Source organism: Thalassophryne amazonica, chromosome 14 (assembly GCF_902500255.1).
Source record: "Thalassophryne amazonica chromosome 14, fThaAma1.1, whole genome shotgun sequence".
Lineage (NCBI taxonomy): Eukaryota > Metazoa > Chordata > Actinopteri > Batrachoidiformes > Batrachoididae > Thalassophryne > Thalassophryne amazonica.
In genome coordinates, this window is record NC_047116.1 from 21,787,854 (window position 1) to 21,932,032 (window position 144,179).

The 144,179-nt window shown below is 42.3% G+C and overlaps 3 protein-coding genes and 2 long non-coding RNA genes across 5 annotated transcripts; 3 read left to right on the forward strand and 2 right to left on the reverse strand.

Moving 5' to 3' along the window:
- The first annotated feature begins 24,930 nt into the window (after positions 1–24,930).
- Positions 24,931–25,854, forward strand: LOC117524190. The gene is made up of 3 exons (XR_004564734.1): positions 24,931–25,110; positions 25,514–25,698; positions 25,793–25,854. It is a non-coding gene; the product is annotated as an uncharacterized LOC117524190 (long non-coding RNA).
- A 9,159-nt stretch (positions 25,855–35,013) lies between these two features.
- LOC117524848 lies at positions 35,014–60,116 on the forward strand. Its single transcript, XR_004564878.1, has 3 exons — positions 35,014–35,026; positions 40,481–40,495; positions 59,918–60,116. It is a non-coding gene; the product is annotated as an uncharacterized LOC117524848 (long non-coding RNA).
- Positions 60,117–60,553: 437 nt separating this feature from the next.
- LOC117525347 (poliovirus receptor homolog) lies at positions 60,554–79,195 on the reverse strand. The gene is made up of 4 exons (XM_034187183.1): positions 78,947–79,195; positions 75,799–75,950; positions 60,722–60,827; positions 60,554–60,647 (listed from the first exon to the last, which is right to left on the reverse strand). The coding sequence occupies exons 1-4, from the start codon at positions 79,030–79,032 to the stop codon at positions 60,554–60,556; spliced, it is 438 nt and encodes a 145-aa protein (XP_034043074.1). The 5' UTR covers positions 79,033–79,195.
- A 40,878-nt stretch (positions 79,196–120,073) lies between these two features.
- Positions 120,074–127,187, reverse strand: LOC117525348 (nectin-1-like). The gene is made up of 3 exons (XM_034187184.1): positions 127,118–127,187; positions 120,507–120,845; positions 120,074–120,395 (listed from the first exon to the last, which is right to left on the reverse strand). The coding sequence occupies exons 1-3, from the start codon at positions 127,185–127,187 to the stop codon at positions 120,088–120,090; spliced, it is 717 nt and encodes a 238-aa protein (XP_034043075.1). The 3' UTR covers positions 120,074–120,087.
- An 800-nt stretch (positions 127,188–127,987) lies between these two features.
- On the forward strand, positions 127,988–135,033 carry LOC117525349. Its single transcript, XM_034187185.1, has 2 exons — positions 127,988–128,725; positions 134,636–135,033. The coding sequence occupies exons 1-2, from the start codon at positions 127,996–127,998 to the stop codon at positions 135,031–135,033; spliced, it is 1,128 nt and encodes a 375-aa protein (XP_034043076.1). The 5' UTR covers positions 127,988–127,995.
- Positions 135,034–144,179: the final 9,146 nt, after the last annotated feature.

Here is a 144,179-nt window from a genome sequence, read left to right on the forward strand (position 1 = left end):
GCACATAGTGGATGTGCAGCATTTATTAGGCATTGCATAAGGTTTAATCATGAACTTTAACCTACTGGACCTTTTTGAGTTATGGATTTGGGTCTTTAATTGCTTAAATATCATCTATTCATTTTTGATACTTTTAGATTCAGTTAGCTTTCGCATTAGATTTGTTTCACATTTAGTTTTATGTTTATTTAGCTTTATGCTCAGTTAATTTTAGATTGACTTGGTTTTACTATTAGCTCTTATTCAGTTAGTTTTACGTTAACTTTTCATTTAGCTTCATATTCAGTGAGATTTATATTCAGTTGTTTTAATATTTAGTTAGATTTATAGTCTGTTAAAATTAAAATTTGCATACTTGATGTTCTGATATGAATTCTCATGCTCCAACTTATCCCCACATGAAAAAGACCCCAAGATACTTAAACTCCTCCACTTGGGGCAGTAACTCTCCCCTGACCCACAGGGGACAGTACACCGTTTTCCAACAGAGGACCATGGTCTAGGATATCTATGTGCAGATTGTCATCCCAGTCACTTCAGACTCTGCCTCAAACCTGCTCAGTGTCCATCAGAGGTCACTGCCTAATGAAGCCAACAGAACCACATCATCTGCAAAAAGCAGTGATGCAATTCTGAGGTCACCAAACTGGACACCCTTCGGTGCCTGACCGCACCTTGAAATCCTGTCCATGAATATCACAAACAGGACTGGTGACAAGGGGACAGGCCTGGTGGAGTTCAACACCCACCCAATGTTCAGTTAGCTTTTCATTTACCTTTATATATAGTTAGTGTCTTGTTTGTTTTGTTTTATGCTGCTTCCACAACCTTTAGGCAAGTGAGTATTTTAACCTTATTATCATTTCTATGCATATTTTCTAACTCCATACAATACAAACCTGAATGATTATTGGATTAAAGCATTCTAGGGTGGTGTGTATTTGTGTAATGATGGGAGGGCCTAAAGTAATTAACACCCTATATGAAGATGTACGTAATTACAAGGCAGCTTCTTTACTTCAGGCAAAATGGGCCAAAATAGAGATTTAACAGACTGAAAAGTCAATTAACACCCTATATCAAGATTTACATAATTATAATTATAGAACGAACGGATACGCACATATTTGTCAAAGTAGTTCATCTGTGTGCAGAATACAGCAGCTGAATCAAGTTTCAGTCTGGCCAAACAGCCACCTCACTGTGGGAACAGTTTACATCCAGGAAATGGGTGTTTAAGAGACGCCTTTGGTGTTCTGAGAGACGCACATTTTATTCTGTCAGATGTTGAAGAACTTCTGAGCCTTTGTTAGGTGATTGTTGTTGTTGATGTGCATCACGTTGTGCTGTTATACGCTGCAGCAGAGGCCTTCCATCAAACTGCTTTTTGAACTGCAGCATGACTATCTGTAATTCAACATTTTGCTGGCAATTTATTGTAACACTGTCTGAGCCCAAATGCTCATGGATATCAATGTCATGGCAGCATTTGATATTCAGTGAGTTCATCAAAGTGTTCTTCTTTCATATATATGCTCGAATAATTGCACAACATACATCCTTATTGAGGAGAGAAAAAAATTTAATTTGCTGCACACATTCTGATTTACGTTGGGTTTTCTGAAATCATCAAGGTCAAAAATATACATACCCCCACTTGCCTTTGCCTCTTAATCTCCAATTAGTGATCATAATTGGATGTAGCCAGGAGCTTTTCTGTGACACACCCATGTTTCGAAAGGTGGAGATGGGTTTTAAAATGGAATAGTTTGCACCATGTGTCATGCCACGTCACATGTCATAGAATCCAGTGGGCATCATCATTGTTTGACCTTTACTTTGCAGACCAAGCACTCAACACAGTCAAAGGGAGGAAGCCGGAGCACCCGGAGAGAACCCACGCAAACTCCACACAGAAAGGTCACAGGCAAGAATCGAACCCATGACCTTCTCGCTGTGAGGCAACAGTGCTAACCACTAACTCACCGTGCTGCCTTGGGCTCAGACAGTGTTACAATAAATTGGCAACAAGACGTCGAATTACAAATAAATTCACGCTGGAATTCAACAAGCGGTTTGATGGAAGGCCTCTGCTGCAGCGTATAACAGCGCAATGTGATGCACTCCAACAACCATCACCTAACAAAGGCTCACAAGTTCTTCATCCTCTGACAGAATAAAATGTGCGTCTCTCAGACCATCAAAGTCGTCTCTTAAACACCCATTTCCTGGGCGTAAACTGTTTCCACAGTGAGGGGGCTGTTTGGCCAGACTGAAATTTGATTCAGTTGCTGTATTCTGCACACAGATGAACTACTTTGACAAATATGTGCGTATCCGTTTGACCTACATATGGTTCAAGTAACACTGAACATCTGATTAAATTTGAAGGATCTTGCAAAAAGACAAAAGAATTAGATGCAGAAATTCAATACCGGTAAGAATGTGGTAAATGTATTTGTATGTGTATCATAAGAATAACTAAAAATCTGAATTGTACATTATTTAAATGCATGATATTCTAAAGCAAATGATTATTTTTTAAATACATGCTGATACAAACAACCAATTATTTATAAATCAAAATCATGGAAATCATCAGGGGTGCCCAGACTTTTACATACCACTGTATCTAGGAGCTCCACTATATATATATATATATATATATTATTTCATCACATGCAATTTCCACTGCGATATATGCCATAACAATTTTCAAAGAATATCACCTACCATTCTAAATAATTTCACTTCGATGTATTATTCATCTAATAACCAACAAATCCAAAAAATCATCAATTGTATTTTCATCATAATCGGAACACGCTGCAGGGAATAGAATTAAATTCACTCCATATTTACCCACATTAACAAAGTACTCACTAAAACAATCTCCTATAGGGTTAGGGACATCAATAATGCTGTTGGTGCGACGAAGATTACAAAAGTCTGCTGCACGTTCCAACGCAACTAAATTTACCATTGAACTAATGTCTTATGACAACACAGCAATGTGAAGGCAATTCTAATCTAAAATTTCAATGATACTCCAAGATCCTTACTGATTTAGTATACTCTTCAGGAAGGATCAAAAATTCCCTGTCTCATTCAGGCCCTGGTCCACACACTGGTTTTCCTCCTTTCCTTCCTGAAATTAAAAACACAACAATAAAATCATCCAATTCTATGTGGCTGGGACTATCAGAGCCACAGAATGTGTCCCTGTCACAGAAGACAAAGGCATTAATCAGTCCCCTAATAAAAAAAAAATCAACAAATGAAAACAAACACACACTCAGTCCCAAAAGAATTTAATTCACTGCAAAGGTCCCCTCCAAAATCCTCGCAAACGTAACCTCAAAATCTGAAAAGAGAAAAGAAATGTTTAATTGAAATAGTGACATCCAAACAGCAACACTCACACTTCAATTAAGACAAAATTTGGATATTTCATGCTTTCAATTAATTTAAATCTTTAAATTTGGTTAAGAAATCCTCTTTTCTTCATCAATTTCATTCAGAAAATATATCAATGAAAATACTAGCTCCAGGCAATTATATATATAAATAAATAAATAAATATATATATATATATATATATATATATATATATCCACATACTTACCAAACCAAGGGAGATAAACAATAGATCAAATCTAAAATCAAAAATACCCATGAGCAATCATTAACAAAAATAATCAAAAATAATCAAGCTTTCAAAACCAAATAAAATGCAATAAAGACTGCCACCAATAGATGACAGCACCTCCCCAAGTTACCCCTTGAAGCAAGCTAGGTTGCTCCCTGCTCACTTCTACTGCTATTACTAATAAAAAAAAACATGAAAGTACCAACTTTTAACCATTTTGGACCATACGGAGTACTGCCACTCAATCACGGTAGCTCCCATGAAACACCAAGTCATGCCGTTCTGCAATGCCAAGCGAGCAGTAAGGAAGGCTAGGCTAGATTAGTTTAGCCTGCATGGCTTCATGCTAACTAACGTTTTACGTGTATTTTAAGTGTATATTTTGCCGGATCCGGCAAATGCACACCTAGCAATATTTGACCGGATCTCCTCTCTGATTGGCTAGTTCAAATGACATCATCGTAGAGAGTATTTCAACATGGCGGCTTGTTGCGGCACCCTTGGCATTGAGTGTTGGTGCTAATTTTTCCATCTTTAAATGCCGTTTTGGATGCCATGAAGTCGTTTGTATCAGAACAGAAAATCACCTACTGGCGGAGGGATTCTCAGACGCTAAAAGCAGCTCAAAAATGTGGCATTAGCCATGCCCGAAATTATTTCCACTGTGTGGCAAAAATTATTTCCATGTGCCCGAAATTATTTCCACCGCCGCACCCAAAATTATGTCCACCGGCGCTTTTCGCCACGTGGTGGAAATAATTTCGGGCACGTGGAAATAATTTTTGCCACACAGTGGAAATAATTTCGGGCATGGTGGAAATAATTTTCACAGTCTTGGTAATTTTCTGTGTAGGGCGGGGATGATAAACAAAACCTGCAAATTCAAGAGAGAATAAAAACGAAAATACAGAAGTCCACATCGGCACGTGTGTTTATCCTGTGTTTTCTCTGTCAGTGTCATATTTGTAAAACCTTCGATCAGTCCACCCCTGAAAATAGTGAATGGTAAAATATGCCAATTTTCAATAATGAAAATCACCAATATCGAGCTACTATCATGAATGTGAAATAAGGAGATCTTAAACTCCGATCGCCTTTAGGTTCCTGCCCGACCGCAGCCATTCCATTCCGTTGTGAATAAATTTAGACGGCCGGCAAAACGGCGCAACTCGCCATTTTGCCGGTGCCGTGTAGGGCAAAATATGTCCAGTTCAACTTTGCTGAGGGTGCCGCCATGCTGAAATAAACTATACGATGACATCATTTGAACTAGCCAATCAGCGAGGAGATCCGGTCAAATATAGCTAGGTGCGTGTTTGCCGGATCCGGCAAAATATAACCTGCCAACTTTTTAACCCCTTCTAAGCCTGTATATCCCATTGATGGGAAATTTAACTTTTTATTTGTGAGATACTGACAAGCCAAAATGAGGCAGGTAGTAGGGGGTGTTTAAAAACAAAAAAAAAATCGACAGATGAACTCGATGGTCCAATCCATGAATTTTTTGTGACTCGATTGGTGTCAATTTATACGGTTAAAGTTATTCATGTTTTTATTTTAAAATCAGTTAGCAGTTTAGCAGCTAACACAAATCGCATGGAAAAACCTCGCGTTCCTCACCGACCATAAATCATTATTGGACAGAACAAAATATCAAACCACGCACAACAACGATCCACGTTAAATCAAACAAACATTGTTTAAAAGCTACCAGGCATTCCCCCCAAACATACATAGAGCTCTCAAGTCTCACTCATTCAGAGTGAGACTCATGCTAACGGTCCTGCACTCGGCATGAGACTCAATATGTTGTCACGCTCTCATGCTAATGCTTGACAATCCACCTAATTGACCTCCAAGACAAGATTTGGTCGAAAATAACTCCTTGAATGTATCTCAACTTGAGAGCTCTGCATACACATTAAAAACAGAGAAGACAAAGACCGCGGTTCATCACAAATAAACAGCAAAACTAAACTTTAGTCAGAATGAAACAGAACGAAAAAACTTTTAAACATACAACATCACATTTAAACAGACAACAAAATTGCATGCATTAAATAAACGTTAGCAAGCGCTTTATGCAGTACAAGTAAAGTCCACGACGTCTCATTTCATTGTCCTCTGCAATCACTGCCATTCACACCGGACACACAGACACACCACAGAATCCGCGGCACATTCCCAAAGTCATCAGTAATAACGCCGATCCTCAAAGAACCTGTGGTACAGTCTTTTATAGCTGGATATCCGTCACTAAAATAGTCAGCACAAAATTACACAGTAAAATACAGGACTCGGATGTGGGCTTTCAACACGAAGGATTAAATTGTTTGTGCGCACATCTACAAGCCATGCACAATTTATAGAAAATAACAAAAAGTCGAGGTTTATTTACCAAGGCGAACCACCCCTTAATAAATTCCCACCTTTGTAGCAACACTACGGAAACCATCATCAGCAACACTGACGGCAAATATCCAGCAACACTGGCTTGAAGCAACACTTCGATATTCTTTTCCCAACAAGATAAATCACTCCTTAATAAATCTCGTAGCAACACTACGGAAATACACACAGGGCAACACTGGTGTGTCTTTGAGGTATGCTAAGGCCTCGGCCTCGTGGCAACATCACGACACTACTTCCCCAACTACCAAAACCACCGTAAATATCAAAAAAGAAGGAAAGAGAAGGAAAAAAAAAAAAAATTACACCGTGACCTTCAACAGCTCTCCAAATTAACTACAAACATTTCAGACGCAAACCATTACTTTAACACAACCATCATCAATTTTATAGTAGTCAATGATGCAGAAATTTTATTATTACAGGTTTCCTGCTTACCCGATCAGCGCCTTTTGATGGTTGTAAAACAAAACACATGGTCTGCCTATCGCTCGCCGGGAACAGATTACAGCCGGGTCACGGCACCAACTGTAATTTCTCCCGGTTCATTTTGAGTTTATTAAAGGTCATGATAAAAACCAGGCCTGGGGCCATCACAGACAGTGTCCATCTTCTGAAGGTTCCGTACATAACTTGTACAACACTTTTGTACGAGGTGGGTGTTACAGTGGGTGTGGTTTAGTCTCACATTTCTAATGTTACTGGCTCTCAACAACAGGGGGAGCTCTCCCTGTATCTGAAACTTGCACATGTGATGGAAATGAAACTTAACTTATATTTAACCTTTCAAAAAGGTTTTAAAAATTCCAAACAGATAAAGGCAAACACTTGATAACTAACATAAAATAAGGAATTAGCACAGCCATTATCTAACAGCTAGCTTCAAAGATTAGAGGTTTTGAATTGCTTCTTCTTCTTCTTCTCTCAGATGGAAAAACCATCTCAAAGACAAGGGGCACCACAGTGATTCTTCCATGTACCAAACAACCTGTACATGCACTCATCCAGCTCACATGGAAGTTTAACCAGACTACGCTGTTTGCGTTTGACCCTAGAAGACCCCAAGTACACATTTCTCCTGAAGCCACCGATCGTAAAATAAACATGTCGGTGTCAAATACAAAGCTATATGCCCTGCACATTGAAAAGGTGCAAGTGTTGCATGTAGGCAACTACACCTGTGAGATCGCCACCATCAAAGGAACGTGGAAAGAGACCTGGGAGCTGATCGTTACAGGTACGCTGTGATGTACTGAGTGGACGAAACTTTCAATGCAGTCTTAGCGGATCAGACTGAGCAGCGTGCAATCCCGTGTGGTTTTGAGGCGTGTGAATTTTTTATTTTCCTTTATATAGCGCCAAATCACAACAGAGTTGCCTCAAGACACTTCAGACAGGAAAGGTCTAACTTTACCAACCCCCCAGAGCAACAGATGGGTGACCCTCTGCTTGGGCCATGCTACAAACATAAATTCCAGAAACAATTCACAGAACAATTTACGGACGAATATACAAGAATTGCTGTTGGTGCACAGGACAGGAGGGTCGCCAACACAAATACAACTCCTATCTCTGGATGGAGCTGCACCTTAAACCGAGAGAAAAAACAGAATCAGGCATCAGAAAAACAAAAAAATACTGTATAATTTGCCAGCATTAATCAAGAAAAACAGAAGAAATACTAAGGAACACGTTCACGTTTGCACACGTTCTGTAAATCCTATAAACTTCATTTCACTTCTCAAATATCACTGTGTTTGTCTGCTATATGATATATTTAACTGAAATTGCTGATCTAAACAACGAATGATTTATAAAGGAAAATCATGGAAATCATCAGGGGTGCCCAAACTTTTACATACAACTGTATGTGTGCAAAATTATGAGGCATTTGCATCTCTTCTTCTCCACACATTTCTAGTGAGAGTTACTGCCCCAAGTGGAGGAGTTTAAGTATCTTGGGGTGTTTTTCATGAGTGGGGATAAGTTGGAGCATGAGAATTCATATCAGAACATCAAACAAACTGAATAAAAGCCAACTGAAAAATATGTAAATCTAAATTGAATGGAACATAAATCTAACTAAATATTAAGACAACTGAACATAAACCTCACTGAATATGAAGCTAAATGAAAAGTTAACATAAAACTAACCGAATAAGAGCTAATAGTAAAACCAAGTCAATCTAAAATTAACTGAGCATAAAGCTAAATAAACATAAAACTAAATGTGAAACAAATCTTAAATTTAGTGAATATAAATACAACTGAATGTGAAAGCTAACTGAATCTAAAAGTATCATAAATTCAACTCAACTTTTTTTTTATATAGCGCCAAATCACAACAAACAGTTGCCCCAAGGCGCTTTATATTGTAAGGCAAGGCCATACAATAATTATGAAAAACCCCAACGGTCAAAACGACCCCCTGTGAGCAAGCACTTGGCAACAGTGGGAAGGAAAAACTCCCTCTTAACAGGAAGAAACCTCCAGCAGAACCAGGCTCAGGGAGGGGCAGTCTTCTGCTGAGACTGGTTGGGGCTGAGGGAAAGAACCAGGAAAAAGACATGCTGTGGAGGGGAGCAGAGATCGATCACTAATGATTAAATGCGGAGTGATGCATACAGAGCAAAAAGAGAAAGAAACAGTGCATCATGTGGACCCCCCCACAGTCTACGTCTAAAGCAGCATAACCAAGGGATAGTCCAGGGTCACCCGATCCAGCCCTAACTATAAGCCTTAGCGAAAAGGAAAGTTTTAAGCCTAATCTTAAAAGTAGAGAGGTTATCTGTCTCCCTGATCTGAATTGGGAGCTGGTTCCACAGGAGAGGAGCCTGAAAGCTGAAGGCTCTGCCTCCCATTCTACTCTTACAAACCCTAGGAACTACAAGTAAGCCTGCAGTCTGAGAGCGAAGCGCTATTAGGGTGATATGGTACTACGAGGTCCCTAAGATAAGATGGGACCTGATTATTCAAAACCTTATAAGTAAGAAGAATTTTAAATTCTATTCTAGAATTAACAGGAAGCCAATGAAGAGAGGCCAACACGGGTGAGATATGCTCTCTCCTGCTAGTCCCCGTCAGTACTCTAGCTGCAGCATTTTGAATTAACTGAAGGCTTTTTAGGGAACTTTTAGGACAACCTGATAATAAAGAATTACAATAGTCCAGCCTAGAGGAAATAAATGCATGAATTAGTTTTTCAGCATCACTCTGAGACAAGACCTTTCTGATTTTAGAGATATTGCGTAAATGCAAAAAGGCAGTCCTACATATTTGTTTAATATGCGCTTTGAATGACATATCCTGATCAAAAATGACTCCAAGATTTCTCACAGTATTACTAGAGGTCAGGGAAATGCCATCCAGAGTAAAGATCTGGTTAGACACCATGCTTCTAAGATTTGTGGGGCCAAGTACAATAACTTCAGTTTTATCTGAGTTTAAAAGCAGGAAATTAGAGGTCATCCATGTCTTTATGTCTGTAAGACAATCCTGCAGTTTAGCTAATTGGTGTGTGTCCTCTGGCTTCATGGATAGATAAAGCTGGGTATCATCTGCGTAACAATGAAAATTTAAGCAATACCGTCTAATAATACTGCCTAAGGGAAGCATGTATAAAGTGAATAAAATTGGTCCTAGCACAGAACCTTGTGGAACTCCATAATTAACTTTAGTCTGTGAAGAAGATTCCCCATTTACATGAACAAACTGTAATCTATTAGACAAATATGATTCAAACCACCGCAGCGCAGTGCCTTTAATACCTATGACATGCTCTAATCTCTGTAATAAAATTTTATGGTCAACAGTATCAAAAGCAGCACTGAGGTCCAACAGAACAAGCACAGAGATAAGTCCACTGTCCGAAGCCATAAGAAGATCATTTGTAACCTTCACTAAAGCTGTTTCTGTACTATGATGAATTCTAAAACCTGACTGAACCTCTTCAAATAGACCATTCCTCTGCAGGTGATCAGTTAGCTGTTTTACAACTACCCTCTCAAGAATCTTTGAGAGAAAAGGAAGGTTGGAGATTGGCCTATAATTAGCTAAAATAGCTGGGTCAAGTGATGGCTTTTTAAGTAATGGTTTAATTACTGCCACCTTAAAAGCCTGTGGTACATAGCCAACTAACAAAGATAAGTTGATCATATTTAAGATTGAAGCATTAAATAATGGTAGGACTTCCTTAAGCAGCCTGGCAGGAATGGGGTCTAATAAACATGTTGATGGTTTGGATGAAGTAACTAATGAAAATAACTCAGACAGAACAATCGGAGAGAAAGAGTCTAACCAAATACCGGCATCACTGAAAGCAGCCAAAGATAACGATACATCTTTGGGATGGTTATGAGTAATTTTTTCTCTAATAGTCAAAATTTTGTTAGCAAAGAAAGTCATGAAGTCATTACTAGATAAAGTTAATGGAATACTCAGCTCAATAGAGCTCTGACTCTTTGTCAGCCTGGCTACAGTGCTGAAAAGAAACCTGAGGTTGTTCTTATTTTCTTCAATTAGTGATGAGTAGAAAGATGTCCTAGCTTTACGGAGGGCTTTTTTATAGAGCAACAAACTCTTTTTCCAGGCTAAGTGAAGATCTTCTAAATTAGTGAGACGCCATTTCCTCTCCAACTTACGGGTTATCTGCTTTAAGCTACGAGTTTGTGAGTTATACCACGGAGTCAGACACTTCTGATTTAAAGCTCTCTTTTTCAGAGGAGCTACAGCATCCAAAGTTGTCTTCAATGAGGATGTAAAACTATTGACGAGATACTCTAACTCTCTTACAGAGTTTAGGTAGCTACTCTGCTCTGTGTTGGTATATGACATTAGAGAACATAACGAAGGAATCATATCCTTAAACCTAGTTACAGCGCAAATTAATAGTGATATTTAAGCAATTAAAGACCCAAATACATAACTCAAAAAGGTCCAGTAGGTTAAAGTTCATGATTAAACCTTATGCAATGCCTAATAAATGCTGCATATCCACTATGTGCCAAATACATGTGGTGATGTTTTGAATTGTTTTTTGTTCTTGTTAGTAACATTTTACCTCCAATCCAACACTCAAATGTGTAGTTTAGTGTTCAAGGCATATGGATCTGAAAATATAACAACACAAGAAAGACAACAAATACTGGAAGAGCATTCAGAGACCACAAACCTCCATCAACAACCAAGAGTGAGAGACGGATGGCCAGAATGATCTCCATGTAGCTTTATGCACTTACATGGGGTGTTTGATCTAAAGATTTACTGCCAAAACTCACAATACAGTGAAACAGCATGTGGATATGGATATCTTTTGATTCACATTTATTTAAACACCAAAAAATAAATAATAAAAAAAAATCTGTAATTATAGACCATTATGATGTCATAAGGCCAGAATATTCAAGAAGGGATCAAAGGGAAAAATATCTCCTCATGAGAGAGAAAATTGTTGTAGAAATCCAATGAAAATCTTACGATGAAAAATAGTTTTCTTTTTTTAAGCAGATCAGGATCATCGCTAAAATTGAATAAACCTTTCTTTGGGTCAAGGAAACATTGTAACTCTTTATAACGAAATATTTCTGCTGCTTTTTGTATTATCTTGTACATTCACATGACCTCTGCACTATGTCATTATTCAGTGGCTCTTACAATGTAATACATTGAAACCGAAAGATGATTAAAAATTCTGGTTGTGATTTTATAATGACTTAGACCAGTTTGATCAAATTTTGGTTTTGACAGGCAGGTTGGTCAAAAACGGTTGGAGAGAAATGCAAGGCTCAAACAAACAGCTCTGATTTGTAAAAGGCTTTACTGGAGTGGATTGCAGAGGTCGGTACACAAGTAGGCAGTACAAAAAACATCAGGCTAAGGTGTGGTCGATCAAACAGGCAGAAGGTCAGGAACACAACGAGGTAGACAGGACTATGGAACGGGAAGAACAGAGCTGGACACAAGGCACATCAATCTGGTGAGGAACTATTGCACCCAGTCAGCCTTATATACCCCAGGTGATGAGCTGCAAATTAGGAACAGGTGTGCATGGAATATACCAGAACAAAGGGTGTGGCCAGAGAGAGAGAAACACCCACCACCAAGGATCCGAGGACCAACAAGAGAGATGGAGACAGACAGACCCAAGCCGAAAAACTCAGCAAGAGAATAAACACAGAAAACCAATGAATTAAAAAACAAACAAAACGAAACAAAACAAAAAACAAAACAAAAACAGACCAAAAAATAAAACAACCAGACAAAAATATCAAACCCTGGCAGGTTTTTATTTTTCATTAAATGAATCTATTATTAATTACAATTAGATTTTGCTGTTGTTGTTAAAGTGAATCATCATCATTTTCAGTATTTCTGTCTATTGTCATACCTGAAAATCCCATAAATCAATGACAAGAACACATATTTTCCCTTTAAATTTACTGAGTGGATATAGTTTTTCTCTGCTCCTGGATGAGTGTCATCAATATTAATTTGGCATTTGTCTTTTTGTCAGATGATGAATTTGTTGAGACTATGTGATTGTCCTTTTGTCTTATTTGAAGACAAGATATCTCAAAAAATGGTGGAGTGATTTTGAAGGTTTGTGAAGATACGGTCCAAGGATGACAAATAAGGTATCAAATGTTGGTAGGGATTCCGAACTGTGTCAATTTTTCCCCTTTGGTCTACTTCTTTAAAATTCAAAAAGTCAGAATTCTTTCTCATCAACTTTGTCAGTTGGCAGACAAAATAATGGTGCACTGGTGTTAGCCTGGTTGAGGTATGTGTTCTAATTCAAGTTATTAGTACACAATGGTTGCATCTATATGATTTAAAATAAACAGTTGTGGCTTCTGTTTTTATCAAAATGAGCCTGACATAGAAGTGAAGAAGTTTAAACCTATTGCATAATAGATATCGACTACATTAACTTTGTTTTTCCTCCTACCTCAGATGAAGAGGAAAGTGAAAAAATACAGAGAATACTGATCATCATCATCATCATCACTGTTGTTTTTGTGTGTTTTATAATCATGGTTTCAGTGTTGATTCTGCAAAAAGCCAACAACGTAAGTGACATTTTACTCTGATCACTTTGTAACTAACACACAGACACAGTCAGGTCCATAAATATTGGGACAGCGATCCACTTTGTTATTTTGTCTCTGTGCACCACAATAGAGATGAAATCAATCAATATGTGCTTGTAGTGGAGACTTTCATCTTTAACTTTCTTTTAAACAAAATCTTTTGTTAATACAAACCATCACTTCAACAGCCAGTTGTCTTCTGACAGGTCAGATTTTTTTTTCCCCCTGTCTGTATATATAGTAATGGTAAGTGCCACACTGGCAGAACCATTTATGAACATTAATACACATATATGCAATTTATTCTTGCAAGACAGAAGGTATGTAGTGTGTGAGTGAATGTGGTGTGTGTGTGACCCCCATCCGCCCTTCCCGATCAGCCTACAACATCCTACTCAAAGCCATCCGACAGACCACCAAAACAACACGAGGACAGACAAGAACAAGAGAGAAGTGGTGAAGACAATAACTGTGAAGTGAGACACCGAGGAGACGGGGCCCCAACCATAAAACACACCATGACAAACAACCACACATGAACAAACAGTGACAGCAACAGTCTGTTGTCTAATTAGTGAGCATCCATACCCTAATCCAGAACACCATAGTGTTAATCCTCTTAAGAGCACCCAAAAACTGAATTGTGGTGACGGCCACAAACACGCGACCATCCACACACAGAGACCCAGATCACAGCTAAATATCCGATCACTACTGTGGCTGGTGTGTTGGGCCAAGACAAGAGTACAGAACCTTATCATATGACATGGACCACTCCGGCACGTCAGAAGCCACTCGGCCGGCCGCGAGCGCCAACGGACGTGGGTCCAGGATGCAGAGCCCCGGGGGAACCAGGAGAAAAGGGGCAGCGGAAGGGCACGGGGGTCAGGAAAGGCAGCCCCCAGAGCCACCGGGCAGCACAGCAAACCAACAGGGGAGCGGCCCGACAGCGCCAAAACGCACCCCAACATCACCCCTCCCCAAGGAGGCACGGGGAGTAGCCCCATATCCAAGGGAAGCGCACAGGGCGCCGGCATTGACCCACCAATAGGGAGAGCCCCAGAACCACACCACCAGGGCCACGGCCACAGAGGGTGGGAGCGAGCGGCGGCAAGGGCTGGGGGCAAAGGAGCCACCACAAACGAATCCAAAGCACAAGGTAGGGACCACCGAGCCATACTAGGGCGGGGCCTGGCCCCCAGACAAGAGGTGAGGCGCAACCCCGGGGCCAGGAAGAGCACAAGGCCCCCCGACAGCCAGGCCCCCCAGCGCAGCCAGCAGGGCCCCCCAAACAGATCCAGTAGAGGCGCCAGGGAAGCCACGGGATGGGGGGAGGCAGGCAGCCCCTGAGGAGCACCAGAGCCCAGGGAGGAGCAAACCAACAGGGGGGCCAGGGAGCCGCAGATGGACGGGCCACCCCGCCCGGAGTTCCCCGAACCAGGGAAGGTGCAGGATGGGACCCCGGAGCGGCAGGGGCAGCCAAGGAGCCGAGGGGAGACAGACGGGTCCCACAAACGCGGAGGGAGAGGCCAGGGCACGAGGGGCCACGTACACCTGAGCCCCGGGGAGAGGCACCACCTCCTGCCCAGGCACCGGACCCCAACCCACCAACGGCAGAGCAGACAGACCCAACTGAAAAGGAATGATGGCCGCCAAACTCTAGATTTTTTCTGTCTTTTCTTTCTTCCACTATGTTGGTGTAGGAAGACAAAATTACTTGTGGACCTGACTTTATCTGTGTATATTGTGAAAAGAATCATACCTGAGTCACATGCAGAAAAGATGTTTATTCCATTAAATGTTCAAAGCATTTTCGGAACCGTCTTAAGATTCTGTTTCCTGATCTGTTTTTTTTTTTTTCTTCTGCCCTTTTAAGAACCAACATTCAATCCGCTCCCACAGATCTGGTAAATACAGTCATTTTTATTTTGCATTAAGTGTTTGTAGATATGTTTTTAATGTTTACTTTGCTGCTGCAAAACAGAATATTCCTGTGTGGACGAGTCAAAGGTCAGTAATAACAGTGATCACCTTTTGTGCATTTTCTTTTAAGGAAAGTCAAGAGGAAACAGGTGATACTTACGAAAACTACATGGTGCCTGATGTGTGTCAGTAACGCGGTCCAAGGCACAGGCCCCATCCCAACCCAATTACCCTGGACATTACTATAAATCAATAAAAAACTGTACATAAATGAGGCAGTAAGAAAAACAGATTTCACAAAGTTTAAAATAAGATGAATTAATTAAGATGCGTTTTTAAATTTACTAGATCTAATGTAAGTTTTATTTGTTTTTAAGGTTTATTTGACAGGTGTAAGTGTGTGTATCTCAACTGTTGGTGCTGCACATTTGCCTTCTGGGACATAATAAAGCATTGAAATATAGTGTGTGCAATAAATTCAAATGTGGATGAATGACGAATTAAAAACACAATTCAAAACTGGCCTTCGTACACATGCCCTTGTAGTTTTCCACGTTGATCCACTAGATGGCAGCAGAAACTGCCGGAAGCTACAGCCCTGCTCAAGCTTAGCCCGACAACCAGCCTGAATTAGACCAGATACTGGTCTCTCTCTCCTAGCCTGTGATTGGTCGGCGGCCGAGACGGAATTCCCACTCTTAAATGGCGGCCAGTATCTGGGGTCCCAAGGAGATGTTGTTCCTGTTGAGAGGCCAGCCCTCCGCGCAAACCCCGGCGGGTTGACGTGCCTCTCTTTACCACGTTGAACTCCCCAATGGAGTGACTGAGGAATGAAAATACAACAGTAATAAGTGTCTTTTCAATTTTAAAAAAGTTAAAATTTGCACGTGCACGCTGTATTTACAGCACATTATTGTCAGGATGTGAAAGTGTCGATTTATGTGACGAAACACACAATTCGACAAAACCGCACATCTCGACAGAACACAAGCCTAATTCAGGCCGGTTGTCGGACTAGTTCAAGCCGAGATGTTAGAATGACATCACAGGATTTCTGGCAACCTACTGAGTGACCAAATCCCCAAAGTCTGGCCTCATGGACTCACAGACTTGGAAGCTCGAAATGTGTGAAGATTTCAGACTGTCCCATTGTGTCGAACCGTCAGGTGCAGGAGGACTGACACCCGGCAGACAGTGGCTGCTTTGTGAGGTTGTTGTAGATCTTGATAATAACATTGTGTTGGTGATTCACCTTTTCATCAGGTAAGCTCTGTGACTGAAATATGTAGAGATTTGCTGCTTAAATTAAAAGAGCAAAAGAAAAAACCTGAATGGTACAAGCTAAAATAAATCAATGTGTCTTTTTCTTTTGATTTTGCATTCCTGAGCATATATTTAAAGCTATAAACTATTCTTTCCTGTTCTGTTCAAAGAAACTGAAAAAACACATTTTTACCATCTTGTTCACTGTAAACCCAAATATTAAAATTAATTGAAAAAATTAAGCAGTGCAAACTCAAAGTAAAAAAAAAGAAAAAATTTTTTCTTTTTTTTCCTTTTTTAAGATGTCTCTGTTGTGTACCGCTCAGTTTAGGTTCGTATCATTGAAGAAACAACAACCGGTGTAACAGTTTATCTTCCACCTGGGGGGTAGTTTTTGTAGGCTATCTAAACACCCCACCACCACCACCACCCCCAAATATCTTGCCAAAATGAAGTTTTGCAAGATATGTTTGTCAGTATGTATGTTTGTTGCTTTTTGTTTTTTTTGTTTTGTCTGTAATCATTGCATTTTTCACCTTTAACTCACTGTGCAGCTCAGTTTACATTTCAGATTCTTGCAACTTCACAAATAGCAGCCCTAGTAAGGTACCTTTCAGTACACAAAAGGATCAAGGTCAAACACTAAATTCAACAAAACAACTTTCCTGGTGGCAGTTTTTAAAATTTTGCCTCCAAATTTGGCATGGACATAGTAATAGGCCTGCTTATAAGCCATTACCTGGGATAAGTGATTGACATTGACCTTCAGGGTTTCGCTTGAGTTCAAATGACACCTGTATTAGGGCAAACTTCAGATTACAGTAAAACATGTTGTGTAATACACCAAATTAAAGGGCTTAATGAGAGGATCCAGAATACAGCAAAGGGTTTAAGTCATGACATCATTTGATGATGTCATCATGAAAAAAATTGCACAATTTAAGGGTGTGACAAAGCGTGTAAATCATCATTGCAGACTCTTGTAAGTTCACATATGGCAGTCCTATCAAAACACCTTTCAGCACACAAAAGAATCAAGCTCAAGGTCAAAGGTCAAGGTCACAGGAAGGCCAAATAATAAATATGACAAAGCAACTTTCCTGGGCTCCCCCTCGAACTGCCACCTTATCATGGTGGGGGGGTTTGTGTCCCTGGATGATCCTAGGAGCTATGTTGTCGGGGGCTTTGTGCCCCTGGTAGGTAGGGTCTCCTAAGGCAAACAGGTCCTAGGTGACAGGTCAGACTAAGGGCAGTTCAGAAGCTCCCATGACCAGTACAAAATCAAGGACCGAGACGTCGCCCGGTATGGCTTTGCTGGGGGCCCCACCCTGGAGCCAGGCCAGGGGTTGGGGCTCGCGCACGAGTGTCTGGTGGTCGGGCCTTAGCCACAGGGCCCGGCCGAGCTCAGCCCGAAAGAACGACGTGGGCCCGCCCTCCTGTGGGTTCACCACCTGCAGAGGGGGCCATGGGGGTCGGGTGCAAAGAGGATTGGGTGGCAGTTGAGGGCGGGTGGCCCGGCGGCCCGGTCCGCGCTCACAACCTCTGGCTGTTTGGACGTGTAACGTCACCTCGCTGGGGAGGGGGAAGGAGCCTGAGCTTGTGCGGGAGGTTGAAAGATACCGAATAGAGATAGTTGGGCTCACCTCCAGCACAGCTTGGGCTCTGGTACCCAACTCCTGGAGAGGGGCTGGACGTTCCACTTTCTTCTGGCGTTGCCCACAGGGAGAGGCGGAGAGCTGGGGTAGCATTGCTTATTGCTCCCCAGCTCAGTCACCATGCGTTGGTGTTCACCCTGGTGAACAAGAGGGTCACGTCCCTACGGCTTCGGGTCAGGGACAGGTCTCTCACTGTTGTCTCGGCCTACAGGCCGAGCAGCAGTGCAGAGTACCCAACCTTCTTGGAGTCCACGAGGGCGGCAACAGTGAACCTGGAGTTCAGATCAGGTTCACTCAGCCTCCCCGATCTGAACTCGAGTGGTGTTCAGTTGTTGGACTTCTGTGCTATTCACCAGTTTGTCCATCACGAACACCATGTTCAAGCACAAGTGTGTCCATAAGTGCACAAGCACCAGGACACCCTGAGCTGTAGGTCGATGATCGACTTTGTAGTTGTATCATCTGACCTTTGGCCACATGTCTCGGACACTCGGGTGAAGAGAGGGGCTGAGCTGTCGACCGATCACCACCTGGTGGTGAGTTGGATCCGCTGGGAGGGGGCAGACCTGGCAGGCCCAAGCGCTCTATCCTGATTGGGCCTTATCAAGGATTGGGTTATTAATTAGTGCTGCCCTGTAGGAATGTTGCCTGTCAGGGGTGGGGCGGAGATTTCTAGGGTGAGGGGGAACATATCCCAGGATATCATCTGTCCCCGTTACACCGGCCCTGAATTGGTCCAGATACTGGCTTCTCTCTTCCAACCTGTGATTGGTTGGCGGCCGAGACGCTGCCGTCAGCCTCACTTTGATGTGGCACAAGCGCTGCTCTCCTATTGGTCGCTTAGGAGTGGGAATTCCCACTCCAACATGGAGGCCAGTATCTGGGCCAATTGAGAGTTGTTTGTCGGGCTGTCTCATCTCTTTCTTTTCCTCCTACTTCTGCGCTGCCTTACAGTCACAGCCTCATATACTCTTGCGCTTAGCACCCACATAGAGTTTTGGTCTTCAGTTCAAGGAGTCCAGTGTTCGAGTCCCACCGCCGGTCCCTGCCACAAAGATAGGTCCTCCAGTCACAAACGTTAGAGAACAAAGGAAGTCAAGGTTCTTTGTTCCTGGTGTTTGCATGCGACCAGTTCAAGATCCCAGCGCTGAGATAACTCTGTATCGGTGTAACAAACAACATTGGTGTTTAACATCTAAACTTTGAAGTCCGTTTCCTCTCTAATTATTTTTGGAGGTCTCATCGTGATAAAAGAACCCAACACTAGCAATTTACAAAATTCTTCATGGACTTGTGCCTCCCTCTCACTGATCGAATTAAACCTTATGTACCAACCCACGCTTTTCCTTGTCAGAATGTGTTAGTGTGTTCCGAAGGTTAAAAAGAAGTCAGCAAGTCACAGAAATTTCTCTTATTGTCCACCTGTTCTGTTAACCAGTCTGCCTGCTGAGATAAAACAGGCAAATTACATGGAATCATCTGGAATCAAGTGCAGATGAAAGACCCACCAGTTCTCCTATTCATATGACAAATATATTAGTGTTGTGCTGAACTATAGTACCCCCCCCCCCCCCCCGCCCCAATAACTGGAACAGGACTTAGTCTCATCATGTCTATATTATGGAGCTGTTTGTGAAGCAAAGAGCTCTGCATCCTGTTACTGAGAATTTGTGCCTGTGAACTGTTTGTTCTAGCTGTTTTTTCTGAGGTGCTGTTGATCTTCACTAATACTAAACTACCAGTCGGTCCCCTGACTGACCACATTACATTTGAAATCTCTGCACACTATAATTTTGAGATGAACTTCATCAAGGGACTGGGTCATTCAGCTGGACTCCTTCTCAGAGACTTCAGGTAAGAACATTCTTTTTTAACTTGCCTGTTTTAGTTCGTTATTGCTAGTAAAGTTTGTCCTAAGCAGTGTGTCACCCCTCTGAGGCTGGTCTGCTTGAGGTTTCTTTCTAAAAAATACCAGAGGCTGCTTTTCCTCACCATTGTTCCCTAATAGTACGTGCTTGCTCAGGGAGGTTGGGACAGATTTGGACTTTCCGCTTGTATAGCACCCTGGGGTGACGTACGTTGTGATTTGGCGCTGTATAAACAAGATCAACTTTTAAACTGTGTTTTCAACTGACAACAAAAGCTTCCCTTTTGCTAACAAAAAAAAAAAAAAACCCTGTCAAATTGCACGCAAGTCTGCGTGACGATCACACCCGCTTTGTTCCACTGGTTGCCACGCTGTGCGCTGGATGCTGCGTATATAAAATAACTATTTTGTGGTGGATTAATCATTTTCTGCTTATGTTACCTATACAAGATAAATGGCATAGGTAACATAATTACTATGCAATTCAAACAATATACTTTATGTATTCTAATAAATACTATCATTATTATTGATTTAGAGTAATTACATTTTATTAATACTAAATACATAAAGCTGAGGATTATACATTTCAAATGAATAGGATTTATTACAGTAATGAATATGCATCATGTAAGGTTCATTTGGTAGGTTTGTATTAAAATGATCTAAAACGTAAATGGGAATATGTCATGTAATAAAATTACATAAAGGTTAGGGTTGAATATTTCTGTGAGTGCACGCGCGCGCACACACACACACACACAAAACAGCTGCAGTGATCGTACTCAGTCCTAATTTTAGACGGCTTTAAGCAAAGCCGCCTATTTTTTCGGCATCTTTCTAACAGTTGCATCAAGTCAGAATCAGTAGTACAGTACACTTCTTACAAATTTAGCTTCATCTAACCAGTGCTGTTTATGAAATGGTCACTTACATTATCTTCCAATGCTTTCATACTAATGAATTAATACTGGTTCAACTTATGAGTTCTTCAGTCAAGAAGGAAGGTCCTTCCCGTAACAAGCTCTAAAGTACATCTGAAGATATTTTTGTACCACTTCAGAATAAACTGTGCATCATCAAAACACCTTCCCCTTCCAGGAATTGTCAAGATCTGTAAGGCGAGCCACCACAAACCTCTACTTCACTGCAGTGGCTCCAAAAGTGCACCGCACGCCCTGTAGTCACGACACCCCTAAGACACCTACGCACCAGCATTACTACATCGCAACAGTGTTGCGATGTACAGCTATGATCTCACAACATCTGATGAGACGTAAGCAGGAATCATCACAAAAGCCAACACGAAATGTCATGAATAGATTATGAATAGTTTGCCAGTCAACATGACATGATGTATAGAGACGTCAAGAGGTCGTCGCCATGAGGAAGCCTTGTGTGTCGTGGGGAGAAACGCGCAAACTCTCCAACAGATATAGGGGGCATAGTTTTATCATCGTATTTTGAGTGTCAGCCTGTGTGGCCTTATGCCCCCTGCCTGTCGGACATTAGCGTAGTGGTAAAGTATCCATCTGTTAAACAGAGCTTTTGTAAACTGCAGGTTCGAATTCCACAGGAGGTATGTATTTTCTTTTACTCCACATCTGTTGTGTGATGTGGTGCAACATGTTCCATCTGTTTTATTTTTCCCACAACAGCAGCGCAATGTGGTGCAACACGTTCCAGCTGTGTTCATGTATGCGCGTGCACAACTACTACCGGTGTTTGGTGCACGCCTGTGCGACCGTGTCTCTCACGATAGCAGGTGGAATCCTTCGTGGTTCCCCATTTCGTGTTTGGTTCACAGATTTTCGTCCTGTTTCTGCATCTTTCATGTTGTGTGTGAAGGGGCCCTAAAGAACACTAGAGAAGCTGCCTTTCTTACAGTGGTGGGCACAGCTAACCAAAAAGTTCGCTTCGGTAACCGCTAATCAGCTAACTGAAAAGTTATCTTTTATAACGCTAAACTGATAAACCACCAAAAAATTTATCGGAAGCTACAGCTAACTACTAACTTTCAGTATTGTCTCCGGTACACACTCAGCTACTGACAAGCCAATTTTGAGTTTTAACACTGCCAATGCTTCTAATAGTATCAAAAGCAATCACAAACCCAACTTGAAGCACTTGGAGAGCGCACACCTCCACCAAGGCCATAGGGTCACTAACGTCACATGGAATATCCTTTGGCAAAGAGGTTCGAATTTCACGTCATTTCACGCATCTACTGTCGTGTTTCAGATTCAGTGGTTAACCCTCTGGGGTCCAAGGGCATTTTTTGGACAGTTCACTCGCCTGGCATAAATGTTTTATTATTGCTGTTAACAGCTCTCCCCGAATCCCACAATCAAGTTTTATACTTTTTTTCAGGACAACCTGTACTTTCAAAATATATGCTATAGTTGTGTTTTATATGTGTAATAAAGGTTTACAATCAGAAATAAGAAAGGAAAAAGTAAAGCAGAAATAATTTTCCACACACATTTATTCAAAACACACAACAAACTATAATACACTGTTTTGACACTTTATAAAGGTAATTTGGGCTCTTGTTTGAAAGACTGTACAACAAAAAGGTTCAAACAATAAACACAAATGCACATTTTGAACAATTAATACAAAATGGTCTATGCGTTTTGTTTGTCTTCATCTCAAAGCAATTTCTGTCTGTTATTACACAAAGGTCACATCACAAACTTCTACTATGAAGCTGACTGTGTGTTTGTTCTCTCCTGCTCTGAAAGCACATTCACACTTCGAGGCTCATTCAGTTTGAGGAGCAGCCCCTCCCCCTCACTCCACTGATATGGTAAACAGTGCTTTATCCTGGCGAGAGACCTTGCTACAGGCTTATCCAGTAACATTCACAGGAAAACTAGACAAGCAATCCTGATATTCACACACTATTTGAGCACGTGAGGTGAATCTGCCCTACAATTGGATTTTGGAAAACCCTATGACAGTGAACCGATTCTGACTGGACACTCACATTGCTCACGTCATCACACAGCTTCTATGAAGAGTACAAAGATGGTGGACAGTGGCCGAAAGAGTATATTGATGTGTATGTCTGTGTCGACATGTAGTAGTGAATTTATATTTATGTAAATATGACTGATTAGAATTGTTGGACTTGTACTAGCAGGGGTGGGCGCTAATAAGCTTTGCTTCAGCCCACACCCTTTCGGACTCACTACTTTTGTCTGTGTTTGTTTGTGGAATTGTTCATTTTTTTCTATTTGAAAATTTTGTGTGCCGAATAAAACTTTGTCTCTGTCACTGTCAGGAAAGTCCAAAACTTTCCCAACTTCCCTGAGCATGTGCATACTGGAAAACAATGGTGAGGAAAAACACCCAGAAACCTCAAGCAGACCAGACTCAGAGGGGTGCCACACTGCTTAGGACAAACTTTACTAGCAGTAACAAACAACATTAAAGTAAAAAAGAATGTTATTACCTGAAGTCCCTAAGTTGGAGTCCAGCTGCAGTATGACCCAGTCTCATGACAAAGTTCATCTCAGAATTATAGTGTGCAGAGATTTCAAACATAACGTGGCCAGGCAGGTGACCGTCAGGTAGTTTAGTCATCAGTGAAGATCAACGGGACCTCCAAAAGAGCCAGAACAAACAGTTCACAGGCACTAATTCTCAGCCGCAAAGTGACAGAGTAACACACAGGATGCAGAGCCCTTTGCTTCACAAACAGCTCCACAATATAGATGGGTGATTCTTAGACTACGGGCACTTTTATGTCCCTTGATCATATTTTATGAAAAAAAGAAAAAAGGGGAAGTTTCACACTTTTATAGTTATCTTTACAATGAAAGTGTTTTAAGAAATTTGTCCTAGTAGTCTATGATGACTTTCTCACCTTTTTTCAGCATCATTATATGCAAATATTGCCGTTTTGTGCTTGTCCCACACCCAGACTTATGATCTTCAATGATAATGAATAGTAAACAAACGTTTTTTCTAATGTTTTAAAATACCTCTGAATAAAATATCAGTAAAATAATCTAAACATAATTGGGGTATTCAATGTCATACAACTGTTGTGATGTTTTTAAACGAAATGTAGTTGTCCCACACTATTGCCGTAATTTCCACCACAACAATAATGTCCCTTTAAAAAGTTTGAAAGATTGTGTGGGTAGTTTCTATGGAGATAAACAGTAACATTAGAGCACATGTATATGCCCGTAGTTAAAGAATCACCCATATATGATGACACTGAGTCCTGCTCCAGTTATGAGTAACAATTTAACATTTGTCATATGAAAGGGAGAACTGCCCAGCTAACATGGAACGGCCTTGCAACGTTGCTGGGAGGTTACATTTTCGTTGCACAATTGGGAACGTTCTGTCCACCTCCTGGAAACTTCCATCAGGAACGTTTACTTGTTACAGTTTTTGGAAGTTTCTTTGGAACGTTGTACTTACGTTGAGGGGACGTTTCTATAACTACATAATTCACCAGCCTTATCAATCTATATATGATTGATAAGGCTGGTGATTGGTATTGTTGTAAATTTAAATAAAGTGATTCCTGTATTTTCTTTCTTAACACTTATATTTTATAACTTGCTTAATTTTCCGAAAGTTTTTCAATTCTCAGGGATACTTTAGTAGGCCTACCGTCCCGATGATAGTCTAGTCCGGATTGACCGGTTCGATCGCAATGGGGGGAACTCCCGCGGTTCATTCTATCTGCGCATGCGCAGGGTCAAGAGGTCGTGAGGAGCTACAGTGGAGAGTGACGCGAGCGTATAATGGCGGAGGAAAAGATCCCAAATTATCATTTTCATCCAGGAGTGGGAGGAAGATTATTTTTTCGTTTATTCAATGGCAAATCCATCTGCCTTATCTGCAATGCAAACGTGGCATTACCGAAGAAAGGGAATTTGGAGCGGCATTTTAAGACGATCCACAAGAGCTTACGATGCTAGCTTCCCGGCTAAAAGCCGGCTTGGCAGCAGCAACAGGCCGTTTTCCTTCCGCGGACAAATACCACCAGTAAGGCTGCAACCACAGCTTCTTATCGTGCCAGCCGTGTTCTGGCAAAAAGAAAGAAATCATTCAAGGATGGTGAAATTGTGAAAGAAGCTTTCATGGAAGCTGCAGATGTGCTCTTTGCCGATTTTAAAAATCAGAAGGAGATCGTGTCTGCAGGATGTGCAGCTCTCAAGAAAGTCTGTTGCACGACGATGCGAGTTAATGGCGGAGGATATTGATCGGCAACTGAGGAATGATATTGAGGTATGTGAGTGTTTTTCTCTGCAATTCGATGAATCCACTGATACTGTGGACGTGGCTCAGCTATGTGTATTTATTAGAATGTTTTTGACAACATGAATGTAAAAGAACTGCTGAGCATTTTACCTTTGAAAGGCCACACGAGAGGCACAGATATGTTTCAGGTTTTTATGGAATTTGTTAATAAGAGCCAGCTGCCCCTCTACAAACTCATTTCTATAACCGAGCTGCCAGCTCGATGCCATCTTAATAATGTATTTATACAAACAACCATGTCATCAAATTTCATTGCATGAGAGGCCTATTAACTGATCGAGTAGTTCTGTTGTGTTTATATACGTGTTCCTGCTTTCAGCAGCATTGTAGCTGTTTCATGTATACTAAACTTGAAGCAACTTTGTAACAGATGGTACACAGCAACGACTCGACAGACTGGAGTCAAAGGTGGACCGCATACTACAACTACTGTGAGGAATCAGGCTGCTGAAGAAGCTGACTGCATTGGAGATAATGCAGGCCAGACTTAAAACAACGGAGGAGCTGGACCAATTCAGCAAAACGCTGGAGGACCAGGAGTTTAGGAGGACAGTGGTAAATTATTGTTCCTAACACTTCTGCAAAAGTGTTTATTTTCATAAAGTTGCATATTGCCATTGCACACATACTTCTTTTTACTCTGTCATAGGTGAATCTGCTGAAACAGCTATCTGGATCAATGCTGAACTCCTTTGCCAGGACGATGCTCGGGAAATTGGGATGTGGCGGTTGTGGGCTGGCGTCAGCCTCAAAGGATGGAAAGGGAAGAAAGCCCTGCAGCCTCTCACTCTCTAGAGTTTTGAAGAGTAAGTTATCAAGGTGTCTCACTGCATCATTTAATTTTAGTTAGCAATTAAAAAGAATTTATCGTTTCTCCAGTTAAAAAAGAGGAAAATACAAGACCGTTTTTTATTTTGTTTTTGTGACAGAAGCCTTCAGCAACAAGATGGAAATTTTACCAGATGCTATCGATGATGCGTTAACTGAAACACTGCGCCATGCAGCAAAGAGGGTAAGTAGTTAAACTTTTATGGCATCAGCAACTCACAGGTGACTTGTACTAGCACCATGGCCACACCTAGTCATTCCCTTCAATCAAATCCGGTCCAGTGTTGACTGTTTCAAGAGTAAAGACCGTGACCGGCTCACATGCACCCCAGCTCTTTGGAGCAATCTCTCTCTCTCTCAATCCGTTCCTCACATTCTGTATTCTCTTTCCGCAAACATCTTAAAACCTATCTGTGTGGGCTCACCTTCCCTCCATAGTGTAACTGTCACTCGGCTGTGTTGACAATTGGAATTCATTCATTCATTATTGGTTTATTTGACAGGGACAGTGCATATTAATGAACGTACAATTGTTTATAGACAGTATATATACGAGGTCTGTCAATAAGTATAGGTCCTTTTTATTTTTTTCAAAACTATATGGATTTCATTCATATGTTTTACGTCAGACATGCTTGAACCCTCGTGCGCATGCGTGAGTTTTTCCACGCCTGTCGGTGACGTCATTCGCCTGTGAAGCACTCCTTGTGGAGGAGTCGTCCAGCCCCTCGTCGGAATTCCTTTGTCTGAGAAGTTGCTGAGAGACTGGCGCTTTGTTGATCAAAATTTTTTCTAAACCTGTGAGGCACATCGAAGTGGACACGGTTCGAAAAATTAAGCTGGTTTTCGGTGAAAATTTTAGCGGCTGATGAGAGATTTTGAGGTGATACTGTCGCTTTAAGGACTTCCCACGGAGCGGGACGTCGCGCAGCGCTCCCAGCGCCGTCGTCAGCCTGTTTCAAGCTGAAAACCTCCACATTTCAGGCTCTATTGATCCAGGACGTCGTGAGAGAACAGAGAAGTTTCAGAAGAAGTCGGTTTCAGCATTTTATCCGGATATTCCACTGTTAAAGGAGATTTTTTTAATGAAAGACGTGCGGACGGATTGCAGCGTCGGCTCGCAGCCGCGCGACGCTCCGCCACAGGAAAAACACCTCTGTTGGAAGCCTTAAGGACAAGTTGGAACATGCCCAACTGTTAAACAATTTCTCAGATACTCACTCCACTGAAAGCCATCAAAAGCCGCCTGGATTTTTACAAATGGTTATCAACACGGAGGTGTTTTTCCTGTGCCGCCGCACCCCCGGGCGTCCCGACGCTGACCGTCCGCACGTCTTTCATTAAAAAATCTCCTTTAACAGGGAATATCCGGATAAAATGCTGAAACCGACTTCTTCTGAAACTTCTCTGTTCTCTCACGACGTCCTGGATCAATAGAGCCTGAAATGTGGAGGTTTTCAGCTTGAAAACAGGCTGACGACGGCGCCTGGAGCGCTGCGCGACGTCCCCACTCCTTGGGAAGTCCTTTAAAGCGACCAGCTATCACCTCAAAACCTCCTCATCAGCTGTACAAATTTGTCACCGAAAACCGTCTTAATTTTTCGAACCGTGTCCACTTTGATGTGCCTCACAGGTTTTAGAAAACAATTTTGATCATAACAAAGCACCAGTCTCTCAGCAACTTCTCAGACAAAGGAATTCCGCGAGGGGCTGGCTGACTCCTCCCACAAGGAGTGGCTCACAGGCAAATGACGTCACCCGACAGGCTGTGGAAAAACTCACCGCATGCGCACGAGGGTTCAAGCATGTCTGACATAAAAACACTATGATGAAATCCATATAGTTTTTTGAAAAAAAAAAAAAAGGACCCTATACTTTATGACAGGACCTTGTTACACACCACACACACCACACACAACACATATACATATATTATAGGGCACACACTTTAAAGTAAATATGCCAGTTTTAGCATCCTATACTAATTTCCATCTGTAGTCTCCAGACATAAATATAAAAACACAGAGCATTTAACAAGCATAAAAACATTGATAATTTATACATATAATACACTGTCATATTTTAATATAACCCAGAGCCATATAAAGGAGGAGTTAATCTGTTCCGTCAAGATGGAGGTTAAATGCTGTTGTCTCAATATAAAGTGCAGGCCTATGTGCAGGAAAGTACTGAGGTAGAATTCAGTTGTGGGTGTGTACAGGTACAGTCAGTTTTATTATAAGATGCTGAATTAAAGTGCCTTGTCGTGATCGTAAAGTGCTAGATACAGCTGCAGTATCTCTTTAAAGTGCTGGTGTGCATAAGCTTACCTATGTGTTGTTGTGTGCGTGTATATGAAAGTATATTGTTTTTGCATGTCTTTAACTAGTAATGATTACAGGTTTGGTTATCTTTCAGTCATGTTTTAAGCTGTGTCTTGAATAAAGCAAATGTGGGGCTGAACCTGATTGTCGTTGGCAGAGTATTCCATGTGCTATTGCCCCTAATAGAGAGTACATTTTGAGCAAAGACAGTTTTTCAAAATTTGATCTCGCAGTCACACCTAGCGGAAGATCTGGTGTTAATTTCATTTTTACTTTTCCTGTTAATATTGTTCCTCAGAGGGAGTGGGGCCAAATTGTGTAGGGACCTGTACACAGCACAACACATTTTAAATAGCATGAAATTCTCAAAACTTAAAAGCTTATATTTTTCTAAGATTGGACGGTGATGAGAAATCGTTTTTTTTTTTTTTTTTTTTGGTACAATATTTTTATGGCTTTTTTTGTACAATTGTTCTACTGGTTTCAGTACAGTTGTTCCTGCAAAGGACCATGTTGTAATGCAATACTCTATATGTGACATGAAGTGTAAGTAAGATTTGGCCGCATCTATTGTAATAAACGGTCTTATCTGTTTAAAATTAGATCGATTGAACTTTACAGTGTGATTTATCCTTTTTGATACGTTTTTTTGAATGTAAGATTTGGGTCTAATATCACTCAGGAGATATTGAATTGGTTCACAAGCACAGTTCTTCCCCTTCCAAGAAACATGGGATCTGGCTAACTTAATTGGTCTTTTGGTGAACATCATACATACAGTTTTTTGGTCGTTCAGCAGAAGACAATTTTTATGTAGTCATTTGTGTATTTTACATAGTGCATTTGTGAGGTCTACAGATATTTTGTCACTCTTTCCCTGGGTCAAGATTACTGCGTCATCTGCATACATTTGCATATTTAGTTCAGAGCACACATCAGGGAGATCATTTCTATACAGAAAGAATAATAGAGGGCTAATATTGAGCCTTGTGGAAGACCAACATAACTAGGGAGATACGAGGATGTGGCACCATCCACAACAACACGCTGCTTTCTGTTCGAAAGATAGGATTGAAACCATTGAATAGTATCCTCTGAAAAATTAAAATATGAATTGTAAAAATTGAGATATTGAATTAAGGATTCTGCATATTAATACATGGACTGGTTGAGCGCCCTTGAACTTCACTGTGCTGAGGGGACTGGCACTATAGAAGTTATTGTATAGTATTTTTATGAATGGTTTTTTCTTTGTTTTTTAGGCAAAGGAAGGAGGATGAAAGAATTGGTACTGGTGTTAATGCTGACTCAGATGCTGGGTGGATGAAGCCCTGGGCGACGATGTGGATGCCGATGCCATGGACCATTGTGTAGTGAATGATGACGCCATGGACGGCAGTGCCATGAGTGATGATGCCACAATTAGGTCATGGGTCAGATGAGAAGTGATTCATTTTATAGCTGAGAACTTATGCCTCCTCCCTCTGTAAGTGTGGGGGGAGACATGAAATAAGTGCCCAATTTCCTTGCACAACTTTTTTCATGGATGCCATGATCATCAACTCGATGGGACTGACGCTATGTTTGTTTTGATCCACCTTTGTTGATCCACCCACCATTGTGGGACCAAATCAAAAGCTGTGTTCACCACGGGGACAAGTTCGGCACTATTCAGGATTATTTGAGGTTTTGTTTTTTTTGTTTTTTGTTTTTTACCGTATGAAGAACAATGCGTAAAAAAAATCTGACCGATGCAACTACATCGTCCAAACCGGTCTGGATCCGGGACTGATGTTGCTGCTTTAAAGGGTGGACGGTGGCGACATCTTCAGTTTTTGTTTAACGTTGACCCTTCTAGTTCATTTTATACTGAGAACTTATCCATGGCTTAATGCTATTGTAACTGTAATAATACTGGATGATGTCACCTGGCTTAGTACCTGAGAGATTGGAGTGTATTTTACCTGTTTCTATGACTGTATTATTTTATGTGTTTATTATTTATGTAAGGTAAATTATTCTATTGAAGTTTTATTGCACTGAAGTCACTGATTGAGAAAAGAAATTTCATTTTCTAGTGTATACAATTGCACAGTGAAAATAACAACAATCTTTAAACCTTAGTCATGGGTCACATCACGGATGAGAACTGATCCCTGGCTTAATGCTATTGTAATTGTAATAATACTGGAGGGCGGATGAGAACTAATCAAGTTACTGAGAACTTGTCCATGGCTTAATGCATTGCTATTGTAATAATACTTCTAAAGTAATAAACTTGCAATTTACAGACTCATGCAATGTTCACAGTGTTCCCTTCGTGTTGGGGGACATTGCAACAACGTTGCAGCAATGTTGTGTCACAACCTCCTGAGAACGTTCTAGGTTGGTTGGTTGGCAACGTTCTTGGCAACATTCCTGGAACGTTCTGGAGAGTCTACAAATGAACGTTCCTACAACGTTTGGATGGCAATGTTACTGCCACTTTGATGCAACGTTCCATTGTTAGCTGGTGGTGGGTCTTTCATCTGGACTTTATTCCATATAATTTGCCTGTTTTATCTCAGCAGACAGACTGTTCCGCAGAACGGGTATATGGGGTGTACGCCAAAACGGCTGCGCTACTTGGCATTTATCAATGTGGTCGTTGGCGTACGCTGCGCTGAAAATATACACCAGGTCGATAGGTGGCACCAAACTGAACCAGCGCTGGAATCCACATAAAAATGAAGATGATCAACATGATAACAGTGCCATTACACAATCAATGTATATGTTACATAAATAACACTTTCCTGATTATACTATAATCAATACAAAGCCCGCATTTGCGGGATTGTTATGGAGCACGATCCGTGGCCACAGCGCTGACTGCAAAGAAATTGCTGCTCGCCCTTTTCTCCAGACTTCGAGCCTGGAGCCAGAGCAGCGCTGAGCTTAACTTCATGTGGTGTGATCGTTTTAGACAATGAAATTGATAACAACTGTAGTTTCGTCATTCCTGTTGGAAAAGTGTAGTGACACGGACCCACAACAGGGGGCGCAAATGATCAGACAAGGAAAGAGTCGAATATGAACACTTGACTGTTGTGAAAGAGCACAACACAAAACACAGAGGATTACAGAATTTGAGCAAACAGTCAATCCACAAAGGAGACGTGTGGGCAGGCTCGAGGATAGAAGACGTCTGTCCTGAGAAGAACCGGAACCACACAATTTCCTCCGCCACCGAATCTGGAGAATACTGGAGCCGCCAAGTTCCGAGTCCGCAGGTGGTCACCGTCTCCGAGTGTCGGATCTGGTACTGCTGGCGAGGAGCAAAAACAGTCATATGTGGGTGCGTGCACACCCAGAAACAACAATGGTGGGAATTCCACCTCTAACACACACTCATGTAGCTCCTGTCTAACCACTTATCTGGTTGGGGTGTGAAGCGAAGCTGTCGCTGATCACACCAAACGCCAATCTCTCAGATAGGGAACACCACAGGAAAGCGGCTGCAAAAAGAGTTCAGACTAAGACACAGTTAAGGCTGAGAATATTATCTTCACAGGTAGATGATATCTCGGCAATTAGGTGGAGATGACGTCCTGTTTTTATGGAGTGGAATGATAGTGTAGATGGATGACAGCTGTTATGAGATAATGAGTGACAGCTGTCACCCCCGGCTGTGTCCGTGGCGGCAGCGCCCTCTCGTGCCTGAAGCCCGCACTTCAGGCAGGGCGCCCTCTGGTGGTGGGCCAGCAGTACCTCCTCTTCTGGCGGCCCACACAACAATTCCCTTAATTCGCCCGTGCTGGAATCAGGTTTTGTCGTCTCCATTCGGTTGTCACAATAAAATATACAGGAATACATTTAAAAAATAAAGACATCTGACAGATTAGGCGTGTCTTATTAATTGAGCGAGCAAATATCCACATGTCAAAAATTATTGACATGTGAAAAGAGAATACAGTGGTCCCTCGCTATAACGCCGTTCACCTGTCGTGGCCTCGGAGTCTCGCGGAGTATTTAGTCCAATTTTGCATGCCTTTTTTTTTTTTTTTTTACAGTGTTCTGTGTATCTGTTTATAAGAATCTTGTTGCCCAGAAGAGAAAAGAGCGCCAACAACTACTCATAACTGTGTTTGTCACACGGAGCGAGATGTGTGGAAAAGGCGCAGCGCCAGGACGCAGAGGCCTGATCTGTGACATACTGGTGAGTCACTATTAATAATTTCTTATGTGTCCGACCTCGTTCGTTGATCGTTAAAATTAATCGTTAGTTCTAAAAGCCATCATAATTTATAGGAAAACGTTCTATTTTTATTTCTCAAACAAATGTTTGGGCCTGAAAACAGTTTGGTATTATTTTCCTACTAAGGTTTGAACTTTGAGAGTGTTTACACACGAGAGAAAAATGAGAAAATGTTCATGCCTGATTGAGAAAGTGTATAAACTGTGTAGTGAGGGGTTTTACAGCTTTGAAACGTCTATAATAATTGTAAAAAAATAACGCTGACTACGTCATGGTTTCGCGTATTTCGGGCTATTTTTAGAACGTAACTCCAGCGATTAATGAGGGACCACTGTAACACTTTATTGATTATATACTACAAAACAACTGATACGACAGCCGCTTTTGACGCTCTATTGGCACGCGTCGTGATTGGTGGAGTTCTTTTTCTTTGCCGTCTTTCCGGCTTCCATGTCGTAAAATGAGGGTGTGTCTGAAGCGGAGTCTGAATATTTATGGGCGTGTTTATTATAATTACGATCGTTGAATTGTGTTTTTAATTCATCATTCATCCATATTTGAATTTATTACACACTATATTTCAACGCTTTATTATGTCCCAGAAAGAAAATAATGAGCAGCGCCAACAGTTGAGATACACACACTTACACCCATCAAATAAACCTTTAAAACAAATAAAACTTAGTTGGTAAATTTAAAAACACATCATAATTAATTCATCTTTCACTTCGTGAAATCAGTTTTCCTTATTGCCTCATTTATGTACAGTTTTTTATTGATTTATAGTAATGTCCAGGGTAATTGGGTTGGGATGGGGCCTGTGCCTTGGACCGCGTTACTGACACACAACAGGCACCATGTAGTTTTCGTAAGTATAAGTATCACCTGTTTCCTCTTGACTTTCCTTAAAAGAAAATACACAGAAGGTGATCACTGTTATTACTGACCTTTGACTCGTCCACACAAGAATATTCTGTTTTGCAGCAGGAAAGTAAACATTAAAAACATATCTACAAACACTTAATGCAAAATAAAAATGACTGTATTTACTAGATCCGTGGGAGCGGAAACAATGTTGGTTCTTAAAAGGGCAGAAAAACCCCCCACCAGGAAACAGACTCTTGAGACAGTTCTGAAAGTGCTTGAACATTTAATGGAATAAACGTTTCTGCATGTGACTCAGGTATGATTCTTTTCACAAATACACAGATACAGTCAGGTCCACAAGTAATTTTGGCTTCCACACCAACAAGTGGAAGAAGAAAGATGGGAAAAAAATCTACGTGTTTGTAGCCTAGATTCTCATCTGTAATTCAAAGAGTTAACAAAAACATTGCATTCACTATTTAGGAATTACAGGCTTTTTCTGTCCATTTTTAGAGGTATAATAAATATAATATGCAAATGATCACTTTTACAACTTTTTTTAAAGATCAGTCTGGATGAACCATGAACGTTTCCAAGATGAATATACTTTGACTTAATTTACGTCAATCATGAAGAAATACAAACTGAATGGTGAATCTGTCTGGAGGAGGCAGTTCTCAAAAACAAAGTGACTAGTGAGGGAAGCCACCAAGATATCATGACATCTCTAAAGGAGTTATAGGCTTCTGTGAGATGGCACAACTTTTGACTTATGCATCAGCAGTTACTCCTTCCTGGTGGAGCGGAACACAGAAGGATGTTCACACAAAAAAAAGAGATTTCACTTAGGAAAAAAAAATCTTTTGGAAGTGATGATGCAAAATATAAAAGTTGCACTGTGGGCAGTTCATCCAGTCATAGCTGCAGAAGCCTATAACACCTTCAGAGTTGTCCTGCGTGCCTTGGTAGCTTCCCTCGTCTAAATTATGTACGGTCAATCAGTTTTTAAACTGCTGGCTCACATAGAAATGTTCAGGTATCCATTATCTGACCTGTCAGAAGACAACTGGCTGTAAAAGTGATGGTTTGTATTAACAAAGGATTTTGTTTAAAAGAAAGTTAAAGATGAAAGTCTCTACTACAAGCACATATCGATTGATTTCATCTCCATTGTGGTGCACAGAGGCGAAATAACAAAAAGTGGGTCACTCCGAATATTTCTGGGCCTGACTGTGTGTGTGTGTGTGTGGTGTGTGTGTGTTACAAAGTGATCAGAGTAAAATCTCACTTATGTTGTTGGCTTTTTGCAAACTTTTTGTAGAATCAACATTGAAACCGTGATTACAAAATACACAAACAACAGAGATGATGATCGGTATCTCAGTAACTTTTCACTTTCCTCTTCGTCTGAGGCAGGAGGATAAAAACAAAATTAATCAAAAGATATCCATATCCACATGTCTCGCTGTATTGTGATTTGTTTGGGCAGTAAATTTTTAGATCAAACACCCCATGTAAGTGCATAAAGCTACATGGAGATCATTCTGACCATCCGTCTCTCACTCTTGGTTGTTGAGGAGGTTTGTGGTCTCTGAATGCTCTTCCAGTATTTGTTGTCTTTCTTGGTGTTTTATATTTTCAGATGCATATGTCGTGAACACTAAACTACACATTTGAGTGTTGGATTGGAGATAAAATGTTGCTAATAAGAACAAAAAACAATTCAAAACCACCACATGTATTTGGCACATAGTGGATGTGCAGCATTTATTAGGCATTGCATAAGGTTTAATCATGAACTTTAACCTACTGGACCTTTTGAGTTATGGATTTGGGTCTTTAATTGCTTAAATATCACTATTCATTTTTGATACTTTTAGATTCAGTTAGCTTTCGCATTAGATTTGTTTCACATTTAGTTTTATGTTTATTTAGCTTTATGCTCAGTTAATTTTAGATTGACTTGGTTTTACTATTAGCTCTTATTCAGTTTTTTACGTTAACTTTTCATTTAGCTTCATATTCAGTGAGATTTATATTCAGTTGTTTTAATATTTAGTTAGATTTATAGTCTGTTAAAATTAAAATTTGCATACTTGATGTTCTGATATGAATTCTCATGCTCCAACTTATCCCCACATGAAAAAGACCCCAAGATACTTAAACTCCTCCACTTGGGGCAGTAACTCTCCCCTGACCCACAGGGGACAGTACACCGTTTTCCAACAGAGGACCATGGTCTAGGATATCTATGTGCAGATTGTCATCCCAGTCACTTCAGACTCTGCCTCAAACCTGCTCAGTGTCCATCAGAGGTCACTGCCTAATGAAGCCCAGAACCACATCATCTGCAAAAAGCAGTGATGCAATTCTGAGGTCACCAAACTGGACACCCTTCGGTGCCTGACCGCACCTTGAAATCCTGTCCATGAATATCACAAACAGGACTGGTGACAAGGGGACAGGCCTGGTGGAGTTCAACACCCACCCAATGTTCAGTTAGCTTTTCATTTACCTTTATATATAGTTAGTGTCTTGTTTGTTTTGTTTTATGCTGCTTCCACAACCTTTAGGCAAGTGAGTATTTTAACCTTATTATCATTTCTATGCAATTTTCTAACTCCATACAATACAAACCTGAATGATTATTGGATTAAAGCATTCTAGGGTGGTGTGTATTTGTGCAATGATGGGAGGGCCTAAAGTAATTAACACCCTATATGAAGATGTACGTAATTACAAGGCAGCTTCTTTACTTCAGGCAAAATGGGCCAAAATAGAGATTTAACAGACTGAAAAGTCAATTAACACCCTATATCAAGATTTACATAATTATTATAGAACGAACGGATACGCACATATTTGTCAAAGTAGTTCATCTGTGTGCAGAATACAGCAGCTGAATCAAGTTTCAGTCTGGCCAAACAGCCACCTCACTGTGGGAACAGTTTACATCCAGGAAATGGGTGTTTAAGAGACGCCTTTGGTGTTCTGAGAGACGCACATTTTATTCTGTCAGATGTTGAAGAACTTCTGAGCCTTTGTTAGGTGATTGTTGTTGTTGATGTGCATCACGTTGTGCTGTTATACGCTGCAGCAGAGGCCTTCCATCAAACTGCTTTTTGAACTGCAGCATGACTATCTGTAATTCAACATTTTGCTGGCAATTTATTGTAACACTGTCTGAGCCCAAATGCTCATGGATATCAATGTCATGGCAGCATTTGATATTCAGTGAGTTCATCAAAGTGTTCTTCTTCATATATATGCTCGAATAATTGCACAACATACATCCTTATTGAGGAGAGAAAAAAATTTAATTTGCTGCACACATTCTGATTTACGTTGGGTTTTCTGAAATCATCAAGGTCAAAAATATCATACCCCCACTTGCCTTTGCCTCTTAATCTCCAATTAGTGATCATAATTGGATGTAGCCAGGAGCTTTTCTGTGACACACCCATGTTTCGAAAGGTGGAGATGGGTTTTAAAATGGAATAGTTTGCACCATGTGTCATGCCACGTCACATGTCATAGAATCCAGTGGGCATCATCATTGTTTGACCTTTACTTTGCACCAAGCACTCAACACAGTCAAAGGGAGGAAGCCGGAGCACCCGGAGAGAACCCACGCAAACTCCACACAGAAAGTCACAGGCAAGAATCGAACCCATGACCTTCTCGCTGTGAGGCAACAGTGCTAACCACTAACTCACCGTGCTGCCTTGGGCTCAGACAGTGTTACAATAATTGGCAACAAGACGTCGAATTACAAATAATTCACGCTGGAATTCAACAAGCGGTTTTGGAAGGCCTCTGCTGCAGCGTATAACAGCGCAATGTGATGCACTCCAACAACCATCACCTAACAAAGGCTCACAAGTTCTTCATCCTCTGACAGAATAAAATGTGCGCTCTCAGACCATCAAAGTCGTCTCTTAAACACCCATTTCCTGGGCGTAAACTGTTTCCACAGTGAGGGGGCTGTTTGGCCAGACTGAAATTTGATTCAGTTGCTGTATTCTGCACACAGATGAACTACTTTGACAAATATGTGCGTATCCGTTTGACCTACATATGGTTCAACACTGAATCTGATTAAATTGAAGGATCTTGCAAAAGACAAAAGAATAGATGCAAAATTCAATACCGGTAATGTGGTAAATGTATTTGTATGTGTATCATAAGAATAACTAAAAATCTGAATTGTACATTATTTAAATGCATGATATTCTAAAGCAAATGATTATTTTTTAATACATGCTGATACAAACAACCAATTATTTATAAATCAAAATCATGGAAATCATCAGGGGTGCCCAGACTTTACATACCACTGTATCTAGGAGCTCCACTATATATATATATATATATTATATTCATCACATGCAATTTCCACTGCGATATATGCCATAACAATTTTCAAAGAATATCACCTACCATTCTAAATAATTTCACTTCGATGTATTATTCATCTAATAACCAACAAATCCAAAAAATCATCAATTGTATTTTCATCATAATCGGAACACGCTGCAGGAATAGAATTAAATTCACTCCATATTTACCCACATTAACAAAGTACTCACTAAAACAATCTCCTATAGGGTTAGGGACATCAATAATGCTGTTGGTGCGACGAAGATTACAAAAGTCTGCTGCACGTTCAACGCAACTAAATTTACCATTGAACTAATGTCTTATGACAACACAGCAATGTGAAGGCAATTCTAATCTAAAATTTCAATGATACTCCAAGATCCTTACTGATTTAGTATACTCTTCAGGAAGGATCAAAAATTCCCTGTCTCATTCAGGCCCTGGTCCACACACTGGTTTTCCTCCTTTCCTTCCTGAAATTAAAAACACAACAATAAAATCATCCAATTCTATGTGGCTGGGACTATCAGAGCCACAGAATGTCCCTGTCACAGAAGACAAAGGCATTAATCAGTCCCCTAATAAAAAAAAATCAACAAATGAAAACAAACACACACTCAGTCCCAAAAGAATTTAATTCACTGCAAAGGTCCCCTCCAAAATCCTCGCAAACGTAACCTCAAAATCTGAAAAGAGAAAAGAAATGTTTAATTGAAATAGTGACATCCAACAGCAACACTCACACTTCAATTAAGACAAAATTTGGATATTTCATGCTTTCAATTAATTTAAATCTTTAAATTTGGTTAAGAAATCCTCTTTTCTTCATCAATTTCATTCAGAAAATATATCAATGAAAATACTAGCTCCAGGCAATTATATATTAATAAATAAATATATATATATATATATATATATATATATCCACATACTTACCAACCAAGGGAGATAAACAATATCAAATCTAAAATCAAAATACCCATGAGCAATCATTAACAAAAATAATCAAAAATAATCAAGCTTTCAAAACCAAATAAAATGCAATAAAGACTGCCACCAATAATGACAGCACCTCCCCAAGTTACCCCTTGAAGCAAGCTAGGTTGCTCCCTGCTCACTTCTACTGCTATTACTAATAAAAAAAACATGAAAGTACCAACTTTTAACCATTTTGGACCATACGGAGTACTGCCACTCAATCACGGTAGCTCCCATGAAACACCAAGTCATGCCGTTCTGCAATGCCAAGCGAGCAGTAAGGAAGGCTAGGCTAGATTAGTTTAGCCTGCATGGCTTCATGCTACTAACGTTTTACGTGTATTTTTAAGTGTATATTTTGCCGGATCCGGCAAATGCACACCTAGCAATATTTGACCGGATCTCCTCTCTTTGGCTAGTTCAAATGACATCATCGTAGAGAGTATTTCAACATGGCGGCTTGTTGCGGCACCCTTGGCATTGAGTGTTGGTGCTAATTTTTCCATCTTTAAATGCCGTTTTGGATGCCATGAAGTCGTTTGTATCAGAACAGAAAATCACCTACTGGCGGAGGGATTCTCAGACGCTAAAAGCAGCTCAAAAATGTGGCATTAGCCATGCCCGAAATTATTTCCACTGTGTGGCAAAAATTATTTCCATGTGCCCGAAATTATTTCCACCGCCGCACCCAAAATTATGTCCACCGGCGCTTTTCGCCACGTGGTGGAAATAATTTCGGGCACGTGGAAATAATTTTTGCCACACAGTGGAAATAATTTCGGGCATGGTGGAAATAATTTTCACAGTCTTGGTAATTTTCTGTGTAGGGCGGGGATGATAAACAAAACCTGCAAATTCAAGAGAGAATAAAACGAAAATACAGAAGTCCACATCGGCACGTGTGTTTATCCTGTGTTTTCTCTGTCAGTGTCAATTTTAAAACCTTCGATCAGTCCACCCCTGAAAATAGTGAATGGTAAATATGCCAATTTTCAATAATGAAAATCACCAATATCGAGCTACTATCATGAATGTGAAATAAGGAGATCTTAACTCCGATCGCCTTTAGGTTCCTGCCAACCGCAGCCGCCAACCCCAGCCATTCCATTCCGTTGTGAATAAATTTAGACGGCCGGCAAAACGGCGCAACTCGCCATTTTGCCGGTGCCGTGTAGGGCAAAATATGTCCAGTTCAACTTTGCTGAGGGTGCCGCCATGCTGAAATAAACTATACGATGACATCATTTGAACTAGCCAATCAGCGAGGAGATCCGTCAAATAGCTAGGGCGTGTTTGCCGGATCCGGCAAAATATAACCTGCCAACTTTTTAACCCCTTCTAAGCCTGTATATCCCATTGATGGGAAATTTAACTTTTTATTTGTGAGATACTGACAAGCCAAAATGAGGCAGGTAGTAGGGGGTGTTTAAAAACAAAAAAAAAATCGACAGATGAACTCGATGGTCCAATCCATGAATTTTTTGTGACTCGATTGGTGTCAATTTATACGGTTAAAGTTATTCATGTTTTTATTTTAAAATCAGTTAGCAGTTTAGCAGCTAACACAAATCGCATGGAAAAACCTCGCGTTCCTCACCGACCATAAATCATTATTGGACAGAACAAAATATCAAACCACGCACAACAACGATCCACGTTAAATCAACAAACATTGTTTAAAAGCTACCAGGCATTCCCCCCAAACATACATAGAGCTCTCAAGTCTCACTCATTCAGAGTGAGACTCATGCTAACGGTCCTGCACTCGGCATGAGACTCAATATGTTGTCACGCTCTCATGCTAATGCTTGACAATCCACCTAATTGACCTCCAAGACAAGATTTGGTCGAAAATAACTCCTTGAATGTATCTCAACTTGAGAGCTCTGCATACACATTAAAAACAGAGAAGACAAAGACCGCGGTTCATCACAAATAAACAGCAAAACTAAACTTTAGTCAGAATGAAACAGAACGAAAAACTTTTAAACATACAACATCACATTTAAACAGACAACAAAATTGCATGCATTAAATAAACGTTAGCAAGCGCTTTATGCAGTACAAGTAAAGTCCACGACGTCTCATTTCATTGTCCTCTGCAATCACTGCCATTCACACCGGACACACAGACACACCACAGAATCCGCGGCACATTCCCAAAGTCATCAGTAATAACGCCGATCCTCAAAGAACCTGTGGTACAGTCTTTTATAGCTGGATATCCGTCACTAAAATAGTCAGCACAAAATTACACAGTAAAATACAGGACTCGGATGTGGGCTTTCAACACGAAGGATTAAATTGTTTGTGCGCACATCTACAAGCCATGCACAATTTATAGAAAATAACAAAAAGTCGAGGTTTATTTACCAAGGCGAACCACCCCTTAATAAATTCCCACCTTTGTAGCAACACTACGGAAACCATCATCAGCAACACTGACGGCAAATATCCAGCAACACTGGCTTGAAGCAACACTTCGATATTCTTTTCCCAACAAGATAAATCACTCCTTAATAAATCTCGTAGCAACACTACGGAAATACACACAGGGCAACACTGGTGTGTCTTTGAGGTATGCTAAGGCCTCGGCCTCGTGGCAACATCACGACACTACTTCCCCAACTACCAAAACCACCGTAAATATCAAAAAGAAGGAAAGAGAAGGAAAAAAAAAAAAAATTACACCGTGACCTTCAACAGCTCTCCAAATTAACTACAAACATTTCAGACGCAAACCATTACTTTAACACAACCATCATCAATTTTAGTAGTCAATGATGCAGAAATTTTATTATTACAGGTTTCCTGCTTACCCGATCAGCGCCTTTTGATGGTTGTAAAACAAAACACATGGTCTGCCTATCGCTCGCCGGGAACAGATTACAGCCGGGTCACGGCACCAACTGTAATTTCTCCCGGTTCATTTTGAGTTTATTAAAGGTCATGATAAAAACCAGGCCTGGGGCCATCACAGACAGTGTCCATCTTCTGAAGGTTCCGTACATAACTTGTACAACACTTTTGTACGAGGTGGGTGTTACAGTGGGTGTGGTTTAGTCTCACATTTCTAATGTTACTGGCTCTCAACAACAGGGGGAGCTCCCTGTATCTGAAACTTGCACATGTGATGGAAATGAAACTTAACTTATATTTAACCTTTCAAAAGGTTTTAAAAATTCCAAACAGATAAAGGCAAACACTTGATAACTAACATAAATAAGGAATTAGCACAGCCATTATCTAACAGCTAGCTTCAAAGATTAGAGGTTTTGAATTGCTTCTTCTTCTTCTTCTCTCAGATGGAAAAACCATCTCAAAGACAAGGGGCACCACAGTGATTCTTCCATGTACCAAACAACCTGTACATGCACTCATCCAGCTCACATGGAAGTTTAACCAGACTACGCTGTTTGCGTTTGACCCTAGAAGACCCCAAGTACACATTTCTCCTGAAGCCACCGATCGTAAAATAAACATGTCGGTGTCAAATACAAAGCTATATGCCCTGCACATTGAAAAGGTGCAAGTGTTGCATGTAGGCAACTACACCTGTGAGATCGCCACCATCAAAGGAACGTGGAAAGAGACCTGGGAGCTGATCGTTACAGGTACGCTGTGATGTACTGAGTGGACGAAACTTTCAATGCAGTCTTAGCGGATCAGACTGAGCAGCGTGCAATCCCGTGTGGTTTTGAGGCGTGTGAATTTTTTATTTTCCTTTATAGCGCCAAATCACAACAGAGTTGCCTCAAGACACTTCAGACAGGAAAGGTCTAACTTTACCAACCCCCAGAGCAACAGATGGGTGACCCTCTGCTTGGGCCATGCTACAAACATAAATTCCAGAAACAATTCACAGAACAATTTACGGACGAATATACAATATTGCTGTTGGTGCACAGGACAGGAGGGTCGCAACACAAATACAACTCCTATCCTCTGGATGGAGCTGCACCTTAAACCGAGAGAAAAAACAGAATCAGGCATCAGAAAAAACAAAAAATACTGTATAATTTTGCCCAGCATTAATCAGAAAAACAGAAGAAATACTAAGGAACACGTTCACGTTTTGCACACGTTCTGTAAATCCTATAAACTTCATTTCACTGCTTCTCAATATCACTGTGTTTGTCTGCTATATGATATATTTAACTGAAATTGCTGATCTAAACAACGAATGATTTATAAAGGAAAATCATGGAAATCATCAGGGGTGCCCAACTTTGACATACAACTGTATGTGTGCAAAATTATGAGGCATTTGGCATCTTCTTCTTCTCCACACATTTCTAGTGAGAGTTACTGCCCCAAGTGGAGGAGTTTTAAGTATCTTGGGGTGTTTTTCATGAGTGGGGATAAGTTGGAGCATGAGAATTCATATCAGAACATCAAACAAACTGAATAAAAGCCAACTGAAAATATGTAAATCTAAATTGAATGGAACATAAATCTAACTAAATATTAAGACAACTGAACATAAACCTCACTGAATATGAAGCTAAATGAAAGTTAACATAAAACTAACCGAATAAGAGCTAATAGTAAAACCAAGTCATCTCAAATTAACTGAGCATAAAGCTAAATAAACATAAAACTAAATGTGAAACAAATCTTAAATTTAGTGAATATAAATACAACTGAATGTGAAAGCTAACTGAATCTAAAAGTATCATAAATTCAACTCAACTTGTTTTTTATATAGCGCCAAATCACAACAAAACAGTTGCCCCAAGGCGCTTTATATTGTAAGGCAAGGCCATACAATAATTATGAAAAACCCCAACGGTCCAAAACGACCCCCTGTGAGCAGCACTTGGCACAGTGGGAAGGAAAAACGCCCTCTTATAACAGGAAAAACCTCCAGCAGAACCAGGCTCAGGGAGGGGCAGGTCTTCTGCTGAGACTGGTTGGGGCTGAGGGGAAAGAACCAGGAAAAAGACATGCTGTGGAGGGGAGCAGAGATCGATCACTAATGATTAAATGCGGAGTGATGCTACAGAGCAAAAAGAGAAAGAACAGTGCATCATGTGGACCCCCCCACAGTCTAACGTCTAAGCAGCATAACCAAGGGATAGTCCAGGGTCACCCGATCCAGCCCTAACTATAACGCCGTTAGCGAAAAGGAAGTTTTAAGCCTAATCTTAAAAGTAGAGAGGTTATCTGTCTCCCTGATCTGAATTGGGAGCTGGTTCCACAGAGAGGAGCCCTGAAGCTGAAGGCTCTGCCTCCCATTCTACTCTTACAAACCCTAGGAACTACAAGTAAGCCTGCAGTCTGAGAGCGAAGCGCTAGTAGGGTGATATGGTACTACGAGGTCCTAAGATAAGATGGGACCTGAATTATTCAAAACCTTATAAGTAAGAAGAATTTTAAATTCTATTCTAGAATTAACAGGAAGCCAATGAAGAGAGGCCAACACGGGTGAGATATGCTCTCTCCTGCTAGTCCCCCGTCAGTACTCTAGCTGCAGCATTTGGAATTAACTGAAGGCTTTTTAGGGAACTTTTAGGACAACCTGATAATAAAGAAGTACAATAGTCCAGCCTAGAGGAAATAAATGCATGAATTAGTTTTTCAGCATCACTCTGAGACAAGACCTTCTGATTTTAGAGATATTGCGTAAATGCCAAAAGGCAGTCCTACATATTTGTTTAATATGCGCTTTGAATGACATATCCTGATCAAAAATGACTCCAAGATTTCTCACAGTATTACTAGAGGTCAGGGAAATGCCATCCAGAGTAAAGATCTGGTTAGACACCATGCTCTAAGATTTGTGGGCCAAGTACATAACTTCAGTTTTATCTGAGTTTAAAAGCAGGAAATTAGAGGTCATCCATGTCTTTATGTCTGTAAGACAATCCTGCAGTTTAGCTAATTGGTGTGGGGTCCTCTGGCTCATGGATAGATAAAGCTGGGTATCATCTGCGTAACAATGAAAATTTAAGCAATACCGTCTAATAATACTGCCTAAGGGAAGCATGTATAAAGTGAATAAAATTGGGTCCTAGCACAGAACCTTGTGGAACTCCATAATTAACTTAGTCTGTGAAGAAGATTCCCCATTTACATGAACAAACTGTAATCTATTAGACAAATATGATTCAAACCACCGCAGCGCAGTGCCTTTAATACCTATGACATGCTCTAATCTCTGTAATAAAAATTGTATGGTCAACAGTATCAAAGCAGCACTGAGGTCCAACAGAACAAGCACAGAGATAAGTCCACTGTCCGAAGCCATAAGAAGATCATTTGTAACCTTCACTAAAGCTGTTTCTGTACTATGATGAATTCTAAAACCTGACTGAACCTCTTCAAATAGACCATCCTCTGCAGGTGATCAGTTAGCTGTTTTACAACTACCCGCTCAAGAATCTTTAAGAGAAAAGGAAGGTTGGAGATTGGCCTATAATTAGCTAAAATAGCTGGGTCAAGTGATGGCTTTTTAAGTAATGGTTTAATTACTGCCACCTTAAAAGCCTGTGGTACATAGCCAACTAACAAAGATAAGTTGATCTATTTAAGATTGAAGCATTAATAATGGTAGGACTTCCTTAAGCAGCCTGGCAGGAATGGGGTCTAATAAACATGTTGATTGGTTTGGATGAAGTAACTAATGAAAATAACTCAGACAGAACAATCGGAGAGAAAGAGTCTAACCAAATACCGGCATCACTGAAAGCAGCCAAAGATAACGATACATCTTTGGGATGGTTATGAGTAATTTTTTCTCTAATAGTCAAAATTTTGTTAGCAAAGAAAGTCATGAAGTCATTACTAGATAAAGTTAATGGAATACTCAGCTCAATAGAGCTCTGACTCTTTGTCAGCCGGCTACAGTGCTGAAAAGAAACCTGAGGTTGTTCTTATTTTCTTCAATTAGTGATGAGTAGAAGATGTCCTAGCTTTACGAGTGGCTTTTTTATAGAGCAACAAACTCTTTTTCCAGGCTAAGTGAAGATCGTCTAAATTAGTGAGACGCCATTTTCCTCTCCAACTTACGGGTTGATCTGCTTTAAGCTACGAGTTTGTGAGTTATACCACGGAGTCAGACACTTCTGATTTAAAAGCTCTCTTTTTCAGAGGAGCCTACAGCATCCAAGTTGTCTTCAATGAGGATGTAAAACTATTGGACGAGATACTCTAACTCTCTTACAGAGTTTAGGTAGCTACTCTGCTCTGTGTTGGTATATGACATTAGAGAACATAACGAAGGAATCATATCCTTAAACCTATTACAGCGCAAATTAATAGTGATATTTAAGCAATTAAAGACCCAAATACATAACTCAAAAGGTCCAGTAGGTTAAAGTTCATGATTAAACCTTATGCAATGCCTAATAAATGCTGCATATCCACTATGTGCCAAATACATGTGGTGATGTTTTGAATTGTTTTTTGTTCTTGTTAGTAACATTTACCTCCAATCCAACACTCAAATGTGTAGTTTAGTGTTCAAGGCATAGGATCTGAAAATATAACAACACAAGAAAGACAACAAATACTGGAAGAGCATGCAGAGACCACAAACCTCCATCAACAACCAAGAGTGAGAGACGGATGGCCAGAATGATCTCCATGTAGCTTTATGCACTTACATGGGGTTGTTTGATCTAAAGATTTACTGCCAAAACTCACAATACAGTGAAACAGCATGTGGATATGGATATCTTTTGATTCACATTTATTTAAACACCAAAAAATAAATAATAAAAAAAAATCTGTAATTATAGACCATTATGATGTCATAAGGCCAGAATATTCAAGAGGGATCAAAGGGAAAAATATCTCCTCATGAGAGAGAAAATTGTTGTAGAAATCCAATGAAAATCTTACGATGAAAAATAGTTTCTTTTTTTAAGCAGATCAGGATCATCGCTAAAATTGAATAAACCTTTCTTGGGTCAGGAACATTGTAACTCTTTATAACGAAATATTTCTGCTGCTTTTTGTATTATCTTGTACATTCACATGACCTCTGCACTATGTCATTATTCAGTGGCTCTTACAATGTAATACATTGAAACCGAAAGATGATTAAAAATTCTGGTTGTGATTTTATAATGACTTAGACCAGTTTGATCACATTTTGGTTTTGACAGGCAGGTTGGTCAAAAAACGGTTGGAGAGAAATGCAAGGCTCCAAACAAACAGCTCTGATTTGTAAAAGGCTTACTGGAGTGGATTGCAGAGGTCGGTACACAAGTAGGCAGTACAAAAAACATCAGGCTAAGGTGTGGTCGATCAAACATGCAGAAGGTCAGGAACACAACGAGGTAGACAGGACTATGGAACGGGAAGAACAGAGCTGGACACAAGGCACATCAATTCTGGTGAGGAACTATTGCACCCAGTCAGCCTTATATACACCAGGTGATGAGCTGCAAATTAGGAACAGGGTGCATTGGAATATACCAGAACAAAGGGTGTGGCCAGAGAGAGAGAACACCCACCACCAAGGATCCGAGGACCAACAAGAGAGATGGAGACAGACAGACCCAAGCCGAAAACTCAGCAAGAGAATAAACACAGAAAACCAATGAATTAAAAAACAAACCAAACGAAACAAAACAAAAACAAAACAAAAACAGACCAAAAAATAAACAACCAGACAAAAATATCAAACCCTGGCAGGTTTTATTTTCATTAAATGATCTATTATTAATTACAATTAGATTTTGCTGTTGTTGTTAAAGTGAATCATCATCATTTTCAGTATTTCTGTCTATTGTCATACCTGAAAATCCCATAAATCAATGACAAGAACACATATTTTCCCTTTAAATTTACTGAGTGGATATAGTTTTTTCTCTGCTCCTGGATGAGTGTCATCAATATTAATTTGGCATTTGTCTTTTTGTCAGATGATGAATTTGTTGAGACTATGTGATTGTCCTTTTGTCTTATTTGAAGACAAGATATCTCAAAAAATGGTGGAGTGATTTTGAAGGTTTGTGAAGATACGGTCCAAGGATGACAAATAAGGTATCAAATGTTGGTAGGGATTCCGAACTGTGTCAATTTTTCCCCTTTGGTCTACTTCTTTAAAATTCAAAAAGTCAGAATTCTTCTCATCAACTTTGTCAGTTGGCAGACAAAATAATGGTGCACTGGTGTTAGCCTGGTTGAGGTATGTGTTCTAATTCAAGTTATTAGTACACAATGGTTGCATCTATATGATTTAAAATAAACAGTTGTGGCTTCTGTTTTTATCAAAATGAGCCTGACATAGAAGTGAAGAAGTTTAAACCTATTGCATAATAGATATCGACTACATTAACTTTGTTTTCCTCCTACCTCAGATGAAGAGGAAAGTGAAAAAATACAGAGAATACTGATCATCATCATCATCATCACTGTTGTTTTTGTGTGTTTTATAATCATGGTTTCAGTGTTGATTCTGCAAAAAGCCAACAACGTAAGTGACATTTACTCTGATCACTTTGTAACTAACACACAGACACAGTCAGGTCCATAAATATTGGGACAGCGATCCACTTTGTTATTTTGTCTCTGTGCACCACAATAGAGATGAAATCAATCAATATGTGCTTGTAGTGGAGACTTTCATCTTTAACTTCTTTTAAACAAAATCTTTTGTTAATACAAACCATCACTTCAACAGCCAGTTGTCTTCTGACAGGTCAGATTTTTTTTTCCCCCTGTCTGTATATATAGTAATGGTAAGTGCCACACTGGCAGAACCATTATGAACATTAATACACATATATGCAATTTATTCTTGCAAGACAGAAGGTATGTAGTGTGTGAGTGAATGTGGTGTGTGTGTGACCCCCATCCGCCCTTCCCGATCAGCCTACAACATCCTACTCAAAGCCATCCGACAGACCACCAAAACAACACGAGGACAGACAAGAACAAGAGAGAAGTGGTGAAGACAATAACTGTGAAGTGAGACACCGAGGAGACGGGGCCCCAACCATAAAACACACCATGACAAACAACCACACATGAACAAACAGTGACAGCAACAGTCTGTTGTCTAATTAGTGAGCATCCATACCCTAATCCAGAACACCATAGTGTTAATCCTCTTAAGAGCACCCAAAAACTGAATTGTGGTGACGGCCACAAACACGCGACCATCCACACACAGAGACCCAGATCACAGCTAAATATCCGATCACTACTGTGGCTGGTGTGTTGGGCCAAGACAAGAGTACAGAACCTTATCATATGACATGGACCACTCCGGCACGTCAGAAGCCACTCGGCCGGCCGCGAGCGCCAACGGACGTGGGTCCAGGATGCAGAGCCCCGGGGGAACCAGGAGAAAAGGGGCAGCGGAAGGGCACGGGGGTCAGGAAAGGCAGCCCCCAGAGCCACCGGGCAGCACAGCAAACCAACAGGGGAGCGGCCCGACAGCGCCAAAACGCACCCCCAACATCACCCCTCCCCAAGGAGGCACGGGGAGTAGCCCCATATCCAAGGGAAGCGCACAGGGCGCCGGCATTGACCCACCAATAGGGAGAGCCCCAGAACCACACCACCAGGGCCACGGCCACAGAGGGTGGGAGCGAGCGGCGGCAAGGGCTGGGGGCAAAGGAGCCACCACAAACGAATCCAAAGCACAAGGTAGGGACCACCGAGCCATACTAGGGCGGGGCCTGGCCCCCAGACAAGAGGTGAGGCGCAACCCCGGGGCCAGGAAGAGCACAAGGCCCCCCGACAGCCAGGCCCCCCAGCGCAGCCAGCAGGGCCCCCCAAACAGATCCAGTAGAGGCGCCAGGGAAGCCACGGGATGGGGGGAGGCAGGCAGCCCCTGAGGAGCACCAGAGCCCAGGGAGGAGCAAACCAACAGGGGGGCCAGGGAGCCGCAGATGGACGGGCCACCCCGCCCGGAGTTCCCCGAACCAGGGAAGGTGCAGGATGGGACCCCGGAGCGGCAGGGGCAGCCAAGGAGCCGAGGGGAGACAGACGGGTCCCACAAACGCGGAGGGAGAGGCCAGGGCACGAGGGGCCACGTACACCTGAGCCCCGGGGAGAGGCACCACCTCCTGCCCAGGCACCGGACCCCAACCCACCAACGGCAGAGCAGACAGACCCAACTGAAAAGGAATGATGGCCGCCAAACTCTAGATTTTTTCTGTCTTTTCTTTCTTCCACTATGTTGGTGTAGGAAGACAAAATACTTGTGGACCTGACTTTATCTGTGTATATTGTGAAAAGAATCATACCTGAGTCACATGCAGAAAAGATGTTTATTCCATTAAATGTTCAAAGCATTTTCGGAACCGTCTTAAGATTCTGTTTCCTGATCTGTTTTTTTTTTTTCTTCTGCCCTTTTAAGAACCAACATTCAATCCGCTCCCACAGATCTGGTAAATACAGTCATTTTTATTTTGCATTAAGTGTTTGTAGATATGTTTTTAATGTTTACTTTGCTGCTGCAAAACAGAATATTCCTGTGTGGACGAGTCAAAGGTCAGTAATAACAGTGATCACCTTTTGTGCATTTTCTTTTAAGGAAAGTCAAGAGGAAACAGGTGATACTTACGAAAACTACATGGTGCCTGATGTGTGTCAGTAACGCGGTCCAAGGCACAGGCCCCATCCCAACCCAATTACCCTGGACATTACTATAAATCAATAAAAAACTGTACATAAATGAGGCAGTAAGAAAAACAGATTTCACAAAGTTTAAAATAAGATGAATTAATTAAGATGCGTTTTTAAATTTACTAGATCTAATGTAAGTTTTATTTGTTTTTAAGGTTTATTTGACAGGTGTAAGTGTGTGTATCTCAACTGTTGGTGCTGCACATTTGCCTTCTGGGACATAATAAAGCATTGAAATATAGTGTGTGCAATAAATTCAAATGTGGATGAATGACGAATTAAAAACACAATTCAAAACTGGCCTTCGTACACATGCCCTTGTAGTTTTCCACGTTGATCCACTAGATGGCAGCAGAAACTGCCGGAAGCTACAGCCCTGCTCAAGCTTAGCCCGACAACCAGCCTGAATTAGACCAGATACTGGTCTCTCTCTCCTAGCCTGTGATTGGTCTGCGGCCGAGACGGAATTCCCACTCTTAAATGGCGGCCAGTATCTGGGGTCCCAAGGAGATGTTGTTCCTGTTGAGAGGCCAGCCCTCCGCGCAAACCCCGGCGGGTTGACGTGCCTCTCTTTACCCACGTTGAACTCCCCAATGGAGTGACTGAGGAATGAAAATACAACAGTAATAAGTGTCTTTTCAATTTTAAAAAAGTTAAAATTTGCACGTGCACGCTGTATTTACAGCACATTATTGTCAGGATGTGAAAGTGTCGATTTATGTGACGAAACACACAATTCGACAAAACCGCACATCTCGACAGAACACAAGCCTAATTCAGGCCGGTTGTCGGACTAGTTCAAGCCGAGATGTTAGAATGACATCACAGGATTTCTGGCAACCTACTGAGTGACCAAATCCCCAAAGTCTGGCCTCATGGACTCACAGACTTGGAAGCTCGAAATGTGTGAAGATTTCAGACTGTCCCATTGTGTCGAACCGTCAGGTGCAGGAGGACTGACACCCGGCAGACAGTGGCTGCTTTGTGAGGTTGTTGTAGATCTTGATAATAACATTGTGTTGGTGATTCACCTTTTCATCAGGTAAGCTCTGTGACTGAAATATGTAGAGATTTGCTGCTTAAATTAAAAGAGCAAAAGAAAAAACCTGAATGGTACAAGCTAAAATAAATCAATGTGTCTTTTTCTTTTGATTTGCATTCCTGAGCATATATTTAAAGCTATAAACTATTCTTTCCTGTTCTGTTCAAAGAAACTGAAAAAACACATTTTTACCATCTTGTTCACTGTAAACCCAAATATTAAAATTAATTGAAAAAATTAAGCAGTGCAAACTCAAAGTAAAAAAAAAGAAAAATTTTTTTCTTTTTTTTCCTTTTTTAAGATGTCTCTGTTGTGTACCGCTCAGTTTAGGTTCGTATCATTGAAGAAACAACAACCGGTGTAACAGTTTATCTTCCACCTGGGGGGTAGTTTTTGTAGGCTATCTAAACACCCCACCACCACCACCACCCCCAAATATCTTGCCAAAATGAAGTTTTGCAAGATATGTTTGTCAGTATGTATGTTTGTTGCTTTTTGTTTTTTTTGTTTTGTCTGTAATCATTGCATTTTTCACCTTTAACTCACTGTGCAGCTCAGTTTACATTTCAGATTCTTGCAACTTCACAAATAGCAGCCCTAGTAAGGTACCTTTCAGTACACAAAAGGATCAAGGTCAAACACTAAATTCAACAAAACAACTTTCCTGGTGGCAGTTTTTAAAATTTTGCCTCCAAATTTGGCATGGACATAGTAATAGGCCTTGCTTATAAGCCATTACCTGGGATAAGTGATTGACATTGACCTTCAGGGTTTCGCTTGAGTTCAAATGACACCTGTATTAGGGCAAACTTCAGATTACAGTAAAACATGTTGTGTAATACACCAAATTAAAGGGCTTAATGAGAGGATCCAGAATACAGCAAAGGGTTTAAGTCATGACATCATTTGATGATGTCATCATGAAAAAAATTGCACAATTTAAGGGTGTGACAAAGCGTGTAAATCATCATTGCAGACTCTTGTAAGTTCACATATGGCAGTCCTATCAAAACACCTTTCAGCACACAAAAGAATCAAGCTCAAGGTCAAAGGTCAAGGTCACAGGAAGGCCAAATAATAAATATGACAAAGCAACTTTCCTGGGCTCCCCCTCGAACTGCCACCTTATCATGGTGGGGGGGTTTGTGTCCCTGGATGATCCTAGGAGCTATGTTGTCGGGGGCTTTGTGCCCCTGGTAGGTAGGGTCTCCTAAGGCAAACAGGTCCTAGGTGACAGGTCAGACTAAGGGCAGTTCAGAAGCTCCCATGACCAGTACAAAATCAAGGACCGAGACGTCGCCCGGTATGGCTTTGCTGGGGGCCCCACCCTGGAGCCAGGCCAGGGGTTGGGGCTCGCGCACGAGTGTCTGGTGGTCGGGCCTTAGCCCACAGGGCCCGGCCGAGCTCAGCCCGAAAGAACGACGTGGGCCCGCCCTCCTGTGGGTTCACCACCTGCAGAGGGGGCCATGGGGGTCGGGTGCAAAGAGGATTGGGTGGCAGTTGAGGGCGGGTGGCCCGGCGGCCCGGTCCGCGCTCACAACCTCTGGCTGTTTGGACGTGTAACGTCACCTCGCTGGGGAGGGGGAAGGAGCCTGAGCTTGTGCGGGAGGTTGAAAGATACCGAATAGAGATAGTTGGGCTCACCTCCAAGCACAGCTTGGGCTCTGGTACCCAACTCCTGGAGAGGGGCTGGACGTTCCACTTTTCTGGCGTTGCCCACAGGGAGAGGCGGAGAGCTGGGGTAGCATTGCTTATTGCTCCCCAGCTCAGTCACCATGCGTTGGTGTTCACCCTGGTGAACAAGAGGGTCACGTCCCTACGGCTTCGGGTCAGGGACAGGTCTCTCACTGTTGTCTCGGCCTACAGGCCGAGCAGCAGTGCAGAGTACCCAACCTTCTTGGAGTCCACGAGGGCGGCAACAGTGAGACCTGGAGTTCAGATCAGGTTCACTCAGCCTCCCCGATCTGAACTCGAGTGGTGTTCAGTTGTTGGACTTCTGTGCTATTCACAGTTTGTCCATCACGAACACCATGTTCAAGCACAAGTGTGTCCATAAGTGCACAAGCACCAGGACACCCTGAGCTGTAGGTCGATGATCGACTTTGTAGTTGTATCATCTGACCTTTGGCCACATGTCTCGGACACTCGGGTGAAGAGAGGGGCTGAGCTGTCGACCGATCACCACCTGGTGGTGAGTTGGATCCGCTGGGAGGGGGCAGACCTGGCAGGCCCAAGCGCTCTATCCTGATTGGGCCTTATCAAGGATTGGGTTATTAATTAGTGCTGCCCTGTAGGAATGTTGCCTGTCAGGGGTGGGGCGGAGATTTCTAGGGTGAGGGGGAACATATCCCAGGATATCATCTGTCCCCGTTACACCGGCCCTGAATTGGTCCAGATACTGGCTTCTCTCTTCCAACCTGTGATTGGTTGGCGGCCGAGACGCTGCCGTCAGCCTCACTTTGATGTGGCACAAGCGCTGCTCTCCTATTGGTCGCTTAGGAGTGGGAATTCCCACTCCAAACATGGAGGCCAGTATCTGGGCCAATTGAGAGTTGTTTGTCGGGCTGTCTCATCTCTTTCTTTTCCTCCTACTTCTGCGCTGCCTTACAGTCACAGCCTCATATACTCTTGCGCTTAGCACCCACATAGAGTTTTGGTCTTCAGTTCAAGGAGTCCAGTGTTCGAGTCCCACCGCCGGTCCCTGCCACAAAGATAGGTCCTCCAGTCACAAACGTTAGAGAACAAAGGAAGTCAAGGTTTCTTTGTTCCTGGTGTTTGCATGCGACCAGTTCAAGATCCCAGCGCTGAGATAACTCTGTATCGGTGTAACAAACAACATTGGTGTTTAACATCTAAACTTTGAAGTCCGTTTCCTCTCTAATTATTTTTGGAGGTCTCATCGTGATAAAAGAACCCAACACTAGCAATTTACAAAATTCTTCATGGACTTGTGCCTCCCTCTCACTGATCGAATTAAACCTTATGTACCAACCCACGCTTTTCCTTGTCAGAATGTGTTAGTGTGTTCCGAAGGTTAAAAAGAAGTCAGCAAGTCACAGAAATTTCTCTTATTGTCCACCTGTTCTGTTAACCAGTCTGCCTGCTGAGATAAAACAGGCAAATTACATGGAATCATCTGGAATCAAGTGCAGATGAAAGACCCACCAGTTCTCCTATTCATATGACAAATATATTAGTGTTGTGCTGAACTATAGTACCCCCCCCCCCCCCCCCCCCGCCCCAATAACTGGAACAGGACTTAGTCTCATCATGTCTATATTATGGAGCTGTTTGTGAAGCAAAGAGCTCTGCATCCTGTTACTGAGAATTTGTGCCTGTGAACTGTTTGTTCTAGCTGTTTTTTTCTGAGGTGCTGTTGATCTTCACTAATACTAAACTACCAGTCGGTCCCCTGACTGACCACATTACATTTGAAATCTCTGCACACTATAATTTTGAGATGAACTTCATCAAGGGACTGGGTCATTCAGCTGGACTCCTTCTCAGAGACTTCAGGTAAGAACATTCTTTTTTAACTTGCCTGTTTAGTTCGTTATTGCTAGTAAAGTTTGTCCTAAGCAGTGTGTCACCCCTCTGAGGCTGGTCTGCTTGAGGTTTCTTTCTAAAAAATACCAGAGGCTGCTTTTCCTCACCATTGTTCCCTAATAGTACGTGCTTGCTCAGGGAGGTTGGGACAGATTTGGACTTTCCGCTTGTATAGCACCCTGGGGTGACGTACGTTGTGATTTGGCGCTGTATAAACAAGATCAACTTTTAAACTGTGTTTTCAACTGACAACAAAAGCTTCCCTTTTGCTAACAAAAAAAAAAAAAAACCCTGTCAAATTGCACGCAAGTCTGCGTGACGATCACACCCGCTTTGTTCCACTGGTTGCCACGCTGTGCGCTGGATGCTGCGTATATAAAATAACTATTTTGTGGTGGATTAATCATTTTCTCTGCTTATGTTACCTATACAAGATAAATGGCATAGGTAACATAATTACTATGCAATTCAAACAATATACTTTATGTATTCTAAATAAATACTATCATTATTATTGATTTAGAGTAATTACATTTTATTAATACTAAATACATAAAGCTGAGGATTATACATTTCAAATGAATAGGATTTATTACAGTAATGAATATGCATCATGTAAGGTTCATTTGGTAGGTTTGTATTAAAATGATCTAAAACGTAAATGGGAATATGTCATGTAATAAAATTACATAAAGGTTAGGGTTGAATATTTCTGTGAGTGCACGCGCGCGCACACACACACACACACAAAACAGCTGCAGTGATCGTACTCAGTCCTAATTTTAGACGGCTTTAAGCAAAGCCGCCTATTTTTTCGGCATCTTTCTAACAGTTGCATCAAGTCAGAATCAGTAGTACAGTACACTTCTTACAAATTTAGCTTCATCTAACCAGTGCTGTTTATGAAATGGTCACTTACATTATCTTCCAATGCTTTCATACTAATGAATTAATACTGGTTCAACTTATGAGTTCTTCAGTCAAGAAGGAAGGTCCTTCCCGTAACAAGCTCTAAAGTACATCTGAAGATATTTTTGTACCACTTCAGAATAAACTGTGCATCATCAAAACACCTTCCCCTTCCAGGAATTGTCAAGATCTGTAAGGCGAGCCACCACAAACCTCTACTTCACTGCAGTGGCTCCAAAAGTGCACCGCACGCCCTGTAGTCACGACACCCCTAAGACACCTACGCACCAGCATTACTACATCGCAACAGTGTTGCGATGTACAGCTATGATCTCACAACATCTGATGAGACGTAAGCAGGAATCATCACAAAAGCCAACACGAAATGTCATGAATAGATTATGAATAGTTTGCCAGTCAACATGACATGATGTATAGAGACGTCAAGAGGTCGTCGCCATGAGGAAGCCTTGTGTGTCGTGGGGAGAAACGCGCAAACTCTCCAACAGATATAGGGGGCATAGTTTTATCATCGTATTTTGAGTGTCAGCCTGTGTGGCCTTATGCCCCCTGCCTGTCGGACATTAGCGTAGTGGTAAAGTATCCATCTGTTAAACAGAGCTTTTGTAAACTGCAGGTTCGAATTCCACAGGAGGTATGTATTTTCTTTTACTCCACATCTGTTGTGTGATGTGGTGCAACATGTTCCATCTGTTTTATTTTTTCCCACAACAGCAGCGCAATGTGGTGCAACACGTTCCAGCTGTGTTCATGTATGCGCGTGCACAACTACTACCGGTGTTTGGTGCACGCCTGTGCGACCGTGTCTCTCACGATAGCAGGTGGAATCCTTCGTGGTTCCCCATTTCGTGTTTGGTTCACAGATTTTCGTCCTGTTTCTGCATCTTTCATGTTGTGTGTGAAGGGGCCCTAAAGAACACTAGAGAAGCTGCCTTTCTTACAGTGGTGGGCACAGCTAACCAAAAAGTTCGCTTCGGTAACCGCTAATCAGCTAACTGAAAAGTTATCTTTTATAACGCTAAACTGATAAACCACCAAAAAATTTATCGGAAGCTACAGCTAACTACTAACTTTCAGTATTGTCTCCGGTACACACTCAGCTACTGACAAGCCAATTTTGAGTTTTAACACTGCCAATGCTTCTAATAGTATCAAAAGCAATCACAAACCCAACTTGAAGCACTTGGAGAGCGCACACCTCCACCAAGGCCATAGGGTCACTAACGTCACATGGAATATCCTTTGGCAAAGAGGTTCGAATTTCACGTCATTTCACGCATCTACTGTCGTGTTTCAGATTCAGTGGTTAACCCTCTGGGGTCCAAGGGCATTTTTTGGACAGTTCACTCGCCTGGCATAAATGTTTTATTATTGCTGTTAACAGCTCTCCCCGAATCCCACAATCAAGTTTTATATCTTTTTTTCAGGACAACCTGTACTTTCAAAATATATATGCTATAGTTGTGTTTTATATGTGTAATAAAGGTTTACAATCAGAAATAAGAAAGGAAAAAGTAAAGCAGAAATAATTTTCCACACACATTTATTCAAAACACACAACAAACTATAATACACTGTTTTGACACTTTATAAAGGTAATTTGGGCTCTTGTTTGAAAGACTGTACAACAAAAAGGTTCAAACAATAAACACAAATGCACATTTTGAACAATTAATACAAAATGGTCTATGCGTTTTGTTTGTCTTCATCTCAAAGCAATTTCTGTCTGTTATTACACAAAGGTCACATCACAAACTTCTACTATGAAGCTGACTGTGTGTTTGTTCTCTCCTGCTCTGAAAGCAACATTCACACTTCGAGGCTCATTCAGTTTGAGGAGCAGCCCCTCCCCCTCACTCCACTGATATGGTAAACAGTGCTTTATCCTGGAGCGAGAGACCTTGCTACAGGCTTATCCAGTAACATTCACAGGAAAACTAGACAAGCAATCCTGATATTCACACACTATTTGAGCACGTGAGGTGAATCTGCCCTACAATTGGATTTTGGAAAACCCTATGACAGTGAACCGATTCTGACTGGACACTCACATTGCTCACGTCATCACACAGCTTCTATGAAGAGTACAAAGATGGTGGACAGTGGCTCGAAAGTCCATGGAGTTAACTTTTCAGCAAAAAAAAGTAAGTTTCTATCTCATATCATTAAAAAGTTATTTATAATTTAGTAAAGCTTGGTCTCAGCCATCGTATAAGACGGCGTCGGCCCCAGAGGGTTAAACCATTAGATCTTCAGCAAATGTATTTATAAAGAGAAACTGCATGAACTCCACAAGTTTTTTTTTATTTTCTAATAAGTTTATTCAATGAGGAGAAACAAATGCTAAATTATTGTGTTGTAACTTAATTTTTGTTCAGCCTTTGAGACCCTTCTTCATGAAGTTAGACGCAAGCAAAAATGTTGAAATTGGCCTTATCCTGCAATGATAAAGAATCCTTCAAAAAAATTAGCAGACAGCAGAGCCAAATGTTTTTCACCGTTACTAGTGTTAATTCTTCCCCCAGTTCTTTCTGTAATACTACCCCTTACAAAGCACAAACTCGAACTATTCCGCACTTTTAAATTTAATCAAAGTCACAGCAAAAATAATCAGGCCTGGGCCCTGCAAGAACTTCGCTTACAGACAAGATCTGCTCTTACAGAACCCCGGACAACGGATACAAGCAGTTTTTATACAGGATTACATGTGCATAACAGAGGCGGACCTTATTTCGCAAAATCCTTCTCTTATTAGCCCGCGTGGGTATTCAAGGGAGGTCCATCACCCTGCCCCAGGCCCGCGCAATAACGGGAGACATATGATTTATTATTGTAACCTAACTCTCTTCAAGTGGATGAAGTATCAACATGTCCTCCTTCATGCAGGGATGAGATTGGCAAATTCGATTTTCAGAGGAAAATAAGCCAGGGTCCAGCGGCGGGTCCAGGGCGGAGCCAAAGCATTTTTGCTGTTTTAAAACATGTAAATTGCACTAAAATGATATTAAAAACTACTATAAATGCCAGGTGTTCATATCTATAATTCAAACTGTAAACCCTTACTAAGACCATCTACTGTACTTGTGTATTTTTGTGACCAAAATATTTTTTCATAACTAGACTTACTTGATTTTCAGCATTCTCCACTTTCAGCATGGCACACTTGTCAACAAACATACATGTACATGTATATCCTCAAATACATGTACATGTATAATCCAATGTTCTATGTCCATTGAACTATCAGACCATATAAGATTTATATTTAGTTGATGTGATCTCCACCTATAACACTGTGTCACAAGATCATTGCTTCACTTTATCATACTGGACTAATTATATATGAGGACTGTTTCACTGTGTCGCATTGTTTCGCGTGCGCTCTCTCCCTTTTATTTTAAGGAGTCTGAGTCTCCTTAAAATAAACCCACTCTCTCTCCTCTATCAGACTCCTTAAAATAAAATAAAATAAACCCGCTCCAATACTGAAGGTTTCGGGTGATACCCTGTACCGATCTGATACCATAGCTGCTTGGCAGTGGTTGGTAGCTCCGAAACATCAAGTGACTAAAATAAGTGGCAGAAACTAGAGCTCTCATTTGTATGCATGTATGAAATTGCATATATTTTTTTAAAGGTCATTTTGTAAAACCAAAAATAAATAAAATTATGCATTTTTTCAGCATTTCCAGTCATTGTGGACGTGTGAACTTTAACACATTGTTAACATCGGAACATAAAACCAAATGCAAAAATGTTCTCTCTTGTTAAGCAGAACAAGTGTAGGGAAGAGGTATATCAGCTCCAGGTACAATCAACAGGGGTGCATGATCCTCACGTACCTCCAGCAGTTGCCCAGGACACAGACGGGGCACAGCTGAAACAGGTATAGTCCATTTGTCTCCTACTCAACAATCTTCATCTCAATAGAATAAAATTAAAAAAAACAGCAGTTTCCAGTATGTCAGCTCAGAAATGAGACGACATGTTAGCTGGTGACAACTGACTGATTTTCACATTTGGCTGTGCTTCTCCTTGTTCTTGTACCACGAGCTTCATTTCCTAAAACAGAAATATCAAAATGTTATGATGAAGCCTCATTAAATTTCACACAGGTATCAACAGGGTGTCTGCAGCTTTAACATATACATTTCACTTTCTTATGGCGTTTAAGAAGCAAAGTCCAAAATCATATCGTTTTGGTCAAATGGACAAAGTTGATGGCTATTGTCCTCGTCTATGCTCTTTCACATAGGACTGCAGGGGGGACGCAGAGTGTCCTGCATTACAACTATTGGTGGAATGGATCATAGATGATCAGTGGTCTGCATGGACATGGTGAATTATGTATAATTTTTGTGTCATGGTGACTTGTTTTTTAAGGTGAACAAAAAAAAATGGAAATCAGGAAAGTCTTAAACCAAACTAGAAGGCAACATAAAAGACATTACAGAATTGAGTATTGGTAAGAGAAGCACAACAGAGAAAGAACTGGAAGAGGTTCAGCAGAGGTGCCACAGCAGATTGCCTAAAGTATCCAACCATCAGATGATGATAATGCAATCTGCAACCTCACCTCTCAAAGACAGTAAATCTAACACTGCATCTGACCCTGGATTGTTTTTATAGTCATTCATTAAGATAACTCCCCCCCCCCACTTTTGCACACCCAAAGCTAAGAAATCAGTTTTAGCTCATTAAACTCCATAACATCACTGCACACGCGTGAAGGGATGGAGATGCATGTGACGGGGGCTGGTCTGGACGTATGTAGTGAAAATACCTGCATCACAAACCGGCAATTAAAACAAGGGAAAAAAAATGTATATATGTAATACAAAATATAACACAATATACCTTGGACAATGCTTGCATCTAAAGAACCGTATCTCAAATGCAGTTGCAACTGCAGCAGCAATCAGGGCAAATACTGTAAATAAAGCCCAACAAACAGTGCATGGCCCTGCAGAGAGACATGACAGGGGAGAGAAAAGGTTAACATGAATTACTCATTTATATCCAGATGCCACATTATTAACCACATCTGACTAAATTCAATCCTTATATAATTATAATAATAATTATTATAGGTGCGATTGTTGGGGTGCAAGCACTGTTGACGCATTTCCACCTGATCAAGTAAAAGCCGTGGTAAATCTCCCCCTGCCCTGTGTTACTCAGATGACCTGTCTGAATTATGATTTATGGGTAAAATTATTTAAAGGACATTGCTCACAGAATTCATAACAACTCAGATTTAGAGCTCATGTGATGATTCTGTGCACTTGTGTGACCAGTCTCAGGGCTGGATCCAGAGTGAGAATCTGACAGATGCATTTTTGCCCAATGATAAAATAAAAACTGTACGCATTTTGCTATTCAATAATCTTCATTCTTTTATTCGTGTGCAACATACAATGTCACACTTCTTTTAATATATTTATTATACTTCATGGACCATAGTGAACACTTATTTGTATAAATATGATGTCCTAAAAAACAACACTAACAAAAATTGACATGGTGGATCCTTGATCTCTGGACATAAATAGGAATAAACAAAATCTGTAGTTTTTGCCAAAAGCATTTCCTTTCAGACACTATTTGCATGAATATCTTTCCATATATCTGAGCTGAGCTCTTGCAGCCCGCTGTGCTGCACGTCAAGATGTAATTTGTAAAGAAATACAGCACGTGTCATTTTGGGAGGAAGAAACATTTTAGCCGATTTAGCGTTTGGAGCTCTGCCAACAGAACAGAGGACAATTTTCATTTCTTGACTGCAACAAGACAAGAGTCCCAGTTAGTGACTTTAATCCACACAAAAGTGACTCACTGTATTTTAATGGTTTAGAGAGGGGCTAAGAAGCGGACTTGCCATTTCTGAAGAGCAGCGAATCAAAGAACCAACGAGCTAGTGGATCGAAGCATTGCTTCAATGGTTCACGCTTCAAAGTGGAGTCTCGCTGCAGAAACGGTTGATTAGAGCCGCTGCAGAGCAAACCCTGAATATCCAACTTTATTTGTACGTCCGTATGACTCTGAAACTTGGAAAAATCCGTATAATTTACGGCCAATCCGTATAGGTTGACATGTATGGTCGGAAAACCAACGAAAATGTAATTTCAGTCATCATAGTTTGCCATTCAAACATACTATTGTCTGTTTAGAAACCACTTACCGTTTCTTGCTGAAATAAGCGCCCGATTTTCCTTGCACAACTTTTTTCCTGGATGCCATGATCATCGACTGGACTGGACTGACGCTATTGTAACAGACTTTCTGATGTCTTTGCTTAATCTTTATTTATTTCCTTTATTTACTGTGAGGCTACACAGGGTTAATTTTGGCACTGTTGTGTTGCCGTAGATGGGAGGTGAGGAGTGACGGGCTCCCGCTTGTGTGTATGTGTGTGCATACGGGAACGCGCAATAAAAGGAGCCACACTGTTGCTGCGCTCGAACGGGCCACAGTCGTCTCATCTCCTTTTTAATATTTCAAGCCTGTCAAGAACTCACAGTGAGGCCGCTACACTATGTATGTTTGATCCGGTTTGAATTTTCCTGTGTGTGTACACCTGCGTGGTGCATTGTGGGATCAAATCAAAAGCTGTGTTCACCGCGGGGACACGTTCGGCACTATTCGGGATTATTCAAAATTTTTCTTTGTTTGTTTTACCGATGACAAACGATGCGTAAAAAAAATCTGACTGATGCAACTGCATTGGTCCAAACCAGTCTGGATCCGGGCCTGAGTCTCTAAGCATACGCCAATCAGACAGCTATAGAACATTGTTTTTCCAAATGTTGCCGAGTATTTACGTCACTCTGAGCAAACATCCCAGCACATGATGCAGAATGGAATATAGACAAACTGCCGCTAAAGTAGGAATGGAGCTGCGGATTAATTGCAGATTTTACATAAGTGTGATTTCGTGTCATGATGACTCACTTTTAAAGTGATAACTGTGTTAATTTCGATGCAGTTGCAGTAACAGCAGCAGCCGCTCGTCACTATTAGAAGAGACTGGTGTACATGCACGTCAATCAGTCATGAATATACGCAGCCTGTTAAACACAGTCTCCGCAAGAGACACAGCTAAGTGCACATTCATGAATGTCCGTCATCACTGTAGTAACTGTGAAAAAGTGTAGACGGGCTGTAGAGAGACACGTAGAGGGGTGCACAGCTGTGTGCCCATATACATACATGAGGAAAACAGCAGTCAATAGAAATAAAACAAAAACACAATCATCAAGTGTTTGAAGTACAATCCAAATATTACAGCAGAAATAAACATGGTTACAGCCTGGGACAAAAAAGGTTTTAGTATCAATAGTTAATCACAAGACACTCTAATGCTGTGTTTACAAATAGGCAGGACACATTACGAATGTCATATTTGCGTCATTCTTGGCACATTCCTGACCTTCGTAATGTGACTTTGCATCTGAATAAGTTTCTTAAAAGTGCGTGTTGGTGCGTGATATTCATGATTTTCATGGAGCATGTTTTTGGCTATCAAAAAATCTTCCAAGAATGTCACACACCATCTTCATTTCACCTTTTGTCGTGGAGGTCACACCTGAGCGTGTTGATCCGTCTTGATTAGTGGTGATCCTTAACAGAAAGTGACAGCGTTCTTCTCCAACGTGCGCACAATTAAACCCTGCTGCACTGCATTCAGCTTCATTGCTGCAGTATGCTGAAGAAGGACAGTGACGCCAAGTTGGCTAAAAGTTTCGTTCCAATGCTCGTCAGTGCACTCCTGCAGGTGTTTCACCTGCTCCATGTGCCTGATGTTTGGGGAAACGCACGAGACGAGAACCGCGTGGCGCCACACATCTGGCTTTCTTAGGCTCCTCCTCCTCCTCTCTGCGCCACTCCATGGCACAAAGCCCAACTAAGCATGCAATCAGAAAGTTGTTCTGCTGTGGATTTTGAAGAGCAAACTGGAGCGATCGGAATTGTTCAGCAGCTGATGGATGAATATGGATGTGTGTGTGGAGACAATTCGCCTCATTCACAACGTGACAGACTGTAACGCACAATAGCGCAGAACATTATTCTTGACCGTGCGTAATGGTTCCTGATAATTCACAAGCAACATGTGCCATTAATCATAATGCGTGGTAACAGGTTGCGGCAGTTCCTGAGGAGACTCAACGCCTCTGCTTCAAATTGTCACATTTGCGATCAGCGGCCAAAAATGTAGAAAAAAAATAGAACATAAAACATGAAAAATAGACTTTTTCCTGTATCTCTCATCCCTTTGATTAAAAAAAAAAAAATCATTGATTTACAACCCCAATTCCAATGAAGTTGGGACATTGTGTAAAATGTAAATAAAAAGAGAATACAATGATTTAAAAATTCTCTTCAACCTGTATACACCATAACTGAATACACCACAAAGACAAGATATTTAATGTTCAAACTGATAAACTTTATTGTTTTTGTGCAAATATTTGCTCATTTTGAAATGGATGCCTGCAATATGTTTCATAAAAGTTGGGACAGTGGTATGTTTCCCACTGTGTTACATCACCTTTCCTTCTAACAACACTCAATAAGCATTTGGGAACTGAGGACACTAATTATTGAAGCTTTGTAGGTGGAATTCTTTCCCATTCTTGCTTGATGTACGACTTCAGTTGTTCAACAGTCCGGGGTCTCCGTTGTCGTATTTTGTGCCACACATTTTCAGTGGGTGACAGGTCTGGACTGCAGGCAGGCCAGTCTAGTATCTGCACTCTTTTCACACCCCCATACCATCACAGATGCTGGCTTTTGAACTTTGCGCTGGTAACAACTGGATGGTATTTTTCCTCTTTTGTCTGGAGGAGAGTACATCCAATTTGAAATGTGGACTCATCAGACCACATGACACTTTTCCACTTTGCGTCTGTCCATTTCAAATGAGCTCGGGCCCAGAGAAGGCGGCGGTGTTTCTGGATGTTGTTGATGTATGGCTTTTGCTTTGCATGGTAGAGTTTTAACTTTCACTTGTAGATGTAACGACGAACTGTCTTAACTGACAATGGTTTTCTGAAGTGTTCCTGAGCCCACGCGGTAAGCTCCTTTACCTCAAGGCCTGTTCCAGGCTCCTGTCCCAGCTTTTTTGAAACGTGTTGCAGGCATCCATTTGAAAATGAGAAGATATTTGCACAAAAACAAAAAATTCTATCAGTTTTAACATTAAATATCTTGTCTTTGTGGTGTATTCAATTGAATATACAGTAGTGTTCAGAATAATAGTGCTATGTGACTAAAAAGATTAATCCAGGTTTTGAGTATATTTCTTATTGTTACATGGGAAACAAGGTACCAGTAGATTCAGTAGATTCTCACAAATCCAACAAGACCAAGCATTCATGATATGCACACTCTTAAGGCTATGAAATTGGGCTATTAGTAAAAAAAAAAAGTAGAAAAGGGGGTGTTCACAATAATAGTAGTGTGGCATTCAGTCAGTGAGTTTGTCAATTTTGTGGAACAAACAGGTGTGAATCAGGTGTCCCCTATTTAAGGATGAAGCCAGCACCTGTTGAACATGCTTTTCACTTTGAAAGCCTGAGGAAAATGGGACGTTCAAGACATTGTTCGGAAAAACAGCGTAGTTTGATTAAAAAGTTGATTGGAGAGGGGAAAACTTATACGCAGGTGCAAAAACATATAGGGTGGTCATCTACAATGATCTCCAATGCTTTAAAATGGACAAAAAAACAGAGACGCGTGGAAGAAAATGGAAAACCATCAAAATGGATAGAAGAATAACCAGAATGACAAAGGCTCACCCATTGATCAGCTCCAGGATGATCAAAGACAGTCTGGAGTTACCTGTAAGTGCTGTGACAGTTAGAAAACACCTGTGTGAAGCTAATTTATTTGCAAGAATCCCCCGCAAAGGCCCTTTGTTAAATAAAAGACATGTGCAGAAGAGGTTACAATTTGCCAAAGAACACATCAACTGGCCTAAAGAGAAATGGAGGAATATTTTGTGGACTGATGAGAGTAAAATTGTTCTTTTTGGGTCCAATGGCCGCAGACAGTTTGTGAGATAACCCCCAAACTCTGAATTCAAGCCACAGTTCACAGTGAAGACAGTGAAGCATGGTGGTGCAAGCATCATGATATGGGCATGTTTCTCCTACTATGGTGTTGGGCCTATATATCGCACACCAGGTATCATGGATCAATTTGAATATGTCAAAATACTTGAAGAGGTCATGCTGCCTTATGGTGAAGAGGACATGCCCTTGAAATGGGTGTTTCAACAAGACAATGACTCCAAGCACACTAGTAAATGAGCAAAATCTTGGTTCCAAACCAACAAAATTAATGCCTCGCAGATGTGAAGAAATCATGAAAAACTGTGGTTATACAACTAAATACTAGTTTAGTGATTCACAGGATTGCTAAAAAAGCAGTTTGAACATAACAGTTTTGAGTTTGTAGCGCCAACAGCAGATGCTACTATTACTGTGAACACCCCCTTTTCTACTTTTTTTTACTAATAGCCTAATTGCATATCATGAATGCTTGGTCTTGTTGGATTTGTGAGAATCTACTGAATCTACTGGTACCTTGTTTCCCATGTAACAATAAGAAATATACTCAAAACCTGGATTAATCTTTTTAGTCACATAGCACTACTATTATTCTGAACACTACTATAGGTTGAAGAGGATTTACAAAACGTATTCTGTTTTTATTTACATACATCTCAACTTCACTGGAATTGGGGTTGTAAGCTATTTTAATCAATAATGTTGTGTGGAGTTGTCATGTTGAGTGACAGAGTCTGCCCCATGAGCAGTGGCTGCATGCTGCTATAGTCTTTAACCTTGTTGAGTTTACTGTTTCTTCTTCCTGAGCATTTTATTACAAATATTTAAGATAACATAGCTTACAGTGTGGTTAATTGTACAAATGAACCATCAAATAAGTCAGTGCTGCACGATTTCAATTGAGTGAAATTTTACTATTCATTGATTTCTAAGTTAGCACATTTGTCCCTGATTACCAGCTAGCTTCGTGACATGAGGGCCCCTGATGGCGCAATGGTTTCTTCGTTCGGCAATCATATGTTTTTAACACCCACACTACAACCAGCTGTTACCAAAATCCACCACTCAGCCAATCAAAATATGCATTTACCAAACACCTGAATCAAAACTAGCCTATTAGCTTTAGCTTTGCTTGCCTGGTAACCGTGGAATGGGGGAATTTTCAGGCTTCATTCATGCCAGTCAGGTCATGCTGTTCTTGTCCAGCACGAGCTCTTCACCAATTTATGGACTGGCTAGGATTTAGATAGAGTTGAACACTGCCAAGGTGGCAACTTTATTCATCCCTTGGGAAGGGAATCGAGGTTCCAGCAGCAATGTATAGCAGCACACAGGGTATGATGCACACAGAGTATCAAAGGTGAAAGTAAAAAACAATTTACAAATATAAATATAAATACACAAATATAAATACCAGAAATACTGCTCAATACTGGTTTACTGGCTACTACCATTCCTCTCCTTCCTGTCCCCTGCCTTCCTGTTACTCCTCCTCCCCCAATGAGGAGTTGTACAGTCTGATGGCCTTTGTTGACCAACAGAGTTTTTCAGTCTGTTGGTCCTGCATTTGGGAAGGAGCAGTCTGAGGCTGTTCTGGCAGCTGATGACGGTGTGCAGAGGGTGACTGGCATTGTCCATAATGTCAGGCAGTTTGTCCAGTGTTCCTTTCTGTGCCACCATCACCAGAGAGTCCAGCTTCATGCCAACCATGGAGCCAGCCTGCCTGATTGGTTTGTCCAGACTGGATGTGTTCTTGAACGCCCACCCCAGCACACCACCACCATTTGTAGTTATAGTAGATCACATGCTTGACTCTGAGATTTTAAATAAATTACAGTGTGCATGTAGAGTGAAACCACTTGTTTTAAACTTTGGTGACACAGGCTTTGTTTGGACTGCCAGTTCAATCCAGAATTACTGCATATTTGATTTAAATCTGAACTTACAGTCTGACTGTCCACATTATATATATATATATAGAGAGAGAGAGAGAGAGAGAGAGAGAGAGAGAGAGAGAGAGAGAGAGAGAGAGAGAGAGAGAGAGAGAGAGCAAATGCTCAGATCTAAGTGTTGATATAGGAATCCTCATTTAGCTGTGATCCACATCGGTTGCTGTAGTAATGACACCGGAGCATGTGGAAGGAATGTGGAGTCTAAGTCTGAAATACACTGTAAGTGTCACATTGGACACTCACGAAGCAGCTGAAGACAGCTTCCGCATACGTGTTTTCTCTCTAGTTCTCTCTCTCACTCAGCTGTGTAATGGCTGTCACTTGACACCATGTCAGTGTAAACACACTTCATAGACAATGTTCTGTTTTCCTTTTTTTGGAGCAAGGAGGAATTTTACTGGAGCACGGTGAAAACTGACAGGAGCAGACAGCAGCAGTAATTGTGCATTGAGGGGGGGTGTGCATTTCTCAGTGTAACCCTCACCATGTAAAGTTTAATCCTTTAAGTCTGGGTGGCGTGAAAAGTCACAAAACACACCCAGAATCCCATGTGCACGTTCAAAGTAAAATGGATTTGCAGACGTGCTTTGACTTGCATTTCAAACTACGTACAAATGAGGATTGAAAAGATTTGGGGAAAAATGGATTTCATCCAAACACTGACTGTTCAGACTTGTAACATGGAATCAGATTTAAAATATACTATATTTTCCAGAGTGTAAGTTGCAGGTTAATTTTTTTTTCCAATTTGGGAGGCCCTACAGCTTATACTCCAGTGTGACGTATATTCCAAAAATAAATCATGCATTCATTACTACTACTACTATTACTACTACTACTACAAATACTAACTATTTATATAGGGCTTTCCCAGGAATCAATGCAACAAAATAAACTCTAATAATTAAAGACTAACTGTTGATAATAAAAGTACACAAGAATCAGGGATGAAAGTGGTGAGAAAAAAAAGAAGCTGAAACCCAAAATTCCCTGTGGCATTTCTCATAGACCGCATGTAAAAAAAAAAAAAAAAAAAAACAGGAAAAAAGAATGACAGCCCGCTGTCACGTGCGCACGCACACACACACACAGGCGCAATTTGGTGGGGGATGGGGGGGACATGCTCCCCCCACATTTGCAACCAGGGGGGACAGAATATGGTATGCCCCCCCACCTTCTGACATATATGTGTGTACTTGAAACATGCTATGTCAGTCTTATGTGCAAAACCATGTCAGAATAGTATCTTTGTTTCTGCAAGTTTGTATTTTTAGCAGCACTGACTTGTTTACAACACCTGTTTCTTGTTTGTCACATTCTGAATTTTCTGGGACTGCATTTGCCCAGATTTGAAACCAAAAATAGTTGCCTCTAGGGACTAGTGCCTACACATAAGTATTAATGGACCATATGCTAATTTACTAAATTCTGAAAGTTAGAAAAGGAAATCAGAAAAGCTATCTGGGACCTCAAAAAGCCCATCTGCAATTATTGCTTGATCTCCAAAATCAGTCTATGCAAACAAAATTATGTTCAGTATGAGTGTTGTCATTAGTGCCACTTCGAAAATTAAATTCATGATAAGTAATTTATCCTAAACTTATGATCTGTTGTTTTTTCAAACTTGCGCAAAAACAAATCTTGAGAAAAAAAAAATACAGCATGCGATAGTTAATAATTATTAAGAGCCTGTTCTTTCATATTTATTAATACATTTTACCACATTGCAGTTGTTTTTTTAATGAAAACTCAACCTATCATTCTTTTTGAGTTCTACACATGTGGTGATACATTATTTACACCAGGATGTTAATAAAATCAGTGCTGGCTATTCTCAGAATAAAGTACTTATATCCACAGTTTCAAATTGCACAAGTCAAATGGTGTCCACTTTATGGTCTTCTCAAAACATTAGCCGAGTATTCCTTTAACTTTAACTAGTAATGACTTCATGACTTTCTTTGCTAATAAAATTTTAACTATTAGAGAAAAAACTACTCATAACCATCCCAAAGACGTATCGTTATCTTTGGCTGCTTTCAGTGATGCCGGTATTGTTGTGTGGGCCGCCAGAAGAGGAGGTACTGCTGGCCCACCACCAGAGGGCGCCCTGTCTGGAGTGCGGGCTCCAGGCACCAGAGGGCGCAGCCGCCTCACAGGAGCAGCCAGGGTCCTGCTGGCCTCGCACTTTGTCCCCCCAATTTCTAGTTCTAAATTGTGCCCATGCACACACACACACACACACACAAACACACAAACAGGCCTGTTACAACCTCGTTCTCCACACAGACACAAAGACTCAGTACTTCAGACACACACACACAGACACACACACAAATTTCCATTAACACAGAGCCTAAGCAGTTGGCTGGAGGACAGCAGACATGTCAGAGTCCACCCCACCTAATCTGTGTTTGTGCTGAGGAGAGGGAGGAGCAGGTGCTGACCAGAATGAACTCTGATCAGTGTGTAGGATGAATGCATTTATCCAGAAATGATTTTGAAATAATTTTTTCTTGTCACCTTCTCACCAGACAATGCGGACTTGCCCATCTCTTGATTAAAAAATAAAATAAAAATAAAAAAAAGTTCAAGATATAAAACTCAGCAAGCCCGGCACCAGAAAAAAAAAAATATTAAGGGGGCGATGAGTTTATCACAGGGGGCGGGGTCACGCCCCCCCCCCCCCCACAAAAGTGCGCACCGGAGGGGACGTGCCTCTGAGCGTGCGTAATGAATTGGGTGCGCTCCTGGAAAGTTCATGTATTTAGGCTACAAGGTTGTAAGAGACTGACTAAGAGTAAAGAGTGATGACAGTATTTTTTTAATTATTATTTGAACATATAGACCCTCGGTCAAGTGATCTCCTGCATACCACAAAACCAAATCAACAACTAATCTGAGAAACGACATGAGACAGTAGATTAACCCCACATCCAGCCCTCCATCACAAGCGCAAACACAGCGCAATTGGGCATGTGCGCCACTCCATGGAACACAGCCCAACTACGCATGCAGTCACAAAGTTCTTCTGAAAAACTGGAGCGATCTGAATTCGGTTGGATGAATATGGGTGTGTGTGTGGAGACAATTCACCTCGTTCACAACGTGACAGAACTTAACGATGCACTGTTACGCGCAACAACACGGAACACTATTCTTGACCGTGCGTAATGGTTCCTGATAATTCTCCAGCAACACGTGCCATTAATCGTAACGTGTGGTAACAGGTTGCAGCAGTTCCTGAGGACACCTGACGCCTCTGCCCCGAATCATCGCATTCGTGATCAGCAGCCAAGAATGTGTACTTCGTGGCATTCGTGACTTGTCGTCGTTATGTGTAAACGTAGCATTAACACCCTCCCCATGTGAGTCGTGCTGCATGATCTAGCTTTTGCTTGGTGGACTTGAGGAATCCCAGGAACTCCAGCTCTGACACTGCTTGAATAAATCGAGCATGCTTTAGTTCGTCCACCTTGCCATAATTGCTGTACTCAGGATCCTTGCCCTCTGCCGCACTGACAAGCGCAACCCTCAACCTATCAAATCGCTTGAACACAGACACACGCCATATCTGTTTGTTTTAAAATGAATTACTTTAGTTAATTAATTTGGTTTATTTGTTAAATACGTGATATTATTGAATAACTACTATTTTGCTATATTTTCCAATATTTTTTTCTTTCTTTTTTATTTTTTGATAACTCCCACATCTGAGGGGGAGGGGTTGATGATGTGAGGGGGTGTCGCCCCCAAACGCCCCCTCGTGGCGCCGGGTCTGAAACTCAGATCAGTTTTGCCACGTTTCTCTTTATACTTTTCATGGCTTTGGCATTTTTATTTATTTAAATTCAGAGGCACTGCTCATGCTACAACTTAATCCAACAATTAAGTATTTTAAAAATTTTCTCTCAAAAATTGAACACCTTGGTCTCATTCAAGGCCACAGACAAAACTTCCTTTTTCGGGGGGTTACCCGCTGATAGGCTGCTAACCCTATGTCGTGGCACGGCATCTGTTGTCATCATCATATCTGAAAACTGGCAGATAATTTCTTTTCTAATTTGGCATGTGAGTAATATGGGTCATTGACACTGTTCCCGTCTAAAAATCATACTTGTAGGTTTGTTTGTTTGGAAAAGCCAGCCATTTTCATACCGAAAATAGCCATTTTTAACACTTAAAGGCAATTTTCTCAAAAACTGATAAGTTTTTTATTTTGTCAAGGCCATAATATGGGTCATTCACATATTTAACTTCAAAATACTATAGTCATAGATTTGTTAGTGTTGTGTGTTGGGGGGGGGGGCGTGGCTGGATGTTTTGGTGTTCTTTTCTTTTCTTTGCTCTCCAGGTGGCATGAGGGCTGATTTGTCTGTGAAGAAGGTGCTGGCTGAAGAGTCTTCACCCTCATCAACATCATGGAAAGCACCTGTGCTTGGTGCTCACGTGCAACCTGGACGACTTGCAGCTGAAGCAGATAATTGGATGGCGTTCTGCATTTAAGTCATGTGTGATTCAAGCAGAACTGCCGGGAACTCGACCTTGTGACGTTCGTTTGTGAGACGCTGAGGACCGCGCCTGGGTTTTGACACATCGAGCCCGTGAGGCAGGGAGGGGTGAGGACACATGCTGTCAGCACACACGAAAGGTAATTAAGTGTTTAAGTACTTGTTGATAGTAACTTGGTGTTTTGTTACACAGTGTACTGGAATTGTAAAGAGAATTGCGTAGTTTGCTTCTCACTGCTGTGGCGTGAAGGATAAGTGATCCTCCACTTGTTGTGAGAAGCTGCTCATTTGCATAAAGTAAAAGAAAGGACACTGACCTGAGTGTGTTGCTGGCAGCGTGTGTTTATTGGAAGATATAGTTGTATCTGTTGATTTACCTCACCGTCTCTTTGCTTCACAGAGAATCAGTTTGTCGTGTCCACCTGGGGGGTGTTTGGCGGTGGTAGGAACTCCAGGAGCGCCGGCTTTAATCCTTGCGGGCGCTGGAGAGCGAGCCACGATAACTCCACCAGAGGGACGTTGTTTTTTTTATGTTTTTACACTTTTAAACACAGGTGTATAATATAGTTTTTGTTTGGAACCGTTTTCTGGTTATTTTTAGCGCTGGGTCCTGTCTGACGCAGGTTCGCTCCTCAATCCGCGTCGACACATAACAGTTAGTTTGGAAATGGCAGCTATTTTTATGCCAAAATGGGTATTTGGACCAAATTTTCTCAAAAACGGTTTCTTTTAATTTAACAAGGGCACAATATTGGTCACTAACATTGTTCCCATCCCAAAATTATTTGCATAGAATAGATTCATTCGTTTGAAAATGGCGGACATTTTTAATGCCGAAAATGGTCACTTTAATTGAGCTGGTCACCCACAGGGCCATTGGCACTCTGGTTTCATTACTCGTTAAATTCTTGTTAATGTACATTTTTTTTATTATTGGTACAATATCTCAGAATTACTAACATATGCTGATATCATTTCATAGCCTGCAATTCTACGATGGATGTCAGCTATATGATTTTATTTCTCTGTTCAAATACTGAACATTACTGTCGAAACATGACTTGCTATAATCCTTTTAATTTCTAAGTCAAGCTTCCTATTATCATTTGTCAAACTATTTGGTTTTATATTTGTGGAAATTGAATAATGAAGACTCTTAAGCACTTTTACCAAGGTGTACTACATGTTCCCCAAACCTTTAATGATGATGCCGAGTGGTCATATATCATTTAACATAAAAAAGCCAGTGAATCACGTGGCAAAAGGTCCATTGAAACTGCAAAAGGTCCACTGTGCTCAACGCCAATGGTCCATTCACATTTTTTAACCAGCTGAATCTGTTAAAAGCATGCAGACTTGTAATGTATTAACAGGTGTTCCTATCAATGCATGTCTTCACATTCCTCTTCAATGAGGAGTATTTAATTCTACACATGAACACCAGCAACTACCCCCCCCTCCAAAAAAAAAAAAAAAATCATGGCAGCTGGCTTGCATAAAAACATGTAATCGGGTCAATCAGCCAAATGAGCATCAGTTCTATCCATCTGTGCGTCAGCAAATTAAAGCACTGATAAAACTGTTACATCTAATTCATTTCACTGAGTCAACTATTTGGATTCTCTCACATTTCATTTCCCTCTTGTGGATAGCTTTTCATGTATTTTGTTTCAGGGTTATATAAATGAATGCATTAAGTGGAAGACAGTCAAGACCATAAGTAACTTGACAGTGACAATGTTCTCTCAGCTCCCAGCTGTTAACATTAAAGCTGAATTTCAAGTTTAAAAAAACTTGAGCCCAACCTACACACGTTGTTTTTTTTTTGTTTTTTTTTGCAAGTGCACTTTCAATACCATTCCAGCTTTTTGTGATTTTTTTTTTTTTTTTTTTTGAAATTGAAGTTTAACTTTGTTGTGAGGCAGTTAGCACTCCGAGCGTCGGGAGGTAAGTGAGTCAGAGGGTAGCAGTTGGTTCGTTCTTGGGCAGCTCTGGAGTCGACGGGCAGTCTGGCACATCCACAGAAACCTGCAAGTCTTTCAGTCATGGGTGTCTTGGTGGCTTCCCTCACTAATGAACTGAATTGTTACTGAAAATCAGCGGCTTCGGCTCGGAGCGAGTTCGGTTAATTTTTCGGAAAACCGATGCTCTGTGGCACAGACCATTTGAACCTGAGAGCCGGGTGGAAACTTGTCATTACCGGTGGATTAAAACTCGTGCGGTGTGCTGAAGAAACAGCTCGCCTTGAGTGTAGAACCCCCCCCCCCCCCCCCCCCCGCTGCTCAGCAGTAAACAGAGCAGACAGCACCACAGGTTTCTCTCCAGTGTCGGAAAATCCTGCAGGTTGGATCGGGAAATTCCGATACGCGAATTACATCAGTATCGGAACCAGATACCGATCCGGGATGTTGATTGCCACAGCCGATAACAGATTCACTTTGTCCCAGCTCCCTGCTTTCTTCCAGCTGAATGGTAAAACCACCAAAATCCTTCAGTGTTTACCCAGTTACTCCCGTGAACGTTGATTAATTTAGTTTATTTTACAGTTGAAAGGCTTCATGTTGGCTCAGCAGGAAAACACACACACACACACAGAGAGAGAGAGAGAGAGAGATTCAGTTGTAAGAGTTCCTTATTTTCATTGATACGCATCAATCGTTAGATTATAGCACAGTCTATCTTCCCAGCTGTATTTTATCAGTGGGTTTTCTTTTCCTTTCAAATCAAGAATGGATGTATATTAAGAAATGAAGTTGACCACAGAAAACAAGAAATCGCTTTGGTTCAATACGGTCTGCAATGAAAAAAAAGGCAAACTACGTAAATGCAAGGATCAAAGTTAGGTTTTTTTGTTTGTTTTTTGGATTTTCCACTTTTTCAGATTTGGGGTTGTAAATAACAACTATGTCTCTACAGCTGCTGCTGTGGAATTCCAGGGTGTTCCCCAGGCTAAATCTGACATGTCATCATTAAACAGTTGTTTTGGATGATCTTTTTCAGACAGGTGCTGTTTGCCTATAACAATATGATCGGAACAAACCAACCACTTTCAGCTACACGTAAATGCAAGGATCAAAGTTAGGTTTTTTTGTTTGTTTTTTGGATTTTCCACTTTTTCAGATTTGGGGTTGTAAATAACAACTATGTCTCTACAGCTGCTGCTGTGGAATTCCAGGGTGTTCCCCAGGCTAAATCTGACATGTCATCATTAAACAGTTGTTTTGGATGATCTTTTTCAGACAGGTGCTGTTTGCCTATAACAATATGATCGGAACAAACCAACCACTTTCAGCTACACGACTCTGCTGGGCTGATAAGCAGGCTGAAATCTAAATATCTTCCAATCAAAACCACTTCTTTGATACAATGTTTCGGGATTATCCTTCTGGCTCCTTGCTTACCTGATTTAAAGTGAACAAAGATTTGTCCAACTTTGCTTCCATAAGGGTTGGAGGCCTCACAGATGTAGAGGCCGTTGAGATCAGAAGTTGTGCTTAAGAACGTCAGCGTTGGACCGTCAACGCAAACAGACTCGGGCATCGGCTGCCCAGATCTGAAACAAAGAATAAAAGCACAATTGATGTTAGAACCGAATGAAACCCTATACACAGAAATGACAAATGGTTTGAGTTAATCCTATAAATACTGTTATCCTGTGTGTGTTTGTCTGGGTTTTGTTAGGATGGGAGGAGGGACAGGGTGTGTTAGAGTGCCTTGATTAGAGAGAGTGGTGTCAACTGAGAACATGGCGCCATTTTGGTTCCAACTGTGCTGAACGAGTGAATGAAACTTATCTTTTCAACATTTTTTTTAAAATGATTTACCCACATACAGCAATACATCCAGGTACAGGTACTATCAAAATAAATATAGAAATAGTTAAGATATCAAATCTACAATTTATGATGATTTATTTAAATAATTTAAAACCTGAATTCTGCAGCTGCACAGCTGTAATTCAGGGTCATGCAATGAGGTGCATGACAGTTTTAAAGTTCTCCATCTCTGGATTATGCTTTATTCTGGACTAATTTGACCCTCAAGCTTTTCTTTCCACAAATCACCTCCAAATCAAAAGTAAGCTGTACATTTTCCTCTTTTACCAACTTTGTGCTGTAAATATGCGGACTTTTCTGATCCATTTTTAATCAGCGTGCACACTATAAAAACAATTATAATATGATGGGAGATGAAGGAGCGAAGGCAGCAAAGTGTGAAATCACAGCCTTTTGTGTCTGCACGTCAGGCTGCGGATCAGAGTCTGAGCACAGTGTGAAAAAAATAAACGGTCGGTCTTTTTTAATCAGGGAAATGACTCCGGTCCCACATGCGAGGGGTTTAATGGACATACACTGCAATCGTACAGGACATTTTATCTGATATGAGCGAAAGATCTGCTGTACAAAATCTGTTATGTGGTGTTCATTACATGGAAAACAATACAAAAACATTGAGACTTTTTCTGTCCATTGACTCGCAAATATTTGGTTTATATGATGATGGTTTAGGTGAGTTTTACTGTACATGGGACTGAACAATAAATTTACCTCTCAAAGCTTTGACGATGAATTTGCTTCCATCCCACATGGCTGACTTTATTTTCCCAAATTTTTCTTCTCTTTCGGATCTGAAGGGAATCTGTACATCTTGAAGCCCTTGCTGTGTCTATTTGGGCCTCCAAATGTGCAGCAACCCGACAATTTCAGCTAATAAAAAAAATTAAATAGCAGGATTCACATTCAGATCGATTAACAGCGAACGCTATTTTGAACCCAAGATGGCACCATGAGTCACTTGACAGTTTTTTTTCTTGACTCATCACGTCACCACTCTCTCTAATCAAGGCACTCTAGTAGTGTGATTTACTCTGAGTGTTGTTTGTATTCACATCTTCTCCATTGTTTTGTTCATCTTTTCACAGCCGTTTCTTGCTCACAATTATCACACCTGCCTTGTGCCGCCTCGTCCTCCTGCCTGTGGGTTTCTGTTTCTTTAGTCAGCTCACAAATGTACCAGAAACAATACTGGAATTTATCGGTTATCGATTGGGTGGTTTATTGGTTTATCTTTATCAAAGATAACTTTTCAGTTATCTGATTATCTGTTATCAAAGTAAATTTTTTGGTTATCTGTGCCCACCACTGCTGAGAGATCATTTTCCAAGTTAAAAATGATCAAGACATACCTGAGAAGCTCCATGGGACAGGAGCAGCTCAGTGGCTTAGCTATCCTCTCCAATAAAAACTGATGAGTGAGGGAATTGGACATTGGAGATCTTCGAGTGGATTTTGTCCAGCGGTTAGTGCAGTTAGAAGGAGTAGAAGTGATGAAAGCAGAGGAGTTTAAATAACTGGGGACAGCTGTCCAAAGTAATGGAGAGTCTGGTAGAGAGATGGAGAGTGCATGCAGGGTGGAGAAAGGTGGCAGGAGTGTTTTGTGACCAAAGAATATCTGCAAGCGTGAAGGGGAAAGTAGCGAGACCAGCTATGTTGTACGGCTTAGAGACCATGACACTAAAGCTGAATCTCAATTCTACCCCTCGGCCCTTCCCCTTACTCCTTCCCCTCCGTTTTGCGCGGGCACGAAAGACAGAGGGGTATCCCAATTCTCTTTTGGAGGGGTAGGCGGAGGGCTACAAACCCCTTCAAACGGAGTGAATCTGGATGCACACTCCGTTTGGAGGGGTAGGAGGAGCTTAGCGCTGTCTCCACAGAAACGAACATGGCGCCGAAAGAGCCGCACAAATGTAAGCAGCTTTCATTACAAATTACGCTGTTTAGAAAGATATAACTTGCCAAAAAAAAACTCTACAGGCAGTTGCCTATGACAGCAACATGTATGCTGCCGGATGCGTGTTGCGTAGATTGTCGTTCTGAAGAATATCGTAACTTTGCTCGTGTGCTGAGGCGTTATAATGCATATACACACAAATGCTACGATAAGACACTTTTATATGTCACAATGGAGAAAATCATGATAAAGGATAAGGATGTTAATTTGTATGTTCATAAATCTTTGGATAATATCAATCCCTGCTGTTGGATTTCAAGGTCTGTAACACGTGTATTTTGTAAACAAACAGGGAGCCCTGACCACACTCGTCTCCTAATTCGCTTTCGGGCAGAAAATGAGAAGTTTCTGCGTTCTAAGCAGTCAGCTAAAGACCAATGGGAGTAAGTTGGAAAATGTATACACACACATGCATATGTGTAACGCATAACCTGATATCCTAATAGACTATTATTTTTGTCAAGGAATTTTCTAAAGGAAATGGGGCTGGATGGAGTAGTAAACAGTTCCCAGGCCTCCAAAAATGGAGAATTTGAAGAAAAAAAAAAAGTTTAAGAGGGAAGCTAAAGAGGAGGTTTGTGGATGTGCTGAGGGAGGACACACAGGGGGTTGGTGTGATAAAGGAAGTTACAGAGGACAGGGTGAGATGGAAATGATTGATTTGCTGAGGGCAGCTGAAAGAAGGAGAAGAACGAAATTATGTTATTTAAAAGATGAAGAGTGACAAGTAGTCCGTAACTGGGGCGTCATACAAATTACCTGCTCCAGGTATAATTCGGCATTGGGTTTGCATCAGACGAACATTCAAATGAGACTGAGCCTCTACTGCTGATATTCAGAGACATCGGTGGGACTGCAAGAAATAGAAGATGTTATTTTATAGCTATAAAAAAGTGACACAATAATGATGTTCCCATTTGTTCTAACAAATAAGAAAATAGATAAGAGGTCTCAAATGATCTGACGAAATCATGGCAAATGTATTGAATTCTTATTCAAAAATAAGTAAATGCATCTTTTAGACAATTCGGGAATTTGACAAAACTTTCTTTCAATGAGACATGTTCCATAATGGCCAATACGTCAGATGAAACCATTTAGGTCAAGTTTGTTACAAAACTTCTTGCAGACCCTGGAGCGCCATTGGGCTGGTGCTTATCCCTGGTCACCACATAGTAAAGCAAATGAGAGTCTGCAACTCCCCTGGAACAATACGCCAGTCTATCACAGGTTCCTTCCCCAACCAAGGCTGGTACCCCATTACAGCCGGATCGACTGAGACGACACAGATGAAGCATCTTCAACAACAGACAGCTTGCCATATACACCAGGAATCAAACCCAAGTCTATGAGGGTACTTCAAAAACTGAGCCTCTCTTAACTTTCATGTCCATCATCATCTGATGTTGAAGCTTCACGACTGCAACTGTCTGAGACAGGTTTTACTGAGATTTTCTCTCAGTGTTTGTTTTACATATTGTGGCAGTGATTTCATCAATGTTTGACCTCACAGGTTGATAGAATGTGTTAAAACATGCAATAAATAAGTTTAAAAAGATAACTGATTTTAAAACAGGATTAAAATACAATATCTTCAAAAATAACTTTTGTTTGAAAAAAATTTGTGTTAAATATTAGTCAATTTTATTGTAAGTGCCAAAGGCCAAATTACCTGAGTTTTGGTTAAGGGAACACCTGTTGCATTATGGGTCAGTGGTAAAGCAGCAGCGCCAGAAAGACAGAAAAGATGCCTGCAGAGGACAGAGCTAATGTGGCTACAGAGAGAAGGCGTGCAGCCCAAAATTAAAATCCTGCACATTCCGTGAGGTGCACACTATAATTTGTGTTTTCAAATACTTATTACGGGCTTTTTAATGCATTTCTGTTGCCATGTGAACATCCTGGGGCCTGTCTATCACCAGATGCAAAATTAATTTAATTTGCATTTTATTTAGTGACTTTAAAAAGAACATACAGTGAGGAAAATAAGTACTTTAACACCCTGCGATTTTGCAAGTTCTCCCACTTAGAAATCATGGAGGGGTCTGAAATTTTCATCTTAGGTGCATGTCCACTGTGAGACATAATCTAAAAAAAAAATATCCAGAAATCACAATGTATGATTTTTTTAATAATTTATTTGTATGTTACTGCTGCAAATAAGTATTTCAACACCTGTGAAAATCAATGTTAATATTTGGTACAGTAGATCTGTTTGCAATTACAGAGGTCAAATGTTTCCTGTAGTTTTTCACCAGGTTTTCACACACTGCAGCAGGGATTTTGGTCCACTCCTCCATACAGATCTTCTCCAAATCTTTCAGGTTTGGAGTTTCAGCTCCCTCCAAAGATTTTCTATTGAGTTCAGGTCTGGAGACTGGCCAGGCCACTCCAGGACCTTGAAATGGTTCTTACGGAGCCCCTCCTTAGTTGCCCTGGCTGTGTGTTTGGGGTCATTGTCATGCTGGAAGACCCAGCCATGACCCATCTTCAGTGCTCTTACTGAGGGAAGGAGGTTGTTTGCCAAAATCTCGCAATACATGACCCCATCCATCCTCCCTTCAATACGGTGCAGTCGTCCTGTCCCCTCTGCAGAAGAGCACCACCAGAGTATGATGTTTCCACCCCCCCATGCTTCACGGTGGGATGGTTTTCTTGGTGTTGTTCTCATCCTCTAAACATGGTGAGTGGAGTTGATTCAAAAAAGCTCTATTATGGTCTCATCTGACCACATGACCTTCTCCCATGCCTCCTCTGGATCATCCAGATGGTCACTGGGCAACTTCAAACGGGCCTGGACATGTGCTGGCTTGAGCAGGGGGACCTTGCTGCCATGATAGCATCATGTGTTACTCATGTAATCTTTGTGACTGTGGTCCCAGCTCTCTTCAGGTCATTGACCAGGTCCTCCTGTGTAGTTCTGAGCTTTCTCAGAATCATCCTTATCCCACAAAGTGAGATCTTGCATGGAATCCCAGACCGAGGGAGACTGACAGTCATCTTGTGTTTCTTCCACTTTCTAATAAATAATCATAACAGTTGTCTTCTACCAAGCTGCTTGCCTGTTGCCCTGTGGTCCATCCCAGCCTTGTGCAAGTCTACAGTTTTGTCCCTGGTGTCCTTAGACAGCTCTTTGGTCTTGGCTATGGTGGACAGGTTGGAGTGTGACTGATTGTGTGAACAGGCGTCTTTTATACAGGAAACAAGTTCAAAAAGGTGCAATTAATACAGGTAAAGAACTAGAATTCTTGCTGGTTGGTAGGTGTTCAAATACTTATTTGCAGCAGTAACATACAAATAAATTATTAAAAAATCATACATTGTGATTTCCGGATTTTTTTTTTTAGATTATGTCTCTCACAGTGGACATGCACCTAAGATGAAAATTTCAGACCCCTCCATGATTTCTAGGTGGGAGAACTTGCAAAATCGCAGGGTGTTCAAATACTTATTTTCCTAACAGTATATTTGAATATATTTTTTTATACATTTTATTTTTGTAGTTTCATGGTGTCTACTGAGGGGGAGTTGTAAAGAAACCTGTATGATGTGTGCCCATTATTTCATTGGACCAGTGCAACAACAACTATTCCTTTGAGGGAGTTACACCCCTTGTCTCCGGGTGAGGACAGTGACTTATTGAAATACCCTCATACATACTGGTCGGCCAAATCCCCATCCCATTACAGTCAGCTGCTCACCACCCAGGAAAGTCCATCTTAATGAAATGTTAGGTGTGTCATAGTTGATACCTAAAACAGAGTAATGCCTCTGGATAAGCGAAAATCAAACAAAAAAGTTCACACAGGGGAAAGTAGAAAAGTAAACAAAACTAAGCATAAAGATTTTTTGTAAAAAAAACAAAAACAAAAACAAACAAGTAAATCAAACAAAGCCTTATTTAGTTTAATAACTTCTGTGACATATTTAAGGCAAATTTGCCTGCCAAAGGCGAACTGAAGGGTTCAGATCCAAATCTCAGTATCACAAAACCAATCATTTTTAAATGACAGCAACATCCACTTGGCTGCTTCATGAACTGATAGTGTGCAAAATACACATTCAATAATTTTTTTTTGGGGGGGGGCAACAAAAAAAAGTTTCATTTCATTTATGTAAGTCTGGATTTTTTTTTTTTAATCCATTTTCCTTGAAATACCCATTTGAAAGTACATAAGCCAGCATTGCTGAACCCTTCAATAACAGATTTATTTTTTTCTTATCATGACTGTAACCAATTCAATTAAACTCTACAAAGTTACACCCCCTGAATATTTCAAAATCATATGGTAATGTCAGTGTTATACAGTAATCATAGTGACAGCTGTACGACATACAGTGACACACACACACAAAACCCCAGTTCCAGTGAAGTTGGGACGTTGCGTAAAATGCAAATAGAACAGAATACAGTGATGTGCAAACTCTCTTCAACCTATATTCAATTGAATACACCACAAACACAAGATATTTAATGTTCAAACTGATAAACTTTATTGTTTTTGTGCAAATATTTGCTCATTTTGCAATGGATGTCTGCAAAATATTTCAAAAAAGCTGGGACAGTGGTATGTTTACCACTGTGTTACATCACCTTTCCTTCTAACAACACTCAGTAAGCGTTTGGGAACTGAGGACACTAATTGTTGAAGCTTTGTAGATGGAATTCTTTCCCATTCATGCTTGATGTACGACTTCAATTGTTCAACAGTCCAGGGTCTCCGTTTTCGTATTTTGCGCTTCATAATGTGCCACACATTTTCATTGGGTGACAGGTCTGGACTGCAAGCAGGCCAGTCTAGTACCTGCACTCTTTTATTACGAAGCCAAACTATTGTAACACGTGCAGAATGTGGCTTGGTATTGTCTTGCTGAAATGACAAAGTGACAAGTGACAAAGTTTTTTATTCGGCACACAAAATATTCAAATAGAAAAAAATGAACAATTCCACAAACAAACACAGACAAAACTAGTGAGTCCGAAAGGGTGTGGGCTGAAGCAAAGCTTATTAGCGCCCACCCCTGCTAGTACAAGTCCAACAATTCTAATCAGTCATATTTACATAAATATAAATTCACTACTACATGTCGACACAGACATACACATCAATATACTATTCACTTATAATTATATTTATATAGTACCAGATCACAAGAAAGTCGAATCAAGGCACTTTACGCCAGTAAGGACTAACCTTACCAACCCCCAGAGCAAGCACTAGGCAACTGTGGTGAGGAAAAACTCCCTATAAGGAAGAAACCTCAAGCAGACCAGGCTCTTGGGGGTGACCCTCTTGGGCTGTGCCATATATACCTATATACATACGTATATACTTTACAAACATAAATATATACATACATATACACAGTCACTTATATACATATACACCTACCCATATCTATATATCTACATATGCATATACATACCCACACATTCAAATATACAATAAGTCCCACTTATAAATTGAACATTCCATATAAATCAAATTATATTTGCTTCTTTATGATACTTAGACATAATGTTCTTTTTGAGTAGTTTCTTAAATCTTACTAAGGTACTACTCATTCTAACCTCTGTTGAACATTTGTTCCATTTCCTCACCCCAACCACAGACACACAAAAACCCTTTACATTTGTTCTTACTGGTGGTTTCATAAAAATTGCACAACCTCTTAAACTATATCTGGATTCCCTCAATCGGAACAGACTCTGGACATGTCTCGGTAAGGCTTGGTTTTTCGCTCGAAATAAAGTTTGAATTGTAATGTAATCGACCAAATCAATGAATTTTAATAAATTTAAAGACACAAATAGAGAATGAGTTGGTTCACGATATTGTTTATTGCAGATGATTCGTATGGCTCGTTTTTGCAAAAGGAATATTGGATTGGTATTTGATTTGTAAGTGTTTCCCCATGACTCAACACAATATGTCATATATGGTACCAACAGAGAATGATATAATTTATATGTGGTTTCCAGCTAAGTTTATTATCAATTATAACACCTAAAAATGTATTCTCTGTTACTAACTCAATTTCCTTATTGTTTATAGTTAATTTTTTACATTTGGGTGCCTGTTTATTTCCAAATATAATACATTTAGTTTTCCCAAGGTTGAGTGACAACTTATTAGCGTCAAACCAAACCTTACATTTTTCCAGTTCTTTCTCCACTATGTCCAGAAGCTGTTCAAGATTTTCACCGCTACAGAACACAGTTGTATCATCCGCAAAAAGGACACATCTCAGTGAACTCGACACCCAACTTATATCATTTATATAGATTATAAACAACAAAGGACCCAGCACTGAGCCCTGCGGCACCCCACATGTGCCGCAGGGACGTCCCTGAAAAAGATGTTGCTTGGATGGCAGCATGTGTTGCTCCAAAATCTGGATGTACCTTTCAGCATTGATGGTACCATCACAGATGTGTATGTTGCTCATGTCATGGGCACTAACACACCCCCATACCATCACAGATGCTGGCTTTTCAACTTTGCGGCAGTAACAATCTGGATGCTCTTTTGTCCGGAGAACACGACATCCAAAAACAATTTGAAATGTGGACTCATCAGACCACAGCACACTTTCCCACTTTGCGCCTGTCCATTTCAAATGAGCTCGGGCCCAGAGAAGGCGGTGGTCTATCTGGATGTTGTTGATGTGTGGCTTTCACTTTGCATGGGAGAGATTTAACTTGCACTTGTAGTTGTAGCGACGAACTGTGTTAAGTGACAATGGTTTTCTGAAGTGTTTCTGAGCTCACGAGATAAGAGCCTTTACACAATGATGTCAGTTTTTAATGCAGTGCTGCCTGAGGGATCAAAGGTCACGGGCATTCAATGTTGGTTTTCGGCCATGCCACTTATGTGTAGAAAGTTCTCCAGATTCTCTGAATCTTCTGATTATATTTTGGACTGTAGATGATGGAATCCCTAAATTTCTTGCAATTTAATGTTGAGAACCATTGTTCTTAAACTATTGGACTATTTTTTTTCACGCACAAAGTGGTGATCCTCACCCCATCTTTGCTTGTGAACAGCTGAGCCTATTGGGGATGCTCCTTTTATACCCAATCATGACACTCACGATTAGTGTCCTCAGTTCCCAAATGCTTATTGAGTGTTGTTAGAAGGAAAGGTGATGTAACACAGTGGTAAACATACCACTGTCCCAGCTTTTTTGAAACGTGTTGCAGGCATCCCTTTCAAAATGGGCAAATATTTGCACAAAAACAATAAAATTTATCAGTTTGAACATTAAAATATCTTGTGTCTGTGGTGTATTCAATATAGGTTGCAGAGGATTTGCAAATCATTGTATTCTGTTTTTATTTACATTTCACACAATGTCCCATCTTAATTGGAATTGGGGATTTTATATATATATATATATATATATATATATATATATATATATATATATATATATATATATATATATATATATATATACACACACACAGACACACACATACACATGTGTATATGTGTGTGCGCGTATATATTTGGATGTGAGTGAATGGGGTCTACTCCTACTGGTGTAAACTACTGCAGGCTTTATATGCAGTCCCTTGTCTGTAGTCAGCCAGACATACAGTTGTATGCAAAAGTTTGGACACCCCTGATAATTTTCATGATTTTCTTTTGTAAATCATTGGTTGTCTGGATCAGAAATTTCAGTTAAATATAGCATATAGCAGACGAACACACTGATGTTTGAGAAGTAAAATGAAGTCTCTAGTATTTACACAAAGTGTGCCACAATTTAAACAAAATTAGGCAGGTGCATAAATTTGGGCACCCTTGTCATTTTATTGATTTGAATACATTTAGCACTAATTACTGGAACACAAAATTGCTTTGGTAAGCTCACTGACCGATTACCTCCTTAGACGGGTGAACCCAATCATGAGAAAGGGTATTTAATTGTCACCATTTGCAAATGTTTCCCCTTTTTGTATCTCTTCTAATGAGAAGTAACATGGGCACCTCTAAACAACTCTCAAATTACCTGAAAACAAAGACTGTTCAACATCATGGTTTAGGGGAAGGACACAAAAAGCTATCTCAGAGATTTCAGCTGTCAGTTTCCACTGTGAGGAACACAGTGAAAAAAACAGAAGGCCACAGGCACAGTACAAGTTAAGGTCTGAAGGGGCAGGCCAAGAAAAATCTCAGATAAGCTGAAGCGAAGAGGTAACATCTGGGACCCTCTAAACACCTCTCAAATGACCTGAAAACAAAGATTGTTCAACATCATTTTCAATTTCAATTTATTTTCATTTACATAGTACCAAATCACAAAAGAGTTGCCTCAAGGTGCTTCACACAAGTAAGGTCTCATCTTACTAACCCAGAGCAGCAGTAGTAAGGAAAAACTCCCTCTGAGTAAGAAACTTCAAGCAGACCAAACTCAAAGGGGTGACCCTCTGCTTGGGCCATGCTACAGACATAAATTACAAAACAATTCACAAAACGAATATACAGGAAATGCTGTTGGTGCACAGGACAGGACAGGACGGTCTCCAGCACAATTACCACATCCATCTGTGGATGGAGCTGCACCTTAACAGAGAGAAAAAAAAAACCAAACAAATCAGGCATCAGAAAAGACAAGAAATACAGTATAATTTCTCAGCATTAAACAACAAGAAAAACAGGAATTACGAAGGTGATCACCGGCCACTAGCCCTAAACGTCACTAAAAGACCCAGAATTTAGGTAAAGTTGAGGCTGCGGCATGATCCGTTTCCTAATAAATGAATTAAAAGAGTAAAAGCGTAGAACTATACTATGCCAGTATGCTAGCCATATGAAAAGGAAAATAAGTGCATCTTAAGTCTGGACTTTAAAGTCTCCACAGAATCTGACTGTTTTATTGATGCAGGGAGATCATTCCACAGAAGAGGGGCACGATAAGAGAAAGCTTTATGACCCGCAGACTTCTTCTTCACCCTAAGGACACAAGCAGTCCTGCACCCTGAGAACGCAAAGCCCAGGCTGGTGCGTAAGGTTTAATTCGGTGAGCTCTGTAGGGAGGTGCCAGTCCATGAACAATTTATAGACTAGTAGCAGAACCTTAAAATCTGATGTCACTGGGACAGGAAGCCAGTGAAGGGATGCCAAAATGGGTGTAATGTGGTCAGACTTTCTGCTTCATGTCAAAAGTCTGGCTGCAGCATTCCGAACCAATTGGAGAGCCCGAATGCTGGACTGCGGTAAACCATAAATAGAACATTGCAGTAGCCCAATCTAGAAGAGATAAACACATGGATTAGGGTCTCAGCATCAGCCATAGACAGGATGGACGAATCTTCGCTATATTTCACATGTGGAAGAAAGCAGTTGCCGTAATATTTGTAATGTGGAGGTCAAAGGACAATGTAGGATCAAAAATTACCCTAGGGTTCCTCACTTTGTCAGTGTGATGTATGACACATGAGCCTAGGGCTAAGCGTTAACTGGTCAAATAGATGCCGATGTTTCACTGGACCAAGAACCATCATTTCAGTCTTATCAGAGTTTAAAAGTAGGAAGGTTTCTAGACATCAAACCTTCTCACTGATGCAAGGCAATCTTCTAAGGATTTTATGTGGATGAGATTACCAGCAGTTATCAGCATGTATAACTGAGTATCATCAGCATAGCAGTGAAAGGTAATCCCAAAACACCGCAATAAGTGCCCAAGGGGTGCTGTATAAAGGGAGGAAAAGCAGGGGGGCTAAGACAGACACCTGTGGAACCCCAAATTTCATGTCACTAAGGTTAGAGGTAGTGTTACTGTACAAAACACAGTGAGAACGACTGGTCAAGTTTGACATCAACTATGCAAGGGCACTCCCAGTAATCCCAAAATGATTTTCCAGCCGATCAAGTACAATATGATGATCCACGGTATCAAATGCAGCACTGATATCTAACAGCACAAGAACCATAGTGGTGTCCAAATCCATTGCAAGCAGAAGATCATTCACCACTTTTGTGAGAGCCGTCTCTGTGGAATGATATTTTCTAAAAGCAGACTGCAGTGGCTCAAAGATATTATTCTCAGTAAGACAATCCACGAGCTGCCGTGAAACCACTTTTTCCAGAATTTTAGAGCAAAATGATAGATTTGATATCAGCCAATAGTTTTTCAATACATTTGGGTCAAGATTAGGTTTCTTAAGTAATGGTTTAATCACTGCAGATTTGAAACATTTAGGAACAGATCCAGAAGTTAAAGAAAGATTAATAATTTCCAGCACAGTTGGCCCAAGAGTGGGCCACAGGTCCTTAAACAGTTTTGTTGGTATAGGATCAAATAAACAGGTTGTGCTTTTTGTTGACGTTATGAGTTTCGTCAGCATGGCTAGAGAGATACTCTCAAATTCTGTTAAGTCCAGGTAACACCTCAGCAATGGCACCCACTTCAATATAGGGTGTAGTGGCTGGGTTAAGGTATGCTGGGATAGTTTTCTTCTCAAAGTAATCCAGGACATCTTGTGCTGTAAAAGGAGAAAGAACTACAGGTGGCTGTCCATGAATAAGTGTTGCCACCGTGTCGAACAAGAACTCTGAGTTATACTTGTTTTGTTGATCAAATCAGAGTAATAGGTCTGCTTTGTAGCCAGTAATGCATGCTTATAGTCTAAGATAGCATCACTCCACGCAAGGTGGAAAACCTCTAATTTTGAACGACGCCATTTTCCGTTGTAGACCTCTTGCTTTATGCTTGAGGTCACGCAAGTAATCACTGAACCAAGGTGACTGTGTTTTGGGGGAGCGTGGTTTTAACACAGGTGGCACAATCATGTCGAGTGCAGTTTTGAGCACCGAGTTTAAACTATCCACAAGACTGTCTACTATTGGGCATTTACCAAATGTGAAGCTAAGACATGAGGCAGTCTAGCTTTGAGTTCAGTCGTAGTTGAGGAATTGATTCATCACCATAGTGATATATAAGTTTGTTGTTCCACTAAACACGGCAGCAAAACTGTAAACTTAATGAGTGAGACCACTGATGTCAGAGGCATGATATCAATATTCGTGATAGTAATACCACGTGCGAGAACCAAATCCAGGGCATTTCCACTAATGTGCATCGAGTCCTGAATGCATTGCCAAAATCCTATTGCATCTACAATTTCCATAAATGAGTTGCAGAAGTGATCAGAAGGCTTATTTATGTGAACGTTAAAGTCACCAAGATCAGAATGTTAGCTACACTAGTTGACAAGTTAGAGATGAACGCACCAAATTCATCTAAGAATTCAGAATTTGGGCCAAGGGGCCTACATACAGTGACAAAGTAATATAGCTGATTTTTATTCTTCTGACCTTTGCAATGCATAATATCCTGAGCAGAGCGGAGAATCAGATGCTCAAACAAGTTATTTTTGAGACCCCAACAGCTAATAAGCTAAACCTAGATTTATAAATAAGAGCAACACCCCCGCCTTGCTTCTCATCATGAGGGACGTGACTAAATGTATATGCTGGTGGGCAGGCCTCATTTAAGGGGAGGACAGCTGTAGGTTTAAGCCAGGTTTCACATAACCCAGTCATCTCTAAGTGATGATCAATAATCAACAATGATTTTGAGGATAGTGATTTTATGTTAATGAGACCCAGACTAAAAAACCCCAGTGGGGTTGACAGTTGGACTGTTTGGGTTTAGGGGTGGTTCCAGAGTAGCATATACAAGATGCCTGGAAGTAGGTTTAGGTTTGAGACATTCAACATGAGTTGTAGATAGCAGACACAAAATCTTTGCTATTGCTGGAACAACCATTGGACCATCCTCAATTTCAACATCATCCAATGTAGTAATGGGTATTACGTTTGCAAAACACAATCCTCTATGATTTTTATGGACACGTCTATGGAAGCAGGCCGCAGTCTCAACTTGCTGAATTTTCCCTCCCTGGCAGATAAACTGCACTATCACCATAGTGGGTTTTCTGCACTAATTTCCCCGCTAAGCTAATGGATTCCACACCTACATTTGTCATAAGCCTTGCAGGGTCTCTAATCACCTGCTCCGTGGCCTGCTGTAAATTCCTTTTGTTATCCTCTCTGTAGAGCTGTATGGTCGCAGACAAGATGGTGGCGCCTTCCCCAGTAAGGTGAAGGCCATCCAGCATCAGGAAGCCACGGCGGCCCCAGAACGAACGCCAGTTATCAATAAAGCTAAGCCTTGCTGTGTACAAAATTGCGCCAGCCACCTATTTAAGATGTCAGCCTGCTAAACGCCTCATAATTACCCCGGGAGGAGAGGGGACCAGAGATTATTAATTGATGCTGACATCTTTCTGGCAAGGTCACAAGTCCTCTCTATGTCCATTTTTGTGATCTCTGAGTGCTTCATCCTGACATCATTGGAGCCGACGTGAATAACTATGTGGACTATATCTCATGTCATGTTTCTTAGTCTGTCTTCCCTCTGCAGAGTCAGCACCCTAAGATGGGATGCAATGTCGGGAGCTCTGGCCCCCAGGAATACATTTAATGTCTGCCGGCGTCTGACAGAATCTGACAATAGAATCTCCTCTCACTAAAGTCCAGTATTTCGGCCCTGGAGACAGGAGTGGAAGTCACACGTGGGCTCAGAGAATTCACATCAGGCAAATCCAGGTGGAGAACTGGTTCACAGTGGCGAGTGTGACTGGGGTACCACAACCTAGCATCAAGGCCTACAGGGCTTCCTCCGCCTAGCCACAGTCCGAAAGCCGTCCCTCCACAGCCGGCGTTTCTAAGCTGATGCTAATGGGCATGCTAGCATGCCCAACACTAACCTCATCTGGATAGTACCCGTAACATCTAACTCCACTGAGCTAAGAAGCTGTTCCAACTTACGGACACGGCTCTCTCAAAGAGCCACCCTCTCTTCCAACAACATGCAGGATTTACGGAGGGTGTAAAGTAGTGTACTTTGTGCACTAGGAAATTCAAGAGTATTGCCAAGCAAGCACGAGCTAACCAATAATGAATAAGCTAACCACTCCTAAGGCTCACACAGAAGCAAAATTAGTTAAAATTCACAGCACAAGTATTAGACTTGTAGGAACAGTAAACAGTAAAAAAAAAAAAATAAATCATGGTTAGGAGAAGGATACAAAAGCTATCTCATAGATTTCAGCTGTCAGTTTCCACTGAGGACATAGTGAGGAAAATGGAAGACTGCAGGCACAGTATAGTTAAGGCCCGAAGTGGCAGGCCAAGAAATATCTCAGATAAGCTCACGCGAAGGATGGTGAGAACAGTTATAGTCAACCCACAGACCTGCTCCAAAGACCTACAACATGAACTTGCTGCAGATAGTGTGTCTGTGCATCGTTGAACTACACTCAACAAAAATATAAACGCAACACTTTGGTTTTGCTCCCATTTTGTATGAGATGAACTCAAAGATCTAAAACTTTTTCCACATACACAATATCACCATTTCCCTCAAATATGTTCACAACCAGTCTAAATCTGTGATAGTGAGCACTTCTCCTTGCTGAGATAATCCATCCCACCTCACAGGTGTGCCATATCAAGATGCTGATAGACACCATGATTAGTGCACAGGTGTGCCTTAGACTGCCCACAATAAAGGCCATCTGAAAGGTGTAGTTTTATCACACAGCACAATGCCACAGATGTCGCAAGATTTGAGGGAGCGTGCAATTGGCATGCTGACAGCAGGAATGTCAACCAGAGCTGTTGCTCGTGTATTGAATGTTCATTTCTCTACCATAAGCCGTCTCCAAAGGCGTTTCAGAGAAATTTGGCAGTACATCCAACCAGCCTCACAACCGCAGACCTTTGAGTTCATCTCATACAAAATGGGAGCAAAACCAAAAGTGTTGCATTTATATTTTTGTTGAGTGTATATAGCGCACTTTGCACAAAGAGATGCTGTGTGATGCTGTAATGGCAGAGGAAGGCCTTTTCTGCATACACATAACAAACAGAGTTGCTTGAGTATGCTAAAGCACATTTGGACAAGCCAGCTTCATTTGGAATAAGGTGTTGTGAACTGATGAAACTAAAATGAGTTATTTTGACATAACAAGGGGGCAGTATACACAGCTGAAAAAGAAAACACAGCATTCCAAGAAAAACATTGCTACCTACAGTAAAATTGGAGGTGGTTCTATCATGCTTGTGGGTCAGTGCAGGTACTGGGAATCTTGTTGAAGTTGAGGGTCACATGGATTTAGTCAATATCAGCAGATTCTTGAGAACAATGTTCAAGAATCAGTGACAAAGTTGACGTTCGCCAGGGCTGGATCTTTCAACAAGGTAACGACCCTAAAACATTACTCAAAAACTAATAAGGCATTCATGAAGAGGAACAACAGTCCCCAGACCTGATTATTATTGAAAATATTGTGGTGTGATTTTAAGCAGGCTGTCCATGCTCAGAAACCAACAGATGTTTTGTAAAGATGGTCCAAAACACCTTCAACCAGAATCCAGACTCTCATTGGAAGCTATAGGAAGCGTTTAGAGGCTGTTATTTTCTGCAAAAGGAGGATGTCCTAAATATTGATGCATTTTTTTTCTGTTGGGGTGCCCAAATTATGCACATGCCTAATTTTGTATAATGAATTTTTGCACACTTTCTGTAATCCTATAAACTTCATTTTCACTTCTCAAATATCACTGTGTTTGTCTGCTATACAATATATTTAACTGTAATTGCTGATCAAAAAAACAATGATTTATAAAGGAAAATCATGGAAATCATCAGCGGTGTCTAAACTTTTACATACCACTGTACTTGGCAACTGACTGCTGAGCCGTTACCGAGCATGTGTTTTCACCTCATTATCTAACCGACAATCAGAAGACAAATGGTCGACAGTTGAGTTTACACATGAACATCTATTGGAGAGTTCAGTTAACCGGCGATTTTGAAGCAAAACGTCCTCGCGTCAAGCAATCCAGTCCAGTCAAAGATTCAAGCTTCTCTACTATGGAAACCACCTGGACAACTGAGAGACTACACAGAAACGTCAGTTAAATGACTCGTTGTGAAACAAGTACCGGCTCAACCCTACCCAGGAGGCCTATAAACAGTGACAAAGTACATAACGGATTTCCATTTCTCTTACCCTGGCAATACATCAGCATTGTGGGCATAGCAGGAGAATCACATGCCAAATGAATTACATATGTGACCCCCGACAGTTAATAAGGTAAACCTAGATTTATAAATATAAGCAACACAACCGTCTTTCCTCACATCACGAAAAACCGTGACTAAATGTGTACGCTGGTGGGCAGGCCTCACTCAGAGGAAGGACAGCTGTAGATTGAAGCCAGGTTTCACATAACACAGCATATCTCGGTGATGATCCATTATTAGATCATTAACCAGCAATGACTTTGAGAACAGTCATCTGATGTTGATGAGACCCAAACTAGGCTCTCAGTGGAATTGACCAGTTTTTTAATGAAGCCATGCAGAGATTGAGCTTCCTCAGCAGCCAATGGACGCAGCTCGTTTCAGCAGTCGAAGGAACTCAAGTGAAACGCCGCATCTGGGAGGCCCACAGCGACAGCACTGGCGTGGAACCTCTATGGCCCGGTGAGAGGAAGCAGCACAACGCGTCAGCGAAAACGGGCACAGGTTGGGCAGAGTCAGTCTTGTCATTGGAGGCGGTGGTCCCATGGAAGCAGGACGGATCCAACAGCCCCTCTTGTGCAACGAGCGCTCCCACGAATAGAAATGGCGGTCCATCGGGAGGAGGCGAGGATCAACCCTCTAGCAAAGGCTGCCAGGTAGTCCTAAAATTTCACCAACACACCGCTCTGTTTTCACCATCTTCTAAAGCGCCTTCCGAGGGAGGAATGCAGGGGAAACAAAGTAGCGCCAGGGATTTCAGCAAATACAGGTGGCAAAATTAGGGTGGGGATTTCCAGTCCCGGACTTTGATGGTAACAGCAGCTCACAGAGCGCATTAATGTTTAAGAGAGTCCAGTGGTTATAAACAATTAAAGCCGGAAACATGTTCGTAAAACACAAATAGCAGAAAATAATGCGAACAATATACCCAGCAGACGAGAGAGATGAGGCTGAAGGCGTGCCACCACAGGCGCCATCTTACCATTCCCCATAGATTCCTACTCATACCAATTGTTTCACAAACCTGTTCAGTGCGCATCAGAGTCATTGCCTGATGAAGCCAACAGAAACCATCATCCACAAAAAGCAGAGATGCAACTCTGAGGTCACCAAACTGAACACCATCCAGTCCCTGACTGCACTTTGAAATCCCATCCATAAACATCATGAACAGGACTAGTGACAAGGGCAGCCCTGGTGAGAGTCCAACACCCACCAGTAACAGGTCTGATATAATGCCGAGAATGCGGACACAGTTCTTACTTTAGTCATATAGAGACCGGATCGCATGTTTCAGCAAATCCAATACCCCATACTTCTGCAGTAGGAAAGTGGTTTAATGAAAGAATCCAATCATGGATCTGTGAGTTCTGTTGGACAAACAAGTCCAATTCATGGAGGTCCCATCTTTCAAATTAGAGAAATTAGTGTCTGCTGCTGACGTGTTTGTGCCAGGTACCACAGTACACCTTCAGAGGTCAGGTGGGGTCTGTGCCTCAATGGCTCAGAAGGGGGGCTACACAATGTTAGGCCAGTGGCCATGATGTTATAGGTGATCAGTGCATTTTCTAACCTGTCTAAAACCAGCAGTTTGCCAGACAACTAGACAGGATGTGACCTGTCATGTCACATTCAGGATGTGTGTCGTATCATGTCCTTTCTGCAAGTGGCATAGTGGTCACAGACTTACAGCAAACATGGAACTAAACTGAAGATGTTAATTTTTTTTTTTTTGCTGTGTCCCGTCCCTTGCGTCATTCACTGTTAAGAGTAAACAAAACAATGGGGGTCAAACCTCAACTTGTATTTGGTTCATCCATGGATGTGTAGACATGCAGATGATGGAGCAAATGCTGTCAAAAGTTGGAAAAGGAAGATATTCCAAGTTGATTGTAGCTGACACAACACAATGATTCTGGAGATTTTAAACATGCAAAACGCCACAGCAGAAACAGTCATCCTTGTTCAGGAAAAGGCAGTTCCAGGTGACCACCCACAAGAGCCACCCCAGGTTTGAATCTGGTGCCTCTGTGCAGTGGCCGATTTCAGTGGACTGGTTGTGGTAATTACATGATTATATTCAAGGGGTGGGAATGGATTGGTTGTCTGTCTGAGTGATTGTCCTTCAAGACCCAGGGCAGTTCCATTATGTGGTAGATGCAGCACCCACTCATGCACACAGACTTGCTTTGAGAAAATAAAACACCACAACTACAAGCAAATGCCTTGATATTGGGTAGGGAAAATGTATTTTACATAATATATACTCAACAAAAATATAAACGCAACACTTTTGGTTTTGCTCCCATTTTGTATGAGATGAACTCAAAGATCTAAAACTTTTTCCACATACACAATATCACCATTTCCCTCAAATATTGTTCACAAACCAGTCTAAATCTGTGATAGTGAGCACTTCTCCTTTGCTGAGATAATCCATCCCACCTCACAGGTGTGCCATATCAAGATGCTGATTAGACATCATGATTAGTGCACAGGTGTGCCTTAGACTGCCCACAATAAAAGGCCACTCTGGAAGTTGCAGTTTTGTTTTATTGGGGGGGGATACCAGTCAGTATCTGGTGTGACCACCATTTGCCTCATGCAGTGCAACACATCTCCTTCGCATCATCCATGAAGAGAACACCTCTCCAACGTGCCAAACGCCAGCGAATGTGAGCATTTGCCCACTCACGTTGGTTACGACGACGAACTGGAGTCAGGTCAAGACCCCGATGAGACGACGAGCATGCAGATGAGCTTCCCAGAGACGGTTTCTGACAGTTTGTGCAGAATTCTTTGGTTATGCAAACCGATTGTTCCAGCAGCTGTCCGAGTGCTGGTCTCAGACGATCTTGGAGGTGAACATGCTGGATGTGGAGGTCCTGGGCTGGTGTGGTTACACGTGGTCTGCGGTTGTGAGGCTGGTTGGATGTACTGCCAAATTCTCTGAAACGACTTTGGAGACGGCTTATGGTAGAGACATGAACATTCAATACACGAGCAACAGCTCTGGTTGACATTCCTGGTGTCAGCATGCCAATTGCACGCTCCCTCAAATCTTGCGACATCTGTGGCATTGTGCTGTGTGATAAAACTGCACCTTTCAGAGTGGCCTTTTATTGTGGGCAGTCTAAGGCACACCTGTGCACTAATCATGGTGTCTAATCAGCATCTTGATATGGCACACCTGTGAGGTGGGATGGATTATCTCAGCAAAGGAGAAGTGCTCACTATCACAGATTTAGACTGGTTTGTGAACAATATTTGAGAGAAATGGTGATATTGTGTATGTGGAAAAAGTTTTAGATCTTTGAGTTCATCTCATACAAAATGGAGCAAAACCAAAAGTGTTGCGTTTATATTTTGTTGAGTGTATATATTCCCAACCAGATTTGTTATGGGAATGGCTTCATTTTTTTTTGTTTGGTTGTCCCATATCATGCCTGCGTTGAACAAACTATGTTTGTAATTTGGTTAAACTGATGAACAATATGCAGTTATAGCCACCACAACATTCTCAGCTATGCATTTCTTATGTACTGTATATTTGTACTTAAAAAAGAAAAGGAAAAGTTTACATACAACTGAAGGACAGGATTTCCTCCTTCAGAGCTACAGATGTGATGAGGCATCGGACCAGCTGATGATTTTTTCAAGTCTAATCTGTTTTTTTCCCCACACACATCGTTACAACTCAATGACCAAGATGAATGTATTTTATTTGCTATTAACATTCTCTTGATGATGTTAAGCTGTCTATTATGACGTGTACTGCTGCCTTTCTTGACTAGATCACCCTTGTAAAAGAGGTCTTGATCTCAGTGGGCTTTTATCTGGTTAAATAAAAGTTATTATTATTATTATTGTGAAGATCTTGCATCCATCTGTCTGTCTGTCTGTCTATCTGTGCTCAGTGTAAGTGCAGTCCTATTACTGCCAGGGTCTTCAAATTCACAGGGAACATTCTTGGGACACATGTAATTTGGTTAAACTAAACTTGTGAACAATATGCAGTTACACCCACCACAACATTCTCAGCTATTTGTAGTTAAAAAACAAACAGAAAAGTTCACATACAATTGACCTGTAGACTGAAGGACAGGGTTTCCTCCTTCGACAGAGCTACATATGTGATGCGGCATCGGACCAGCTGATGATTCATCTCTTGGGTTGGTACCCCGACCAGAGTGCTGACTGTGGTTGTCGTCCCGTTTGGATGTGAAGTATTGCTGATTGTTGCTCGCACTCCTTTCAAATCCCCGGTCAGCCATTTCACTTGAACAGGAGGCTTGGAATCAGCAGCCGTGCACGTTGCGAGGGTAACATTCTCATTACCCAAAACAAGATGCTCATGTGTCAGACTTGTGACAGGAGGGACTGAAAGAATGACCAAATATTAAATTAGTCAATTAAAAACAAACAAGGAAGCACAGTTAGTGGAAAACACTAAACACAAATGATTTTGTAAAACAGAAAACGTTAACTTGCCAATGACATCAGCTGGATTTTGTGTCAACGTTGCCACTGGGAAACAACGTGAAGATGCAGGTATATAAACCTTCATCCTCCACTGTCACACTGATGAGCTGCAGAGAGCCAATATGTTCCTGAAGGCTCCCAGTAAACACAAATCGTGAAGTGTCACCACTGAAAACCAAGGGATCGTCTGCAGTGACGGTGAAGAAGTTGGAATTGTGAGGTGTTTTCCTCGTATTCCTCTGCCAGGAAACTTGCGAGGTGGACTCCTTCGTTTCTTTCATTACACATGGCAAGGTAACATTACGTCCTTTTACTCCAATTACCCTTACCTTTCCAGTACGAATACCTGTAAGAACAAGACAACTCAAAAGTCACACAGAGACACAGATTTAAGCGGGCACACACCTGCAGAAATACCTGATTTGATGAGATTTTTTTACATGAACAATTAAAAGAGAATAAAGAAAAACAAACACCAATGCCAAGCCTGACTATTCTAGGTTAGGAATGCTCCCCGTATACAAGTCTGGTGTTCAGAGACACTACAAGAGGTGCCAGTGCACTCACATACTTGGAGTATTTTGAGAATGATGTATGGTCAAGTATCTTGAGCCATGACTAATATCACATTATTTAAAATGGGATAAGAATGGACAAATTTAGCAATAATCCTTGGTTTTACCAGCTACATTTACATGAACCCGTAATTAGAGTCCATGTAAATTAATTATTAAATTAATGATGAACAAAATGACTAATAATGTGGACATAAACATCTCAGGGCAGCATATTGGCTTAGTGGTTAGCACTGTTCCTCACAGCAACGTGGTCATAGGATCACTTCCCACCTGAGCCTTTCTGTGTGGAGATTGCATGTTCTCTTCGTGTTTGTGTGGGTTCTCTCTGGCTGCTCCGGCTTCCTCCCTCTTCAAATGACATGCAGATTAAGTGATTTGGTGACTCTAAATTGACTGTAGATGTATGTGCGGGAGTGAATATATTTCTGTCCATACAGTAGTGTTCAGAATAGTAGTGCTATGTGACTAAAAAAATTAATCCAGGTTTTGAGTATATTTCTTATTGTTACATGGGAAACAAGGTACCAGTAGATTCAGTAGATTCTCACAAATCCAGCAAGACCAAGCATTCATGATATGCACACTCTTAAGGCTATGAAATTGGGCTATTAGTAAAAAAAGTAGAAAAGGCGGTGTTCACAATAATAGTAGTGTGGCATTCAGTCAGTGAGTTTGTCAATTTTGTAGAACAAACAGGTGTGAATCAGGTGTCCCCTATTTAAGGATGAAGCCAGCACTTGTTGAACATGCTTTTCTCTTTGAAAGCCTGAGGAAAATGGGACGTTCAAGACATTGTTCAGAAGAACAGCGTAGTTTGATTAAAAAGTTGATTGGAGAGGGGGGAACTTAAATGCAGGTGCAAAAAATTATAGGCTGTTCATCTACAATGATCTCCAATGCTTTAAAATGGACAAAAAAAAAAAAAAACAGACGCGTGGAAGAAAACGGAAAACAACCATCAAAATGAATAGAATAATAATCAGAATGGCAAAGGCTCACCCACTGATCAGCTCCAGGATGATCAAAGACAGTCTGGAGTTACCTGTAAGTGCTGTGACAGTTAGAAGACACCAGTGTGAAGCTAATTTATTTGCAAAAATCCCCCGCAAAGTCCCTCTGTTAAATAAAAGACGTGCAGAAAAGGTTACAATTTGCCAAAGAACTCATCAACTGGCCTAAAGAGAAATGGAGGAATATTTTGTGGACTGATGAGGGTAAAATTGTTCTTTTTGGGTCCAAGGGCCACAGACAGTTTGTGAGACGACCCCCAAACTCTGAATTCAAGCCACAGTTCACAGTGAAGACAGTGAAGCATGGTGGTGCAGGCATCATGATATGGGCATGTTTCTCCTACTATGGTGTTGGGCCTATATATTGCATACCAGGTATCATGGATCAGTTTGGATATGTCAAAATACTTGAAGAGGTCATGTTGCCTTATGCTGAAGAGGACATGCCCTTGAAATGGGTGTTTCAACAAGACAATGACCCCAAGCACACTAGTAAACCAGCAAAATCTTGGTTCCAAATCAACAACATGCCTCGCAGATGTGAAGAAATCATGAAAATCTGTGGTTATACAACTAAACACTAGTTTAGTGATTCACAGGATTGCTAAAAAAAAAAAGCAGTTTGAACATAATAGTTTTGAGTGTGTAGCATCAACAGCAGATGCTACTATTATTGTGAACACCCCCTTTTCTACTTTTTTTTTTTTTTTTACTAATAGCCCAATTTCATAGCCTTAAGAGTGTGCATATCATGAATGCTTGGTCTTGTTGGATTTGGATTTGTGAGAATCTACTGAATCTACTGGTACCTTGTTTCCCATGTAACAATAAGAAATATACTCAAAACCTGAATTAATCTTTTTAGTCACATAGCACTACTATTATTCTGAACACTACTGTATGTGACCCTGCAGCAGACTGGCGTCCTGTCCAGGGTGTACCTCTCCTCACACCCTATGACTGCTGGAATAGGCTCCAGCCCCCAGTGACCCTTGTTTGGAGTAAGCGGGAATACAAAATGGATGGATGGATGGATGGATGGATAAACGTCTCATACATACAGTCATCAATCAGAATGAAATAGATCAATCTGATTAGTGTTTTGGTAATAAAGACAAGAATGTGAAATCTAAAAAAGCACATTTAGTAGTTTATTTGGATTGTTTGTCAGATTGTTTGGGTGGCATTATAATGGTTCAATGCAGCTATAGAGATAGACCGAAGTAGCAGGTGGACTCCCCATACTGCATTTTACACACACATTATTTTATTTATTTATTTTTTTACAGTGGGGCAAAAAAGTATTTAGTCAGTCCCTGATTGTGCAAGTTCTCCTACTTAGAAAGATGAGAGAGGTCTGCAATTTTCAACATAGGTACACTTCAACTGTGAGAGACAAAATGAGAAAAAAAAAATCCAGGATCGATAAGCAGAATCGATAGACAAAATCTTATCAATACCCATCCCTATTAGCAACTAAAATGTTTAGTCAGTATTACTGTGGGCATACATTTTACTATCTTTAACTATCTTGCTAGGTCTGACGCCTAGCTGGCAGAGGAGCTGAACCGCTTCTTTGCCCGCTTCGAAGCAGACAGTCCAGCAGCAACTCCACACCCACCACCCTCCAGCACTAGCACACTAACACTTCAGGAACACGAAGTGAGACGTGTGCTGAAGGCGGTGAACCCCAGGAAGGCAGCCGGCCCCGATGGTGTACCTGGAAAGGTACTGAAAGCGTGAGCGTGTGCTGACCAACTGGCTGGAGTTTCATCTGCATCTTCAACCTGTCCCTGTCGCAGGCCATCATTCCACTTTGCCTCAAATCCTCCACCATCATTCCAGTCCCAAAGAAGTCAGGAGTGGAGAGCATAAATGACTACAGGCCTGTTGCACTTACGTCTGTGGTCATGAAGTGCTTTGAAAGACTGGTCTCTCAGCACATCAGAGCCTGTCTGCCTCCCACTCTGGGCCCCCAGCAGTTTGCCTACAGGGCAAACCGCTCCACAGAGGACGCTATCACCACAGCTCTCCACACCGCGCTGAGCCACCTGGAGCACCAGGGGAGCTAAGTGAGGATGCTCTTCCTGGACTTCAGCTCAGCCTTCACCCACATCATCCCGGAGATCCTGGTCCAGAAACTGACACATCTGGGCATCTCCACCCCCATCTGCCAGTGGATCAAGGACTTCCGCAAAAACCACCCACAGTCCATGAAACTTGGCCCCCACATTTCCTCCACCATCACACTCAGCACCGGTTCCCCTCAAGGCTGTGTACTGAGCCCCCTCCTGTTCACCCTTTACACGCACGACTGCTCTCCGACCCATCCCACAAACACCATCATAAAGTTTGCGGATGACACCACCGTGATTGGGCTCATCTCAGGGGGGATGAGACTGACTACAGAGATGAGGTCAACCGACTGACAGCGTGGTGTTCAGCTAATAACCTGCCGCTGAACACCACAAAAACAAAAGAAATAATCCTGGACTTCAGGAAGAACAGGGCTGACCCAGCCCCGCTGTACATCCAAGGGGACTGTGTGGAAAGGGTCAGCTCCATCAGGTTCCTGGGAGTGCAGCTCTCTGACAGCTTCTCCTGGACTGCCAACACCACAGTGGTGGTGAAGAAAGCCCAGCAGCGACTCCACTTCCTGAGGGTGCTCAGGAGAAACAATCTGGAGGAGAAGCTGCTGGTGTTGTTCTACAGTCACCATCGAGAGCATCCTGACGTACTGCATTACAGCGTGGTACGGGGGGTGCTCGGCAGCAGACAGGAGAGCGCTGCAGAGGGTGATCAAAATGGCACAGGGGATCACTGGTTGCTCTCTGCCCAGCCTGGAAGACATTGCCAGCTCTCGCTACCTCAGCAGAGCTGCCAGCATCAGCAAAGGCACATCCCACCCCAGCAACCACCTGTTTGACCTACTACCCACCCCGGCCGACAGTATAGGTCAATCAAAACTAGGACAAACAGACTTAGGGACAGCTTTCTCCCCAGAGCGATCACTGCACTGAACAATAACAAATCACTCTAACCCGCACCTTTCAAGTTTCTTGTGCAATATCTGTAAACCATGTGCAATTTTCCCGTGCAATATGATTCACAGCAAAGCAAGCAAAAAAACACAGCAAAGCAAGCAAGACAAAAAACTATGAAGAAAGGGCTGGAAACAAAGGAGGAAAGCACAATGATTTGGTGGGGAGAAGTGAGAACATCAATTTCTATTTAATCCACGTGATGGCGGATGCAGCCTGTGAGCCGTTGCTAGAGTGCCTCCATCTTGCTTAGTGTCATTATGCGTCGTCAGGCTTTAGATTACATAGAAATAAATTATTTGCTGTCTTAAACTTGGGTTAAAAGTGATCTGAAAATGCTGTTTTGTGCAGCGTTCAGGTGTTACGACAAGCTGACAAAGGAGTATGAGCTGGTAAATAAAGGTTACAGTGGTCCCTCGTTTATCGTGGGAGTTACATTCTAAAAATAACCCGCGATAAGCAAAATCCGAAGTAGTCAGCGCTATTTTTTGCAATTATTATAAATGTTTTAAGGCTGTAAAACTCCTCACTACACACTTTATACACTTTTCTCAAACAGGCATTAACATTTTCTCACTTTTCTCTCCTGTGTAAACACTCTCTTTTTTTCTTCTGTGCGAGAAGATTATAAACAGACAAGCAGAGCACACTGCCTCCGGAGGTATGGATGCGGGACCGCAAAGAATCCAAGTCATAGTCACGGAGCTCTGCGGCTGCGGTCAACATCCGGATCAAAACAGCAAGCATAGTCTCTGGACCTGTTGCCAGATTTGGTACAGCTCAGCACAGCAGACATGAGGGCGGTGTGAGTGGCCCGCTGCTGCGTTTACCGAGCCCGCAGACTCAGTAAACACATCGGAGGCAGTGAGCGCAATCACGGTGATGCCAGCCTGATAAGGATGCAGAACACAATGTGCTGTTAAAAAAGGCATGCAAAATTGCACAAAAAAAATCCGCTAAACTGCGAGGCCGCGAAAGGTGAACCGCGTTATAGCGAGGGACCACTGTATAGTAAATTGCACACACAATCTAGCAAAACGAGCACACGATTGAGTAAAACAAGCACAGTATAATTGTGCATACAAATGGTAAAATGAGAGCACAATTTAATGAAACGTGCGCACATTTTAGCAAAATTTGCGCAATGCAGTAAGATGAGAGCACATTCTCTTGGCATGCAAACTCATAACCTAAACATGTAACTGTAATAAACCAAATTATGACTAACAATATAGATGCAGCAACTAACAGGGTCCAAGCAAGCTGGCAAACAGTGGTCGTTCACATAAACAACCCAACAATGCTCAATCTACTATGTATAACACAGCATGTGGTTGTAGCTTTTCTTTTTCAGATGCTGGTGTCACGCCATTTGTCATCATACATCTCCCACACAAGAAGCTCTCCTGCAGTATGCAATGTAATGCCACCAGACCATCCTTGATCAAGCTTCCCCAAAAAGCAATGACTGCCCTCAAAGTGAATGTTTTTCCTTGGAGAACCATATTGGAGGGAAATTCACTCAAGGAAAATTCTGTGTGGTTTGCAAGGTCAGTGTCAATCCATGTCATTTCTCTAATGCTGTAGCTGTCCCTGCACAGAACACATTTCCTGAGTTGCAGTCTGCTGTTTTGAAATCTGATAGACACTGAGAATGATTCTGGATTGGTCTGAAGCACGCAGACTCAGGAAGGCGGAGTCCTTCGTCCACAACGGTGTCAAGCTGAGCCGAAGTTTTTTTGGGGGAAAGAACACGGCGGCGGCTTGGACACGCAGTCGAGCAGGTCCTGCGCATCTACGCGTTTTATTGCACCTAAAAGGTCGTTCATCTGTTGTTAAAACCTCTGAGGTTTTAAACCGCAATTATTTTCGTGATCTTCATGCTTGTCGTAAAATCTGGGCTGAGTTTCAACGTGTGGCTTTTGCAATTACACTGTTGTTCATTGTTGCACTACCTGTGCGTATCTGCTTATCCGGAGCAATTGATGTCAATCACCTGTGCCATGAACGCCAGTGGGATCACGACACAGCAGGACTGTTTGCTGCTGGTACACCAGGAGTTAACATCGGTACATGCTCGCCAAGTGGATATTCTGAAAGTTTTCATCACAACCTTTTTGGATATTACACAATTTATTCTTCTGTCCTACAACACGGGCGGGCCGCGGTGGGCAAAGCTACAGTTGGACAGCAGCAAGCCGCTTCATCACGCGCACAACCTGGCTTCCTGCTTGTGTTGCTCCTGCTCTCTGGAGATGTACATCTAAATCCTGGCCCTGGAGTTGGAACACCGCAGGCACAGGATACCAGCACGGGGCTCCAACTGAATGGTTCCCCGGAGCAGGTGCAATTGGACTCCTTTTTTGTGTGACCTGATCAACGCGGGGAGTGATTGTTTGAATAACACACCGTAGCTATTTGTTGGAAATCTAAGCGATCCTGTGAACTACATAAATAACTCATCTAGTGTTTCAGCGTGTCGGCAAACCGCTGTGAGGAAGCAGAGGCTGTACAAAACTTTTCAAACTGTCAATCACGTGAAGGTCCTTTGGATCCGAAGTTAAAACCAAGGGGACTTTTTGGTGGACATTTAAACATTAGGAGTATTGTGCAAAAAGTGATCAGTTAATCCATTTATTGTCAGATTCTAATCTGGATTTTCTTTGTATTTCTGAAATGTGGCTACAGTCCTCCACTCCCTCTCATGTATTTATGGTGCCAGGTTATCAGTGTTTCAGACGGGACAGACCTGTGGGTCGGGGAGGAGGGGTGTTAATATATGTAAGAAATGACATTAAATGAGAACGGGTGGTTTTTAAAGCTGCTAATACGCTGGAATATGTCGGATTGAAAATTATTTTATCCCAGCAAATGTCTTTTACATTATGGAGTGTACAGACCCCCCTCTGCAAATGATGCATTTTATGATCAGTTGACAGAAATGCTCAGAGAATGTAATCACAACAAAGAGTTAATTCTTATGGGTGATTTCAATTTAGACTGGGGAGATAGTGTAAGGAGAAAAAAGTTGAAAGGCTTGGCAGATAAATATAACTTAGATCAGCTCATAAAAGGAGTGACAAGAATTGCCAAAAAATCTAGCACACAACTTGACCTAATTTTTACCAATAAACCAGAAAGAATAACTAAAAGTTATAACCTCATTACTGGGTTATCTGATCATAATCTGACTTTGGTAGCTAGGAATCTTACTAAAAACTTCAATTGTTCAACAGTCCAGGGTCTCCGTTTTCGTATTTTGCGCTTCATAATGTGCCACACATTTTCATTGGGTGACAGGTCTGGACTGCAAGCAGGCCAGTCTAGTACCTGCACTCTTTTATTACGAAGCCAAACTATTGTAACACGTGCAGAATGTGGCTTGGCATTGTCTTGCTGAAATGACAAAGTGACAAGTGACAAAGTTTTTTATTCGGCACACAAAATATTCAAATAGAAAAAAATGAACAATTCCACAAACAAACACAGACAAAACTAGTGAGTCCGAAAGGGTGTGGGCTGAAGCAAAGCTTATTAGCGCCCACCCCTGCTAGTACAAGTCCAACAATTCTAATCAGTCATATTTACATAAATATAAATTCACTACTACATGTCGACACAGACATACACATCAATATACTATTCACTTATAATTATTTTATATAGTACCAGATCACAAGAAAGTCGAATCAAGGCACTTTACGCCAGTAAGGACTAACCTTACCAACCCCCAGAGCGAGCACTAGGCAACTGTGGTGAGGAAAAACTCCCTATAAGGAAGAAACCTCAAGCAGACCAGGCTCTTGGGGGTGACCCTCTTGGGCTGTGCCATATATACCTATATACATACGTATATACTTTACAAACATAAATATATACATCATATACACAGTCACTTATATACATATACACCTACCCATATCTATATATCTACATATGCATATACATACCCACACATTCAATATACAAAGTCCCACTTATAAATTGAACATTCCATAAATCAAATTATATTTGCTTCTTTATGATACTTAGACATAATGTTCTTTTTGAGTAGTTTCTTAAATCTTACTAAGGTACTACTCATTCTAACCTCTGTTGAACATTTGTTCCATTTCCTCACCCCAACCACAGACACACAAAAACCCTTTACATTTGTTCTTACTGGTGGTTTCATAAAAATTGCACAACCTCTTAAACTATATCTGGATTCCCTCAATCGGAACAGACTCTGGACATGTCTCGGTAAGGCTTGGTTTTTCGCTCGAAATAAAGTTTGAATTGTAATGTAATCGACCAAATCAATGAATTTTAATAAATTTAAAGACACAAATAGAGAATGAGTTGGTTCACGATATTGTTTATTGCAGATGATTCGTATGGCTCGTTTTTGCAAAAGGAATATTGGATTGGTATTTGATTTGTAAGTGTTTCCCCATGACTCAACACAATATGTCATATATGGTACCAACAGAGAATGATATAATTTATATGTGGTTTCCAGCTAAGTTTATTATCAATTATAACACCTAAAAATGTATTCTCTGTTACTAACTCAATTTCCTTATTGTTTATAGTTAATTTTTTACATTTGGGTGCCTGTTTATTTCCAAATATAATACATTTAGTTTTCCCAAGGTTGAGTGACAACTTATTAGCGTCAAACCAAACCTTACATTTTTCCAGTTCTTTCTCCACTATGTCCAGAAGCTGTTCAAGATTTTCACCGCTACAGAACACAGTTGTATCATCCGCAAAAAGGACACATCTCAGTGAACTCGACACCCAACTTATATCATTTATATAGATTATAAACAACAAAGGACCCAGCACTGAGCCCTGCGGCACCCCACATGTGCCGCAGGGACGTCCCTGAAAAAGATGTTGCTTGGATGGCAGCATGTGTTGCTCCAAAATCTGGATGTACCTTTCAGCATTGATGGTACCATCACAGATGTGTATGTTGCTCATGTCATGGGCACTAACACACCCCCATACCATCACAGATGCTGGCTTTTCAACTTTGCGGCAGTAACAATCTGGATGTTTGTCCGGAGAACACGACATCCAAAAACAATTTGAAATGTGGACTCATCAGACCACAGCACACTTTCCACTTTGCGCCTGTCCATTTCAAATGAGCTCGGGCCCAGAGAAGGCGGTGGTCTATCTGGATGTTGTTGTGTGGCTTTCACTTTGCATGGGAGAGATTTAACTTGCACTTGTAGTTGTAGCGACGAACTGTGTTAAGTGACAATGGTTTTCTGAAGTGTTTCTGAGCTCACGAGATAAGAGCCTTTACACAATGATGTCAGTTTTTAATGCAGTGCTGCCTGAGGGATCAAAGGTCACGGGCATTCAATGTTGGTTTTCGGCCATGCCACTTATGTGTAGAAAGTTCTCCAGATTCTCTGAATCTTCTGATTATATTTTGGACTGTAGATGATGGAATCCCTAAATTTCTTGCAATTTAATGTTGAGAACCATTGTTCTTAAACTATTGGACTATTTTTTTCACGCACAAAGTGGTGATCCTCACCCCATCTTTGCTTGTGAACAGCTGAGCCTATTGGGGATGCTCCTTTTATACCCAATCATGACACTCACGATTAGTGTCCTCAGTTCCCAAATGCTTATTGAGTGTTGTTAGAAGGAAAGGTGATGTAACACAGTGGTAAACATACCACTGTCCCAGCTTTTTTGAAACGTGTTGCAGGCATCCCTTTCAAAATGGGCAAATATTTGCACAAAAACAATAAAATTTATCAGTTTGAACATTAAAATATCTTGTGTCTGTGGTGTATTCAATATAGGTTGCAGAGGATTTGCAAATCATTGTATTCTGTTATTTACATTTCACACAATGTCCCATCTTAATTGGAATTGGGGATTTTATATATATATATATATATATATATATATATATATATATATATATATATATATATATATATATACACACACACAGACACACATACACATGTGTATATGTGTGTGCGCGTATATATTTGGATGTGAGTGAATGGGGTCTACTCCTACTGGTGTAAACTACTGCAGGCTTTATATGCAGTCCCTTGTCTGTAGTCAGCCAGACATACAGTTGTATGCAAAAGTTTGGACACCCCTGATAATTTTCATGATTTTCTTTTGTAAATCATTGGTTGTCTGGATCAGAAATTTCAGTTAAATATAGCATATAGCAGACGAACACACTGATGTTTGAGAAGTAAAATGAAGTCTCTAGTATTTACACAAAGTGTGCCACAATTTAAACAAAATTAGGCAGGTGCATAAATTTGGGCACCCTTGTCATTTATTGATTTGAATACATTTAGCACTAATTACTGGAACACAAAATTGCTTTGGTAAGCTCACTGACCGATTACCTCCTTAGACGGGTGAACCCAATCATGAGAAAGGGTATTTAATTGTCACCATTTGCAAATGTTTCCCCTTTTTGTATTTCTTCTAATGAGAAGTAACATGGGCACCTCTAAACAACTCTCAAATTACCTGAAAACAAAGACTGTTCAACATCATGGTTTAGGGGAAGGACACAAAAAGCTATCTCAGAGATTTCAGCTGTCAGTTTCCACTGTGAGGAACACAGTGAAAAAAACAGAAGGCCACAGGCACAGTACAAGTTAAGGTCTGAAGGGGCAGGCCAAGAAAAATCTCAGATAAGCTGAAGCGAAGAGGTAACATCTGGGACCCTCTAAACACCTCTCAAATGACCTGAAAACAAAGATTGTTCAACATCATTTTCAATTTCAATTTATTTCATTTACATAGTACCAAATCACAAAAGAGTTGCCTCAAGGTGCTTCACACAAGTAAGGTCTCATCTTACTAACCCAGAGCAGCAGTAGTAAGGAAAAACTCCCTCTGAGTAAGAAACTTCAAGCAGACCAAACTCAAAGGGGTGACCCTCTGCTTGGGCCATGCTACAGACATAAATTACAAAACAATTCACAAAACGAATATACAGGAAATGCTGTTGGTGCACAGGACAGGACAGGACGGTCTCCAGCACAATTACCACATCCATCTGTGGATGGAGCTGCACCTTAACAGAGAGAAAAAAAAAACCAAACAAATCAGGCATCAGAAAAGACAAGAAATACAGTATAATTTCTCAGCATTAAACAACAAGAAAAACAGGAATTACGAAGGTGATCACCGGCCACTAGCCCTAAACGTCACTAAAAGACCCAGAATTTAGGTAAAGTTGAGGCTGCGGCATGATCCGTTTCCTAATAAAATGAATTAAAAGAGTAAAAAGCGTAGAACTATACTATGCCAGTATGCTAGCCATATGAAAAGGAAAATAAGTGCATCTTAAGTCTGGACTTTAAAGTCTCCACAGAATCTGACTGTTTTATTGATGCAGGGAGATCATTCCACAGAAGAGGGGCACGATAAGAGAAAGCTTTATGACCCGCAGACTTCTTCTTCACCCTAAGGACACAAAGCAGTCCTGCACCCTGAGAACGCAAAGCCCAGGCTGGTGCGTAAGGTTTAATTCGGTGAGCTCTGTAGGGAGGTGCCAGTCCATGAACAATTTTATAGACTAGTAGCAGAACCTTAAAATCTGATGTCACTGGGACAGGAAGCCAGTGAAGGGATGCCAAAATGGGTGTAATGTGGTCAGACTTTCTGCTTCATGTCAAAAGTCTGGCTGCAGCATTCCGAACCAATTGGAGAGCCCGAATGCTGGACTGCGGTAAACCATAAAATAGAACATTGCAGTAGCCCAATCTAGAAGAGATAAACACATGGATTAGGGTCTCAGCATCAGCCATAGACAGGATGGGACGAATCTTCGCTATATTTCACATGTGGAAGAAAGCAGTTGCCGTAATATTTGTAATGTGGAGGTCAAAGGACAATGTAGGATCAAAAATTACCCTAGGGTTCCTCACTTTGTCAGTGTGATGTATGACACATGAGCCTAGGCTAAGCGTTAACTGGTCAAATAGATGCCGATGTTTCACTGGACCAAGAACCATCATTTCAGTCTTATCAGAGTTTAAAAGTAGGAAGTTTCTAGACATCAAACTTCTCACTGATGCAAGGCAATCTTCTAAGGATTTTATGTGGATGAGATTACCAGCAGTTATCAGCATGTATAACTGAGTATCATCAGCATAGCAGTGAAAGGTAATCCCAAAACACCGCAATAAGTGCCCAAGGGGTGCTGTATAAAGGGAGAAAAGCAGGGGGGCTAAGACAGACACCTGTGGAACCCCAAATTTCATGTCACTAAGGTTAGAGGTAGTGTTACTGTACAAAACACAGTGAGAACGACTGGTCAAGTTTGACATCAACTATGCAAGGGCACTCCCAGTAATCCCAAAATGATTTTCCAGCCGATCAAGTACAATATGATGATCCACGGTATCAAATGCAGCACTGATATCTAACAGCACAAGAACCATAGTGGTGTCCAAATCCATTGCAAGCAGAAGATCATTCACCACTTTTGTGAGAGCCGTCTCTGTGGAATGATATTTTCTAAAAGCAGACTGCAGTGGCTCAAAGATATTATTCTCAGTAAGACAATCCACGAGCTGCCGTGAAACCACTTTTTCCAGAATTTTAGAGCAAAATGATAGATTTGATATCAGCCAATAGTTTTTCAATACATTTGGGTCAAGATTAGGTTTCTTAAGTAATGGTTTAATCACTGCAGATTTGAAACATTTAGGAACAGATCCAGAAGTTAAAGAAAGATTAATAATTTCCAGCACAGTTGGCCCAAGAGTGGGCCACAGGTCCTTAAACAGTTTTGTTGGTATAGGATCAAATAAACAGGTTGTGCTTTTTGTTGACGTTATGAGTTTCGTCATGGCGAGAGATACTCTCAAATTCTGTTAAGTCCAGGTAACACCTCAGCAATGGCACCCACTTCAATATAGGGTGTAGTGGCTGGGTTAAGGTATGCTGGGATATGTTTTCTTCTCAAAGTAATCCAGGACATCTTGTGCTGTAAAAGGAGAAAGAACTACAGGTGGCTGTCCATGAATAAGTGTTGCCACCGTGTCGAACAAGAACTCTGAGTTATACTTGTTTTTGTTGATCAAATCAGAGTAATAGGTCTGCTTTGTAGCCAGTAATGCATGCTTATAGTCTAAGATAGCATCACTCCACGCAAGGTGGAAAACCTCTAATTTTGAACGACGCCATTTCCGTTGTAGACCTCTTGCTTTATGCTTGAGGTCACGCAAGTAATCACTGAACCAAGGTGACTGTGTTTTGGGGGAGCGTGGTTTTAACACAGGTGGCACAATCATGTCGAGTGCAGTTTTGAGCACCGAGTTTAAACTATCCACAAGACTGTCTACTATTGGGCATTTACCAAATGTGAAGCTAAGACATGAGGCAGTCTAGCTTTGAGTTCAGTCGTAGTTGAGGAATTGATTCATCACCATAGTGATATATAAGTTTGTTGTTCCACTAAACACGGCAGCAAAACTGTAAACTTAATGAGTGAGACCACTGATGTCAGAGGCATGATATCAATATTCGTGATAGTAATACCACGTGCGAGAACCAAATCCAGGGCATTTCCACTAATGTGCATCGAGTCCTGAATGCATTGCCAAAATCCTATTGCATCTACAATTTCCATAAATGAGTTGCAGAAGTGATCAGAAGGCTTATTTATGTGAACGTTAAAGTCACCAATGATCAGAATGTTAGCTACACTAGTTGACAAGTTAGAGATGAACGCACCAAATTCATCTAAGAATTCAGAATTTGGGCCAAGGGGCCTACATACAGTGACAAAGTAATATAGCTGATTTTTATTCTTCTGACCTTTGCAATGCATAATATCCTGAGCAGAGCGGAGAATCAGATGCTCAAACAAGTTATTTTTGAGACCCCAACAGCTAATAAGCTAAACCTAGATTTATAAATAAGAGCAACACCCCCGCCTTGCTTCTCATCATGAGGGACGTGACTAAATGTATATGCTGGTGGGCAGGCCTCATTTAAGGGGAGGACAGCTGTAGGTTTAAGCCAGGTTTCACATAACCCAGTCATCTCTAAGTGATGATCAAAATCAACAATGATTTTGAGGATAGTGATTTTATGTTAATGAGACCCAGACTAAAAACCCCAGTGGGGTTGACAGTTGGACTGTTTGGGTTTAGGGGTGGTTCCAGAGTAGCATATACAAGATGCCTGGAAGTAGGTTTAGGTTTGAGACATTCAACATGAGTTGTAGATAGCAGACACAAAATCTTTGCTATTGCTGGAACAACCAATGGACCATCCTCAATTTCAACATCATCCAATGTAGTAATGGGTATTACGTTTGCAAAACACAATCCTCTATGATTTTTATGGACACGTCTATGGAAGCAGGCCGCAGTCTCAACTTGCTGAATTTCCCTCCCTGGCAGATAAACTGCACTATCACCATAGTGGGTTTTCTGCACTAATTTCCCCGCTAAGCTAATGGATTCCACACCTACATTTGTCATAAGCCTTGCAGGGTCTCTAATCACCTGCTCCGTGGCCTGCTGTAAATTCCTTTTGTTATCCTCTCTGTAGAGCTGTATGGTCGCAGACAAGATGGTGGCGCCTTCCCCAGTAAGGTGAAGGCCATCCAGCATCAGGAAGCCACGGCGGCCCCAGAACGAACGCCAGTTATCAATAAAGCTAAAGCCTTGCTGTGTACAAAATTGCGCCAGCCACCTATTTAAAGATGTCAGCCTGCTAAACGCCTCATAATTACCCCGGGAGGAGAGGGGACCAGAGATTATTAATTGATGCTGACATCTTTCTGGCAAGGTCACAAGTCCTCTCTATGTCCATTTTTGTGATCTCTGAGTGCTTCATCCTGACATCATTGGAGCCGACGTGAATAACTATGTGACTATATCTCATGTCATGTTTCTTAGTCTGTCTTCCCTTCTGCAGAGTCAGCACCCTAAGATGGGATGCAATGTCGGGAGCTCTGGCCCCAGGAATACATTTAATGTCTGCCGGCGTCTGACAGAATCTGACAATAGAATCTCCTCTCACTAAAGTCCAGTATTTCGGCCTGGAGACAGGAGTGGAAGTCACACGTGGGCTCAGAGAATTCACATCAGGCAAATCCAAGGTGGAGAACTGGTTCACAGTGGCGAGTGTGACTGGGGTACCACAACCTAGCATCAAGGCCTACAGGGCTTCCTCCGCCTAGCCACAGTCCGAAAGCCGTCCCTCCACAGCCGGCGTTTCTAAGCTGATGCTAATGGGCATGCTAGCATGCCCAACACTAACCTCATCTGGAGTACCCGTAACATCTAACTCCACTGAGCTAAGAAGCTGTTCCAACTTACGGACACGGCTCTCTCAAAGAGCCACCCTCTCTTCCAACAACATGCAGGATTTACGGAGGGTGTAAAGTAGTGTACTTTGTGCACTAGGAAATTCAAGAGTATTGCCAAGCAAGCACGAGCTAACCAATAATGAATAAGCTAACCACTCCTAAGGCTCACACAGAAGCAAAATTAGTTAAAATTCACAGCACAAGTATTAGACTTGTAGGAACAGTAAACAGTAAAAAAAAAAAAAAAAATCATGGTTTAGGAGAAGGATACAAAAAGCTATCTCATAGATTTCAGCTGTCAGTTTCCACTGAGGAACATAGTGAGGAAATGGAAGACTGCAGGCACAGTATTAGTTAAGGCCCGAAGTGGCAGGCCAAGAAATATCTCAGATAAGCTCAAGCGAAGGATGGTGAGAACAGTTATAGTCAACCCACAGACCTGCTCCAAAGACCTACAACATGAACTTGCTGCAGATAGTGTGTCTGTGCATCGTTGAACTACACTCAACAAAAATATAAACGCAACACTTTTGGTTTTGCTCCCATTTTGTATGAGATGAACTCAAAGATCTAAAACTTTTTCCACATACACAATATCACCATTTCCCTCAAATATTGTTCACAAACCAGTCTAAATCTGTGATAGTGAGCACTTCTCCTTTGCTGAGATAATCCATCCCACCTCACAGGTGTGCCATATCAAGATGCTGATTAGACACCATGATTAGTGCACAAGTGTGCCTTAGACTGCCCACAATAAAAGGCCACTCTGAAAGGTGTAGTTTTATCACAGCACAATGCCACAGATGTCGCAAGATTTGAGGGAGCGTGCAATTGGCATGCTGACAGCAGGAATGTCAACCAGAGCTGTTGCTCGTGTATTGAATGTTCATTTCTCTACCATAAGCCGTCTCCAAAGGCGTTTCAGAGAATTTGGCAGTACATCCAACCAGCCTCACAACCGCAGACCTTTGAGTTCATCTCATACAAAATGGGAGCAAAACCAAAAGTGTTGCATTTATATTTTTGTTGAGTGTATATAGCGCACTTTGCACAAAGAGATGCTGTGTGATGCTGTAATGCAGAGGAAGCCTTTTCTGCATACACATAACAAACAGAGTTGCTTGAGGTATGCTAAAGCACATTTGGACAAGCCAGCTTCATTTTGGAATAAGGTGTTGTGAACTGATGAAACTAAAATTGAGTTATTTTGACATAACAAGGGGCAGTATACACAGCTGAAAAAGAAAACACAGCATTCCAAGAAAAACATTTGCTACCTACAGTAAAATTTGGAGGTGGTTCTATCATGCTGTGTGGTCAGTGCAGGTACTGGGAATCTTGTTGAAGTTGAGGGTCACATGGATTTAGTCAATATCAGCAGATTCTTGAGAACAATGTTCAAGAATCAGTGACAAAGTTGAAGTTTCGCCAGGGCTGGATCTTTCAACAAGGTAACGACCCTAAACATTACTCAAAAACTACTAAGGCATTCATGAAGAGGAACAACAGTCCCCAGACCTGATTATTATTGAAAATATGTGGTGTGATTTTAAGCAGGCTGTCCATGCTCAGAAACCAACAGATGTTTTGTAAAGAATGGTCCAAAACACCTTCAACCAGAATCCAGACTCTCATTGGAAGCTATAGGAAGCGTTTAGAGGCTGTTATTTCTGCAAAAGGAGGATGTCCTAAATATTGATGCATTTTTTTCTGTTGGGGTGCCCAAATTTATGCACATGCCTAATTTTGTATAATGAATTTTTGCACACTTTCTGTAAATCCTATAAACTTCATTTCACTTCTCAAATATCACTGTGTTTGTCTGCTATACAATATATTTAACTGTAATTGCTGATCAAAAAAAACAATGATTTATAAAGGAAAATCATGGAAATCATCAGCGGTGTCTAAACTTTTACATACCACTGTACTTTGGCAACTGACTGCTGAGCCGTTACCGAGCCATGTGTTTTCACCTCATTATCTAACCGACAAATCAGAAGACAAATGGTCGACAGTTGAGTTTACACATGATACATCTATTGGAGAGTTCAGTTAACCGGCGATTTGAAGCAAAACGTCCTCGCGTCAAGCAATCCAGTCCAGTCAAAGATTCAAGCTTCTCTACTATGGAAACCACCTGGACAACTGAGAGACTACACAGAAACGTCAGTTAAATGACTCGTTTGAAACAAGTATCCGGCTCAACCCTACCCAGGAGGCCTATAAACAGTGACAAAGTAACATAACGGATTTCCATTTCTCTTACCCTGGCAATACATAGCATTGTGGGCATAGCAGAGAATCACATGCCCAAATGAATTACATATGTGACCCCCGACAGTTAATAAGGTAAACCTAGATTTATAAATATAAGCAACACAACCGTCTTTCCTCACATCACGAAAAACGTGACTAAATGTGTACGCTGGTGGGCAGGCCTCACTCAGAGGAAGGACAGCTGTAGATTGAAGCCAGGTTTCACATAACCCAAGCATATCTCGGTGATGATCCATTATTAGATCATTAACCAGCAATGACTTTGAGAACAGTCATCTGATGTTGATGAGACCCAAACTAGGCTCTCAGTGGAATTGACAGTTTTTAATGAAGCCATGCAGAGATTGAGCTCCTCAGCAGCCAATGACGCAGCTCGTTTCAGCAGTCGAAGGAACTCAAGTGAAACGCCGCATCTGGAGGCCCACAGCCGACAGCACTGGCGTGGAACCTCTATGGCCCGGTGAGAGGAAGCAGCACAACGCGTCAGCGAAAACGGGCACAGGTTGGGCAGAGTCAGTCTTGTCATTGGAGGCGGTGGTCCATGGAAGACAGGACGGATCCAACAGCCCCTCTTGTGCAACGAGCGCTCCCACGAATAGAAATGGCGTCCATCCGGGAGGAGGCGAGGATCAAACCCTCTAGCAAAGGCTGCCAGGTAGTCCTAAAATTTCACCAACACACCGCTCTGTTTTCACCATCTTCTAAAGCGCCTTTTCCGAGGAGGAATGCAGGGGAAACAAAGTAGCCGCACAGGGATTTCAGCAAATACAGGTGGCAAATTAGGGTGGGGCTTTCCCAGTCCGGACTTTGATGGTAACAGCAGCTCACAGAGAGCATTAATGTTTAAGAGAGTCCAGTGGTTATAAACAATTAAAGCGGAAACATGTTCGTAAAACACACATAGCAGAAAAATAACTGCGAACAATATACCCAGCAGACGAGAGAGATGAGGCTGAAGGCGTGCCACCACAGGCGCCATCTTACCATTCCCCATAGATTCCTACTCATACCAATTGTTTCACAAACCTGTTCAGTGCGCATCAGAGGTCATTGCCTGATGAAGCCAACGAAACACATCATCCACAAAAAGCAGAGATGCAACTCTGAGGTCACCAAACTGAACACCATCCAGTCCCTGACTGCACTTTGAAATCCCATCCATAAACATCATGAACAGGACTAGTGACAAGGGGCAGCCCTGGTGAGAGTCCAACACCCACCAGTAACAGGTCTGATATAATGCCGAGAATGCGGACACAGTTCTTACTTTAGTCATATAGAGACCGGATCGCATGTTTCAGCAAATCCAATACCCCATACTTCTGCAGTAGGAAAGTGGTTTAATGAAAGAATCCAATCATGGATCTGTGAGTTCTGTTGGACAAACAAGTCCAATTCATGGAGGTCCCATCTTTCAAATTAGAGAAATTAGTGTCTGCTGCTGACGTGTTTGTGCCAGGTACCACAGTACACCTTCAGAGGTCAGGTGGGGTCTGTGCCTCAATGGCTCAGAAGGGGGGCTACACAATGTTAGGCCAGTGGCCATGATGTTATAGGTGATCAGTGCATTTTCTAACCTGTCTAAAACCAGCAGTTTGCCAGACAACTAGACAGGATGTGACATGTCATGTCACATTCAGGATGTGTGTCGTATCATGTCCTTTCTGCAAGTGTGCATAGTGGTCACAAGACTTACAGCAAACATGGAACTAAACTGAAGATGTTAATTTTTTTTTTTTTTGCTTTGTCCCGTCCCTTGCGTCATTCACTGTTAAGAGTAAACAAAACAATGGGGGTCAAAACCTCAACTTGTATTTGGTTCATCCATGGATGTGTAGACATGCAGATGATGGAGCAAATGCTGTCAAAAGTTGGAAAAGGAAGATATTCCAAGTTGATTGTAGCTGACACAACACAATGATTCTGGAGATTTTAAACATGCAAACGCCACAGCAGAAGACAGTCATCCTTGTTCAGGAAAAGGCAGTTCCAGGTGACCACCCACAAGAGCCACCCCAGGTTTGAATCTGGTGCCTCTGTGCAGTGGCCGATTTCAGTGGACTGGTTGTGGTAATTACATGATTATATTCAAGGGTGGGAATGGATTGGTTGTCTGTCTGAGTGATTGTCCTTCAAGACCCAGGGCAGTTCCATTATGTGGTAGATGCAGCACCCACTCATGCACACAGACTTGCTTTGAGAAAATAAAACACCACAACTACAAGCAAATGCCTTGATATTGGGTAGGGAAAATGTATTTTACATAATATATACTCAACAAAAATATAAACGCAACACTTTTGGTTTTGCTCCCATTTTGTATGAGATGAACTCAAAGATCTAAAACTTTTTCCACATACACAATATCACCATTTCCCTCAAATATTGTTCACAAACCAGTCTAAATCTGTGATAGTGAGCACTTCTCCTTTGCTGAGATAATCCATCCCACCTCACAGGTGTGCCATATCAAGATGCTGATTAGACATCATGATTAGTGCACAGGTGTGCCTTAGACTGCCCACAATAAAAGGCCACTCTGGAAGTTGCAGTTTTGTTTTAGGGGGGGGATACCAGTCAGTATCTGGTGTGACCACCATTTGCCTCATGCAGTGCAACACATCTCCTTCGCATCATCCATGAAGAGAACACCTCTCCAACGTGCCAAACGCCAGCGAATGTGAGCATTTGCCCACTCACGTTGGTTACGACGACGAACTGGAGTCAGGTCAAGACCCCGATGAGGACGACGAGCATGCAGATGAGCTTCCCAGAGACGGTTTCTGACAGTTTGTGCAGAAATTCTTTGGTTATGCAAACCGATTGTTCCAGCAGCTGTCCGAGTGGCTGGTCTCAGACGATCTTGGAGGTGAACATGCTGGATGTGGAGGTCCTGGGCTGGTGTGGTTACACGTGGTCTGCGGTTGTGAGGCTGGTTGGATGTACTGCCAAATTCTCTGAAACGACTTTGGAGACGGCTTATGGTAGAGACATGAACATTCAATACACGAGCAACAGCTCTGGTTGACATTCCTGGTGTCAGCATGCCAATTGCACGCTCCCTCAAATCTTGCGACATCTGTGGCATTGTGCTGTGTGATAAAACTGCACCTTTCAGAGTGGCCTTTTATTGTGGGCAGTCTAAGGCACACCTGTGCACTAATCATGGTGTCTAATCAGCATCTTGATATGGCACACCTGTGAGGTGGGATGGATTATCTCAGCAAAGGAGAAGTGCTCACTATCACAGATTTAGACTGGTTTGTGAACAATATTTGAGAGAAATGGTGATATTGTGTATGTGGAAAAAGTTTTAGATCTTTGAGTTCATCTCATACAAAATGGAGCAAAACCAAAAGTGTTGCGTTTATTTTTGTTGAGTGTATATATTCCCAACCAGATTTGTTATGGGAATGGCTTCATTTTTTTTGTTTGGTTGTCCCATATCATGCCTGCGTTGAACAAACTATGTTTGTAATTTGGTTAAACTGATGAACAATATGCAGTTATAGCCACCACAACATTCTCAGCTATGCATTTCTTATGTACTGTATATTTGTACTTAAAAAGAAAAGGAAAAGTTTACATACAACTGAAGGACAGGATTTCCTCCTTCAGAGCTACAGATGTGATGAGGCATCGGACCAGCTGATGATTTTTTCAAGTCTAATCTGTTTTTTCCCCACACACATCGTTACAACTCAATGACCAAGATGAATGTATTTATTTTTTGCTATTAACATTCTCTTGATGATGTTAAGCTGTCTATTATGACGTGTACTGCTGCCTTTCTTGACTAGATCACCCTTGTAAAAGAGGTCTTGATCTCAGTGGGCTTTTATCTGGTTAAATAAAAGTTATTATTATTATTATTGTGAAGATCTTGCATCCATCTGTCTGTCTGTCTGTCTATCTGTGCTCAGTGTAAGTGCAGTCCTATTACTGCCAGGGTCTTCAAATTCACAGGGAACATTCTTGGGACACATGTAATTTGGTTAAACTAAACTTGTGAACAATATGCAGTTACACCCACCACAACATTCTCAGCTATTTGTAGTTAAAAAACAAACAGAAAAGTTCACATACAATTGACCTGTAGACTGAAGGACAGGGTTTCCTCCTTCGACAGAGCTACATATGTGATGCGGCATCGGACCAGCTGATGATTCATCTCTTGGGTTGGTACCCCGACCAGAGTGCTGACTGTGGTTGTCGTCCCGTTTGGATGTGAAGTATTGCTGATTGTTGCTCGCACTCCTTTCAAATCCCCGGTCAGCCATTTCACTTGAACAGGAGGCTTGGAATCAGCAGCCGTGCACGTTGCGAGGGTAACATTCTCATTACCCAAAACAAGATGCTCATGTGTCAGACTTGTGACAGGAGGGACTGAAAGAATGACCAAATATTAAATTAGTCAATTAAAAACAAACAAGGAAGCACAGTTAGTGGAAAACACTAAACACAAATGATTTTGTAAAACAGAAAACGTTAACTTGCCAATGACAGTCAGCTGGATTTTTGTGTCAACGTTGCCACTGGGAAACAACGTGAAGATGCAGGTATATAAACCTTCATCCTCCACTGTCACACTGATGAGCTGCAGAGAGCCAATATGTTCCTGAAGGCTCCCAGTAAACACAAATCGTGAAGTGTCACCACTGAAAACCAAGGGATCGTCTGCAGTGACGGTGAAGAAGTTGGAATTGTGAGGTGTTTTCCTCGTATTCCTCTGCCAGGAAACTTGCGAGGTGGACTCCTTCGTTTCTTTCATTACACATGGCAAGGTAACATTACGTCCTTTTACTCCAATTACCCTTACCTTTCCAGTACGAATACCTGTAAGAAACAAGACAACTCAAAAGTCACACAGAGACACAGATTTAAGCGGGCACACACCTGCAGAAATACCTGATTTGATGAGATTTTTTTACATGAACAATTAAAAGAGAATAAAGAAAAACAAACACCAATGCCAAGCCTGACTATTCTAGGTTAGGAATGCTCCCCGTATACAAGTCTGGGTTCAGAGACACTACAAGAGGTGCCAGTGCACTCACATACTTGGAGTATTTTGAGAATGATGTATGGTCAAGTATCTTGAGCCATGACTAATATCACATTATTTAAAATGGGATAAGAATGGACAAATTTAGCAATAATCCTTGGTTTTACCAGCTACATTTACATGAACCCGTAATTAGAGTCCATGTAAATTAATTATTAAATTAATGATGAACAAAATGACTAATAATGTGGACATAAACATCTCAGGGCAGCATATTGGCTTAGTGGTTAGCACTGTTCCTCACAGCAACGTGGTCATAGGATCACTTCCCACCTGAGCCTTTCTGTGTGGAGATTGCATGTTCTCTTCGTGTTTGTGTGGGTTCTCTCTGGCTGCTCCGGCTTCCTCCCTCTTCAAATGACATGCAGATTAAGTGATTTGGTGACTCTAAATTGACTGTAGATGTATGTGCGGGAGTGAATATATTTCTGTCCATACAGTAGTGTTCAGAATAGTAGTGCTATGTGACTAAAAAAATTAATCCAGGTTTTGAGTATATTTCTTATTGTTACATGGGAAACAAGGTACCAGTAGATTCAGTAGATTCTCACAAATCCAGCAAGACCAAGCATTCATGATATGCACACTCTTAAGGCTATGAAATTGGGCTATTAGTAAAAAAAGTAGAAAAGGCGGTGTTCACAATAATAGTAGTGTGGCATTCAGTCAGTGAGTTTGTCAATTTTGTAGAACAAACAGGTGTGAATCAGGTGTCCCCTATTTAAGGATGAAGCCAGCACTTGTTGAACATGCTTTTCTCTTTGAAAGCCTGAGGAAAATGGGACGTTCAAGACATTGTTCAGAAGAACAGCGTTTGATTAAAAAGTTGATTGGAGAGGGGGGAACTTAAATGCAGGTGCAAAAAATTATAGGCTGTTCATCTACAATGATCTCCAATGCTTTAAAATGGACAAAAAAAAAAAAAAAAACAGACGCGTGGAAGAAAACGGAAAACAACCATCAAAATGAATAGAATAATAATCAGAATGGCAAAGGCTCACCCACTGATCAAGCTCCAGGATGACTCAAAGACAGTCTGGAGTTACCTGTAAGTGCTGTGACAGTTAGAAGACACCAGTGTGAAGCTAATTTATTTGCAAAAACCCCCGCACAGTCCCTCTGTTAAATAAAAGACGTGCAGAAAAGGTTACAATTTGCCAAAGAACTCATCAACTGGCCTAAAGAGAATGGAGGAATATTTGTGGACTGATGAGGGTAAATTGTTCTTTTTGGGTCCAAGGGCCACAGACAGTTTGTGAGACGACCCCCAAACTCTGAATTCAAGCCACAGTTCACAGTGAAGGACAGTGAAGCATTGTGTGCAGGCATCATGATATGGGCAGTTCTCCTACTATGGTGTTGGGCTATATATTGCATACCAGGTATCATGGATCAGTTTGGATATGTCAAAATACTTGAAGAGGTCATGTTGCCTTATTGCTGAAGAGGACATGCCCTTGAAATGGGTGTTTCAACAAGACAATGACCCAAGCACACTAGTAAACCAGCAAAATCTTGGTTCCAAATCAACAACATGCCTCGCAGATGTGAAGAAATCATGAAATCTGTGGTTATACAACCTAAACACTAGTTTAGTGATTCACAGGATTGCTAAAAAAAAAAAGCAGTTTGAACATAATAGTTTGAGTGTGTAGCATCAACAGCAGATGCTACTATTATTGTGAACACCCCCTTTTCTACTTTTTTTTTTTTTTTTTTACTAATAGCCCAATTTCATAGCCTTAGAGTGTGCATATCATGAATGCTTGGTTTGTTGGATTTGGATTTGTGAGAAATTACTGAATCTACTGGTACCTTGTTCCCATGTAACAATAAGAAATATACTCAAAACCTGAATTAATCTTTTTAGTCACATAGCACTACTATTATTCTGAACACTACTGTATGTGACCCTGCAGCAGACTGCGTCCTGTCCAGGGTGTACCTCTCCCTCAACCCTATGACTGCTGGAATAGGCTCCAGCCCCCAGTGACCCTTGTTTGGAGTAAGCGGGAATACAAAATGGATGGATGGATGGATGGATGGATAAACGTCTCATACATACAGTCATCAATCAGAATGAAATAGATCAATCTGATTAGTGTTTTGGTAATAAAGACAAGAATGTGAAATCTAAAAAAGCACATTTAGTAGTTTATTTGGATTGTTTGTCAGATTGTTTGGGTGCATTATAATGGTTCAATGCAGCTATAGAGATAGACCGAAGTAGCAGGTGGACTCCCCATACTGCATTTTACACACACATTATTTTATTTATTATTTTTTTTACAGTGGGGCAAAAAGTATTTAGTCAGTCCCTGATTGTGCAAGTTCTCCTACTTAGAAAGATGAGAGAGGTCTGCAATTTCAACATAGGTACACTTCAACTGTGAGAGACAAATGAGAAAAAAAAAATCCAGGATCGATAAGCAGAATCGATAGACAAATCTTATCAATACCCATCCCTATTAGCAACTGAAATGTTTAGTCAGTATTACTGTGGGCATACATTTTACTATCTTTAAACTATCTTGCTAGGTCTGACGCCTAGCTGGCAGAGGAGCTGAACCGCTTCTTTGCCCGCTTCGAAGCAGACAGTCCAGCAGCAAACTCCACCCACCCACCCTCCAGCACTAGCACACTAACACTTCAGGAACACGAAGTGAGACGTGTGCTGAAGGCGGTGAACCCAGGAAGGCAGCCGGCCCCGATGGTTGTACCTGGAAAGGTACTGAAAGCGTGAGCGTGTGCTGACCAACTGGCTGGAGTTCATCTGCATCTTCAACCTGTCCCTGTCGCAGGCCATCATTCCACTTTGCCTCAAATCCTCCACATCATTCCAGTCCCAAAGAAGTCAGGAGTGGAGAGCATAAATGACTACAGGCCTGTTGCACTTACGTCTGTGGTCATGAGTGCTTTGAAAGACTGGTCTCTCAGCACATCAGAGCCTGTCTGCCTCCCACTCTGGGCCCCCAGCAGTTTGCCTACAGGGCAAACCGCTCCACAGAGGACGCTATCACCACAGCTCTCACACACCGCGCTGAGCCACCTGGAGCACCAGGGGAGCTAAGTGAGGATGCTCTTCCTGGACTCAGCTCAGGCCTTCACCCACATCATCCCGGAGATCCTGGTCCAGAAACTGACACATCTGGGCATCTCCACCCCCATCTGCCAGGTGGATCAAGGACTTCCGCAAAAACCACCCCACAGTCCATGAAACTTGGCCCCCACATTTCCTCCACCATCACACTCAGCACCGGTTCCCCTCAGGCTGTGTACTGAGCCCCCTCCTGTTCACCCTTTACACGCACGACTGCTCTCCGACCCATCCCACAAACCCATCAGTAAAGTTTGCGGAGCGACACCACCGTGATTGGGCTCATCTCAGGGGGGATGAGACTGACTACAGAGATGAGGTCAAAACCGACTGACAGCGTGGTGTTCAGACTACTAACCTGCCGCTGAACACCACAAAAACAAAAGAAATAATCCTGGACTTCAGGAAGAACAGGGCTGACCCAGCCCCGCTGTACATCCAAGGGGACTGTGTGGAAAGGGTCAGCTCCATCAGGTTCCTGGGAGTGCAGCTCTCTGACAGCTTCTCCTGGACTGCCAACACCACAGTGGTGGTGAAGAAAGCCCAGCAGCGACTCCACTTCCTGAGGGTGCTCGGAGAAAAACAATCTGGAGGAGAAGCTGCTGGTGTTGTTCTACAGTCACCATCGAGGAGCATCCTGACGTACCTGCATTACAGCGTGGTACGGGGGGTGCTCGGCAGCAGACAGGAGAGCGCTGCAGAGGGTGATCAAAATGGCACAGGGATCACTGGTTGCTCTCTGCCCAGCCTGGCAAGACATTGCCAGCTCTCGCTACCTCAGCAGAGCTGCCAGCATCAGCAAAGGCAATCCCACCCCAGCCAACCCAACTGTTGACCTACTACCCACCCCGGCCGACAGTATAGGTCAATCAAAACTAGGACAAACAGACTTAGGACACTTTCTCCCCCAGAGCGATCACCTGCACTGAACAATAACAAATCACTCTAACCCGCACCTTTCAAGTTTTCTTGTGCAATATCTGTAAACCATGTGCAATTTTCCCGTGCAATATGATTCACAGCAAAGCAAGCAAAAAAAACACAGCAAAGCAAGCAAGACAAAAACTATGAAGAAAGGGCTGGAAAACAAAGGAGGAAAGCACAATGATTTGGTGGGAGAAGTGAGAACATCAATTTCTATTTAATCCACGTGATGGCGGATGCAGCCTGTGAGCCGTTGCTAGAGTGCCTCATCTTGCTTAGTGTCATTATGCGGTCGTCCGGCTTTAGATTACATAGAAATAAATTATTTGCTGTCTTAAACTTGGGTTAAAAGTGATCTGAAAATGCTGTTTTGTGCAGCGTTCAGGTGTTACGACAAGCTGACAAGGAGTATGAGCTGGTAAATAAAGGTTACAGTGGTCCCTCGTTTATCGTGGGAGTACATTCTAAAAATAACCCGCGATAAGCAAAATCCGAAGTAGTCAGCGCTATTTTTTGCAATTATTATAAATGTTTTAAGGCTGTAAAACTCCTCACTACACACTTTATACACTTTTCTCAAACAGGCATTAACATTTTCTCACTTTTCTCTCCTGTGTAAACACTCTCTTTTTTTCTTCTGTGCGAGAAGATTATAAACAGACAAGCAGAGCACACTGCCTCCGGAGGTATGGATGCGGGACCGCAAAGAATCCAAGTCATAGTCACGGAGCTCTGCGGCTCTGCGGTCAACATCCGGATCAAACAGCAAGCATAGTCTCTGGACCTGTTGCCAGATTGGTACAGCTCAGCACAGCAGACATGAGGGCGGTGTGAGTGGCCCGCTGCTGCGTTTACCGAGCCCGCAGACTCAGTAAACACATCGGAGGCAGTGAGCGCAATCACGGTGATGCCAGCCTGATAAGGATGCAGAACACAATGTGCTGTTAAAAAAGGCATGCAAAATTGCACAAAAAAAATCCGCTAAACTGCGAGGCCGCGAAAGGTGAACCGCGTTATAGCGAGGGACCACTGTATAGTAAATTGCACACACAATCTAGCAAAACGAGCACACGATTGAGTAAAACAAGCACAGTATAATTGTGCATACAAATGGTAAAATGAGAGCACAATTTAATGAAACGTGCGCACATTTTAGCAAAATTTGCGCAATGTAGTAAGATGAGAGCACATTCTCTTGGCATGCAAACTCATAACCTAAACATGTAACTGTAATAAACCAAATTATGACTAACAATATAGATGCAGCAACTAACAGGGTCCAAGCAAGCTGGCAAACAGTGGTCGTTCACATAAACAACCCAACAATGCTCAATCTACTATGTATAACACAGCATGTGGTTGTAGCTTTTCTTTTTCAGATGCTGGTGTCACGCCATTTGTCATCATACATCTCCCACACACAAGAAGCTCTCCTGCAGTATGCAATGTAATGCCACCAGACCATCCTTGATCAAGCTTCCCCAAAAAGCAATGACTGCCCTCAAAGTGAATGTTTTTCCTTGGAGAACCATATTGGAGGGAAATTCACTCAAGGAAAATTCTGTGTGGTTTGCAAGGTCAGTGTCAATCCATGTCATTTCTCTAATGCTGTAGCTGTCCCTGCACAGAACACATTTCCTGAGTTGCAGTCTGCTGTTTTGAAATCTGATAGACACTGAGAATGATTCTGGATTGGTCCTGAAGCACGCAGACTCAGGAAGGCGGAGTCCTTCGTCCACACGGTGTCAAGCTGAGCCGAAGTTTTTTTGGGGGAAAGAACACGGCGGCGGCTTGGACACGCAGTCGAGCAGGTCCTGCGCATCTACGCGTTTATTGCACCTAAAAGGTCGTTCATCTGTTGTTAAAACCTCTGAGGTTTTAAACCGCAATTATTTTCGTGATCTTCATGCTTGTCGTAAAATCTGGGCTGAGTTTCAACGTGTGGCTTTTGCAATTACACTGTTGTTCATTGTTGCACTACCTGTGCGTATCTGCTTATCCGGAGCAATTGATGTCAATCACCTGTGCCATGAACGCCAGTGGGATCACGACACAGCAGGACTGTTGCTGCTGGTACACCAGGAGTTAACATCGGTACATGCTCGCCAAGTGGATATTCTGAAAGTTTTCATCACAACCTTTTTGGATATTACACAATTTATTCTTCTGTCCTACAACACGGGCGGGCCGCGGTGGGCAAAGCTACAGTTGGACAGCAGCAAGCCGCTTCATCACGCGCACAACCTGGCTTCCTGCTTGTGTTGCTCCTGCTCTCTGGAGATGTACATCTAAATCCTGGCCCTGGAGTTGGAACACCGCAGGCACAGGATACCAGCACGGGGCTCCAACTGAATGGTTCCCCGGAGCAGGTGAGCAATTGGACTCCTTTTTTGTGTGACCTGATCAACGCGGGGAGTGATTGTTTGAATAACACACCGTAGCTATTTGTTGGAAATCTAAGCGATCCTGTGAACTACATAAATAACTCATCTAGTGTTTCAGCGTGTCGGCAAACCGCTGTGAGGAAGCAGAGGCTGTACAAAACTTTTCAAACTGTTAATCACGCGAAGGTCCTTTTGGATCCGAAGTTAAAACCAAGGGGACTTTTTGGTGGACATTTAAACATTAGGAGTATTGCTGCAAAAAGTGATCAGTTAATCCATTTATTGTCAGATTCTAATCTGGATTTTCTTTGTATTTCTGAAATGTGGCTACAGTCCTCCACTCCCTCTCATGTATTTATGGTGCCAGGTTATCAGTGTTTCAGACGGGACAGACCTGTGGGTCGGGGAGGAGGGGTGTTAATATATGTAAGAAATGACATTAAATGAGAACGGGTGGTTTTTAAAGCTGCTAATACGCTGGAATATGTCGGATTGAAAATTATTTTATCCCAGCAAATGTCTTTTACAATTACTGGAGTGTACAGACCCCCCTCTGCAAATGATGCATTTTATGATCAGTTGACAGAAATGCTCAGAGAATGTAATCACAACAAAGAGTTAATTCTTATGGGTGATTTCAATTTAGACTGGGGAGATAGTGTAAGGAGAAAAAAGTTGAAAGGCTTGGCAGATAAATATAACTTAGATCAGCTCATAAAAGGAGTGACAAGAATTGCCAAAAAATCTAGCACACAACTTGACCTAATTTTTACCAATAAACCAGAAAGAATAACTAAAAGTTATAACCTTATTACTGGGTTATCTGATCATAATCTGACTTTGGTAGCTAGGAATCTTACTAAAAATAGGTTTAAATTTCGTTCAAAAACTCCAATAAATTTCTTAGGCATACCCAAAACTCAGCAAGCTGAGTTTGACAATGAAATCAGTGATCTAAGCTGGGAGGATGTAATAGCCTCTGAGGATTTGGAGGGCAGTTGTAATATATTTGTCAATAATATTAACTCTGTAAGAGAACGTTTTACTGTTAAAATCCAGAAAAAATGTAAAAGAAAGCAAAATCTACCATGGTTAACTGACAATGTGTGGAAACTCATGAAGCAAAGGGATGCTGCGCTAAGAAAAGCCATTAAGTCTAAAGTGAGCACAGACTTGCTGATTTTTAAAGGCCTAAGGAATAAGGTTATTTATGAACTGAGGCAGGCTAAATCTCAATTTTATCTTAATATTGTTGTGTGGGCCGCCAGAAGAGGAGGTACTGCTGGCCCACCACCAGAGGGCGCCCTGCCTGAAGTGCGGGCTTCAGGCACGAGAGGGCGCTGCCGCCTCAGGAACAAGCCGTGGTGACAGCTGTCACCCATCATCCGTGACAGCTGTCACTAATCATCCAATCCACATCTGGAATAAAAGCAGGAAGACACCTCCACCACACTGCCAAGATATCATCTTCTACCAGAGGTAATATCCTCAGCCTTTTTTTGTGGTATATTGTAAATCAGTTTATTGTGAGTGTTTGCAGGAGTACCGGTCCTTTTTGTGGAGGCTGTGCAAGACGGCACTCTTTTTCCTCTGAGGGATCGCTGCAAGTATTGAGTGAGAGGTGGAGGTGGAATTCCCACCAGGATTGTTACTGGGTGTTCACACACCCACCCTTGATTGTCTTTGCTTTCTGCCAGCAGTACCAGATCCGACACGCCGTGAAGGTGGCCACCTGGGGACTTCGGGACTTGGCGGCTCCAGTATTCCTCGGGTTCGGTGGCAGTGGAAATCGTGTGGTTCCGGTTCGTTTCCAGACGGGCGTCTCCTATCGTCGAGCCTGCCCACACGACACCTTATTGATTGACTTTTGCACATTCTGTAATCTGCTGTGTTTGGTTGTGTCATTCACAACAGTAAAGTGTTATAATTTGACTCCTTCCATTGTCCGTTCATTTACGCCCCCTGTTGTGGGTCCGTGTCACTACACTTTCCCAACAGGATATCTCGGCTAGCGTCATGGACTCCGAGGGGCGTCACCAGGCTGTTGAACAACCAATGGGAGAGCAGGGAGCGCAGGCATCTGCAGGAGGCGTGATTGGTGAGCTACAGCATATTCTCACCGCCTTTACGGCTCGGATGGATCAAATAGCCGAGCAAAACATCCTCCTGAACCGCAGGGTGGAGGCTCTCTCCGCGCAAGTGGCGGCGAGCGCTCAGGGCGCTGCTGCAGCTCCTCCTCCTGCCGACCCTGTGCTGGATATAAATGTTCCAGTGGTGGTTCAACAACCCCTCCCACCATCCCCTGAAGCATACATAAGCCCTCCTGAGCCGTACGGAGGTTGTGTGGAGACGTGCGCGGACTTTCTTATGCAGTGTTCGCTCGTCTTCGCACAACGTCCCGTCATGTACGCGTCAGACGCAAGCAAAATAGCTTATGTGATCACTGTGCTTCGGGGAGAGGCACGCGCTTGGGCTACGGCGCTTTGGGAGCAAAGTTCACGGCTCCTTCACACGTACACTGGGTTTGTGAGGGAGTTCAGAACTGTGTTTGATCACCCTAACAGGGGAGAGACCGCTTCAACAGTGCTGCTGTCGATGAGACAGGGATGCCGAAGCGCAGCTGCTTATGCAGTCGACTTCCGCATGTGAGGTCCGGCTGGAATAACGCGGCGCTCCGCGCCGCCTTTGTAAACGGACTGTCGTCAGTCCTAAAGGAGCACCTAGTGGCCAAGGATGAACCGCGGGAATTAGATGGGCTTATTGATCTTGTTATACGGTTAGACAATCGGTTGGAGGAACGCCGTCGGGAACGAGACGAAGGACGTGGCCGGGCGCGCGCCGTCCCTCTTCCTTCCGGGTCCGAGAAAGGTCCGCCCTTCCCACGCTCCCTGGCCTCTACGTCCTGTGGGGCGACAGCTCCCCCTGCTGACGAAGCTATGGACACGAGCAGGGCCACATTTAGACCACCTAATAGACAGAGGAGGTTTCCACGCGGGGCGTGTTTTGTTTGTGGCTCAATGGAGCATCAATTGAGCAATTGCCCCGAACGGTTAAAACACCAACGCCCGCCCCTAGAAACTGGGCTTAGGGTGGGCCAAGAAATTCACGTGGGACACACACATATTTCCACACGGCTCCCAGTTACAATCCTTAGTGGGGATTTAACCCTTCAGGCCCCAGCACTGGTAGACACAGGGTCAGAAGGGAATCTGCTAGACAGCAGATGGGCCAGGGAGGTAGGGCTCCCTCTGGTGGCGCTACCTACACCATTGCAGGTGCGAGCACTAGATGGCACCCTACTCCCTTTAATCACACACAGGACACCACCAGTAACTCTGGTAGTGTCAGGGAATCATAGAGAGGAGATTGAGTTTTTTGTGACTCCTTCTACCTCCCGTGTGATTCTGGGGTTCCCCTGGATGTTGAAACACAATCCCCGGATTGATTGGCCGTCCGGGGTGGTGGTACAGTGGAGCGAGACCTGCCATCGGATGTGTTTGGGATCCTCGGTTCCTCCCGGTTCCCAGGCTAAGGAGCAGGTCAAAGTTCCCCCCAATCTGTCGGCGATGCCAGTTGAGTACCACGATCTTGCTGACGTTTTTAGCAAGGATCGGGCACTCACTCTTCCCACGCATCGTCCGTACGATTGTGCCATCGATTTGTTGCCAGGTGTGGAGTTCCTGTCCAGCAGGCTGTACAACCTCTCCCGACCTGACTGCGAATCAATGGAGAACTACATCTGGGACTCCTTAGCTGCCGGGCTGATCCGTAACTCCACCTCTCCGATGGGAGCAGGTTTCTTTTTTGTGGGCAAAAAAGATGGCGGTCTTCGTCCATGCATTGATTACCGGGGGCTGAACGAGATCACGGTTCGCAACCGATACCCGTTGCCTTTGTTGGATTCGGTGTTCACCCCCCCTGCATGGAGCTAAATCTTCACAAAGTTGGATCTTAGGAACGCATACCACCTAGTTCGGATCCGGAAGGGAGACGAATGGAAGACGCATTCAACACCCCGTTAGGTCATTTTGAGTACCTGGTCATGCCGTTCGGCCTCACTAACGCCCCCGCGACGTTCCAAGCTTTGGTTAATGACGTCTTGCGGGACTTCCTGCACCGATTCCTCTTCGTATACCTGGATGATATACTCATCTTTTCTCCGGACCCTGAGACCCATGTACGGCATGTACATCAGGTCCTGCAGCGGTTGTTGGAGAACCGGCTGTTTGTGAAGGGCGAGAAGTGTGAGTTTCACCGCACTTCTTTGTCCTTCCTGGGGTTTATCATCTCCTCCAACTCCGTCGCCCCGGATCCGGCCAAGGTCGCAGCGGTGAGAGACTGGCCCCAACCTACGAGCCGTAGGAAGCTGCAACAGTTCCTCGGCTTTGCAAATTTTTACAGGAGATTCATTAAGGGGTATAGTCAGGTAGTTAGCCCCCTGACGGCCCTGACCTCACCAAAAGTTCCCTTCACCTGGTCGGATCGGTGCGAAGCCGCGTTTAGGGAGTTGAAACGCCGGTTCTCGACTGCACCGGTCTTGGTGCAGCCCGATCCTAGTCGCCAGTCTGTGGTTGAAGTGGACGCCTCTGACTCAGGGATAGGCAGCCGTGCTATCCCAGAGCGGAGAGACTGATAAGGTTCTTCACCCCGTGTGCCTATTTTTCCCGCAGGTTGACCCCAGCAGAGCGGAACTATGACGTGGGCAATAGAGAGCTCCTTGCGGTTTGAAAGAGGCTCTTGAGGAGTGGAGGACCACCTGCTGGAGGGAGGTCAGTGCCTTTCCGGTTTTCACGGACCACCGGAACCTGGAGTATATCAGGACCGCCAAGCGACTGAACCCCCGGCAAGCCGCTGGTCACTGTTTTTTTTGGCCGTTTTGACTTCCGGATCACCTACCGCCCCGGGACCAAGAACCAAAGATCGGATGCCCTGTCCCGGGTGCATGAACGGGAAGTCAAGACCAAGCTGTCGGATCCACCGGAACCCATTCTACCGGAGTCCACTATCGTGGCTACCCCTAACCTGGGCACGTGGAGAAGGACCATCCGGGAGGCCCTGGCACGGAGCCCGGATCCCGGAACAGGACCGAAAGACAGATTGTACGTCCCACCAGAGGCCAGAGCTGCCGTTCTGGACTTCTGTCACGGGTCCAAGCTCTCCTGCCACCCAGGGGTGCGTAGGACCGTGGCAGTGGTCCGGCAGCGCTTCTGGTGGACGTCCCTGGAGACTGATGTCCGGGCTTACATCCAGGCCTGCACCACCTGCGCAGGGGCAAGGCGGGCCCACCAGAAGGCACAGGGACTCCTACAGCCACTTCCTGTGCCTCACCGCCCCTGGTCCCACATCGGTCTGGATTTTGTCACGGGCCTCCCGCCGTCCCGGGGACACACCACCATCCTCACGATAGTGGACCGATTCTCCAAGGCGGGCCCACTTCGTGGCCCTCCCGAAGCTCCCGTCAGCCAGGAGACGGCGGATCTCCTGGTCCACCATGTCGTCTGGCTGCATGGGATACCAACAGACATCGTTTCGGATCGCGGTCCCCAGTTCTCCTCGCAGGTGTGGAGAAGTTTCTGCGGGAACTGGGGGCCACCGTAAGCCTCTCGTCTGGGTATCACCCACAGACTAACGGACAGGTCGAACGGGCCAACCAGGAGTTGGAGAAGGCCCTTAGGTGCACGACCTCCGCACACCCGACGGCTTGGAGTGAACATCTGGCCTGGATCGAGTACGCTCATAACAGCCAAGTGTCCTCTGCCACCGGCCTCTCCCCGTTCGAGGTGTGTCTGGGTACCAACCCCCTTTGTTTCCTTTGGTGGAGGGAGAGGTCGGTGTGCCCTCGGTCCAGGCCCACCTGCGGAGATGCCGTCGGGTGTGGCGCACCGCCCGTTCAGCCTTGTTGAGGGCCCGGACGAGGGCTAAAGCCCATGCAGACCGTCGACGGTCCCCGGCCCCCGCATACCGGCCCGGGCAGGAGGTATGGCTTTCCACCAGGGACATTCCACTACAGGTCGAGTCTCCTAAACTGAAAGACCGCTTCATTGGACCCTTTCCCATCCTCAAGCTTCTCAGTCCTACCGCAGTGAGGCTCCAACTCCCAGCCTCACTGCGGATCCATCCGGTTTTCCATGTCTCCAGAATCAAGCCGCATCACACCTCACCCCTCTGTGCACCCAGTCCGGCGCCGCCTCCTGCACGTATTATCGACAGGGAACCGGCTTGGACAGTTCGCCGGCTCTTGGACGTCCGTCGAATGGGCCGGGGCTTTCAGTATTTGGTGGACTGGGAGGGGTATGGACCCGAAGAACGCTCCTGGGTGAAGAGGAGCTTCATCCTGGACCCGGCCCTCCTGGCCGATTTCTATCGTCGCCACCCGAACAAGCCTGGTCGGGCGCCAGGAGGCGCCCATTGAGGGGGGGGTCCTGTTGTGTGGGCCGCCAGAAGAGGAGGTACTGCTGGCCCACCACCAGAGGGCGCCCTGCCTGAAGTGCGGGCTTCAGGCACGAGAGGGCGCTGCCGCCTCAGGAACAAGCGTGGTGACAGCTGTCACCCATCATCTGTGACAGCTGTCACTAATCATCCAATCCACATCTGGAATAAAAGCAGGAAGACATCTCCACCACACTGCAGAGATATCATCTTCTACCAGAGGTAATATCCTCAGCCTTTTTTTGTGGTATATTGTAAATCAGTTTATTGTGAGTGTTTGCAGGAGTACCGGTCCTTTTTGTGGAGGCTGTGCAAGACGGCACTCTTTTTCCTCTGAGGGATCGCTGCAAGTATTGAGTGAGAGGTGGAGGTGGAATTCCCACCAGGATTGTTACTGGGTGTTCACACACCCACCCTTGATTGTCTTTGCTTTCTGCCAGCAGTACCAGATCCGACACGCCATGAAGGTGGCCACCTGGGGACTTTGGGACTTGGCGGCTCCAGTATTCCTCGGGTTCGGTGGCAGTGGAAATCGTGTGGTTCCGGTTCGTTTCCAGACGGGCGTCTCCTATCGTCGAGCCTGCCCACACGACACCTTATTGATTGATTAATCTGCTGTGTTTGGTTGTGTCATTCACAACAGTAAAGTGTTATAATTTGACTCCTTCCATTGTCCGTTCATTTACGCCCCCTGTTGTGGGTCCGTGTCACTACACTTTCCCAACAAATATTTTACATAATGCTAAAGGTAATAGCAAACTAATATGGCAGGGCATCAATAATTTGATGAGGAATGAGCCACTTGTCCCAGAAGATATTCAATTGAATACTGATGGAATTTTGACGGATGACAAGTCTGCTGTTGCTAAAATTCTTAATCATTATTTTATTGATTCAGTAAATGATCTTGGGAGAAATTTCACTGAAAGGGAATTGGATATTACACCTATCACTCCTCCTGATGAAGCTTTCGTTTTGGCTCAAACAGATGTCACAGAAGTGAATAAAATGATCAGTTCTTTAAAGAATTCCAAATGTAGGGATGTTTTTCAGTTCGATACCATGTTTATTAAAAAACACCAGGCTACGTTAGTGCCACCAATTGCTCACTTAATTTATCAATAAAACATAATGGTTTTCTAAGTGCTTGGAAGCAAGCCATTGTCACTCCTATCTTTAAGTCTGGTGACCGTCATGAAGCGAGTAATTTCAGACCAATAAGTACTTGTATACTTCCAGTGCTTTCGAAAGTTGCTGAGAAGGTTGTAATTAAGCAACTGACTACATATCTCGCGGATAGTAAATTTTGTTTACATCCATTGCAGTTTGGCTTTAGGCCCAATCACTCCACTGAAACAGCTGTTTTGCATCTCACTGAGCAGATAAAATTTAAATTAGATAAAGGGGGGGTAGTTGGTGCCGTATTCTTGGATTTGAGAAAAGCATTTGATACGGTAAATCAGTGTTCTTATTTCAAAACTTTAAAATTTTAATATTTCATCAGAAACGCTGCAATGGATGGCTTCTTATTTATCTGATAGGATGCAATGTGTTAAAGTTAAGGATGTTCTCTCAGATAACATTAAGTGTACAATGGGTGTGCCACAAGGTTCTGTTTTGGGCCCCCTTCTCTTTAGTCTTTATATTAATTATCTGCCACAGGTGTGTCAGGGCATGGATCTGCAAATGTATGCTGATGATACTGTCTTATACACACATGCAAAAACTGCTGAACTAGCAGCTAGGAAGCTGACAGCTGCTATGGAAATGATTATGGAGTGGCTTGACCAGTCATGTCTCAGCCTAAACATAAGTAAGACAAAAGGTATGTTTTTTTTCTAAAACCAACCAGTGTGTGAGTGATGAACTGATTATAAAAGCTGAGAGGATTGACATTGTGAGGGAGTTTAAATATCTTGGAGTAGTAATTGATTCAAATATTAATTTTAAGTCACATGTGAAAAAAATGACCAAAACCATCAGATATAATTTGATGCATTTCAGACATATTAGAGGCTGTCTTTCAGTGGATGCTGCAAAGACCTTTATGCATGCTATGATTTTTTCTCATTTGTCATATTGTATCACATGTTGGGGGCAGGCTGGAGAAACAACTACTAAGCCACTGGAATCTCTATATAAACAAATGTTAAACGTTTTAGATAAAAAAATCTATGCAATATCATCACTGCAGGATTCTAGAAAAGCTGCATCTGTTTAGTTTTGAGAACTATAAACTGTTCTCTAATCTGTGTCTTACATTCAAGATTTTGAATGGATTAGCTCCTTCCCCATTATGTGAATTTGTTAATATTCGTCCAGTGCAGTCCATAAGATCTACCAGAATATCTTCAATAAGAGACTGTTCTGTGCCTTTCCGTCGTACTGCTTTTGGTCAGTCAGCTTTCTCTGTGAAAGCCACGACTCAGTGGAATGCTCTCCCTGACGGCATCAAGAACTCTGATTCTATTGGAAGTTTCAAGAACAAATTGAAAAATTTTCTGAAAGGTACTCAATTCTGCAACCACTGATTTTTTTGAAACATTATGTAAATAGGATTGTGCGAATGTGTGTTGTGTGGATGGGAGTGTATATCTCTGTGTGGGTGATTTATAGTTTTGCAGTTTTGAGTTTATGTTTTTTGTGACGTTATTTATGTTTTAACTGTGATTTGTCAAGGGACTGCAGATGTAAATTAGCTTTAAGCTAACTCTGGTACAATGCATCAAATGGAAACATTTATGTTTTTATTGTACATGGTCCCTTTATTAAAAAAAAAAGTTCTTCCACAACGGTTTCAAGCTGAGCCGTAACAGAATCTATCGGGACAGAAATGGCAGGAGGAACAAGTGGCACTTCCCTTGTCACTCCATTGCAGAGATAGCAGCACTGTGAAGAGCAGTGTTTCATGAGATAAACACAATACAGTTCTCATTGTGTTTGTAGTGACAGTCGAGATGTTGCACTGTGTATTGACTTGGAGGGTACCAGACCTCAACGGGACTGCTTCAAACATTGAACTAAGCAGCTCTGCCCTCCAAGAGTTTGTTGGGTCACACCATCTGTGGCAATGCCTTTCACCAGCTGCAAGACTGGGTTGTCAGCGTCTGTCTTAACAGCATTTTGAAATGCAGAGCTGTCACAGAAAGCACATCATAAGCACTGAAAAAAACGCATCAAATGCACGGGTGTTCAGCACAGAGACAGTTTTTTTGTGAAATCTAATAGGCTGATGAAGGTTTCTAGTTTTTAATAATCCCACCTTCACTCTTTTGACCCCAAAAGATGGATCTGCATGGAGCCATTCAGTGCAAGGAGAGAGGTAGGAAGTCCTTTTCCTTTTTTTGGGGTGCAACCACTAGGCCCCTCCAGTTTTGGACTGCATCTTCATCTGTTGGAGGAATGTTTGTGGCAACATCAGATTCCACAAAAGGGTGAGCATCCATTTTCATCTCGTCTCCTACACTGTGGACAGTCATGGATGCTGGATTGGCTTCTGTGACCATCACTGATCCCACTGTTGTCTCATTTTTGTTGATTTTATTTGTAGAACAAACCCACATCTTTCCTCCAATGACGGAAAGATGAGGAGCAATGAAGTAATCAACTTGAACAGGCAAGTTTCATGTTTGAAAAGGCCATGTTTTATATTTTTAAAGTCTGCTTCAGCAGTGGCTGAGCTTGGTGTGATGCTGGTGCTTTGTAAGAGAGGGACCATTATTCATGTAAAGAGTGGTAAGTAACTTGCAAGTCATATTATAGGGGATGAAGTTGCTCATAAACTTTAAGTTTCTTAAATATTTATTACGGCCACTCTTAAAACTTTAGTTATCTTTATAATTTTATCTGGGAACTACTTTTTTGCGCAGGAATTCATCAAGCACGTCGGCCATAACAAGAGTGTACACTTTTAGCTTGTCATAAGCTAAGCTAGTGGTGCTCGTGAGAGTGCGATGTTGGTCCAATGAGAGCGGCACTCTGAGCAGGGTGGTGTCAGCCTCACATTGATGTGGCGTGAACGCTGCTCTCCTATTAGTCATTTTGGAGTGAGAAATCTGAGTGGCTCAACCTTGTGTGCCTAGATACAGTAATGTCAACTCAGAACATGGCGCCATTTTGGTTCCAACTGCCCTGAACTACTGAATGAACCTTTTATGTTTTCAACATTTTTAAAAATCATTTAACCACATACAGCAACACATCCAGGTACAGGTACTATCAAAATAAGTATTCACTTTTAGCTTGCCATAAGCTAAGCTAGTGGTGCTCGTGAGGATGCGGTTAGAAGCGTTTTCAGCATCTCCGGCGCGTGGGGGCTGATGGGAAGGCACTGGGACAAACAAATACACGTGCTTGGCGTAATCAACATAATATTGCTCACTACTGCGTGCGGTAAATGCCACTTCTCATCAAAAGTAAGCATAATAAATGTTCCCAGTATATCACTTGAGGTGGAAATGTAGCAGTTGACTGTACTAAAGTGTACTAAGTGTACTAAATAAAGCCAAAACTTCCTCAGATTTCCTGTAGTAATTGGGTATGAGCTAAGGTATATATGAAGCTAAAACAACTGATGGTAGGGTGCAATACCAGCTATGAAGATAGGGGATACAAATTCTGGTAGGCTGACAGATGGTGGCTGCCAGAAAATGTATCCACTATGCAAGTGTACTAAATAAAGACAAAAATTCCTCAGATTTACTGTAGTAATTGGGTATGAGCTAAGGTATATATGAAGCTAAAACACCTGATGGTAGGTTGCAATACCAGCTATAAAGATAGGGGATACAAATTCTGGCAGGCTGACAGATGGTGGCTGCCAGAAAATGTATCCCCTATGCAAGTGTACTAAATAAAGACAAAACTTCCTGAAATTTACTATAGTAATTGGGTATGAGCTAAGATATATATGAAGTTGAAATATCTGATGGTCGTGTGTAATTTCAATTTAACCTTTATTTAACCAGGTTAGTACCATTGAGATCAAGATCTATTTTGCAAGGGAGACCTGTGCAGTTATAAAGTTTCCAATTCACCTAACTTGCATGTCTTTAAATGTGGGAGGAAACCAGAGCACCCGGAGGATACCCACGCAAACACGGGGAGAACATGCAAACTCCACACAGAATGGCCACAGGTGGGAATCAATGCAATGACCTCAGCCGGTAAGCATAGAGGGAATTGATGTGGAGATGGTACCATCTTATAAGTACCCGGGAGTGGTGTTGGACAATAAGCTGGACTGGACAGCCAACACAGACCTTCTTTACAAGAAGAGTCAGTCTAGGCTGTACTTTCTCCGAAAGCTGGGCTCATTTAACATCTGCTCTAAACTGCTGCACATGTTTTATCAGTCAGTGGTGGCGAGCACTCTCCTCTATGCTGTGGTCTGTTGGTGCAGCACCAGTAAGAAGAACATCTCCTGCCTGAATAAGATCATTAAAAAGGTTGGGTCAGTGGTGGGACTGAAGCTGACTCCAGTGGAAGAGGTGGTTGAGCAGAGGCCTTTGTGTTATGTGTCGGACGCAGCTCGGAGAACCGACCAGCGTTTGAAGGACCCAGTATGAAATAAGCAGAGCACGGTACAAAGGCTAACTGAATTTAATACATAACAGTGATACAAAAAATAACAAAAGAAAGTGCGGTCTGGCGTGGTGCGCTCCCAGCAGCGCTAACGGTCCGGAGCCAGAAGCTGTTCGGACCCAAGGACCCCGCCGACACCCCCCAGGTGGCCGCAACAAACCGAGTCTGTGAAAGAAGGAACCATTATGTGAGTCCACACTCTACACACAGAGAGAACACTTAAAGGTGTACAAACAGCAAACACTTCCTGGCTTGATTACTAATCAGCTTCCCAACCTGCAGGCATGGAACATCCAGTTCACAAAACTCCACTGCAGTGGAAGCCGATACATGACTAACGTACAGCTCAATATAATAAAGGTGTGAGGGACACCACATTTACTGACTGTATAAATGTTAGTCACAAAATCTAACGTACCTCAGGAAGTGTGCTGACGAGCGTGAGACCTCACCCCCTCCTCTTTCACAGACCGTGCATCAAACCCTGGACGTTCTCTGCATCCACTGATGATGAGATGGCTCCCGAGACGACGATCTCACCCGTCTGGTCACAAGGTCGAGTCTCTGGCAAATACACACTGTATACTCCAGTCTTAAATGCCACCATGTTCCAATCCATATAGATGCACCTCAGCTGTGAGTCCTGACGAGCCGCAGGTGATCAGGGTGAGGTCCTAATAACCTCAGCAACACAGCCACTCAGTCCCAAATGCAAGCCACCTGGAAGGAAAAACAAAAGACAGAAACAAAAAGGCAGCCAGGCCCCCCAGCCATACAACAGTACCCCACCCTCACGGGAAGCCTCCCGGCGACCACACAAACCTGGCCCAGGAGAAACACCCCCCTCCAGGGACCATGGCTGGAAACCGCATCTGCATTCGTCTTCCAACAGAATGGTTGATGTCCTCTCCTCTGGCTGCATCCTTGCCTTTGTTTCAGTCAGTCACTTAGCACAGGTGTGGCCAGGAGTTCTTAAACCTGTGCGGTCAGCCTTTATCCAACCATGTTCGGTCTTTAGTCATAAAACAAAAAAGACAAACACAAACAACCAAAACACCCCCCCTCCCCAGGGGACCGTCCCATCAAACCCCGGGAAGAGGAGAAAAGAAAAACCCCAAACTTAAGCTTACAAATAAAAGTGCTAAAACACCCCCCCCCACCCCCCACCCCCAAACGACATGTAGGGACCAACACCCCCCAGAGGACTTCCCGCCAGCTCCAGGAGTAATAACCACAGCCGAGGTCCCTCTGGGATCCAACGTCACCCACGGGGACTCCCAGCGCCTCCCAGAGGACCACTCGTCAACCCCAGGAGACGCCTCCCCTCACGACCAACGGACCCAGCCCCGGCCGTCTATGGCTAGATGGACCCACAGCCCTTTCCCCCCCAGAGGACACCACAGTCAAACCCTGAGGGCGGAAACTGGGGGGAAAACACCCCCCCCCCCCAAGGTGCAGAGGTTACCTGGGAAACGCCCAGCATAACCACACTGCACCACTCCAGCAACGCCGACACTACGGCTCACACGGCTGGAGCCAGAGGAGAAGAGAGGGAACAAAAAGAAAATACCCCAAACCCCCCCCTCCCCTCCCGGGTGCAGAGGTTACCTGGGAAACGCCCAGCACAACCTAACTGCACCACTCCAGCAACGCCGACACTACGGCTCACACGGCTGGAGTCAGAGGAGAAGAGAGGGCATAACAAAAAACAAAACAAAAAAAAGAAAGAAAAAACAACAACCCAAATACCCCCCCCATGACCCCCCAGGGGACCGTCCCATCAAACCCTGGGAGGTGAAACTGAAAAAAAAAATAAAGACTAACATAAGGTTGCTCGGGTCCTTTTTTTTTTTTTTTTTTTTGGCAGAACTGCAGGGTCACGACCCCAGACACTAAATAGTGAAAAACAAAAAATAAAATCCCACACAAAAACCAACTCAAAAAACACCCACACGAAATGAACTAACACAAAACAAATCAGTGACGTATACCGTTAAGCTCAAACAAATCGAACACACCTGTTCTAACTTAAGAGCTTAACGGTAATGTGACTATGTCACCAAAAGAGGGAGCCAAAGTGCTAAAAATGAAAAAAAACCCTTTGGTGACAGAAAACAAACGAGCTGCATCTCCGTGCGCAGCTGTGTGCAACACACAACCAAAATGTGCTCAACTAAATAACGCCGGAGCTGATACAACAGACGCAGTAGTTATCTTTATCCGGGGAAACGGGGCTACAACTGTAACACAGGAAGCTCAGCGACCCGTGCCACAGAGCTCCGCCGTGCGCGTGCACCCATCACAGACACACTCTTGCAGCTCCCGTTTAAACCTCTTATCCGGTCGGAGCGTGACGCGAAGCCGTCGCCAGTCACACTCCACCACAACCCACAGATAAGGCACAACACAGGAACACGGCTGCAAGAGAGCACAAATCAGTGTTCAGCAATGGGTCTCAAACACGCACCATCCGGGCGGAGAGCACCCGCAACTGATCCGGATAACTACTGAACGTCTGCTGCCGCCTTCCCGGCGCGTTACCGTCTCTGCTACCGCTGGGTCCGTGATGTTTGGCCAGAGACTACTGTTATGTGTCGGACGCAGCTCGGAGAACCGACCAGCGTTTGAAGGACCCAGTATGAAATAAGCAGAGCACGGTACAAAGGCTAACTGAATTTAATACATAACAGTGATACAAAAAATAACAAAAGAAAGTGCGGTCTGGCGTGGTGCGCTCCCAGCAGCGCTAACGGTCCGGAGCCAGAAGCTGTTCGGACCCAAGGACCCCGCCGACACCCCCCAGGTGGCCGCAACAAACCGAGTCTGTGAAAGAAGGAACCATTATGTGAGTCCACACTCTACACACAGAGAGAACACTTAAAGGTGTACAAACAGCAAACACTTCCTGGCTTGATTACTAATCAGCTTCCCAACCTGCAGGCATGGAACATCCAGTTCACAAAACTCCACTGCAGTGGAAGCCGATACATGACTAACGTACAGCTCAATATAATAAAGGTGTGAGGGACACCACATTTACTGACTGTATAAATGTTAGTCACAAAATCTAACGTACCTCAGGAAGTGTGCTGACGAGCGTGAGACCTCACCCCCTCCTCTTTCACAGACCGTGCATCAAACCCTGGACGTTCTCTGCATCCACTGATGATGAGATGGCTCCCGAGACGACGATCTCACCCGTCTGGTCACAAGGTCGAGTCTCTGGCAAATACACACTGTATACTCCAGTCTTAATGCCACCATGTTCCAATCCATATAGATGCACCTCAGCTGTGAGTCCTGACGAGCCGCAGGTGATCAGGGTGAGGTCCTAATAACCTCAGCAACACAGCCACTCAGTCCCAAATGCAAGCCACCTGGAAGGAAAAACAAAAGACAGAAACAAAAAGGCAGCCAGGCCCCCCAGCCATACAACACTTTGTCCCAGTTCAAGGCAATTATGAACAATGCCTTACACCCTCTCACACACTCTTCATTTATTTATATTTTGTTTATAACATCTCGTTTAGATTATTGTAACTCACTCTACTGTGGACTGGACCAGTCGTCTCTAAAGCGTCTGCAGCAGGTTCAGAACGCTGCTGCACGACTGCTCACAGGGATGAGGAAACGAGAGCACATCACCCCTGTGTTGGCCTCGCTCCATTGGCTCCCAGGATTGATTTTAAGATCCTGCTGCTTGTGTTCAAGTGTTTAAATGGTTTGGCTCCTGAATACCTCTCTGAGCTTTTGACTCCTTATGTTCCGGTCAGATCAGTGAGGTTAGAAAGCCAGCTTTTATTAAATGTGCCCAGATCTCGATTAAAACTCGAGGTAATCGGGCTTTTTTCGGTGGCTGCGCCTAAACTCTGGAACAGTTTGCCTTTGCATATCAGAGCTGCTCCATCTCTAGAGTCTTTTAAATCTGTTCTTAAGACTCATTTTTATGCTTTGGCTTTTAATACAATTTAAGCTGTGTGTGTCTGGTTTTATGTGTTTTCGTATATTTTGGAATTTTAATGCTCTGGTTTGGTGGTATGGTTTTTTGATATTGTTTTTACTGTGAAGCACTTTGGGCAGCTGCTGTTGTTGTAAATGTGCTATATAAATAAAATTGACACTGACATTGATATTTCTACTTTAGCTCATACCCAATTCCTACAGTAAATTTGAGGAAGTTTTGTCTTTATTTAGTAGAGTTGCATAGGGGATACATTTTCTGGCAGCCACCATCTGTCGGCCTGCCAGAATTTGTATCCCCTTGTTGGGGAAAGTGTAGTGACACGGACCCACAACAGGGGGCGCAAATGAACGGTCAATAGATGAGCCAAAAAGTAACAATTTAATGTTGTGAAGGTGCACAACGAATATACAGACAATCTCAGAATCTGATAACAGTCAATCCACAAAGGTGACGTGTGGGCAGGCTCGAGGATAGAAGACGTCTGTACTGAGAAGAGCCGGAACCACACGATTTCCGCCGCCACCGAACCCGGTGAATACTGGAGCCGCCAAGTCCCGAATTCCCAGGTGATCACCGTCCCCGACTGTCGGATCTGGTACTGCTGGCGAGGAGCACAAACAGTGAGATGTGGGTGTGTGCACACCCAGTAACAACAACGGTGGGAATTCCACCTCCACCTCTAACACACACTCGTGCAGCTCCTGTTCTAACCACTTATCTGGTT

Coding starts and splice junctions, on each gene's coding strand:
- LOC117525348 (XM_034187184.1), bottom strand. CDS start 127,187: ATGTTAACTCCTGGTGTACCAGCAGCAACAGTCCTGCTGTGTCGTGAT. Junction 120,846..127,117: donor CACTGGCGTTCATGGCACAG/GTGATTGACATC, acceptor TGTTTCTTACAG/GTATTCGTACTGGAAAGGTA. Junction 120,396..120,506: donor AATCCAGCTGACTGTCATTG/GCAAGTTAACGT, acceptor TCATTCTTTCAG/TCCCTCCTGTCACAAGTCTG.
- LOC117525347 (XM_034187183.1), bottom strand. CDS start 79,032: ATGTCTCTGAATATCAGCAGTAGAGGCTCAGTCTCATTTGAATGTTCG. Junction 75,951..78,946: donor CCGAATTATACCTGGAGCAG/GTAATTTGTATG, acceptor TCTTTGTTTCAG/ATCTGGGCAGCCGATGCCCG. Junction 60,828..75,798: donor CTTTGTTCACTTTAAATCAG/GTAAGCAAGGAG, acceptor GTCTCTCTGCAG/GGCCATGCACTGTTTGTTGG.
- LOC117525349 (XM_034187185.1), top strand. CDS start 127,996: ATGTCTTTTACAATTACTGGAGTGTACAGACCCCCCTCTGCAAATGAT. Junction 128,726..134,635: donor TAAATCTCAATTTTATCTTA/ATATTGTTGTGT, acceptor CTTTCCCAACAA/ATATTTTACATAATGCTAAA.